Source organism: Ambystoma mexicanum, chromosome 12, assembly GCF_040938575.1.
Source record: "Ambystoma mexicanum isolate Mex_15411 chromosome 12, UKY_AmexF1_1, whole genome shotgun sequence".
NCBI classification, from domain to species: domain Eukaryota; kingdom Metazoa; phylum Chordata; class Amphibia; order Caudata; family Ambystomatidae; genus Ambystoma; species Ambystoma mexicanum.
In genome coordinates this window covers 8,752,859-8,897,037 of record NC_090936.1, presented here as the reverse complement: position 1 = coordinate 8,897,037, position 144,179 = coordinate 8,752,859, and the positions used below count along the sequence as shown (strand labels likewise).

At 45.8% G+C, this 144,179-nt stretch overlaps 1 protein-coding gene across 2 annotated transcripts; it reads left to right on the top strand.

Moving 5' to 3' along the window:
• Positions 1 to 30,702: 30,702 nt before the first annotated feature.
• Positions 30,703 to 126,117, top strand: LOC138512916 (cadherin-related family member 4-like). Of its 2 annotated transcripts, XM_069627684.1 has the most exons (24): positions 30,703 to 30,860; positions 40,883 to 41,050; positions 41,768 to 41,950; positions 47,662 to 47,750; positions 49,010 to 49,132; positions 50,816 to 50,919; positions 51,316 to 51,461; positions 56,932 to 57,111; positions 58,517 to 58,608; positions 64,228 to 64,338; positions 65,280 to 65,389; positions 71,786 to 71,931; positions 75,358 to 75,538; positions 75,934 to 76,090; positions 77,091 to 77,196; positions 79,411 to 79,626; positions 82,900 to 83,045; positions 88,386 to 88,527; positions 88,723 to 88,976; positions 106,418 to 106,548; positions 109,513 to 109,605; positions 110,160 to 110,229; positions 121,124 to 121,160; positions 125,837 to 126,117. In XM_069627684.1, exons 1-24 carry the CDS (start codon positions 30,737 to 30,739, stop codon positions 125,899 to 125,901), a joined length of 3,174 nt encoding a protein of 1,057 aa, XP_069483785.1. In that variant the 5' UTR covers positions 30,703 to 30,736; the 3' UTR covers positions 125,902 to 126,117. The 2 variants fall into 2 exon arrangements, with proteins under 2 accessions (XP_069483785.1, XP_069483786.1); XM_069627685.1 differs by lacking the exon at positions 40,883 to 41,050.
• The last annotated feature ends 18,062 nt before the right edge of the window (positions 126,118 to 144,179 follow it).

Sequence of the window (144,179 nt, the reverse complement as noted above, 5' to 3'; positions counted from 1 at the left end):
CACGCCTGACCCCCCCCACTCCCCCTGCAGCGGGCTGACCACGGCGGGCTTCTCCATCTCCGCTCTGCCCTGGCCCGGACTAAAATCAGAATGCTGAGCGCTTCTGCTCCTTCCTGCTGTGGATGACTGCATCCTGTTGGCTGCGGCTCCTCATGCCTCGTCCTGAATCAGGTTAATCTAGCTAGACTTCATCCGGGTGGCCTGGGTGTGCTGGGCATTGTAGACCATATTGCTCTTCTGTGACCATAACAGACACCACGCAATCTGTCCCTCTGGCCCCCGCCTTGCCCACGGCAACTGTCCCCACCTGACTGGTGCCCTTTTTGGGGGCCCTGCTGAATACGGCTAAGTTGCCATTTGTGTAGACGCCGCCATTCGGCCTCTGAACCGGTCCCCTTTGGGTGTTGGCCCGCTCCACTGGTCCCCATTTGCCATCACATCCAAGGTGATAACACTTTATTGTAGCAGGTGTGCGGGTTGTCCGCGTGGCGTTAATAGAGGAGATTGGCCCCTCAGGTTTTTTGCTGTAGTGGTTGTCCCGGACTTCTCCCGTCCCCTTGCCATTTATCTACTGCACCTGCTTCCCAGCAAACTACCTAAGGGCCCATGATGGACCAGAAAGCTCGAGCTCTGCCCCTTACTTGCTGGACTGCGCTCTAGCCAACGTGGATCTACCCTGAGACCCCATACCCGGCATCACTGCCCAGAGTACCAGGCATTGCTGTCATCACGACCGGCACCTGCTATATCATATCCTGTCTGCTGGCGTAGCCCCGATCCCTGGGGTGCATCCTGGGTGCGATAGAGGGGTCCTACTCTCGGCTGAACATGGTGAACTTGCTCTCAATCACTCCCTAGGGTTCAGTGTCACCTCAAGAGCGCTGTACTCGTCCACGCAGCTGAAACTGCTTCGCCCCATCATCTGGTCGACGACATGAGCACTGAGAGGGCTAGTTCCCCTGCAGGTACACAGGCGGCGACTGGCCGCTCCAACCTATACCACCACCTGCCTTCAGGATGTCGAACAGATCACGTGGAGCCAACAAGACCAGGGCCATGGACAAGTTCACCAAGGTGAAGGCCAGAACTAAGCAAGGAAGCTCCTCCATGAGCCAAGACAACATGGAACTTCCGCCAGACCCCCCTTAGCCTGACGTAACGGTGATGGAGTCCATGGCTAAGAACTTTGTCATCCAGCTTCTCATGCAAGGATGCCAATGCGAACGTGGTCTCACTGAGAATTAAGCTGGACCAGCACAGAAGTAGGATTTCTGAGGCGGAAACCAGAATTGGGGCCAATGAGTATGGAGTGCAAGCCCAGCAAACCACGGTCACAAAATGAGTGCGTGACATGAAGCATGTTAAGGCCAAGTGCTATGACTTTGAGCCCAGATCACGCAGGAACAATATCCGCATCGTGGGTGTTCCTGAGTCCGCACTCAAGGGCCGGATGGAACTGCCTGTCAAAAATCTCCTCAAGGACCTACTTGATAACCCTCAACTTTCCCCGTTTTTCACAGTTGAGCGTGCACACAGAGCGCTGGCCCCCCGCCCCAAACCGGCCAATTTTTCCCAGGCCATTAATCGCTAAGATCCTTAGCTACAGAGGTAGGAATCATATACTTCGTCTGGCACGTGAGAAGGGGGAATTAAGGTTAAACTCGGAAATCAACAGAATTTTCCCAGACTTCTCTGTGGGGGTCCAGTTGGAGCACCGGCAGTTCAATGGAGTGAAGAAGATGCTCAAGGAGAGGAAAATTGAGCATGCAATGCTCTTTCCGGCCCACCTGAAATTCATCCATTGCAACAATGAATTTCGCTGCTTCTTCTGGAACCGTAAAGAAATAGTCCTTGTCCATATGATTGTCCGCTGGATCCCTAAGTGGAATCTGTGACTCTGAGGCTGATGACACTTGCCGTTTGCAGAGAGGCCTCTCGGGCGAATCCTGGCTCATCGACACACGGCCCTCCTTCCCCTACTTTGACTCCATGGTACAATAACCGAGCCCTGAAGATAATAGCGTTTGCCTATCCTCGCCTGATGCTGGGGACACCCCTGATCCTCACTTTCTGTATCATACGCATTGAATGTGTGCCCCCCGCCCTCTGGCTCATCGGCATGCCCCCAATATGCATGTCTCAATTGTTATGATGCGTAGTGAGAGACAAAAGGGTAAAAACATATTGCTCATCTTGCAACCTTGGCTCTACATCGCTGCTAAGTGAATTTAAGGTGTCTGCTGCACCGAGATATTAGCAAAGTTGGTTACACGGCAGCAGCGACCCACAATGCAGCTGCAATGCCTGTTTGGCAGTTTGTTTTCAGTTGTGCCCCTGTTGGGCTTGCAGGCTGGCGCTGCTAAATTGGGAATGGCATGCTGGCGTCCTCTACTTGGGTCGTGATCACTCCGCTGCTGTTTGGGGGAGGGCAGTGAGGGAGGGGGTGGAAAAGTTGGGGAATGTTGTAATAAAAAAGGCAAGGAAGTGGTGGTTGAGGCGGTGACACGGTCGTACTGTGTTGCAGCGATGCGCAGAGTGCTGAATGGTGGCAGATTCCGCTATTGGGATGTTCCATAATGCTACATTATGAACGTTAAACTGATGACGTGGAATGCCCGGGGGTTAAGCAATTTCACAAAAGCTCGCAGAATAACCACATATGCCCAGAGACATGGTATAAAAATACTCCTCTTGCAAGAAACGCACGCCTTGGGGCACCTTGCATCATGCATGGCACCGACCTGGAGCCCTAACAGGTTCTACACAAAATATTCCACTCAGTCCAGGGCTGTACTAACTCTGATCCACAAATCAGTAGAATTCTCACTAGGCACTAGTTACATAGACTCAGGGGCATATGTGTTCACAATCAGACAATCCGTATTGGCTAACCAACAGTGAAGGATTACATATCTACCCCCCTAACATTGGTGCTCCAGAGTTTTTGGACGAAGTGACCAACCTACTCATGAGATACATTGGAGTCCCAATTATATGGGGGGGGGGACATGAATCTGATCCTAGATATGGACTTGGACACAATTGGCACAACCCGCAGAGCCACGTCACGTGTTGCCAGTCCGTTACGCACAAACATGGACTCAATGGGCCTCTGCAATGTATGTAGAACATTATAGCCACACATGAGAGAATATACCTATTACTCGTCTGTACACGACAGTTGATCTAGGATAGATCGGTTGCTCACATCGAGCAAGCTAATCATTGATACTCAGATACTAGCATGCAGTCTCTCAGACCACTCCCCAGTAACGCTACACATCAAGCTGGGACCCGATCTACCTACCCACTCCGCCTAGCGCTTCAAATCAGAGACACTGCAGGATATAGTCTTCAAGGCAGAGATTCTGTCCGACATTAATACCTTTTTTGACTGCAACAAACACGACACTCTAGAGGGGACCCGATGGGAGGCATTCAAGGTCTTTATTAGAGGCATGTGCTTTTCAAGGGAAGTCGGTAAACTGAAGGACATGAAGGCTGTGTTTTATCACTCTGAGGCCAAACTTAAGAAACTCGAGCGGGAATATGCTACCGCACCTTCCCCTGCAAAACTTGCACAGATAAGATCGGAGCTAGAAACCTTTGAATCCCATGCCCTCAGAGAGGTACAGTACTACACCCGTCCCCCGGCAGCAAAAAAGTATGGCGAGGGGGGCAGACCGGGGTGAACCCTGTCTAGACTGGTGCGCATAGAGGGGGGTAGAACCCGCATTGACAGAATTAGAGATGTGGGTGGTGTCCAACACTGGGCTGACCAACACATCCTGTACACCTTCATGGAATTCTATGCTGCTCTGTACGCTCCCCAGAGGGAGAACACTGCCCGTCACCTGAATCATCTTCTTGATCATATCCCCATGACCTACATCTCCTAAGCCACCAGAGATCAGCTCTATGCCCCGATCACTCCGGAAGACCTGAGATGGCCTCAGCAATCACTTTCAAAGGGCAGGGCTCCGGGACCGGACGGGCTCACCTCAGAATTCTACCAGAAACATGTGGCCATCCTGGCTCCCAAACTACATGAAGTCTGGACTGAGTCACTCTGCTTGACCACCCTGCTCCGAGCCCTGTGTGAAGCTCTCATAACGGTTCTCCCCAAACCGGGCCAACCCCTGGATGACTGTGGATCCTGCAGGCCCGTATCATTTATAAAGACAGATACCAAAATATTTGCCAAGGTAATAGCAGGCAGATTCCTCCCCATAACGTCATACTTGGTCCACCCAGACCAAAGCGGCTTTGTCCACGGTTGCTCCACAGCCCTCTATATCCTTCAGCTTGTTGATGTAATGTCCAGAATTGATCCAACGGCCAATGCGGTCGCGGTCACCCTAGATGCCCAAAAGGCGTTTGACATGGTGTCCTGGCAATATATGTGGGCAGTGTTGGAGAAGATGTGGATCAATCCATGCATGCCATCCTACATGAAACTCCTATACACAGATCCTGGTCAACTCCCTAACGTCAGCACCCTTCACACACCTCAGGGGCACTCACCAGGGTTGCCCCTTCTCCCCTATACTATTTGCGTTGGCTATTGAGCCCATGGTGATAGCGTTAGAGATAGACACACCCACAAGGGTATACGACTGCGGGATACACCAGAAAGAATATCATCATACGCTGACGATGTACTCCTCTATATCAGGGACCCATCTGCGCGTCTTGATCCGATTATCCGTGACATAACAAAAATAGGCACATTCTCGGGCTTTACCATAAACTACTCCAAATCGGAAATATTTCTACTCACTGTGGCAACCCAGCAGCCGGCATGCGAATTCTCTCTCCAATGGTCCCTGGGTGGTATCAAGTATCTCAGGGTTCAGGTATCGCTAACTAAATCCTCCCTACTGGCCGACAACTACACTGCTATAGCGCAATTTGTAGAGTCCGAAATGTCAAGGTGGCGTAACCTCCTGCTTTCCCTGTCGGGTAAATTGTCCCTAATCAAAATGATAGTGGTGCCCAAGCTCCTCTACATATTTGCAAATGTCCCGGTCTGGCCGGGGAAACAATACTTCAGAAACGTACACTCCGTATGCACCCAATTCCTGTGGCACTCCGGTGCGGTTCGCAAGAAGTGGCAACATATGACTCTACCTTATGAGAGAAGGGGCTTCACTGCCCGTCCAAGATCTTACTCGATACTGGATAGCCACACATGCTCAACATGCAACACACTGGTACAAATACCCAGATGACCCCCCCCCATGTGATACTTGAGAAGCTAGCAAGTGATGAGGTAAATATTATGTCCCTTATCCTCTGTCGCACATATCATACCGATGCCCCAGCGGATACCGTAGCCACCACAACCATGGCATGGAGTCGATTACTGCAGTCCCACCCTGCGCATCGCCCATACTACAAATGGCTACCCATTTGTCGTGGGTTGTGGGTGAGGCCCGGGAAATGACAAACTCCTCATGCGACACTGACAGCACCTGATATCCCAGTTCAAGCCAGATTTATACCCCGAATGAAAATTTATTACCCCTCACACATGGAGGCCTGGCCAATCGGGCTCAGCGCTGGAGCTGTTGCAATACTTCAGACTAAGAGCGGCCATTCGCGGCATGTGGCCCTCTTATCCAGACGAGCCCCTGATTCACCCAAGATCCACTACATAGCTAATTCAGCCGGCTGCAGGGGTATAACGTTCTCTCTGTACAAGATGCTGTTGGGAAAATCTGAGGATGCTCCCCCGAAACTGCAGGATGAATGGAGCGACGAACTGGGCCTAGCAATTACAGATGCTATGTTGAGCAAACTGTTCTTGCACACACGCAAAGTCTCCCTTAACTCCATATTTAGATGTATGCAATATAAGCTCCTTAATCGGCTATATTACACGCCTCACAGGGTGGGGGAAATTTGCACAAAACCACTCCCACACATGCTCGAGATGCAAATCCGTGGAAGCAGACTACATACATATGTTTTGGTCCTGCAGCGTGCTGGTTGCGTTCTGGAAAGCAGTGACTGAAGCCCTATCAGAGATAATTGGGAGCCAAGTATGCCCCGATCCGCTGGCTATACTGTTTGGGCTGTGGGCTGGGGGTGGGGTGTTGACGAGGAGAGGTAATTACTGACGGGCCCATTGGTCAGTACTCACCCTCGAAAACTAGTAATGCATGATAGCTGCAGCATGCGAGGACAGAGTGCAGGATTCACATACTCCAGCAAGATTCAATAATCAGGACTCAGTAAATTGGCAAAGGGAAGTCTGTTTAATGATACATACATCAGTTTATGGAAATCAGCAGCATCACGATCACCTGCCTCACACCGACTTCCTCGAACATTAGTCCAACAGCCTCTTTTATGGGTAAAATCCGTCATCATTGACGTCTAATTCTACAAAAAATCATCATGCAATACAATTGGTTGGGAAAGGTAACTTAAGTATAGATGCTATATCTGTATATGGAAATAACGCAAGTGGATTGGATAACTCTTATCGGGTGGGCGTCTACGCCCTTCCCTCTACACCACACGTCATTGACGTCACTACAAGTACGACGTCTCATTGGTTACAATGTCTATAGGACCCTAGATTACATGGTCCCTTGTGATTGGGCAAGTTACAACCCTAAACATAAATCTCCACTTTAATTAGCAGCATGCAGAATAGACACCCCGGTGCCTAGTGTCCCAAGATTCACCCTTCCTCCCTTCCATCAATCAGTGTTTTAGGGCTGTGTGTCACTTAGTTGGCTGGGTATGGCCTCGCATCTGCAGTCTCTTATCAGGGAAAGTTATGGCACCTTCTGGTTCTGGATGACATCAGGCGGGGGTACATCTTTGCGCCTGCCTGGTCACATGTTGGTCCACCGTGAATCTGCTTCAGTTTCCAACCTTTTGTGCATTTAATTCTGTGTGCGCTTGGCCACCTGCATGGGCCTCTCTTATCTTGACCTTCACGGGTGGGCTGGCATGCTCTTAAATTGGAGCCTTGTGAGCTCACACTCGCCTCCCCTTCTCTGGTTGACCTCGATTTCCACAGCATGAGCCATCCTTTGGCCAAGTTTCATATCCAGGCCCAAGCTGAGGAAAGGAGCGGGATCGAAACTTAACAGTCAGGCCTTGGCCGCCTGGGAGTACCTCTGTTTATACAAAATGGAGTCGCACGTGTACATTGTGCTGTATTGAGGTAGATGAATACAGTTGGTGCTTGCTGCTCTAACTTCTACTAAGCATTGCAAGCAGAATCGATTACTTAGCATCTTGCGTTTCAAGCTTATTTACACACGTTCAATAAGGCGGTTGCTTCCATCTTGTCTCATGGCACCATTCTCATACGTTTTTCACAGTGTCTCTCCCCTTTGTCCTTTACAATTATCCTCCCAGTTGTCAGTACTGGCATACATGCTTTCAGTACTCCTTCAGTTCATTCTTGGAGCTGCTCTGGACCTTGTTTCATCTCCACTGGCCTCCCATGTTGGCTTTTGGAGTCTCTTCATGGACCGTGTGTAGGCATTCCTCCTCGTTCCGTATCAACGGCTGGTATGGTTGTCTGATTGGGTACCGTGCTGCCCAGGGTTGCCTGGTTATGGGCATTTCAACAGGTATTGATCTTCTAATGTACACAGAGGCCCATTGTAGCCCTTTGTTGGTTCAGCTGTTCCTCGTACGTCACATACCTTGGCGAGTACTTTACTGGCACCTCGAAGTGAGGGGCAGGGCTGCAGGCCACGTCTGGGGTCTCCTCTACAGGGGTAAAGAAAATGTCAACATTTTTTAATGTAGGTGTTATGGTGGCAAATAAATGAGGGGGGAGCGGCGCTTCCATCACTGTAGTATATATTTTGAGTTGTGGTTGAAGGCCCTCACTTGGACACCGAGGTGTGAGGAGGATTATATCAATTCCCTCCCCGCGAATTCTAACCCGAATAATGTGTGGTCAGACTTCTGTAGTTACTTGAACAATAAAGATGACATAGACTTTACGCAGTTCGGGGTCATACTTCAACCTGTGCATCAGGCAGGGGGGAAGAGAGCCGTTCTAACGGGCTGCATGCCCATCCTCTCTTGACACCCCCTTTATTTATTGCTAATTCCTAAGGTACAATACATACTGTTTATGCACTGTGTTGTATGCCTGATACTGCTACTTGCCAATAAAGAAAGTTTTTTTTTTTTTTTAACTTTTCAATGATTGGAGTATCCCTTTGGTCTGCATGGCTCTCCAAGTTGTACTTTGCTGCAGAAGGCTTCTGTGCCCACTCAGGCTATATTTTATTGAGAAAGGCTGTTGAATATTTATACAAAGTGAGTCATCGGGCAAATCAGCAATGCTGGTGTTGGCAGGTGTGGGCAATTGGAGGTACCACTGAGCACACACGGAGGTCTCCTGCATTCCATATTCATCTCTATGGGGTCATTTTCTGGGCTCTGGGGCACAGGGATGTGGGGATAGTTTGCACAGTAGCCTGTGTTTCTGGAGCTTGCACATGAAATGTCCAACCATGACATAGGGGCACTTGGGAGGGGAAAGAGGGTCTTCTTGCAGTGCACACATATCTTCAGAAGGTTTCTGTTACGGAGCAGCTCCCGCCTTCTTAGGTTGACGTGCTAGGTTTATTACAGCTTCTCAGGACACCTTCCCAAGCAGTTCCATAGTCCTTAAGTAAATTACATTAATAGGACAGAAACACTGGCAGACCTTCAGGCTGACTACCTGCCCAACATAGAACCTTCCCTCAGGCATTCTGACACTCAGACACAAACACTCCACATGACATCACAACATTCCTTCTGCATTGCCACTACCAAGCTAAGCCAGACACAACAGTTTCTCCACGCATTTTGAAGTGCTGGGTGCATTCCCGAGACTTGAACACCCATTGTTTGGCTGAAGCCATCAGGTTGGCAGCTGAGGGATCCCGCAGTGTATCTGAGGAAATAAGTGATGGGGGACTTAACAAGGAGAGGGTGGGTAATGCACTCCCGATATCTGCTCCCCTCACCATGTTCTTTCACCTATGCTTGTAAAGTGCTCTGTTGCTTCCCAAAGCTAGGTCTACACTGAATTTTAGGTATATATTAATACAGTGAGGGGGATTACAGGGTCTGCCAGTGCAATGCATACATGGCCTCACATTTCTGGCCCCTCACACTTTCTATGGCAGCAAATGTAAACGGACAACTTAAAATGGCTTCTGGTGAACAACCTATATTAGTACCTTTATCCCCCCTTTATAAATGCTGCGTTTGCCTAATCTAATGCGGGTTTCCATGGCTATGAAGCTAAGGCTAAAGGAAAACACTGGAACATGGACAGATACATTTTTTTCACACTTATCGTGTTGAGCTTGGACAGCCATATGAATAGCTCAATAAGAGAAGCAAATACTCCTGTAAGCAGGGTTGGGTCGCCTTGTACAGATAAAGGTAGACATTTCAAATAAAGGTTCAGATGATTGGAGGGAGCTTGAATTATCAGGTTCTACTTAGAATGGCAACATAACAAGTTTCCTCCTAATAGCCAAATTCTGCTTCCACCACAAAGTACCTTCCCTCTTGGAGGGTGTCACTTGGCGTTGCGACTATCTTTGTTGAACTTTTTGTGGAAACTTGGTTTCACAAACAAAACTCTAAGCATTCTTCAACCAAGTGTTTGTCTTCCAGTGAATATTTCAATAGGACTTCTCCACTCTTCACTCTTTGTCAGACAACTACTACACACTTCTTCTTTAATGAACTGTGGTAAAACCACCCTGATGGAAACATTTCTCTGCATAAATATATTACTGGCCTTGCCAATTTTCTATCCACCACAACTTTTCGCCACAGAGCAATACTTTGATGTATTCTTCCTGGTTCACTAACCTGCCAGAACTACCACTAACAATACCTTTCTGGTGTACTCGCCTGCCCGGATAAACCTCCTGACACTAGTACAAATCTTCTGAGGTGTGATTTACTCCAAACCTCAGCAAAGTATTTGACTTTCAACAACAACAAGATTCATGACTTATTCCATGAGGGTTATAACACCCATTGATGGGGTTTGTCAAGGGCCAGAGGAACACAACCTGCATTGCTTCTGGACATTTAATCAGTGCAACACTTCTTGGGGAATCTTTCCTGCCACCTTTGGGTTTCCACTATCACACCAGTTAATTGTTGGAGAAAAAAAACTTGAATAAAAGACATTACCAAGAAAGCTGTTTTTCCTTTGGCTTCCAAATGCCTTTTTTTCACTTGGGTAAAGGTGGATACAGTTTTGCTATATTTTTGCTCCCTCTTTACTTTGCCAATGGTGGTTACACTTTGGTGAAGTATTGCATCCACTTTCTTTGGGTAATGATAGTTACAGGTGGTCTTAATCATACACTTTCTCTAATTGAATAATAATTGGAGAGAAAATGAGGAAAGAGAATGATTATTGAGCATTGGGCCATAAACACTTTCCCGCATTAGTTCAGTATTCCAAAGATGTGTAAGCATCCAACAATTTACTGCAGAGCGCCCCTGGATCTCCTGTCAAAGGCCAGGTCACTGGTCTCTCTGTGTGCATCCATGTATCCCGCTGCTGCTACTTCTTTGCTCATCAATTAAGAGCTTCTAACAGCTCCGGGTGCAGTTTTGTGAGTCATGCCTTCCCCAACAGGAGCCCATGTTGCTCTTCTTGTCCCTTGGTGCTCGTCAGTCACTGGAGCCAGGCACGCGTTGCAGAGAGCTCTTCTCTCACAAGGTGATCTCCAACAGCAGCGGGAAGCGCTGCACGCCCTCTGTAGGTCAGGCTTTTTCTTACGACTCTCTTAGCACTATCAACCGCTAATGACACAGCGGTCATCCTGGCGCCCTCGTTTCTCTCCCCCTGCTGCATGCATGACTGCTGATAACTTCTCCTACTACTCACCCGAGGGGGATTTAAATAATCACATTTCCCACTCAGGTGTAGATTGTCGGGAACACTAGACTGCATACTGCAGTTCAGTGCCTTTGAGCCTCTCGTCCTCGTCCCAGTACCTGCGGCATTATGGACCTTGAAGTCCCCAACGCTCTCATTCTTCTTTTCATGATCAGTTTCTGTTTTAACTTTGCGAACGCACTCTGTGCATAACACATACCTTTAATGTTTTGATTCCCCTTATCTGGGGGTTGTTTCTTAATTTCACAGTTTAAACAAAAGGGGAATTGCATTTCTAATAAGGGACGGTATTGATGTTTTGATCCTTACATGTTCCATTCCCGTGCTGACCATAAGGATTTTTATTAGTAACATTTTGAGTACCTTTCAAAAGGTGAGTCTTACCCTGAGACCACACCATTAGGAGTTCTGCCATCACGGGTATCTCACCCTCCGAAGATGAATAGTGCGCCTCTCCTAGTGGAGCCGCCCCACTCCCCTAGGAACCCGCCCATGCCAGCTGATCCTAACCCTGGGGGTGGTAGTACCTGGGTGGATCCGGGAGCTGCCTTCCCCTGGCCACCTGGGAGGAGGCTTCAGGCTGGGGTTCAGTGAGGACTCTCCAGGATTCATCACAGAGCACACTAACGCAATGCGATGCAACCCCAATCCTTGAGCAAGATGGCGCCCACTTTGCTGAGAGATTGATCAGGAACACTGCACGCGTCGATGACAGCAGGGAGGTTCCCGTACAATGCGCAGTGAGGATAAAACTGGGAACATGGACTGAGGGCAGCGTGGGTGACAACAGAAGTTTCAGGAAATATATTGTGGACAAGTGGGGGAATATAGAATTATGAATACACATAGCAAGGAGCAAGGGTGATGTTATGAGCAAGGGTTGAGATTCCTTTCTTGGAGAGAAGAGCTGGGGCAGATTTGAACGCAGGGTTGATATATATTTTTTTTAAACCCCCTCTTCTCACATCAAAGAGAAAAAAGAGCGCAAGTGGGCTACAGGGCAGGGGGGGGGGGCAGAGATGGAGTGAGGCGGCGGAGAGCAGAGTCTGAGATTAAAGAATTAGCTGTAGACTGGCCTGCTATTCCTTCCCCTCACCTTTACGAGTGAGTGAGGAGGGGCTTTCCGTTCCCAAACCCATCTAGACTGGCCATGAGTGACTAACTCCTCTCGCCTATTCCCTCCGGCGTCCCTGCGGTCTGGAGGCCCCTCGCTGGTGCCTCACACTCCCCCGTGAGTCACCTCTCTGAGGTCCTCGTGTGTATATTATTGTTCGGTGGGAAGAGCCACAGCCTGGTGACTCAGTTCTGCACTGGACCCGGGTCTCGTGCAGAGCTGACCCCTGAGCTTTAGCATCAAGCCTTTCTGCGGCACGTCACCAGGGCCAGTGTTTAGGCCCCTCCCTCCGGAGGAGTCATGCATGTAACACACAAGCACGCGAATGCGTCCACGTGCACTTCTGGTTCTTGACAAGTATGTATGAACACACACGTCGAACACCACTGCACTAACTAGATATAATGTGTTCAGACATGTTGATGGACATTCCTAAGCCCCCCCCCACCCCAATATGAGTCTGAGGAGTGGGGGGGGGGCGTTTCAATGTCCAGATCCCATATTTATGTCCCCTATTACCTGGCTTCTCCTAACCGGAAACCCTCCATTTACTGCAAGGACCCCGCACCCACCCTGGGACTGCTTGTGTGTCCTGTACTCACTCTGGCCAGGCCTGATGCACGTGACTCCCCGAGCTTCACCCCACCACTCTGAGGTTTGTATTTCCCTCCCTGAAGACAGAACGCTTTATGGCTCAGATGGTAACAGAGGCCCCAAGCAGCAGACTTAATGTTGTGTGGGCAGTTCAGCCAACGCATGGCACACATATGTATTGTGTGCGTGGACGGTGTATTCGGCACTTACGTGAACACACCTGGCACCTGTCATATCCCCTTTGCTGCATGAAGTAGTGAGCCTGCTCTCTTTCTCAGCATCCGGGGTGCCTGTCACACTATGTGCTGGTGCAGTGTGACCTGACTGAACCCAGTATGAGGGGGATGGGGGGTGAGGGGAGGGGAAAGTGTAGCATATCAGCTGCACTCATCTCTATGGATGGCAAGAGCAAGGCCCCCTAGGCACAGACATCCCTAGAAAAGCAGGGCTTGCGTCCAATAAAGGCATTCTAGGAGGGGGCCTGACCCAGCTGCTGTAATTTGGTGGTCCAGAGAGGACATGGGCTCTAATCCGAAGGGAGAGACAAACGGTTTGCTCCCAATGGAGCGACCGAAGTTTCGGGCTCCCATTGAAACTCTCAAGCTGTATGAAAGATGAATTGTACACATATTGTAACGGTTCCAGTGTCAGGATGAGTGCTGTGAAAAATGAAATGCACACCAAGGCCAGTAAGTATTTAGTAATTCAAGGACACCACTCTCATATTTCAGATATGCATGTTTCAAAGTACCCGTAAATTAGTCACGAATCATCCTATGTTATGCAGAGCAATCCGACACCCTCATTGGTGCTATTTGTTCCCTTTCCGTTTTTCGTAGGGGGTAGTTGTAGAGAGTTTGTTATACTCCTATTAGACTGTCCGTCTTCATATAGTTAGCCTCTCAATTCATTTTTTCTTGGATCGGTTCTTTAGGTTTTGTTAGTGCAAGGTGTTATATTGAGCAAAGCACGTTTCATAATGACCACATTAAAGTGATTATTAGAAAAGGAACATCATTGATATATTTATTATTTTAATAGGAATGTTGTATCTCTGAAGAGAAATGTCGCAAGGTGTCTCCCCTTCCCCTTCCTGAAGAAGGGTCCTACCCAGATGGTAAATGTTGGCATGCTGCTCTTTGGAGGCACCGGTTATTCACTCCCAACTATTGAATAGGACCTCATGCACGTGCGCAGACCATCGCCGGGCACTATCGGGGAAACGCTTCCCATTACCCAAACAAGAGGCTACACTTGCTTTTGCTGAAGCCTGGCGCTCCTGTCCTCCACAAGATGAGCCAGCCAGGGTCGGATTGGGTCGTCGGCCCATCGGCCCGTGGCCGATGCAAAATCATGGCTGGAGACCTGGGGGCCGGTTCCTGAAGACCATGTGGGCCGGTTTCGGCCCAGGCATGGGCTTCATTGTGAAGCCTTCACACTTCAGGAACCAGCCCCCAGGGCCTCAGCCTCGCCGGACGGATGGATGCAAGTTGCAAAGGATCTGTAAGTAAACAACTTACAGATCCTTTGCAATTGCAGCCCTGCGCCCGCCGCCGCCAGCCCGCCGCAGATGCAGAGAAAGGTAACACTGAAGTGTTACCTTTCTTTGATAAATGCGGCGGGCCGGCGGCCAACTGCCGCGGCCCGGCCGCGACACCCTGGCGCCAGCAGCAGTCAGTGTTACAAAACACTGGGAGGGTGCGGCAATGCTGGGCGGAGCTGCCTCAGCCCGGCCTGATCCCTCCCAGTGTTTTGTATTACACTGGAGCCTGCCGTTGCTGGAACCCAAGGACAGCCCGGCACCATTGGCGATCCTTCGACTGCAGGCAAGCAGGAGTTCCTTTCGTTAGAGGAAGGGCCCTCTTAACGCTCTTTGCGTGGCGACGCACATGGAACCTTACAGTAAAGAAGAAGTGACAGGCGTAAGAGGCGTACTCGAGAAGAGGCTTCCCTGGAGTTCGGGATACCTTTGGAGATTAAAGAAAAAGAAAATGTTTTTGCGCTGTCCTTGGAGAATTGGTTTCTACTGGCGCCAAGAGGTACTGTGATTGATGCTATGCCGCGGCAGCCCCATGTTAGTAAGGTGTGCAAGGGACCTTGCTTGTTCACAGCGTGTCGCTGGAAGTAAGGACTAAAATCTGATGTGCCATTTGAATGGATTTCTATAAATCAAACTGACAAACCTAGCGGACATGTCACGGTTAATTTAACGGAACGGAAGTTATAGATTTAACTTTTAAGTTGCTAAAGGAGAACATGCATATATAATAGTTTTCTGTTTTACAGTCTGATACAACCGCAGCCTGTTTCAACATATTTGAAGCAACTTGGAAATGTTTGGGTTGCATAAGGTTAATAGTAATCGAACGCGTGGTTTAAAACGTCTAGTGCTGTGAGTTAGTAAGGTTTCATGTATGGTGTCCTTGATGTGCACCCAGTCAGCTGAACATGGAAAACATTTATTGGGGGAACCGACTTCTTAGGAGGGGCGGGGCTTTGGGAAGGAGGGGGCAGGTTGTGCAACACAGTATCTCTAAATAGAACCCAATCCTGACGATTTGCATAAAGGCATTGAGCATTATGTGAACAACATAATGTCCACAATTTTAAATGTTAAACATGTCTTATATTGAGTTATTAAGAAAACCTTTTAAGCGAATAATGGACTCTTCTGTTTTGATTGGTCACAATATTCACCATAATAAAGAGGTAATTGTATTTGTATTTTATTTATAAAGCGCACCTGGCCTCGGGCATCTGAGCGCATCACTTAGGTTACATGGCAGATTGACAGAAAAAATATGATATACAGGGCAATATACAGAAATGAAAACAAACAGATTACAGTCATAAGATTCTATATACTAAAAGAGTGATTAAAAAAATGGCAATGATAGGCATGTATGTACAGTTAAAGTGTAACCACAAAATTTGCAGAATATAAAAAGCATCTTTATACAAGCTAAGCAGAGAACTGTCTGTAAAATGTAAGAAATGTATACCAGTTTGAACAGCTGCAAAACTGTGTGAGGCTTTGTCAGTATCACCAAATAATAATTGCTCATTTTACTATATCCGATATGATAGCTCAGTGGGTTGAGCGCTCGCTACTGCGATGTGTGTTCGATCTGCAGGTGTGAATCCCAGCAAGTCCATCTCAGCCTTTCATCCTTCTTAGGTCGATAAATGAGTACCAACACAGGTTGGGTGATATTGTATGCAAATTTGTTCTATAAAAAAGAGCTTAAGCGTAAGTGCTATACAATAACATATTATCATTTGGCCTTGGACGCCCGCTTGCATTCACAGTAATTTGACAATATGGATCTATACACACAGATATTAATGATACATATCGTGATCCATTCTTGTATGCAAAGTTACGATATTTTATGAGCTGTGATGTAATGTGGGAAACTCATGAACACTCCATAAGTAGCATTTTCTGTAAAGTCGTGAATTGACACGATTCACAGATGATGGCTTGAGGGCCACTTTTTTTGAGGCGAGGGGTGGGCCACTTTTGTGAGGCGAGGGGTGGGCCACTTTTTTTTCAGTGTCCTGGCCTATTTCTTATCCCAGTCCGACCCTGGAGCCAGCCCCCCCCCCCAGCACCCCTCGCAGAGCCTATCCCGCCACCCTCCCCACCCCACAAATGCACAATGCGCCCTGATGTTAATGGCCACATTCAGGTGGAAAAACACACACTGGCGATGCACGTTTCCAAATGCAAGGCTGGTCACCGCATTGAGTGATGCCACTGTCACTGCTAACCTCACACTTTTAAAGGGGATTCGTTTTTATAATTCAGATAGGCGTGTGATCGGAGAAAAGGAAAATGTCAGCAACGGCTGGGGTGTCTCTAGCAAATGAGCCTCGTGCACTCACAGAGTGAGATACAGAGAGCATTGTCTCCGAGTTCCACATTCTAGGCTGTGCACAGCCAGTTAAATTCACATGTTGATCTTGTGTAGTGTTCGTGCATTCACGTTTTACAGTTGGAGCTGTTGGTCTGTGCGGCAGCAGCAAGCTGCACTGAAATGCACAACATTACGCACTGTGTTGGCAGCGCTTGTGAGTATGAATGAATGTGACCGTTAATGTCCCTCCTCACATGCAAGGTTTTCTGTGCAAATAAAGAGCCAGTCGACGGCACTCAGTAAACACTTAACGTGTGTGTCCTCTGTAGTTTGCACCTGTCAACTACGATGTGCGTGTTGTCTTTGCACTTTAATGTGTACAGCCATTTGCGAGCCAAGTGTTCAGAGTGCGTGTAAATATTTGTAATGACTCTCACTGCCCGCAAAGGCAGTTAGGATTCTAAAGATTATTTAGATGGACAACTTTGGCCGGGCAGCAGCTCAAGTTACGCCACCTGAAGGGCTGGCATGCGCCTTGCCCGTGGTAATAACTTCCGCTAGAAGTTGCCATGGTAAAGCGAGAGACACCAGAACAGTACAGATGAGTGTTGCTTGTGAAGCAGCAGTGGCCAAGCTTATAGTTTTGGCTTTTGCGTAGGCACTGGCATCTGCCAAATACTGCAATAATGGCACTACCTGCCCATAAACTGATATCTTGCCTGGGTATATTGTAATATGATGCCCATCTAATACGTATAACAATCAAAAACGGTTGGTCTTTCAAGTGCTTAATAGAAATTCAATGCAAGCGACATATGTGAGGACACACATACTGCTGCTCATGAATCAAGTGGTGGAAAACTCTTTTGGTTAAGTTCTTTTATTAGACAAAGATGTAAACATGCTAGTGGAGTTTTTTTTTGGGGGGGGGTTAGGTGTTTGGCAACTACCCAATCAGACAGGCAGACAGGCAGGCAGGCAGGCAGATAGGCAGGCAGGCAGGCAGGCAGATAGGCAGGCAGGCAGGCAGACAGGCAGGCAGGCAGATAGGCAGACAGGCAGGCAGGCAGGCAGGCAGATAGGCAGGCAGGCAGGCAGGCAGGCAGATAGACAGGCAGGCCGGCAGGCAGATAGGCAGACAGGCAGGCAGGCAGGCAGGCAGATAGGCAGGCAGGCAGGCAGGCAGGCACCAATAAAGCAGTCATGGGACTTTATGCTTAAATGGCAATTTCACAAAATCCTCACCTACTTAGGATCCATTTTCTGATATTTGCCAGAACACGGGCAAAGTGTATTTCAAATGTATCCCTGGATTTTTTCTTCAAATGTCCAGCCTCATAAAAGACCTTATCACAGAAACATGGCATGCATGCAGGCCTGACGGCTCGCAGTCCATGTTGCGTGCCCACACTGCGTCATATGGAGGGGAAGCGCTTTCCAGCTTAATTGGAATACTTCTAGACACATAGACACATTTCCCTGCATCCCAGAGGACTAATTCTGCCCAAAGAAAAGGTCCTTGTTTTCACCCTTTCTGGAATAAAGGTCTACCTCATAAGCCTGGAAGTGTTTTTGTGCGGGGGGTGGGAGGGGGGGTAGCATGCAAGTGACGGGTGACATAATTTACTGTCATTACTGTCATGTCAGGAATGAGGAGGCCAAACAGGATGTCAGGTGGAAACACTTTGGCCACAAGCTTTATTTTAGTACCAGCCATGTTGCAAAAGAAAACCAACCATAACAACATCATATATTCTGATTATTTGTTATATTTTGGGGACAGAGGGATCAGGTGAGCGGGCGGCCGTACTCCCACGTAGGGCCAGCTTGAGTCAGATCCCCACCGCAACCCTGAGGGGGTGCTGCCTTGCGGCCCGCAGGTCCCCCCAATGCAGATTACATATATTCTGGATCCTGGCAGCCAGGGGCTGTTCTGTTATTTCTGGTGAAGACGTCCATGCCTTCAATGCACAGATGGACGCCGTCGCTGCAAAACAGGGCCTGATTGTGCACCGAGGTCCTGTGCTTTATGAATTTGAGGCCTGAAAATAGGCAAAAATTGGCCACTGCTTTATTCAATTAGTGCCTTGATATTTCCATGGCTTTATTGCACTCTGCGCCCTGCCAATGCTGGCGCGGGATGATTTCAGGCAGCATCACGTCTGTGCCTAGTCTCAGCATGTGTCCAATGGATCCGAGGGAGGTGCAGATTTCTGCCTGGAGGAGCTTCCTGCCCAGGTGGGGCAAATCATTGCCCCCGAGGTGGATGATGAGGTAGTCAGGGGGAGGGAAGCCTGCCCCCGGTAGGCCGGCCAGTTTGTAATGCAGGTCCCCCCCAGCGCATGCCTGCTTTGCCCCACCAGTAAGTCATGGTGTGGAGAGAATGCATGCCGTCCTGGGTCTCCTGCAGCCACCTGCTGGGCCTGGTGATGAATGAGTTGCCCACAATCCATGCAGTTTTGGAGGGGAGGTTGCCTGTGAGCAGACGGGGGGAGGGCGGAGATGAGAGGGAGAAGACTTATAAAAGATACATTAGGAAAGACCTGATCTAATCCCCAGATTTGCAGCCCCCTATCCCTTTTATGGCTTTTTCTTGCAACCCCCCCCCCATCCAGGCTGATGTAGCTGCCCCTATCCTAAAAGAGTGGGACACAAATTCAGGGGGTTCCATCCTATTGCAATTATACTCTTTTTGAGCACTGACCTCAATTGGAATCTACTGAGAGAGGACCCATTCTTGTGTGTGAAAAGTTGGCCGCCCTGGCTGGGGGTTTGCCAAGAAAGGCCATGCTGTTGCAGATGGGGCAGAACTCTGTTTCTTCTATACAGTAAAGGTTGATAATCCCCCCTTTTCCTAGTTGGTCAGTTTTGGACTTGTTCAGTTTTACTGCCATTGACTCCTTCCCCAGGTGGATGTCTCCTACGTCCAGCCCTTCCTCTTATCCTCTGTTTTTGGAGACTGTCTCGCCAATCCTGAAAGCCCCAAAGTAGTTGAGCGTGAATGCTGCTTTAAATACCCTTTTAGACACCCCCTCCCCAAAGTGTGCAACAATGCATATGAGACCTCCTTATTTAATTTCTCAAAATGGAGAGGGCGCCTGGTGTCTCTTTTTACCCGCTCCAGTTTTGGCCACCCATTGAGCGCATACCTTGTCAATGCGCCGTGGGTGGGATCAGTGGTCCCGCCAATCTAGTGTAGTAGGATACTGCTGCCAAATGGGAGGAAGCCCATGCCTTCTTTTTGTTCTGCTTCAAGGCCCATTCCAAGAAGTCATTGACAAGGCTCTCCTGGATGCCTCTGATGTTGGTGACTGTTGTAATGTTACCTCAGTCTGTCAGGCACTTGTACATTTTAGCCGTTTTTTGGCCAAGTTGCCTAGGACCCCCCTGGGCTCACCTGTTGATGTGGGGGATGCCGGGATAAGTTCCCCCCCGTTGCTTATGCACTGGGGGCGGGTAGCAGCAGGAGCAGGAATTCTCATGAGGGAGCCATGTCTGGAGGGATGGAGAGGTATGTCATGTTTTGTTCCAGGATGGCCCAAACCTCCTCTGGAACTGCTTTCCTCTTTGCCTCTGTCTGTGGGTTTAGCGCCCTGAAAGTGGAGAACTGAAAACAGGACAGTGCGTCAGCGTCCTTGTTTTCTTTTCCGGCAATGTGCCGTCCAATTATTACAATGTTTTGCTCCAGACTAACTTTGGTTCTGAAAGTGTTAAGAGAAATGACTAGAAAGCAAGGTGCAGCACCCTTGTTCAACACGTGTACCACTGCCACCCTTGTTCAACACGTGTACCACTGCCATGTTGTCTGGCCATGTGACCATCTCTGTATTACGAAGCAGGTCCCCCCAAAAGTAGAGTTCCATCCATATAGGGAATATCTCTCACAGGGTGATGTTTCTGGTCCAACCCCACCTCTGCCAGCAGGGAGGCCAGTGGCCGGCGCATCACTTGTTACCCAAGCATATCCCAAAGCCTTTGCTGCCTGCCGCGTCTGTGAACAGGGCCCTTTTCCCAGCATCATGTATCGGCTTGCGCCAAATAACTTTACCATTGAAGTTGGTAAGGAATGACTGCCACGTGGCTAGGTCTTGTGCTATCTCTTTGCCCAGTGTGATGTGGTGGTGTGGATTGGTTAACCCCTTCATTTTCAGTTCCAGGCTTCTGTGGAAGACCCGGCCCTACGGCATGATCCTGGTTGCAAAATTGAGCTTCCCAGCGAGAGACTGCATTTCCCGCAGGGTCGCCTTGTCCCTGCCTGTAACCCACTTTATTGCTCTTAGTAGGTCCTCTATTTTTTCTTTGGGCAAGTGGCATTCTCACTTGGAAGAGTCACTCAATCCCCAGGAATGAAAGGGTGGAGGTAGGTCCCACCGTCTTCTCTGACGCCAGTGGAACCCCTAAAGCCTACATGGATTTGCTAAAACCTGGATAGAGGATCTGCACAATGAGGACCCTGCTGGGCCAGTGAAGAAGAAAGCACCCAAATAATGCATTATTCTTGCTCTGGGCATGGCTTGTTGTAGTCTCCATTGTAAAGATGAACTGAACTGTTCAAAGAAGGCACACGCATTGGCGCAGGCCATGGGGAGGCATTTGTCAAAATTGAAAACAAATTCTAAGTGGAAGCACAGCCACTGGTAGGAGCTCTCGTATACGGGCATCAGCCTAAATGCTGATTTAATGTCTGCTTTTGCCATGAGAACGTGGCTACCTGACAGTTTTCTACAGCTGTGTCCAAGATGAAACGGCTGCCTCTGTGGCAGGGATGCCCTCGAAAAGGAGCTCGCAGGCAGGCATGATAAGTGGTGGGTCACAAGGCCCAGGGGGGAGCATAGAAACTCAGCGAAAGGGGGGCTGGGGAAGGGTCCCTCTATCCTTCCGAGTTTTATTTTTTTTCCATTTCTTTATTTGATTACAGGGGCAAAAGAGGAGCTTTGTCTTGCTGCTGGCTCAGGGTAGCTTTCTAGCATTTGCAAGAGCATGTCTCCTTTTATTGGTGAGTGGCTGTTTTTGGCCTCGGTGACCTTGGGGCTGGGCCTGGAAGGGGAGGGTTTGGAGCACTTACCGTTGCTTTCCTCCACTGCATGTGCTGCATTGGTGCTTCTACCTGCACTCAGCACCCTTATTGCAAGACCCTCTGTTAAAATACCAACAGGTTGTTGTGGTGTCCCCTTTGGCCCCGTCAGCGTTGCGGGTGTTATGTTGCCCCTGGGTTGGCCCTGATTTCTGCCCCCCTGGGGGTGGCCTCCGAAAGGAGGGCTTGACTTTGTTGGCTGGGGAACTATCTTGCTGGGACCTGTGCTGGTTGTGCTGCCTAAGTTCCCCCTCCTATTATTTTGATACTCGTGCTCTTTAAAGCTCTCTGTATTTTGAGCTGAGTTTTCCTTTGCATATCTTTCATGTTTTAGTTTGGGATCTTCTTCCCAGCCCAGGTCGGGGAATCTCTGCAATTCTTTCCTGAATTCCCTGTCATAATGCAGCCAGGATTCTCCCCAAATGTGTTATGTATTTCCAAGATTCTGTGGTGCTACGCAATTAAAGCTGGGCATTCTTCAGGATATTTGTCTAAAATAATTGTGGACAGGATTTGGAAAGATGCTTCCCAGTTCTGAATATTCTTTTCCAAACTAGGCTTCTTTGCTCTTTCTTTTTCTTCTTCTTTCTTGTCTTTCTTAGGAATCCCAAAGCCTAAGCCCTCATATCCCCGAAGGGACAAAATATGTATGAATTTATTTTTCCAAATCTTTTATTTAATTTTTGGCTCAATGTGCCATGCAAAAGTCTTTTTTTGTGCTTCCATACATCTTTTTGCCAGCAGTGCGTCTTCCAAATATGGTAATAGGAGGGCATGGTGATTCAACATTATTGTTATGCCCAACCCATGCTTTAAGGTGGCCCTGGTCCTCCTCGCTCCCCGACTCAGAGTCTGTGTCCGAGCTGTCACTCTCGCTGCTGGAGCAGCTAGATTCCTCTCTGTGCCTCTTCTTCTTTTTCCCAGCGCCACCATCTTCCTGCCATTGTATGAATCGCTCTAACATTGGCCCCAAATCATTTTTTTCAGTACCTGATTTGGCTTTTCTTTTGCTGCTGGGGTGGGTGCCTGATGAGGCTGGCATGCTGTGGACATCCAGGCGCTGCTTCTTCCTTGCCGGCTGCTCCTGTTCTTCTGGATCATCCCCGTCATCGTCCCTTTCTTCGGGTGCCTCATCATCATCACTGGCTGTGTTGAAGCTGGTTGATGCCAGTTCTGCCATCTTTTCCTGGACCAAATCCATGCCATGGACTGCTTCTGCCGCCATGGCCCACTCCAGGAGCAGTGTCTCCTTAAGAGATAGTGCCTCAGCCATCCTTCTCCTTGTTTGCAGTAGGGGATGGGTGGTTCTGCCTGTGTTCCGCTTGTTGCTTTGCGAAATTTGGTGTGGCTGTGTAATGATACGTTGTACAGGCTCCTGATGCAGCCTGGTACTCCCCAGCTCTAGTGACACCACGATGTAGCTGTGTAAAACGGTGCATGGTTGCGAGTGTACTTCATGATTAACACAAACATACACTTTAGATATCTACAGAAGTGTTGTATGCATGTAAAACATGCTTACTGAGAAAAAGAATAAAAGCCTTTGATAGTACATATATGTATCTGTCCTCTAAGTGCAGAAATGCTGAACGCAAGGAACGAAGAGATGCCGAGCAAGCTTGCAGATGCTCAGGGCAATGAATCCTATGGGACTACAGGAGTACATAAGGAGTCCTATTTGGTCTTTGCAGGCTAACCTATAGGACATGTTTCTGCACACATAATATGATATTGTGCTATAAAAGTCTAGTTGCACAGACTGCTTCTATTCGTGCTGTCAGTGCAGACATGTTAGCATGTTGAGGCCCGAGAACACCTTCCCTGCTTCCAGGAACGGACCTTGGTCTTGGAAGGGGCAAACACGTGTACGTTTCTCTCTCAGTGGAACGTCCAGTTACGGGATTGTCAGCAGGAGTCTGGTTACAACAAGGTATATCCAATGGTGAAAGCCTGCCATAGCCCGCTATCCAAATACACTGTAAAGGGCTTTGTTAATCTTGGATCCTAAAGACACTGGGGCTCATTACGGCTCTGGCGGTAACCATGCCTTTAAAACCGGCAGGTAGCCACCGGACCTGTAAACAGTTACTGGCACCTAGCTTCCCAGTAACACCGGGACATTACAAGTCACAGCGGACTGGGAACTAGTTGCTGATAATGTTGTTCCCCATTCTTATAGGGTCCCTGAAGGACTCTATGGGAATGGCAACCACGGAAACACCGGCAACAGTAATAATCGTGGCAGGGTTCCGTGAAAGTCTGTGGGCGGGTGCTGGTCCACCCAGCAAGTCAGACCTGCCGGGCGGGAGGGCAGCTGCCTGCTCACCAGACTTGTACTTTGTCGGTCTGGAAACAACAGTGCCGGTAAGCTTACCGGCACTGTTGTTTCCAGAGCTGCAACGTTGTATTGAGCCCCACTGGGTATGGTTGGATCGTGATCAGTATAGATCATATCACTGTCCCCTCTAAAAACGCACCTGGTTAAGTTTGGGGGCATAAAGTCTGGATTGATAACTTTAACTTTGTTATCAAATGTTTAGCTTTTGCCAGACGGGACCCAGGACCATTCCTGGGGCTTTTATATCGTATTATTACACTCGCCCACTTGGTATAACAATTCCAGGAAAAGTATCCACCAAGCCCAGGGCCCAGAAACCAAGAAAAAGCAAATCCTACATTAAACGACCATAAAAACGTGGTGAAAAAGAAAACGATGACGTGCGAGTGCAGACTCGCTCTACTGCTGCTGGGAAGGGTGCGTTTCGGAATAATAACGCAGCCACTGGAAGAATTACACTAACTTTCAAGCGGTTGACACACAGGACAAATCCGAGGGTACACAGGAGGTTGTTAGCCTTAAAACCATTCCCCGGGACTCTGAGGACAGAGCACAATGCTAGGAGTGAATTATTGTCTATCAATTAACCAATTAATCGGTACAGCGGCCACATGTGTTACACCTACAGCCGCTACCAAAGGATTGCTACCAACTGCCGATACTAACGGGGCCACCAAAACATTAGTATATGCAAATGACATAGACTCAGTAGCCACTCTGGAAAGGCCAGTGAGGAAGTTACCTCGGGTCTCTGAGGTTACGCCAACCTGCCCCCCGACTCTGCAGCCCAATTCCCAGCGACTGTCAATGTCGCTGATTCTCTTTCGGGAAACCAACAGGGACATGGTTGACGGAGTGGCAGCTCCCAGAAATGAGATGTGCCACAGCATCACACCTGACCACCACAATAACAATGCAAAAGGTGTGCTACACTGAGCAGTTAAGATCCTGCTCAAATTGTGTGGGGTTATCCTGGAGGAAGTGAAAAACAGGGAGAGGCTCTCGGTCACCTGAATAATGGCCATTTAATCAAGTGCAAGTGCACAAATGGTACTGACCAGACTGAACCAGCTATACTATTGAGCTTGGACAGGATAATGTTGAACAAGAACTGATCCTTCAATCTACGGACAATAAAATGCAGGAGGGAGCTGATGAGGCCAACGACCTCTACATGTACAACACCCGTTAGGAAAGGCACCTGGCAAAAAACTAGCCAAAATGAGAAGACAAGTTGCCGTAAATGAAACCTCAACTAAGGGCCAATTTGTAATTGTGCAACCTCTAAACTTCACCTCAATTATGCCAGAGCAAGCACAAAATAAGAGATCTCGATAGACCCTTAACAAAAGAAGGGCAGGTGGTACATTGGCTAATAACCAGTTTATCAATGGCCCACAGGCTATAAGGAACGACACCGAGACGCTTGTGCCCATCGCAGCAACGACAAGAGGTAAACTGACCCGATTGCTTGTGGCTCATGAGCTCTTGGGCCCAGAACCTGCATTTTTAAGACCTCCAAGTGCACAACCTGCACCTACGCCAGCAGCAAAAGTTCCTAATATATTTACTTTGCTCGTAAATGTCAAACAGCCTCTGGACAATCGAACCAATAGAAATGACCTGCTTAAAGTCTGCCAAAGCATAACCTGCATTGAGAGTTTTATCATCGGCAGATTTCAGGTTTGTCGAACCTGTCAAAATCAATGGAGATCATTTTGTAAGATTGCCTGTGTCACTGCAAATGTTCCATCTTTGGTACGCAGTTATTCAAGATCTATCCTGAATGTTGGATATGTGCTAGATTGCCCAACACATGTTCCGATTCTACAGGCAGCATTGGAAAAACCATCGGAGATAGCTGCCCTGAAGCTCGCAGATCCGGCAAAAGAGGTAGTATTGGAAGATGCCCAGAGATGGGCATGGTTTAGGATGTTTTTAATGCGACAACTGACTGAAACCAAGCAAAATTTAAAGGTTGCTAGTTGGAATACTAGGGGGCACACCCACTTTATGGACCAAAGATGTTCCCTCCCCTTACTCAGAGAATTCGACGTCCTCTTTCTGCAAGAAACCTGGCTTACTGGCAGGATCCACATAGAGAGCTACATATTATTCCAACAAACCGCAACGAAGGGCCCAAAAGGTCGACCATCCGGCGGTTTCATTGCAGGCATTAAGCAAGGAGACCCCCTGAACAGCGTAACATTGATCCTGAATTCCAGTAACGTATTGGCCATAGAGGCAGTGCTAAGTGGAGTGGGTGAGCACATGGTGTTAGTGTTTATTAATATCTATGCCCTGCCGCACACTGATCATTTGGATGAGTCACAAGATCATTGTCCAAATATGTTTGGGCTGGGTTACGCGGGAGACTGAGAATTTGTACTACTGGGAGATGATGTAAATGCTGGTTGTAGAGACGAGGAAAGTTGCCAAAAATATGAATCTGTGAACCCTGTCTGGGGATTTTCATAACACTGAGAGAATAAAAAAAGGGTGATTTGGGTTCATATGTGGAAGGAGTGGGACCTGCTAATGTGTGACGGTTGGACCCGGGGTGATGGTCCAGGTCACGGCATGTAGTGCATGCGTAAGAAAACCTCAGTGTTACACTACTTTGTTGGCACTATTGTCTGCTCTGAAAGAGTGCAGTCGCTGGAGTCCAGAAGTACAGGGTAAAGCGATCGCCATATGCTCTTACTTACAAGAGACCTCCAAATGAAACCGGGTGGCGCTCCTATAGGCGAAGCAGCAATTCATTAGAACCCTGCACTGTACCTGATATGGGCGCACTTTAGCGCTGCTTTCCACACTGGGCACAGAGCGCGGCTATGGCATAAGCTGCCTGCATGGGGCTGTCCTGAATGATTACTGCAGGTACTGAATGAACTGCAATACAGGCAGTAGTGTTGGCGTGCGTTTGGATAATCTGGGATCCAACACGTCCCCCATTTTTGGTTAATAAGGGGGTCAGATAAGGGTGTTTACTTGCCACCCTGTTGTTTTCTCTCTCCCTAGCTGACTTGCCGTTAATGTTAATGGCAGGTGACGGTTGCCCAGTTAAGACAGGCTCCCATCACATTACCAGCTTATTGTATGCAGAGGATCTTGGTTGCCTTGTTTAGACCCATTATTGTGCGAACAAGCAAAAGTTGAACGATTTAGTTATAAATATGAGGGAAACCAAAATGATGGCTGTATCTGGCGGTAAGATAGCCGTGCTCTGTCTGCAGATGGACTCACAGAATGTCAAGTATGTTGATAGTTACCGATACCTGGGAGTAGAGTTGAGAGCTGACGGTGACTACAAAGCCACCGTGGACAGGAACATAAAGAAAGGCCAATCAACTGACCTGCTCTTCTCTAGGACTTGAAACGTTTGCAATGAGTTGACCCTGCACCACATTCAGCCATGTCAATTTTGGATGAAGTTGCTAAATTTGCCGCCCACCATGCCAATGGTATATTTATGATTAGAAATGGGTCTGGTCTTCGTTTACAGGCAAGTGCGCCTCCAGAGGGGTACGCTCTATAGTCAATCTAGAGGCTGGCCAACCCGCCAATTGCTGCCGCTTATTGACCTATTTATTATGGCTCCCTGTTAAGAACGTCGAACCAAATTGAATGAGAAACGCTTTTCCAACATTGAGAGGACACCCTTCTTTGAACGTTGCACAAAGTTTAAGGTGTTGAAGACCATATATAAAAATAAGGTGGTGCAGCGGGACGGGGTAAATCCCTTCATACACCTGCAATCCCTACACAATTTCAAAATTGTCTGGGGGACTGGCCACTTATCTCACAACTGAACAGTACCCACTGAAACGCCCTAATCTTGCTGTTTGCTACTTCATGCTAAAGCTTGATACAAAGCAGATGCCACTGCTCGCGCTACGAGGGGCCCACACAAAGCTCACAACTGACCAGAGTATGTCTTTTTTCTTTTATCTTACAAATAAATCAAATCACCCAGATATGTATTAACTTCATCTTCTCAGATGGGATGTACTTATATGACAAATCTGGAGCAGTCTGTAGAAGGCTACGAGTCAATCAAGAGGGTTGAATTCTGGGGTTTCTGCGTGAACCTAACATCAAAACTGTGTATGTGGCTCTTTATTACGTTTGGAAAGAGATCCTTGATTGCCTCAAAAATAAATACGGAAACAAGGCCGGAGATACATGTTCAAAAATCCCAAAAATGGCTTAGGGAACCTAGGAATCTGTCCATTTTTGAAAAATGAAAATGTATATTAGGTATGGACTGTGGGTTCTGAAATGCAGTGTGGATGTAATGAAACTCAATAGGTACTCCTTGAAGTGCTCCATGGGAGAGCTTACAAAAAACCCTCTACAATGTGGGGCTTTGGAATCATGTCTTTTTTATGTATTTTTAAAGAAATGCAGGAATACCAGTGAGAATGACAATGAAATTGATAAAACCATTGCCTGATTCCAATGTGGAAATGCAACTGTGTCTTGTACTTGTATGTATACTGTAATGAAGATATGTGTATGTTTTGTAAAGGTTCCATTGTAAATCAGAAAAAAATGATAGTTTCTTATACATTTTTCATTATTCTGTGATTTTCATGAGACATAAGTCCTCAATCCAGAGGACCAGAGATGAAGGGGAGTAGAACCGGGCTCCACAGAGCAGGAAGGCCAGAGCTCACAGCCAAGGTCAGAGATAAACAAGCACGTTCCAAACTTCAAACAACAAAGGGCCAGCTGCAGATAAATGGAATACATCCTCATAAATGCAGACCCGGAGAGCTCGATATTGGGGTCCACAACCTCGTGATGTGGCCTAGCTAAACAATGGGCACTCTCCTGCGGTGGGAAGACGAATAGTTGTCAGCAACCCAGACGAGAAGTGAAACATGAATACATTGACAATGTTGCTTAGGGGATAGCACTGCCATGGGCAAAAGTGGTGCTGCTACTAGATACATTGGGAACACATAGGGCCTCATTACAACTTTGCTGTTAGCACCATGGCTGCCTCCAAAATCGTTTCCGGGTCCGTGTTCCCTGAATGGGGAAATACCGGGCCGTTCCGACATCGGAGGGCCCGGTTTTTCCTCCTTTAGGGAACCCGGGCACGGTGCTTCCTCATTCCTGTTCGAGCCCCCATAGGGCTCAATGGGAATGGGAATGGGAATGGGGAGGGAGCTAACAACGGGCCCATTAATTACAGGCCCGTTGTTAGCTCCCTGGTCCCCTCACGGGACCCGCTATGGACGTCTGGGAAAAACCAGACGTCCAGAGCAGGTCCCGCGACGGGACCTCGTAATAGTGCGGAGTGTGTTTAACGCCGTCGGCACCATTACCGGCGCCGTTAAACCCATTCCGCACAAGTTGTAATGAGGCCTACAGTCAAGGCACATCACCTTGAAGAGGTGCACAGGCGGTCAAGAACCAAACTAGGGTCCATGCCTGGGGAGAGCAGTTCCAGCCAATCAGGGGCCAAGAGTGAATGTTAAATCTGCGACCCTGCAACTAAGTTTCTTGGGGATGGGGCAGGCCAGCCACCGGTCATGGAAGGACCAGTCGAGTAACATATATACTGACCATCTATAATAAGTCTAGCACTCTGAGCAGCCAATCAAAGTAAGTGATAGGACCCTCCCCAAAAACCTGTCACGGTTTTATTACACAACGCATTCCCGCCAGGGACTGCTTCCCCGACAATGAATGGGGCGCACAATAAAAAAGCCTTTTATCTGTAATACACTACAGATTCTTTCAGAGTCGGCCTCCAATCCGTCTCGCACCCAACCTTCACAAACACCCTGTGTCACAACGGACTAGCAATCAGGCCGGTGTGTATCAATGAGATACTTATTCATTTATTGTTTCATGAAAAATGCTGTATTTTGAGTATTTTTCAGCCACCAATGTGTGGCAACACAAATGCAATGATTCCTACAGAACTATTAGGTCCACATATCCTAGCACAGTTACATGGATTTTGAATGAAAACTGTGTTTTTTCCTGTTTTAGCCGATGTTTGGGAGTGATTGTTGCAGGGGGGAGTGCTAATCCTTGATGCCATTAAAGTGATAGCAAATTATTTCCCTTCGAATGGAAGGCAGTGGCAAGGAGTAAGGATAGAGAGAGAAAATTAGATTTGGAATAAAGCCCACCACCCCAAGATTGAAAGCCATAAAAAAACGTGAAAACCGTTTTTTGGAGCAAAATGGCATAATCCGATTTTGAGTATTACTCGCACAGCTACTCACAACTGCTCCGGGACAGAATAAAAGTTAATTTGTGTTGCTACACTGGAGACAGGGAAGCTTCAGGACCACTAATCGTCACACCAGGTCAAAGTAGAAAGCAAACGGAAAAAAGGAAAAATAAAAATGGCAAATGTAAATTCGTTTTACATGGGATTTACAATGACAGGCAGTTAGGTAAGGGGTCGGGTGAGGGAGGCAGTGTCTAACCAGATGTTTAGATGACCAAGAGCAGTGAGAGTCGGGTGAGGAGAATCACCCCGAGAGTCTGCGGAGGCTCTGTTGGAGCCGGGGGTCTGCAAAGGAGGAGGAGGTTGAGGGAGCCAGAAGGAGAGGAAAACCAGCAGGGATTCACAGTACCCATTGCAGCCCTGTTTCCTGACCTGTAAGGGCGTGAGGTGAGGTTTGTGTGCATTGTACCAGCTCATCCAATAGCAGGTCATGTGCACAGGACATGAGGACATGTTTATTCGTTGTACTTGTACATAATGATTTGCCAGGGGAAGGGCAGCCTTTCTTTAATTGCGCCGTCTTGGCCCGGCTGTGTTTACCCGCTCAGTTGCTAAGTTCCAATCGCAGCCCATAAAGCTGGCAGGGCCTGCATGGCACACCCGCGGCACCGGATTCTTACTGCAAGCCCACTCCTTCTCGACACTGGCAGCACTAACCCAGGCTCCAGGATGGCGCACAGAAACGCAGCCTTCTTGGCGCTATCATTTATGGCAGGTTCGTGCACGTATCCTTCTTTACATATTATGGCAAGGTTCCCTGAAGTCAGTACTTGAGGGCTGTCCTTTAGACTCCCCCATTACTTCTATCACTTACTATATAGATGAACCTCAAAGGTAATTTCTCCCTTTGTAAGTTCAAGTCAGCAAATAACGGATCATGTATGTGCTTGCACTTGGATCATTTCCAAATACATACAATGTGTCTGGACATTCAAATGGCATGCCTCCAATTACAAATAATTGCCTTCATGGTCTAAGCAGCGAATTGTTAGGGGTGTCATGTATCTTGTGCAATGCTGTATAAAGTGTATAGTGCAGGCTGGCGCTCTGCCGACCAATCAAGCAAAGGCATCTTACACCGGCCCACACTGATACTGAAGTCAATGGAGGTGCAGCTCTGGGCAACAATTAAGACCCCCCCCACACACACAAGCAGGGTTCTCAGAGTGTGTGTACTATGGGCCCAGCCTGCACCAACAAATAACTAAAAGGTTTGGACTGGGAATCAGGTGGATGTTAAAGGTATTTGTACCGCGCACCGTCACCAACGGAATTGGTCCCCAGGTGCTCTGGCAGATCTATAAATGATAGGGTGGGGTGGGGTGGGGTGGGTTAGTAAGGTGAAGAGGGAGTAGGATAGTGAGAGGAGTGGTGTTCTGTTAGCATCTGGTGTATACCGAGTTGAAGCTGCCGAGTTTTGGTGCGGGTATTGGATCGGTGACAGGCCAGGTGTGCTGTTGGTCCGGCTTATGTGTTGTTGCAGTGTTGTGAAGTGTGTGCGGCTTGTTGTGCGAGAGATGGTTGTGTGAGTTTTTGGGCTGAGAGAAGTATGCAGAGTTTGAGCTTATATTGGTTAGTGGGTTACCTGACCTTTGGCATGCTAGCATTTGCAGTTCTGTCTCAGAGTTATGGGGGTTAACTGGTGCCACACTATCTGGATGCAGCGCAGGCCAATGTTTAGAATTCTATCTGGGTGTGGGCAAGCCAACATTCTCAGTCCCATCCAGATGCGGCGCCAGCTAGCATCTAGAAATCTGTCCTGGTGTGGGCATGCTATCATTTCCAACCCTATCTGGATGCTACGCAGGCTGGTGTCCACAATTCCAAGTGTGGCACACGCCAACATTCAAGTTTCCTCTAGGCGCGAGCTTGCTATCCTTCAATCAATCCCATCTAGATGCGACACAGGCCAATGTCTACAATTTTAGGTGTGACCTGTGCTAGTCTTCAGGTTTCGCATAGGAGCGGCCATGCCAACATTCATAGTCCTATCTAGATGCGATGCAGACTAATATTCTCAATTCTGTCTAAATGTAGACCTGCTAATATTCTCAATTCTATCTAAATGCGTCTGCTGGTCTGGATATGGTGCGACCGGTACGTGCGAGTGGGTGAGTCACTTGAGGGCTTTCATCTGGGTCTAAGTATGTGATCAGTCCCTGGAGCCTTCCTTTTGTGGCTATTTTCCATGATATCTTATTCTCTGTCGAGTGGTTAGTTTTTTGGTTTGAGTGTTCGTCCAGATTGAGAGTGGCCGGGATTGGAGTTATTTTCATGGTTGTTTTAATGTCTGCGCATTCTGGTGCGTCTCCGTTGTGGTTACCCTTTGAAGAGCCATGATTTGAGGAGTTTCCTGAATCCTAGGTGGTTTGTTGTGTTCTGTATATTCTTAGGTAGGTCATTCCAGGTTTTGGGTGCCTGGTGGGAGAAAGAGGATCCTCCGAGTTTTTTTCTGTTGTAGGGTTTTGGTTCCAGGTGTATGTCGGTGCTTGATCTTAGTGTTCTTGTCAGTTGATGTAGGCGTAGTTTGTCGCTTAGGAATTGTGTGCCTTGTTTGTGTATTGCTCTGTGCGTGATGCACATGGACTTGAACTTTATTCGTTATTTTAGTGGTAGCCAGTGTAGTATTTTTAGCGCGGGTGTAATGTGTTCTCTTTGGGGTAGCTTGAGGAGGAGTCTGGCTGCTGCATTTAGTATGCGTTGCAGTTTTTTTAGAAGTCGTTCGGGCATGCCCAGGTATAGGCAATTGGCATAGTCTACTCTGGACATGATCAGAGCGATGATGGTAAGTGTTTTGTTGGCAAACAACAGGAACGGTAGGATCCTTTTTGCTGCTGGCAGGAGGAAAAAGCATTTTTTGGTTACCGAGTTTACTTGTGGCTCTAGAGTGAGATTGTTATCCATCAGGACCCCTAGGTTTTTTACAGTTGATGATGGTTCTGGTGTGGTCCCGAGCTCTCTTGGCCAGGGGTTGTAGTTGATGTCTCCTCCCTTTTTTGAGACAATCATTATCTCTGTTTTGCCTGGGTTGATTTTGAGATGTTTGAGGTTCATCCAGTTGAATATCTCACATAGGCCATTCTCTAGTGTGGTGTTTTCTTCTCGGGTGTTTTGTATGTTGAAGATTATTTGAGTATCGTCGGCGTAGTTGTAGCATGTGAGGCCGTGGGTTTTAATGAGTTTGATTAGTAGATACATGTAGATGTTGAATAGCAGCGGGGAGAAGGATGAACCTTGTGGTACTCCGCACGTGGAGTCTCTGGGTTTGGATTTAAAAGGTTTCATCCATACTGCTTCTGTTCTGTTTGTTAGGAAGGATTTGATCCATAGTAGGGTAGTGTCTGTTATCCCTAGTCCTTCTAATCTCTTTATGAGGATGACGTGGTTGACAGTGTCGAAGGCTGCAGACAGATCAAAGAGAATCAGGGCGGTACAGTTGGCCAAGTCTGCGTTTGTTTTTAGATCGTCCCATATTGAGAGCAGAGCTGATTCTGTTCCTCTCATAGGTCTGAAACCAACTTGTGCCTGGTCGAGTAGGCAATGCTCTTCTATGAATTCTTGGGTTATTTGGTAGACATACGTTTCTAGCAGTTTGGCTATGTACGGTATGTTGGAGATGGGTCTATAGTTAGATAAGTCCTCTACGTTTCCTGTTGTGTCTTTGAGTAGTGGCTTGATGTAGGCTGATTTGAAGGCCTGTCGTACTGTTGAGATTGAGAGGTTGAGGAGGTTCCTGTGGTGTTCAATGGGGGTTCCTTGTTTGAGAATTGTTTTGTATATGTCTGGGGGGCAGGGGTCATCAGGAGAGCCTGATTTGTTGCTTTGGTTTACCAGTTTGAAGAAAACCTCAACTGATATTTCTGGGAAGTTTCGTAGCTTGTTTGCGTGTTCCTCGTCAGTGTCGGTGGGGTTTGCGCTGTGTTCGCTTGGTCTGTTTTGAATGGTGTGTTGGATTGAGGTTATTATGTTTTTGAAGTGGTCTCCGAGGTCCTCGCAGAGTTTCATCGATGGAATTGGCATGTTGTTGCAGCCCGGTGGGTTTTTTATTTTGTTTATGATTTTGAATAGTTCTTTCTGAGCGTTTGGTGCTCTGAAGCTACAGTTGTCGTAATGTTTCCTCTTTGCTTTTTGTATTTTCTTTTTACATGAGTGGATCTGTTGTAGGAATTTCAATTTGTTTGCAGAGGTGTTGTTGGTCCTCCATTCAGATTCTAGTTTTCGGTTTTTTCTTTTCATGGCGTTGAGCAGTGGGGTGAACCACTTTGCTGTGGTTTTCTTATGTGATGGGGTGAAGGGCTTTTCTTTGGCGATGTCGTCTAGGGTTGTTGTGATCCAGGTATGAAGTAGGGCAACTTTTTTGTATAGATCTGCTTCTTCCATGGTTGATGCTTGTGGTTTGCTGAGTTCTAGAAGCTCGGTTAGGTTGGAGTTTTTTATGCTTCTCCAATTTCTTTTCATCATGATGGGTTGTTTTTCTTGTCGCGTTTTTGTTGGATTGGCCGTTGTGATTATGAATGGAATGATAAGGTGGTCGCTCCAAAGTATTTGAATTGGGGGTGCCGTGGTGATGAGATCCTTGTTGGCGAAGATTGCGTCAAGTGTGTTCCCTGCTGAGTGGGTTGCTCCTTTGACTAGTTGTTGTAGGTTCATGGCTGCTAGTTGGGCGGTTAGGGATTTTTGTGTAGTTGTGGTTTCTTCGTCGAACCAGATGTGGAAATCTCCAAGGATGATCAGATGATTGTACTTGATGGCTAGGGTGGTGATTGCTTCCGTGAAAGCGTCTATGAAAGACGCATCGTAGGTTGGTGATCTGTATATCAGTATGAATTTCAGGATAGTTTTGGGGTTTACTGAAAGTCGTAGTATGAAGGATTTGCATTTCTCGATGTTTAGAGGATCTTCCATTTTGATGGCCAGTTGTTCCCTGTGGATGATCGCTAGTTCCCCCCCCCTTTGGATTTTCTGTTTGTTTGGATGCATTTGAAGTCTTCAGGCAGGCAGTTGTTGAGGATGATCTTGTAGTTGTCGTCTAGCCATGTTTCGGTTATAAATAGGATGTCTATGCCTCCTTCTGAAAGGAGGTTGTATATTTCAGTTGAGTATTTGGACATTGACCTTGCGTTTACTAGGTTACAGTGGATTCTCTGGGTGATATTTTGTTTTGAGGTTATTTGTTGTTCAAGTTTGTAGTTGTCTGTTCGTGGTGTTTCCGCGTTGATGTCGGTAGGATGAAGAACGGTGACGGCTGCTTCTTCATTGAAGTGGTCCAATAAGTTGATAACAGGGCTGATCAGTCTTGGTATTTCTGCTGTGATGCTGTTTGGATGAAGATCAGCGGTGGTTTCTTCATTGAGTCAGATTGTTAAGATGTGTATAGGCGCGTTACAAATGCCATATCATATCATAAGTGTTTCAAGGCGCGACGAGGCGGGGGGAACAAGGGGAGACAGACAATGAGCCTACTAGGCCAGGTGTCATTAAGATCGCGCAAGTGCAAGAGTAGAGGGGAAAGGGAAAAGTGCAAGGGGGAAGGGGAGAGGTGAATGTGCAGTACAGGGTTAATAGCATACAGAAAAATAACAAGGGCCAGCTAGTAGCAAGTGCGAGGTAAGTGCAGACAAGTGCTGGGAAAGGGGGCTGTAGGGATACAGACACAGTCCCGTAGTGCAGGGGTTGCCAGGGAGGCAGTGCAAGGGAGAGTGGCTGGGCCAAGGACCGAGAACGGTGAGTGGCCCAGTTGCAGATTCAGTGCAGTTTCAGTAACTTTAGCAGGGTAGAGGGGCAGAGAAAGCGGAGGCGAAGAGGAAGGTTTTTAGGTGCTTCCGGAACCGGAGATGGTTCTCCTCAAGTTTCAGGAAGGCAGGAAAGCTGTTCCAGAGGGAGGCCCCTGCAGCAGAGAGAGATCTGCCACCAACTCATCGTTTGGAGAAGCGGCTGACCCTGAGGGAGTTGGAGGCGGATGAGCAAAGAGCTCGAGAAGGAAGATATTTAGGAAGAGAGAGTTGAAGGTATTTTGGTCCAAGGCCCCAGAAGGCCTTGTGGACAATGCAGAGGGTTTTGAACTTGATCCTCGCAGTCACTGGGAGCCAGTGCAGTGATTTCAGTCCTGGAGAAATACGGTCCCTGGGCTTGAGGCCAAGGACAAGTCTCACAGTCCTGTTCTGGATGAATTGCAAAGGGCGGAGAGTAGAGGCAGGCAGATTTAGATAGAGGCTGTTACAGTAGTCCAGCTTTGAGAGAACCAGGGCTCTAGAGAAAGTGAGCTTCTGGGGGAAGGAGAGTAAAGGAAGGATATCTCTGAGGAGGTGTAGTGGGAGGTGGCATTGCTGGTTGTCGGTGCTTCGCTGTATTGTGCAGGAAGTAGTGGAAAACGATGTTGTCCCTCTGTTCTTGTGATGTAAGGTGTGATGGGGTCGGAGCCCTCCCACTCTCTTGTTGAGTGCTCCCATCGTTTTTCCGCCAGTTTCAGGAAATTCTTTGCATGTCTCGAGGTTTCCGTGTTGGGGTGTTGGTGTACCGTGGTTGTTGCGAGGTAAGGTGTGAGGTATGAGGATTTTTCTCTTGTAGATTTTGTTCCGGTTATGGCTGTGTTGGGCGTGTTTCCTTCCAGTGGGGCTGCTTCTTGTGGGTTCTGTCAGTGTTGTGTGTTTGCGTCTCTTGTTGCACAGTCTTGTTCTCTTTCTCAGTGTCCTTTTCTGGGTCGGGCCATTTTCCAGTTTATGTGCAGGCGTAGTAAGGTAGTTGGTCCTCTATGCAATGTTGTGCAGTTGCAGGGCCCTCGGTTTTTCCTTCTCTGGATACGCTGGGGTGTTCTCTGGCTCTGTCTTGCTTTTCTGTCAGTGGGTAGGGTGTGTTTCCTAAGGGTGCACTGTCGGGGGTTAGGGTGTTAACGATCTGATGGAATGGGACTTAATTGAGTTAGGTTGTGGTGGGTTTCCGGGATTGATAGAGTACTAAGCTAAGCGCAGTTATATTATTTGAGAGACTTGTATAGTGTGAGGGAGTCCTATTAGTGCAATTTAAATGTCACACAATGCAGTTTGGGGGCAGAACCCCTGCTAGATTTGAGAAACCTGCATAGTGGGAGAGAGGCCTATCAGTGCAGTCATCTTCTTTACTTTTGGTTCGGTAAGTGGCTCGGAGTCTGGGGCACTCCTATCAGGGAGGAGCCTCGGGTAGATGGTGTTAAACTGGGAAACAGGGCAGAAGACCTGCCTTTGAGGGTCCTGGTCACATGGCCCTTTGCCCAGGTCTACAGAGATCTCTGTGAAGCAGCAGCCAGCCCGCCAGTAATGCTGGCCCCAGAGCAGCCTGCGGTGCTTTCAGACTTCTCCGAAAGGTTCTCTTTGCTGGCTGCTTTCATCACAGGCTACAGCGAGTGCCATGAATGTTTCGCTTAGCAAAGAGCACTGCATGAAGTGTGCTCTATCACACGGGTTTTACTGGCAATGCTGCTTTCAGTGAAACGCATTTGCCTCTTCATTGCTATAGTTCCGAGGTCGTGCGCCTTTCTGCAGGTGCATTTACTTGCTAGACATTTTGAGTGATAAAACACATTAAGAACACTACGCCGTGCACGGAAATGTGACCATTGCACAGTAATAAAGGGTGTGGCCCCTTGGCAATCCACTGTATATTGCCGCCCCCCTCTGGCTGCTGATCGTCAACACAGAGAGGACAGAGGAAAAGATACTCCTGACTTGTAATGAGATGAGTCTTCAGCAGAGCTCTCATTTTGTGGTGGTGGTTAGAATAAGGACTGGGGTTCATGGGTAGGAGGGCCAATTGCCAAGGAACACACAGCTCTGCCCGCCCACTGCTAGCCTGTGCTATGATGGGAAGCCAAGATTCGGCAGGTTAGAGCCCTCTTGAGCTCAATTAGAGCCACAGCAGTCTTGGGACGCTCCAAGGTGTCCAACTGAACGATTCCCCCGACTGGTGTCCAGCCGATGCCGAGACCTTCTCGGAGCAGAAATGTTGGTTCCACTTCAGAAGATCAAGGATGAGAGTCTCAGCTGCATTGTACGTTGAATAAATATAGAACATGCCCCCGGCCAGTAGACCCCAGTGTGGCCTGTACCGTAGTTACTGTGGCAGAGGCAATGATGCACACCAAGGACGGGTGCAAGCGAGGGAACGGTGTGTTTAAGCAATTGCATCTGAAAGGAACCTGAGGTCAAGAACAGTGAAGTTGAGGGGGCGTGGAGACCTGGATGGGTAACTAATAATTCACCAGACTACAACCATTGCCGGATTTGAGGGATGGGGTAGGCCATCTTAGAAAATTGCTTAGTATAAGGGGTACATGTGACTGACATGCTGGATTCATCTAGAGGGAGATTACATGTGCATATCAGTTAGTGGGGTGCTTATGGCGATGGGGAAGATTGCAGTGGTGCCCCAACAATACCTGATGACACCCCCTGGTGAGAAAGGGGATGAGCCGGTGGTGGGCAAATGGAGGTTGAATGGTCAGGTAATATTGACTGCTAGGGAGTTCTGCATTTAGTGATTTAGTGTTAGGTAACCGGCTCTGTGGCTCATGTCCGAGTTGTGTGGCTTTCTTGTGGCAAAGCTTTTAAGCAGCTTGGGGGCCGTGGGAAGAATCCCAAGAGGTCTGTGGTTGCCGGCCAGACACTAATGTAGGTAGCACACGCCTATAGATTACAGGGAACACCTCTTCAAAAAGGGTCGCCATGGTTTCACCTTTGTGACAATATATTGTGTGACCTCTGTCAACATACATAGTTCATCCCCCAATTAAACTAGAGCACAATAGATGACGTATTAGATTTGTTAAGGCCCTGTCTATGACTCTTATAGAGCCAGGTGGACCCTGCACACTGTGCCAGCCAGGAGAAGCAGGCAGGGGTGTAGGCAGAATATTTAAAGTATTTCTTCAAATAAAATATATAATCAAATGCATAGAAATGTCCCCTTCTCTGTGGCACTGGACACAACGGCCCTCCCTGTGCGAGATTCACATGTATCTGAAATAAAATAGCCTTTTCAATTGTTGCCTTTTTTTCTCAGTGCCGCATCTCACTTATTTAAGCAGTTTGCATCTTTCTGTTCTGTTTGAATGCCGTTTTTACTAGTATGTTCTTTGCTTTCAGTTTGCCACATTGATAAAAAAAAGGGCTGCAGGAAAGAAGCTAATTGAAAGCAAAGGACTGCTGTTCAATTGTGATCACTCACAAATGCATTTTTATTTCCAGTATATCTGTTTTTGTACTGAAAAGTGGGTCTTAGTCACCTGAAATGCAAGAATCTAGCATAATTTTGTATTTCGCAAGCAGGATCTACTTTGTGCTCTGTCTTGTCATAGTGCACAGCGTTTTGATTTGTGGCAGTTTCAGGTGTTTATCTCTCAGCCAGCAATGTGGCAGCAATGCACCTTTCCAATCTGCATATACTTTCCAGCATACTCTGTGTTTCAACTGCAGAAAGACACACACTTTCCTTAATACACCCTCCCTTGTGTAATCTTCACCAAGATTCACATGTTCACTCACCAGGACCTTTCGCTGGGTTAAGGTTTGTGTCTTTTCCCATTGTTCTAATGTGTTGAGAGACTGGCTGGGATGTGTAGGTCTGCAGAGTATGCTGGTCCAAGTTTTAAGGCAGATCTGCCCTTTACCTATCTGTCGAAACTATGCTCGATGGAATTAAAGCGATGTATATTGATGCTTTGCATGAATTTGCTACACACTTTGGACTATGAAGGAATGTGTTGATTTCGTGTGGGAGGCGGAAGCATGCCGCCTCTGTAAGGACACCCTGGAAGCCAGCAGATACATAATAACCAGAGGTTTCTAATCACCAATTACAATTTTATCACATGCTGGTAGTAAGCGTGTTATCAAACACCGACCCGGGAATCAAACCTGTGGTGTTTTGTTTTCAGGGCGAGCATGTTGCCCCTGAGCTATCCTCCCAAGACAAGAATGAGTTGTCGTTATGAAAAAGGCTATAAAAATAATTGTGTGGATGTAAGGAGGTGTCAATCGGAGCAGTTCTGGAACACGTTATGTAGGGAGCACTAGGTGGTTATAAGGTCAGCAGCCTACAGCATATGGAAGGAATTTCAGAAATTGACTGCGACTATGAAATGTGTGAACTATGAAATATTTTTTATTTTTTAAAAAGTATGAATTGTCAAGAAGTTACCTCAACCTATCGATTGTTTTATCGATTTTACTGTGCTCTATGTATAATTGAAGATGTAATGAGAGATTTCAAATGAGTTTCAAAAATGTTCTTATGTCTTGCATAATAGCCAGATTACACAATAAAGATTTTTTTTTTTTTAAATCAGAGGGTTAACTCAGCCTTTCAGTTATGTCATTCTGGTGGTCATTGAACCCCACACTTTCAAGTCTAGGAAAGAAGTGTTTGGGATGAGCTTCAAATGCTTAACTCTACTTGTAAACGCAGCAACTCAAGGTACATATCCGGCAATTGCCTTTCTAAGTGGACCGTGGACATTCGGAGGAAGTGAAACAAGTTTCAAGGGGTTAAAATAACTGTTAGGCGTGTTTCCACCTGGGTTTTAGCCATATTGGCAAGTAAAATACATGTGTGTACATATGTGTTTAGTGTGTATCACACACACTTGTGCACACAGACCATCACCACTTCTTAACTCTCTGGTTCCTCCTAGCGTTTGTTTTCTTGCAAAGCTTCTACTTTCTATAATCACATGTAAGAATCATGTCGTATATGTTGCTTCCCCAGTATTGGGCAACACGACAGCTCGTCTACTGTTTACTGCCAACCCGGTGAACCTGACCGAGAATAGACCACCCAATGAGGTGATCGCCACCGCCGATGACCGATTGGTCCCCGTGATCGGGACCCTCTACGTCTTATCAGGAATGTCCGATTACTTTCAGATCAACGCATGTGAGTACAGGCGGCCATCTTCCTTTATTGGATCAAGCAGTTCTCTTACACAATGTGGGCATACATCGCCTAGCATTTCTCTGGAATAATTTATAAAAGACCCAGGTGATGCACTTAAATCGATGAATGTTTTCATGCTGCAATTCTGCCTCTGGAACATGTTGTATGCGAACAGGCATGTTCACTGCATGATCAAGCACATTGTGAATCAAAATGCACTAGTGCAGAAAAGCTCCGAAAGGTGCCCTGTGTTGCACACACCTAAGTAGCTCTCAGCAACTCGGCTTTCTGTCCTTATTTGAACAGTGCAAACATTGCTGTGTTGGTGCCATGTGGCGGCACAGATGCCAGTGCGGCCTTGCACTGTTATTGGCAGAAGACGGTGATTGCATGGCCTTCTTTACAGAAGATGTGTGGCCTTGCACCTTTTTTGATGCTGGACACTGTTTTCCGTGAGCACAGAAACTATTTCAGCCCAGAGGAAAACGCGTTCCTCGTGCACAAATGCTGCAAATGTGGTCTCAAAATGAGACTCTCGTACTTTAGGTGAGACATGCAGACTACTTTGTGTCCGAATCGATTTGATCAAATATCAAGTTGTGTTTTTAAAATTCCTCTCAACCATTATCCTTGTTTCTAATTTGTCACAATTATAAGCGTGATGCTGTGCACGAGTTGTGTACTGGGGTACTCACCATGTCCTTGATTTCCCTGCAGTCAATGGCAACATTCAAACCAAGAAAACCTTTGACTACGAAGTGGATCCCAGAAGGTTTGAGTTGGTGGTGGAGTGCAGAGACGCGGCGGATCTGGCGGTCGCCAGGGCGACTCTTGTCATTAATATTTTGGACAAGGAGGAGCCTCCTGAATGTTTGAATGAGGCATTTGTGAAAGGAACGGGTAAGGAGCGCGTCTTTCATGACTACATACATGTACACTTAGTCGTTGATGCTCATTTTTTCACACCATGGACATATCTCCTTATTTCCACATATAAAACCTAAAATCGCATTCCTTGCAGTAAATTGCAACAATGATACCGGAGCATCAACAAAACAATATTGCTAATTGTTCTCCCAAATCAAAAATTACACAGTAATGGGATTCCACCAGGAAAATGGAGCAATGGTAATTCCACTTGGAATGCTTGCTGAAAACCCCAGGGGGGTTTGATGGCATACATACTGGGGAGTAGCAAAGTCCTAATTTGACCGATGGTGGACACTGGAATTTGCCGGGTTAGCTACTATATCAGGAATGTTCACATTACATTTTGTATTGAAGTTTCCAGTTCCGTATCCCACTGGTGCGAGGGTCCTAGGATAGGAGTGGTGCACTAACCTCCAAGCCTTAATTGCACTCAAGCTCACAGTGCTCGGGGAAACGGGGAGTTACCCAAATATCAGACTGTTTGGCTGGAAGAAATGCTAAACGCGTCAGATTAGGGTGTCATAGAAGCATAAGACTGTTGAGATGGGTAGTGAGACAATAGTGAAATGCCTGGTGTAACAACCAAGGGCCGCACCGTCGTCCAATCAGGCGGCACACTTTGCATTAGTAACATTACTATAGTTATATTCAGGAAACCGCTGGCAGGAATGGGCTGGCTTGGGCAACATGCATCCACCTCAGCCATAACAAACCTGTTGACTGGTGTGAAAGTGAAATCTGACTGTGCAACAGTAGTCACATGTATTGATGCACAGTCAGATGTATTCTGCATGGACAAATGTGTTTGTTTTCTTAATTGAAGTAGGTGAATACAATTGCCCTTTAAACAATCTGTATTTTCATATCCCTCCACGAATGAATCCACAGCCAATGTGGTTCTGGTGCATTCAGATGTGTGTATGACAAGTTGACCTGGCTGTGCAACAATTTGAACTGGAAGACCAGCAAGTCCAAGATCATTCTGGTGCATAGTCCATTTTTTCGAATATCCGTTATATGGTGGGCAGGCAGGTGCAGGACTTGGTCAACAGGCAATACCCTTTCTCCTTACTGCTTTCTACCCAGGTAGCCCTGGAATACCTTGCTTTGGAGGCACCCAGTTGCACAAGCATCTAGCACTTGAAGCAATGGGTTGGCCATTTAGGGTAGGGATGGATAGTGCAGGTCCCATCATACTATATTCTCAAGATGTCATAAAAAGGAGAGGGAGAGTCTGTGAACACCTCCCAACCTGGATGTCTATTACTTGAAATGTGGGAGTCTACCAGCATAAATACTCATGGACATAGCGATGAGGACCAATGAACAACATGGATTCTGTCCCATGTAGCGACGAGGACCAATGAACAACATGGATTCTGTCCCATGTAGCGACGAGGACCAATGAACAACATGGATTCTGTCCCATGTAGCGATGAGGACCAATGAACAACATGGATTCTGCCCCATGCCTGCTCATGCCTCTGCTATTAGGATTTCAGATGGGTTCTTAATGCATGTCTGCTCATGCCTCTGCTATTAGGATTTTAGATGGGTTCTTAATGCATGTCTGCTCATGCCTCTGCTATTAGGATTTTAGATGGGTTGTTAATGATTAGGATTTTAGATGGGTTGTTAATGCATGTCTGCTCATGCCTCTGCTATTAGGATTTTAGATGGGTTCTTAATGCATGCCTGCTCATGCCTCTGCTATTAGGATTTTAGATGGGTTCTTAATGCATGTCTGCTCATACCTCTGCTATTAGGATTTTAGATGGGTTGTTAATGCATGTCTGCTCATGCCTCTGCTATTAGGATTTTAGATGGGTTGTTAATGATTAGGATTTTAAATGGGTTGTTAATGCATGCCTGCTCATGCCTCTGCTATTAGGATTTTAGATGGGTTGTTAATGATTAGGATTTTAGATGGGTTGTTAATGCATGCCTGCTCATGCCTCTGCTATTAGGATTTTAGATGGGTTGTTAATGCATGCCTGCTCATGCCTCTGCTATTAGGATTTTAGATGGGTTGTTAATGAACAGGATTTTAGATGGGTTGTTAATGCATGTCTGCTCATACCTCTGCTATTAGGATTTTAGATGGGTTGTTAATGCATGTCTGCTCATGCCTCTGCTATTAGGATTTTAGATGGGTTCTTAATGCATGTCTGCTCATACCTCTGCTATTAGGATTTTAGATGGGATCTTAATGCATGTCTGCTCATGCCTCTGCTATTAGGATTTCAGATGGGTTGTTAATGATTAGGATTTTAGATGGGTTGTTAATGCATGTCTGCTCATGCCTCTGCTATTAGGATTTTAGATGGGTTCTTAATGCATGTCTGCTCATGCCTCTGCTATTAGGATTTTAGATGGGTTGTTAATGCATGCCTGCTCATGCCTCTGCTATTAGGATTTTAGATGGGTTGTTAATGAACAGGATTTTAGATGGGTTGTTAATGCATGCCTGCTCATGCCTCTGCTATTAGGATTTCAGATGGGTTGTTAATGATTAGGATTTTAGATGGGTTCTTAATGCATGTCTGCTCATGCCTCTGCTATTAGGATTTTAGATGGGTTGTTAATGCATGTCTGCTCATGCCTCTGCTATTAGGATTTCAGATGGGTTGTTAATGATTAGGATTTTAGATGGGTTGTTAAGGCATGTCTGCTCATACCTCTGCTATTAGGATTTTAGATGGGATCTTAATGCATGTCTGCTCATACCTCTGCTATTAGGATTTTAGATGGGATCTTAATGCATGTCTGCTCATGCCTCTGCTATTAGGATTTCAGATGGGTTGTTAATGATTAGGATTTTAGATGGGTTCTTAATGCATGTCTGCTCATACCTCTGCTATTAGGATTTTAGATGGGATCTTAATGCATGTCTGCTCATACCTCTGCTATTAGGATTTTAGATGGGTTGTTAATGCATGTCTGCTCATGCCTCTGCTATTAGGATTTTAGATGGGTTGTTAATGCATGCCTGCTCATGCCTCTGCTATTAGGATTTTAGATGGGTTGTTAATGCATGCCTGCTCATGCCTCTGCTATTAGGATTTTAGATGGGTTGTTAATGCATGTCTGCTCATGCCTCTGCTATTAGGATTTTAGATGGGTTGTTAATGCATGCCTGCTCATGCCTCTGCTATTAGGATTTTAGATGGGTTGTTAATGCATGCCTGCTCATGCCTCTGCTATTAGGATTTTAGATGGGTTGTTAATGCATGCCTGCTCATGCCTCTGTTATTAGGATTTTAGATGGGTTCTTAATGCATGTCTGCTCATGCCTCTGCTATTAGGATTTTAGATGGGTTGTTAATGATTAGGATTTTAGATGGGTTGTTAATGCATGCCTGCTCATGCCTCTGTTATTAGGATTTTAGGTGGGTTGTTAATGCATGTCTGCTCATGCCTCTGCTATTAGGATTTTAGATGGGTTGTTAATGCATGTCTGCTCATACCTCTGCTATAAGGATTTTAGATGGGTTCTTAATGCATGCCTGCTCATGCCTCTGTTATTAGGATTTTAGATGGGTTGTTAATGCATGTCTGCTCATGCCTCTGCTATTAGGATTTTAGATGGGTTCTTAATGCATGCCTGCTCATGCCTCTGCTATTAGGATTTTAGATGGGTTGTTAATGCATGTCTGCTCATACCTCTGCTATTAGGATTTTAGATGGGTTGTTAATGCATGTCTGCTCATGCCTCTGCTATTAGGATTTTAGATGGGTTCTTAATGCATGTCTGCTCATGCCTCTGCTATTAGGATTTTAGATGGGTTGTTAATGCATGTCTGCTCATGCCTCTGCTATTAGGATTTTAGATGGGTTCTTAATGCATGTCTGCTCATGCCTCTGCTATAAGGATTTTAGATGGGTTGTTAATGCATGTCTGCTCATGCCTCTGCTATTAGGATTTTAGATGGGTTGTTAATGCATGTCTGCTCATACCTCTGCTATAAGGATTTTAGATGGGTTGTTAATGCATGTCTGCTCATACCTCTGCTATAAGGATTTTAGATGGGTTGTTAATGCATGTCTGCTCATACCTCTGCTATTAGGATTTTAGATGGGTTCTTAATGCATGTCTGCTCATGCCTCTGCTATTAGGATTTTAGATGGGTTGTTAATGATTAGGATTTTAGATGGGTTGTTAATGCATGTCTGCTCATGCCTCTGCTATTAGGATTTTAGATGGGTTGTTAATGCATGCCTGCTCATGCCTCTGCTATTAGGATTTTAGATGGGTTGTTAATGCATGTCTGCTCATGCCTCTGCTATTAGGATTTTAGATGGGTTGTTAATGATTAGGATTTTAAATGGGTTGTTAATGCATGCCTGCTCATGCCTCTGCTATTAGGATTTTAGATGGGTTGTTAATGATTAGGATTTTAAATGGGTTGTTAATGCATGCCTGCTCATGCCTCTGCTATTAGGATTTCAGATGGGTTCTTAATGCATGTCTGCTCATACCTCTGCTATTAGGATTTTAGATGGGTTGTTAATGCATGTCTGCTCATACCTCTGCTATTAGGATTTTAGATGGGTTGTTAATGCATGTCTGCTCATACCTCTGCTATTAGGATTTTAGATGGGTTCTTAATGCATGCCTGCTCATGCCTCTGCTATTAGGATTTTAGATGGGTTCTTAATGCATGTCTGCTCATACCTCTGCTATTAGGATTTTAGATGGGTTCTTAATGCATGCCTGCTCATGCCTCTGCTATTAGGATTTTAGATGGGTTGTTAATGCATGTCTGCTCATACCTCTGCTATTAGGATCTTAGATGGGTTGTTAATGATTAGGATTTTAGATGGGTTCTTAATGCATGTCTGCTCATGCCTCTGCTATTAGGATTTTAGATGGGTTCTTAATGCATGTCTGCTCATGCCTCTGCTATTAGGATTTTAGATGGGTTCTTAATGCATGTCTGCTCATGCCTCTGCTATTAGGATTTTAGATGGGTTGTTAATGCATGCCTGCTCATGCCTCTGCTATTAGGATTTTAGATGGGTTGTTAATGCATGTCTGCTCATGCCTCTGCTATTAGGATTTTAGATGGGTTGTTAATGATTAGGATTTTAAATGGGTTGTTAATGCATGCCTGCTCATGCCTCTGCTATAAGGATTTTAGATGGGTTGTTAATGCATGTCTGCTCATACCTCTGCTATTAGGATTTTAGATGGGTTGTTAATGATTAGGATTTTAGATGGGTTGTTAATGCATGCCTGCTCATGCCTCTGCTATTAGGATTTTAGATGGGTTGTTAGTGTGCAACCATTTCATGATGGGATGTACTATTGAAAGGGCGTTCCTTGATTATCGCCTTACTCCTTACTGTGACCCTCCCTGCCACCACCTACCAGAGTCTGCAGCAAGCCCCTCCTTTGCAGCAAATAAAGTGTATGTCTTATTAATGTGCTTTGTATATTATTCACTGTCTAGCGCCGCAGCACACCTTAAGCTACTGTTTGGGGATTTTAAACTGTAATAGTACACTAACTTCAATAGTAAATTCTGTACCCCATGCAGTTTGGAAATAACTATTTCCAAACCATTGGACCAGGAGCACAGGCAATGTAATATGTTTTAATGCATGCAATGACCTTCGTCTGCACAGTTGTGACTTTGTCCAGAGACCACACCATGTGATATGTTCCTGTCTTTACGCAGCTGTGAAATCGATTGATGAGAATCACCCAATGCTTGTCCCCGTCTACAGTGTGGAGGCCCGAGACCCGGATGAAGGCAACTTGCTCACAGTAGGTCCAATCTCATAAACTATGCTTCCTATAATTGGAAGATACTGCTGGTCCCAACTGGACCTCTACTGGAAGTCCCCCATCCTGAGTCCCTGTCTAGAATATAGTCAGCAATGATGGGCAGGGTAGCAGGCAGTTTAGTCCAGGACACAATTGGGCTCTGGAAGAACTTCCCCGGTAGCTTCACGGTGCGCTGGAATGAGCACTGGTCATTCATTTTCCATCCAGCAAATTTGCTGGCAATGCTCCTTTCATGGTCAGATGATCCGGCAAGTAACCAATCAAGCTTGGCAAGCCCTGCTATTGGCGACTTCATCCCCGAACATGCTTGTTAAGCTGCGGGGGGGGGGGGGCAGGTGAGTGAAAACGCCAGGTGTCAGCAATTCTCTCTCTCCAATCTACTCAGCCCTTGGCCCCAATAGGGATGGGTGACCATGGGCCCGAGGCTTCTGGAGTGCTCGTTGCAGAGTAAAAAGTGGGTAGATGAGGAATGGTTGACTTCGTAATCAACCATCCCAAGTCTCTTTCACCTTCTTAGACCATTGCCCTATCAGATCCGGCCAGCACTGGCTCATTGCTTTGTTGCTGGTAATGTTTGATTCAGATGAGTAAGCAGCCGTCACTCCATTTTACCTCAAGGTTGACTTGCTGGCACTACTCTTTTGGGGTTCTTGCTTATATGAGCAGTTGGTGATAGTGAAAGGTGCGTCTGCTGCCCCTGGGGCATGTTTACGGAGTTGCCAGTCAATGATGGGAGTGGATTGAACTTTGTGTGCTTTGGGATTCTGGTTCAGGGGTGCTCGGGGAAGACCCCTTTGGTGTCAGACGGAATAGGGTAATACCTTCTAATTCACCTGGTACTCGCATGAATGAGGATGTGCCCACTGCCTGCCACCAATGCCAGGAAAGCTGGGGCGCTCTTTACAGGAAGTCCATTAAATTCAGACCTGGGTGGGGCAATTCCAGACATTCCCAGAAAAGGACGCAAAGTAAAGTGTCCCTTCTTGCTGGTCCTCCTTTAAGTAGGATGGAAAGTTCATGGAATCATTCCTGGGTTCTCCTGGTCCGGATGGAAACGTACTTAACCTGGTGAGGTTTTGATTCCTCGAAACTTGGAAATACATAGAGTAATTTATCAATAATGTTGCTGTCATGTTCTTTACTAATCATTTGCAGCGAATGATGGGTGCATAGTATTAAAGTGTGAGTCCACACATATGGCCAGTATACTCATGTAATACATTTTCTCTCCGCTGCAGTATTCTCTGGTTTCTGAATCCTCGGCTCCGACCCCGGATGGGAATTTCTTTTCCGTTGACCCCACCAACGGTGTGGTCTCCAGGACATCTGCAAACCCTTTAGACTTTGATGAAGGCTACCATGTGAGTGGTTAACTCTTTCCTCACTCTTTCGATGCACCTGGTGTTGAAGCTTTGCGATGATGTCATGAGGATTACTGGTCTGGCGGCAGCTGCGGATCGCCCACTAACCCGCGTGATGATGTTTATGCCCCAAAGCGTCGGTGCTGGGTCTGGAACAAATCCGGCCCTACGCTAATGTCGGGAATGTCGGGACTCGGGCTACCTAGCTTTTTGCTTGTAGCCCCTGAGCTTCTATCTGTGGCTACAACCAAATGACCCACGGCTATAGCCCCTTCAGCCCCACCCCTAGCAACGCCTCTGAGACTGTGCAGGGATTCCATTTGTATTGTTTTCAGTGGACAAGAAAACCAATAGTAAAAAAAAAAAAAAAAAAAAAGGGAGAGGTGCCGGGCCACAGTACTAAAAACCTAGAAAGATGGGCAACATCTTATCTTTCGATAACAGGGGATATCGCCGCCGCTGCACTGACGCGTTGCCGTCTTGTGGCATCAGTGTGAATGTCTGGGCTCTGCTGTAATGACTGGTCACATATATATGTGGATTATTGGTCGTGTTGCACCTGCTGCTGGACCAAGGAACCAGGTCGGATCTTTTGCTCCACGTTCAACGACGCAGTGATTGCATTCAGCAGCAAGATTGCAATGCACGCGCGTGTGTGTGTGTGTGTGTGTGTGTGTGTCTTCTATGTATTTGCGATCCCAATACTGGGGTCTTTCTCAGGGTCGACCAATGCAGAGTCTAAGACGTCAGTGTCTTCTACTGTGGAAAGCCGAGATGCGGCGAGTGTGAGAATGGTCACATTGTACTTGCATGACTGATGCTGAAAAGTGGGTAGCTCATTCTGTGTGATTGGGGCAATAGGGATTGGGGGTGTACAAGCTGAGTATGAGGGATTGGGAGACAGAGAAACACCAGAGTCATATCTGGCCATCAGGAGTGAAGTCTAGTCTGTGTTTTGGCCTCAGCGATATCCCCTTGGATGAATAACAAGGGGCTGAAGTCAAGTCCAGGAAGTGGGCAGTGGTGGATCCCAAGTCTGCATCCATGGATAAGGCGGTGGACATTGCATGCATCCGTGTAACATAAGTTGAAACATGATTGCATGTGCAGGCCCTGCTGAAAAGGTCTGCAGCGAGAGAAAGAAGAACTCTAGTGAAAGGAAAAAGGGGCAGAACATTGGAGATACCCCGAAAAAAGGATTTGATTGCCTCTCTCAAATCAGCTCAATGCTGCGGATGGCAGTACCCTTGATCTCCAGACCCCGAGTAATCCAAAAGCTGTGATGCCACCTTCACCACCATGTCCTCTGCCATCGTCCCAGTCAATTGTCATGAAGAGTAGGATGGAGAAAAGGAAGAGCCTCTGGTTCTTTTAACATTGAGATTCTAGTTGGAAGTTATACATGCTAATTTTTCGGTGAGAAAATATGTGCCCATGGGCACAACCAATCTCCCGCCACTGCAGGCTGCAGCTCAATGAATACCCACATTCCGCTGCAGCTGGTGAAGGAGGCGGGGGAGGGGCGGCGTAAGCCCAACATTCTTAGCCCCTTCCTCCTTGCAGTTGAGTCTTGAGAGGACCTTTATGGAAGGACTTTACTTTTTTCTCCTTTTGATCAATATATTTTCTGATATTATTTCACTGTCCTATCAATGGCCTGATTCTGCCCTTTCCTGTTTCTAGACATGCCAGCTGAAGATCCAGGTGAAAGACCGCTCCGATCTGTCCTGCGAGGGCATGGTCACCATCGAGATTCAAGATCTAAACGATGAGCCGCCGGAATTTGTGTAAGCGCCATCTCAGTGTAGCGGCCATGCCTTGGGTCTTGAGGCGATGAAGGTGGCGTGCATGCGTGTCCATGTACATGTGTTTGCTGTTCCCTAGGGCACACCACGATGCATGTTATCAATAGGCCACATGCTTGATTGGCAACATGTGCAGAAGTGATGTGTGCCAGTGTTGCACACTATCCCTTGCCACCGTCAATATGAGGGTGGTACTGCATAACCTTAAGTGGCAGAAATGAGTGCATTCTGGGTAATTACCACTGCCTTTAACAGCCCACCCGCCTGTAACTGGCTTTGTAATGAGAGCCTCAGATTTTGTAAAGTTAAACATGTACTATTGACTAAGATTTTTGACTTATGCCATCGTTACGTTAAGCCATCTTTCTCTCGTGCCAGGAAGTACCCCGGGGACACCATCGAGGTGTCTGAAAGTGCCATCGTCGGCACCATGATCACTACAGTGCAAGCCACGGATAAGGATGCCGGATCGAAGGTCACCTACTCCTTTGCCGTGCCGCAGGAGATGTTCACCTTGGACCCTGGTGAGCTTGACAGACTTCTAGCTGCAAAGACGTTGTAACAGACACGTCTTGTTGTTATGCTGTGTTTATTGTGTACATGAACCCGACCCAGTTATCTAGTCAAAGGTATTGGGATTAGCGGCCGCTCGGTCAGATTTTGGAAGGATGTGGACATAGGTTCGACAGCAGTGGGTTTTTGGGGGACTAGGGTTATGGTTGGCACAGCGGTAGACATCTCCTTTGGCTCTAGTTTATATAATCCCACTAAGTTTATTGTATTGCACAGCACACTATTAGATACATACCTGTCGTACTACAAATGCATGTTCCTTCACATATGTGAATACAATAGCTCTCTGATTTGGGAGAGGCAGTACTGGGGGCGGGCAGTCTCATCATGACGGATTAGTGACATTCGTGAGGGATTGGAACAGGTGAGAGAAGGCAGGTCGTTTTTTGCATCATGTTATGGAAAGGACCTAGAGGTCTCCCCTGTCAACCTTTGCCTTATGGTGCAGGGGCCCAGCTCGGGGAGGAAGGAGGAGGGCCCAGAGGGACACTCGCATATGTTGTGTTCAGTGGTGACTATCTATGAGGAATTGTCACCATGATGTCACTCAGAAACCTATGTGCAGCAGGCACACGGTCTAACATAAGTTACACACAGTGGTCGAAGTGGGTGGGAGCGATCAGGAGTGGTGCTCCTCTACTTCTTTTAATTAAAAGTGTAGGAACAGTAACACTTAATTAAAACTTGCACTTTCCCTTAAACTGCAGTGTAGTACACTGAATGTTCAGACGCATACGTTTGGGGGTTTGTATTGTGCGTGGGAGGGGACATGGAGATGGGGTTTGCGGGGAGCGGTGCAGACCAGCAGGGAACATAGCTCCACTACTTCTTTTCGTACACTTCCACCACTGGTTACACATGTGTTGTGGAACACATCCATGTTGCGGATGCCTGCTTGTGTCAATTCTACACCAGGTGTCCTATCCAGCAGGTTTGAAACAAAATATACATTGAGATACCCAAAAACTGGACTACTTACTTTTGCTTGCTAGCTGAAGTCTTCCTCACGAGATCAGTGGGCGGGGTCAGTGGGCGACATCACTAATTTGATGTGGAGGTCACATTTTTCCAGTGGTCTTTTTAAAAGGTGCTTGAAGAATCACAGTGACTTCCGTCTGTATGCTCATCAGCTGAGCAGAAGGCCATATTATGTATAATTCTATGACGTCATAGAATGTATCATTAGAATTTCGATCTTAAAAGATGAAGAACTACCACCACCAAACTGGCCTCTTGCTGCTACAATGTCTACACCAAGATCTCATCAACAGCTCAAGACAGTTGTCCTAAAGTGTGCAGTAGAGTCTCGAGGTGCTTCCCCTTCATTAAGCATCGCCATGTGCACGCTCCACGGGAAGGCTCTCGGCTATATCACCACGGCTCTGCTCAGTGGGCCTCGCCGTCACCGCTCCCCTGGTCTCCTCCATCAACACATTCCAGCTGCATTTAAGACTCTGCTCAACCCTCCCTCTTCTAATCCTGTCCCTCCCTCGCTTCAAGGACACTTTATTCATCTGCATGTCTTCCTGTCTTCCGTTACCCCAATTCCACTTCCTGGGACTCCGGCACCTCCTTATTCTAATCCCCTCCGTGAGCCATTCTTCTAGGAAGAGCCGTACACCCTCTCCTCCTCCTCAGTCTGGGTAGCTCTTCCCTCAGAAGACAGATTGTGCATAGGGGCGATTGTAAATACCTAGATAAATGAATGCAATGTCTTCACTTGGCTTTAGATATCACCTCTTCACCGACGATACTAAGATCCTCTACTTGAGTTTCAGCCCTGCAGGCTGCAAATCTCAACCCCAATGCCTCCTTGCAACACCCCCCCTTGGTGGTTGTACAGTAAGTAGCGCTGTGAACCTAAAAGCGAGAAGTTCTCTTTCCCCCCTCACATGACCTTCACAATCTGCACCACTCTCTCATCTCTTGCCCCCGGCCTCTTCACCACCTCAGCAATGGCTCATAACTGTGTGCTTCTTTACAACGGTAACCATTAACTCTTCCAGTTCACGGCGGGCACTGCCATAGCGGCCAAAATGAATCTCGTAAAGACTTCCAAAACTGGACACATCTCATGAACCCATCAACTATACTTCTTACCCAGTAGTTCTGTTTTCAAGGCACAAGAGGGGTAAGTCTACTTTCTGGTATGCCCTTTTTATCCTTATGCGCCCCACTCAAAAAAGTCCTCCACTAAGTGGTATACAGCATTTGCAGTTTTCCACGATCCTCCTCAACCGCCACCTACCAGCCTCCTGCTGGATGGCCTTGCACTCACTGGGGAAGTGGGCAGCATTTTACAACACACCCTGCTCCTGTGCCCTCCACAAACTATCAGTTCCACCCCTGATGCGGGGGATCCTCCTGCTTTTATTTTATGTCCTTGTCCTGCAATTTAGGAATGCTCTCTCCCCCTCTATCATTGCTTCCTTCTCAGCAGAATATTTAAAACCTTTCTCAACTGCCCCTGTTAGCCAATGAAAGGAGCTCCCCAACACTTTCCATCCTCTGTCAGAGTATTTAGGAGCTGCAGAATGTGTGCAGTATTTTCAGTGTGTAGTTCACTCCCCTTTATTAAGCATTTGTGTTAAATGTCAAATAAAGTGGGTCAGGTTTGCTTAGGCCACAAAAGTGCTGGCATAGCTCAAAGTGCACGAACATGGCCATGTCTACAAGAATAACGCAAAATTAAGGCGCTGCACAGCAGTGCTTCAGGAAGGAAAGATTCACAGCGGACAGAGCCATGGGCCTTGAAAATATAACCCTCATTGTTTGTGCAAAGCAGGAAAGAGAGCAGGAGGGTAAAGTGCAAAGCAGGAAAGGGAGAAGGAGGGTAAAGTGCAAAGCAGGAAAGGGAGGAGGAGGGTAAAGTGCAAAGCAGGAAAGGGAGAAGGAGGGTAAAGTGCAAAGCAGGAAAGGGAGAAGGAGGGTAAAGTGCAAAGCAGGAAAGAGAGAAGGAGGGTAAAGTGCAAAGCAGGAAAGGGAGAAGGAGGGTAAAGTGCAAAGCAGGAAAGGGAGAAGGAGGGTAAAGTGCAAAGCAGGAAAGGGAGAAGGAGGGTAAAGTGCAACGCAGGAAAGGGAGAAGGAGGGTAAAGTGCAAAGCAGGAAAGGGAGAAGGAGGGTAAAGTGCAAAGCAGGAAAGGGAGAAGGAGGGTAAAGTGCAAAGCAGCAAAGGGAGAAGGAGGGTAAAGTGCAAAGCAGGAAAGGGAGAAGGAGGGTAAAGTGCAAAGCAGGAAAGGGAGAAGGAGGGTAAAGTGCAAAGCAGGAAAGGGAGGAGGAGGGTAAAGTGCAAAGCAGGAAAGGGAGAAGGAGGGTAAAGTGCAAAGCAGGAAAGGGAGGAGGAGGGTAAAGTGCAAAGCAGGAAAGGGAGAAGGAGGGTAAAGTGCAAAGCAGGAAAGGGAGAAGGAGGGTAAAGTGCAAAGCAGGAAAGGGAGAAGAAGGGTAAAGTGCAAAGCAGGAAAGGGAGAAGGAGGGTAAAGTGCAAAGCAGGAAAGGGAGAAGGAGGGTAAAGTGCAAAGCAGGAAAGGGAGGAGGAGGGTAAAGTGCAAAGCAGGAAAGGGAGAAGGAGGGTAAAGTGCAAAGCAGGAAAGGGAGAAGGAGGGTAAAGTGCAAAGCAGGAATGGGAGGAGGAGGGTAAAGTGCAAAGCAGGAAAGGGAGAAGGAGGGTAAAGTGCAAAGCAGGAAAGGGAGAAGAAGGGTAAAGTGCAAAGCAGGAAAGGGAGGAGGAGGGTAAAGTGCAAAGCAGGAAAGGGAGAAGGAGGGTAAAGTGCAAAGCAGGAAAGGGAGAAGGAGGGTAAAGTGAAGTGCAACATTATTGGGAGATTGGGACATTTGTCGGAAGCGGAACACTGCTCAAAGACGACGAGATGGGTGCTGGAAAGTTCTGGCACGTGACGTGGCCGGAGGTGACATTATGCAAAAGACTGGAAAACAGTAAGGAAAGGTACATAACCATATCGAGGAGCCCGTGTTGAATGTGGGGTTTGGAATGGAGGTGCATCAGAGAGGGCTTGGGCTTTTTTGCATGCTGGACCTTTGCCGAGGATCGTCTGCTGGGCTGCTGGCTGTAGCTGGGAGCCGGAGCTGCAGGAAATTTGTTGAAGGCTGTGATTCAAGTACTACCATCTCTCCTTCCATTCCAGGTTTTAGAGTCAGCCCGATAACCTTTCCATCAATCTCCTTCCTTCTCTCTAACACTCGATGTCTCTTCCACTCATGGGGACTGGCCCTTTTATAGAGCTTGGACTGGCCAGCTGCCCTCTGGTTGATCTAGAGGTCCCATGCCCTATTTGTGCATGTTGCATGGCAGAGATGCTTTGTAGTCCTGAGTCCATGGGGGAGGTTTTTGAAGTGGATTGCGGGGTGGTGATTTCAGCACCTAGTCTGTGTTTGTCGGTGTTGGCTTGTTTTCGTACCTTTTGCTGGAGAGTTCATGTTCTCTGAATGTAGCTTTGTTGACCTTCTGTGGCAAGTAGCTCAGTGCACGTAGTCCACATTGCATGTGCGGCTTTGGAGTTTTATGAATGTGTGTCTTCTTTGCATGATGCAGTGCTGGAATCCTTCCCTTGCTTGCAATGGAGGGTTCGACTGCAGATGATGCTGTCTCCCTTGGACTCTCAACTGTGAAAAGCATGTGTTCTCTACTCCCCAATGTACCTGGTAGTGGGGGAAGGAAGTGGGGCCTTGCCTGTGTGTTCATTGGCTGTTCAGGTGTGGGTGGCAAGTCTTTGTGCTGGCTTTCTAGATATTGAATGTGGCCAGGGGTGCTCTAGAAAAGTACCTCGTTTGGGGGCTGGCAAACACTCCTGTGGGTTGGCCAGGTCCTCCCCATTATCTTCCTGATTCTAAATCTCTAAAACATTTTGCTAGCCCAGTCTGGCTTTTCTTCTGTTTAGAAAAGGGTATTATGGGATATGTAGTCCGTTTCTTGTTGGTTTGTTAACATGGTCTGTGATACCAGGACCATGTTATTTTGCAGCCTTTTGTGAGCTCTAGCTCACTTGACTGACTCCCGTGACAATGATTTGACTTGTATAATCCAGTCCAGGTTTTGCTTTTTGCTTTTGTTCAATAATGGAGTTGTGGGACATGTAGTCTGTGCAATCCAGGTTGGATGATGTAATTTGTTTCATTCCTTTGGAAAGATAGTTCAGGATGGGTTGTGATTTATTCTCAGCCTCAGCTCATCTTCAATAAGTGGACACTTGTGACAACCACAGTGTTGTGAAATGTAGATTGTATTGCAATTCAATTGAACCAACAGGGATGTTAATGATTTGAAAAGTATATTTGACATATGAAATGTGCTCGATGAATAGTTATTGTTTTTAATTTACTGTACACATAACTACAAACACTGCTTTGCTCACTATATGTGCTAATTCAAGTGACACTAACCCATTTCTGTCATTTACGAATCAGATCTTGGCGCCCTAACTCTACGCAAGAAGCTGGACTTTGACAATCCTGCTAATCCTAAAACCTACCCTTTGCTGATGAAGGCCACAGATAACGATGCGATGCACACCTCTTTCTATACATTGTCCATTGTGGTTCTCAACGAAAATGAGCCCCCCGCCTGTGACCCTGGTTTCTCTGCAGGTAAGGTCGCATGTGCTACCTGTGAAGGTTCAGGGTGATTTGTGACCCAATGATGCAAAATGAACAGGCATGAGTCTTGGTCATGCCTTCTGTATGTTTTTCACTCTGTATAACGGGTCTCGGTTAATAGAAGGGGAGTGTGGAACCAGAGGGTGCCACCAATATGTGATTTTAACAAATAACATTTTTTCATTATTATTGTTCGAGTTATTCATTGATAATTAAAAAACTGAAAATATTTGTTTAAAATGTATATGTGGTGGGGTAAGGGTTGTGGTGGGTTTAAAAGCATAGGGAAATGGGGGGGGGGAGCGGACCGCTGCATAATAAAAGACATTTAAAAATCGATATGTTTCTTTATTAAGGTTTTATTGAAGCATTCTCTGTAATTATAAGTACTTAAATCACATTTAATCTTAATGCGTAGGTTTTGTGTTGCACTATTGACCCAGAGACATCAAGTAAAATGAACTCCTGGAAAAGAAGGGGCTTTTGAGATCCCCACCTCTTTAGAGTCCATAAGTCAAATCTCCCGCGAAAGTGATTTCCACTTGCTGGGCAAGCCTTGACTCCGGTGCCCACACAGATATACATTGCAATGTTTCATACCATAAAGTAAGGGTGTGGCTCACTTGTTGTGTAGTAACACAATGTATTGCGAGAGATTTCTTCCGAGTCCTTGCATTCCTGTTTAAAGGTCCTCGTGCAAGAAGACACACGTCACCCAGTATTCCAATATTAGTGTTATTTCCAAAGATGATTCCCATTGGCAAACAATATGGGAGGGTCCGGGAAATAATCAGATATAGGGGATGTTGCAACATAAGGACTGTTACTATAATACTGAACTAAGTAGACAATGCTGAGATCATAAAACTAACATCTGGTGTTGGATCCCAAAGTCAACATGTCCGTAGCTGACTCTCATGGGGTGGAGCGATAGTCATGGGTGAGTGCAGTTAGAACTTCAGTTGTGGATATACTGTGACCACAGTAATGCTTATGAGACTGCAATCAGTTATATGTTCTTTTAATGTTTGGGAAAGGTTAACAGATTTTTATTTTTGTACTTTGTTCTTTTCACCAGAGCAATTACAGAGCAACAAATGTTTCCTTCCTCGTGATATTGACTTTGGCCATATTGCCATTAAAGCTGCTTTGCACGATTCTGCATTCATCTTACTAATCAATGTGTCTGAAGTGTGGCGGATATCAATATGCTCAGTATTGGAAATGCTTACTAGCCATATTTTTGATCAGCCTCCACTTTGTCGCAAACTTTAATTGTATTATCTCATGTAATCCCTCATGGAATAAACCCAGAAGTATGTTTTTAAAACTAATCAGATTGAAAAGAACATGCCATATATTTAGCAGGTCAATTAACATATTTTTGGCATCCTAGGTGTCTCTCTAATTGTGATGGAAACCCTTCCTGCCAATGCAGTTGTCTACAGAATCCTTGCAAGCGACCCCGATGAAGGAGAGGATATCAAAGTAAGGAATGCAAATTCAATGTAGAGACCATCAGCTTAGCAGCATCTGGGCATGTTTCTGATTTAAAACCGATCCTCGTGCCAGGCGTCAGATTGAACCAAATGAGATCATATGTAATGTGAAGAAGTTTCTTTATTACACAGTATACACCACCTGAAAAATGACGAGCATTTTTTGGCAAGCAATTAGTGAATATTGGATGGCCTGGCAATCTCGCACTTACTGTAATTAGAGTGATTTGGATAGAGCATCATCTGTTAATGAAAAAAGACAACATTTTGTGTTTAAAGGGGCCTGATTCACAAAGTGTTTTCTCACGAGATTGCACCATTATAAACAGCTTCTGTGAATCAGGCCCTCAGTGATATCTCAGCAATGCATAAGGGTGTAGAAGCAAGCCTCAGACACAATGGTGGCTTCTTTATGGGTATAGAAAAAAAGGGTAGGAAAAATGACTCTCTGTCCCTAAAGGTTCCCCACCTTAAAGAAAATGAGTGCAATTGTCAGGAAGTCAATTGCACTAGTGTCACTAAAAATAATAAGTTTCTCATTGTCATGTCTCAAAAGCCTGCCTCCGTCCCTAAGACTACTAACTTAAACCAACTGTCCAAAGATGACCTCTTCCCAAAGCTAAGTGTTTGGGAACTTTTCTTTGTTTATTTCACCAGTTCTGATTACCCGAGAGACTTTTAGTTGCAACCACCAATGTTCACACACATAGGATTGCAAGGGTAGGGGTGTGCTCCTTTCCACAAGAATTAGTCTTGTTCTACTTCCCTTCCTGTTGGGCTTCTGGCCCCCATATCCTTCCTAGGTAAATTCCCTTCCAAATTCACAAGGATAGACTTCTCAGATCCATGGTTCTTTATCCCACAAACTTGCCACTCTTCCCTCCCAAGCGTAGGATTGTATCCTTCTGGGTAGTTGTCTTCACTTCCAGGGTTCTTGACCCATTTGTTCCGAAACTCTCATGTGGGAGCAGGTCCCAATATACTGAAAAGCGTGGTTTACTCTACTGCCAAGCAGTTGTCATCTTGTCAATTGGCACTTATAAAAGACACACTTATTCCTTGTGACTTTAGGATTCTGCCTTTCAGAAAGGGTTCCCAAACCTGGAATGTAGCAAACCTGGAATGTAGCAAACCTGGAATGTAGCATTGTTCCCTCTTTGTTTACTCTCATGCCAATCTTAAACTTCTTCCTTCCTTCTTTTACAATCAGAGTCCCAGACCCTCTTATTCCAGCTTCTATTTTCACCCTCTTGCTTCCCCGCCTCTCAGGTGACCTGCATACCTGTTTGCTTCTTTCTTGCAGGTACCACCGTTTCTGAGGAGCTGCGTTGATTCACAAGGCTCTGTTAGCATTCAGCTCGTCGGCAGGGACTGCAGAGGCTCTGCAGACATCGTACTCTGCCTGGGTGCATGCCCTCTTGCTCAGATGCTTTTCCAGGGCCTGGGGTGCCTAGATGTTCATCTCAGCAGTGGCCCGAGTAGTACTTCAATTTTGGACCGCATTCGAGTTGTCCTTCGCCTCGATTCACAGCTTCCCCTTAGGTTCTATCTGCTCGCCCTGTGCACGGCTCCTGTCGTACCTCCTCAGAGGACATTTCTCCACCTCCGTTGCAGTTCAGTTCTTTTAGAACTCCCGCACTGGATTGTTGTATTCGTTTGGGCAACCAGCTCCCATTGCATCCTAAAGTCAATATGTCTGTAGCTCAGTTCTCATGGGGTGCAACAATAGTCATAGGTGAGTGTAGGTAGGGCTTTGGTTTTGGGTACTATGTGAACACAGTAATACTTTTGGAATATTGTTCTTATAACTGATTTACAAATATTAAGAGAGAAGCGAAACCGCTCACTCTGGTTCACCACGGATCATGGTCACCCTCTTCACAGTACTTATTTTACAACTAGCTGCTACATACTTTGTATTGTTTGGTATTTTAGTTTTGTCAAATATATTAATGTTGAATGACTTCACAACAGGATGTATTGGTTCTATCTAGAGAAGAACCATTTGGGTTCGGACATGTGGTCCACAATCTCAAGATGAAGGTTCTCAAATGGAAACCAACAGCCATACAATAAAGTTTGGGGTCCCCCAGACATTTTGTCCACAGTATCTTCAAAGGTGACATCAGGCTGTTCACGGGGAGAGGAAATTACTGACGGGCCCATTGGTCAGTACTCAACCCCTGAGAACTTGTAATACTAGATAGCTGCACCGTGTGAGGACAGGGTGCAGGATTCACATACTCCAGCACATCTAAAAAATCAGGACTCAATAAGTTGGCAAAGGGAAGTCCGTTTAATGATACATACATCAGCATATGGAAATCAGCAGCATCGCAAACACCTGTCTCGCTCCGACTTCCCCGCACTTTAGGCCAGCAGCCATTTTTATAGGCTAAACTCGTCATCATTGACGTCTAATTCTACAAAAAATCCTCACGCAATCTAATTGTTTGGGAAAGGTAACTTAAGTATAGGTGTTATATCTGTATATGACAATAGAGCATGCGGATTGGTTAACTCTTATCTGGTGGGCGTCTACGCCCATCCCTCTACATCACACGTGATGGACGTCACTATAAGTATGATGTCCTATTGGTTACAGTGTCTATAGGACCCTAGATTACATGGTCCATTGTGATTGGGCAAGTTACACCCTTAACCATAAATCTCCACTTTAATTAGCAGCAAGCAGGCTGGACACCCAGGTGCCTAGTGTCCCAAGATTCACCCTGCCCCCCTTCCATCAATCAGTGGTTTTAGGGCCATGTGTCAATTAGTTGGCTAAGGAAGGCCTCTAAACTTTTGTCTCTTATCAGGAAAAGTTATGGCATCCCTTGGATCTGGGTGACATCAGACGGTGGTACTTCTTCACGCCTGGCTGGTCACGTGTTGATTCACCGTGAATCTGCTTCAGTTTCCAGCTTTTCGTGTATTTAATTCTCCATGTAGCTCCACCACCTGCCCGGGCCTCCTTATCTTGACCTTCACAGGGCAGGCTAGTATGCTCTGAAGTTTCGATTCTCCTTAGCTGAAGCTCGCCTCCCTCTCTTGGGTTGAGCTCGATTTCCCAGGCCTGAGCCGTCCTTTGTTGAGTTTCGATTCCGCTCTTTCCCCTGGCTTGGGCTTGGATATGAAATCTGACCAGTTAGGCCTTGACCGCCTGGGCGTACTTCTGCTTTTACAAAATGGAGTCGCACGTGTACATTGTGCTTTATTGAGGTAGATATATATTGGCGCTTGCCGCTCTATTCTTCTACTAAGCATGCTCGCAGTGTCGATTTGTTAGCTTCTTGTGTTTGAAGCCTATTTACACACATTAGCTGGTTTCGATTCTTTCATGTTGGTTCTTTCGCTATGACATTTCTTACATTTTAACATTGTGTTGTCCTTCGTGTCTCTTGCACCTGTTTTCGTGGATTCATGCGTTCGCGTGTTGCCTTTTCTCATGTGTTAGTCTTTCCAGGCCCTCTTCTCATCATCGTTTGCCTTCCATCAGGGCTCTTTGTGTCTCCTCATGGACAGTCTGTAAATACTCATCGTTTTGTATCAGCGGCTGGTATGGTTGTCTGATTGGGTACTGTGCTGCCCAGGGCTGTCTGCCCTATGTACATTAGAAGATCAGTACCTGTTGAAATGCCAATAAGCAGAGGCCCAATGCGGGTCTCTGTTGGTTCAGTTGCTCCTCATACGTCACATACCTTGGCGAGTACTTTACTTGCAACTCGCAATGGGAGACAGGGGTGCAGGCCATATCTGGGACCTCCTCTAAAAGGGGAAGTTGAGTCAGGGCAAGTGCTTTTAGAGAATCTTTCAAAAACTCATTATTCAGCACCCATGGCTTGCACTGAAATGTATCGTCACAATACAAAATATTTGCCAAGTAGATTTGAAGGCATGTCACGTTTGTACTTACTGTTATGCAACGAGCAACCCCTTTTAATAAACTATAATCTTGGAATTGGTTTTTGGGGGAAGCTTTTTATAAAGCTCGGTTGTCAGACAGGACCATTGTTTCTTTTCCTCTGAGGGTCTGCACAACTCCGAGGCATTTGTTAAGCTGATCTGACACTTCAATCAAGTGAGAGTAGGTTAGATGGATTGGTCAAGTCAGGCTTTGAAGTTATTCTTGAAAGCTGTGAGGGACTTCTCATTTCCTCTGGGCCCTTTTTCTGCATTGGCTAGACTGCAGCACTGGAGTTTAGACCCAATTCATAATCTTGATCTGGCCAAAATTCTCAATAAAGATACTGATGTAGGTTACACGTTTCATATTGCAAGGGTGCTGTCATACAATTAACTTTGTTTTCACAAGGTTAAAACTTTATTAAAATATCGAGGCTGAGTACCCCAAAAGGAAATACAATGAACAAGGGTTACAAAGGAACATACAAAGATCTTTATGAACAGTTACAAAGAAAAAGTAACGATAGCTATCGGCCCTCAGTACAACATAACAAACCCCAGCGTGGTTCAGTGTGCTTAGTGAGAGACGCTGTACATTAGAATTCGTTGATCTTTTATACCATTTGCAAACATGATGTCCAACCCTACTGCAGGTTAATATTCCTCTAATACATTACTGATCTAGGGTTCATGCCGAGTTCACACATCTATATGCTTAGGGTTTGCCTTTAATATATTCGCCAACAAGTCTAAACGGTAACAGTGTATTTCATGATTCCTCAGAGGGTCTTCTCAAACATTAATACAATGTAGTTAAACAAGTGTTCTCAGTTCAGTATTTGGATACATTGTTCTTAACATTTGCTCGCGGATTAGCTTCATTGGCACGAGTAATCCTTTACACATAGGTCAGCGAAGGTCTCAGTTCACGACCCCAACAAGTGGCCTGCAGGCAAGTTACATATTAATTACACGCAGAGGTCAAGACGGCCATGTTGTATTTCGGAATGACATCGTCCACCATTTTAACTCACAGGGTGACTTTACAGAGAGAACCTAATATGGCGGCTTACATTGATTCTAAGGTCAGGACCTTGCGGCACGGATTTCTTCACATGTGGCTTATAAACCGCTTGGCGTGGGCCAATATACATATATTTGTTGCAATAGGAGGCACGATATAATTTCTTGTTTGACAACCTTCATAAGTGTTAATGGTGTGTGATATACTTTAAATGTTGTAGAGAGTCTACACTCAGAGATAGAGTGAGGTTATGATTAATTTGAAAAGGATGTGCCCGATACTGATGGTAAAGTCAGAATAAGTCCCACTCACCCTGGAAATGAGTTAAAATGGCAGGCATTCACCTCCAGATGTCTTTTAATGTCTCTGCTATTTGGGGGTTATTGAAGTTAGAAGTTGTGACGGAAGAATACTCTAAATGAGGGGATGTTTAGGAGTCAAAGTAAAGTATTGCTAGCCCTCTCATTACCGTTTGGTAAGCCTCCTACAATGATTTAACCTGATGGCATTGTCGTTATTTCACAATATTGCAGATCTAAGCCCATCAATGCACTTTCATTCTAAGTCCTAGACGGATTGGAGGAAATCGAGCACACCATTCTTAATTTGAACTTACTTTACTACTAAATGTAACCATCAATTAACCCTTGTTCTTTGTCTGTCGTTTCCTGCTTCTAGTTTGAGGTGCTCGACTGGATGGAGGGCACTGATATTTATTTTTATTTGAATGAAGATTCTGGTGTGATTTCGACAACAGCCGTTCCTTTGGACTATGAAAAAGATCCTAAAGTAAGACAACATTTTAAAATCACGCCGATTCTAAAACCAGAAGTATGGTTTTGGCAAACATAAAAATCTTCAAATCGTTCAGGATATTGGTAGGTGCAGTCATCATAAATTCTGAACTCGTAGGTCAGTTTTCATCAATGTGTATTATGCGTTGCCCCTCTGTATCAAGACAGTCAATTTAGTCACATATGTACGATGCATAGTTTTAAATATTCCTGCGTGTTAAATTGCATTCATACAAACCCCAAGGGCCCAACATATGCAGTTTGAGCCTATATCCTGGATCCAGTCCGGGTCTATGACATATAGCATCTAAATCCCAACGTTTAATACTTTGTACACATCTGCCATACCAAATTGACATGTTGTTTAGATTGCTGGAAAACAGTATGTGCTAGAGGTCTCATTGTGACGGATTCACCCTAAAGCTTGGAATTCTGAAAATTGTAAATAACATTTTAACTAATTCATATTACACCGAGGAAGTAACTGGTATGAAGATCCCAAGGGCTTTAATTTACTCTGTGCGCACATCAAAATGTGCTCAAACCTCATAAAAGAATCATAGATCGGAACTTCTCCAATGTGAGGGGTCCAAATCTATAGCATTGCACTCTGATGAGCCTTACAACGTCTCCACACAGTGACTTCACCATTGAAACATGGAGTGGACTAACCTGAAACACGTCCATCTGAATTCTTGTCTGTCTCATGTCCCATTATGCATTAATTTCATCTTTTGATTTGCAAATGATGAAACAAGTAATTGCTGGAGAAAACCTTCTTTCCTATCCGATTTAGAATATAGTTAAAATATCATAGGGATAGCATTTCTAATATGAAAATACAGGCTACGATAATCTACTGTAATTGACTTTCAAATTGCATTACAAAATATTGTTGATTGGTAAATTTGCGCCATGTGTACTTTGTCACCATAGATTTTCGCAATGGTTGTTTCTGCAACCGACAAAACCGCGGACCCGAAGTCTTGCACTGGGACCCTCACTTTCAACATTATGAATGACAACGATGAAGCGCCCATCTTCATGTACGTGTTTGATAGTAACCTTCTTTGTTATGTCAGATTACCATAATGATACTTGCCAGTTAATCTAATAATGTTGAGAGGTCTTATACTATTCTCACCAGCACCACAGAAGATTTAAATCCATGATGCTTTTAAGAAATCAGGCGGTCTATTTGGGGTGATTCCAATTATCAGTAAAGATAGCATTTCTATTCCAAAGCGCTATCAACGTGCACAATCAATAAATATATACTATATCCCATTAGGCACGGGTTCCATGTATTGGTAATCTCATGTTAATGGTTGGTGCCTAATCACCGAAACATGGAGCATGAACAAAGCAGGCCCTATGGAAGTGATGCAACAGTAAGCCATGTTTAGGATATGGATTAAGCTCAAGGCTTGCATCCTAAACTGCAGGGGTTGCCTGGTCATAGCGTTTACGCTTCAAGAAGGTGTGAGCTACTGCGTTCTTTATGCAGCAAAGTTCGCCAGTTATCACTCACTAGTTAACTATAGAATGATAGCTGATAGGCCGTTGTAGGGGTAGTAAACTGTTAGTGTGTCTTTGAATCGTTTTACATTGATTTGTGAAGTCTTGAAGACATTCCACAACCAGGCGGACTGATGGCTGAAATCCGTGAGAGAATTTGGAGTTCTGGAATGGGCGCGTCCCCTGAAGTCCAATCAACTTTTGTGACCAAAGAAAGGCACCTTGATCAACTCCAAAGTTCTGATCACACTGCAAACGCTCATGAAAACGTGGCAAGACTGCAGCGTTTTTCTCGTTTACTTTTAAAGAGTGGGGGTGCAGACCGATTTCTTTGAGAAAACCTTGGACTGAAGCTTCCTGTCAACTTTAATAAGACATAGAACAGGATTTAGTTGAAAGCCAATTTGTGGTGCAGGAAAAGCCTGAAGGACTGCTTTGTGGATTATGGACTTCCTGTCCCTCCTATTTTTGGAAGTGCACGTGGCACTATTGTGTGACAGATTTCCTCGACAGAGCCACCAGTATTGTCACATGACCTAAGAACTCTGGCACCTGCAATGGTGGCCATGTACAGAATGTTCTCCATTTCCTGGTGGCACTGCTCCAAGTTGTCCAAAAACTTTTTTAAGTGCTGGAGCCACAAGGGAAAACTTTACCCTTACCCTTCAGCCCTGCTGGAGAGTGGCCCCCTACACACAATGACTACTGGTAGGCGATATTGTAGCCGGTATTTGAAAGTGTGGCGACTGGCTCGGTTCCTAATGGTAATCATCTCAGTAAATTCGAGTAGTTCTTGACTCTCTTTAATCATCTGATGTCTAGTACTTCCCGGATGTCGGCGCCTCATATGCGCACCGTAGATTCAAAGGCAATAAAGCAGGTCTTGAAATAGACCAAAGTTGACAAGAGTCTGTCATGTAAACCTACACCAATGTAACCATTGGTCCAATCAGTCTTACAAATATGCAACTGTTTCTGTGTTGATAAGTTTGCAAATTGTGTGTTTCCAGTTTATTGGATCACAGAAATTGGGGCGGTACCAGCCACATAAGTGAACAAGGAATATAGTCCAAGGGGCGACCCGTGCCACTCCCTGTTTGCCATTTGCAAACAGCAGCCGTCTGCATCTGGTTTTCAGAACTGATGGAGCCTTAACTGTCCCTATCACCTGAAGTCTGTGGTCCTGAGATAGACTGACTAAGGGGAGTTAGTGCCCGTCGACTGGCTTTTGCTCGAGTGCAGCTATTCCGTAGCCAATCGTATATGTAAGCACAGTGTCAAAGTTCTCCTCTCTCTCTAAGACCGCGTCCCACCACTACACCACACTTTGTGGTTGCCACCCCCCCATACCCCTGCTATCCTCCATGCCCCCCACACTCTTAGGACATATTAACGACGTAGTAAGTATCAACCAGCACTTTTCAATGCTGCCTTAATCGCTGTGAGGAAGACATCTGTTCCTTTGTCGGTTAAATACACCCCATCAGCCGCAAAAAGAGACGGATTCATTGGAGATGGCTACCTAAATTTGTTCCCAAGTCCTTCTGTTCTCGTAAATTTCTCTAAACTTCTGTTCAAGTGCCTCCTAGATTTTTCCATCCCCTCAAGAGAGCTGCCTCGGTGCAATCTCGGACCAGAAGATCTCTGTGCCAGGCAACTCTTGCACTATGATCCTTAATGCCTCCTGTAGATGGGCCAGTAAGCTACCCCTCCCCAATATGGCAAGGTCATTCCCTCCCAGGTTTGAGATCAAAAATCTTGGGGCCGGCCTCCATGGCAGCTCCCAATGCACTGCAGGCAACAAAGAGTGCCACCTCATCCCTGATGTGCGCAGCCAGACCACCTTTGTTTCCCGAAATTCCTAAATTGGATCCTACTCTCAATTGCCGCTCCTTGTCAGCCTGCACTACAAATGAATGTATTCAACAGATGACACAGTATGGATAATTGCTCAAAGAAATGGGTCAAAAACATAATCGCAGCCCTGGTTTGCTTGATACATTGTCGATAGGCCAACCGTCAATGTTGCTGCATGCAAATATTCAATCAGTACTGAAACAGCCCATCCGCACAAGAAGGGAACCGAGTTCCCCTGGGGCCTCACATAAAGTCGATAGCAGCCGGACTCCCATCTGCCAATCTACATAAGTGGTGCAGACATTCGCTCCATGACGGCCGTGTTGGCTGCCCCAATTCTTAAAACGTGTGGGGGCCAACCCTTGCCCTGAATTGCGGCTGCTCCCAAGGAGGCTGACAGCACTTTCCTAAACTTGAAAGGGTGGGGTGGCGAGGGGTGGGGCATCCGCGTGCATCAGTAGTGGCCCCCCAACCTGAACAGCTATAAAAGGAGGGCGGGGCAGCTGCCTCTGTGCGGAGATCTGTACATTTGGACCCATTTACCTCTGCCTTGTTGGTCAGTTTTACACTTCCTCGTGATCCTTAATCCCTCCTGCAACCCTTTGGTGGAAAAAGGAAACTCCCCCCACTGCGAGGGCCCTGCTGACCTGTTGTTCTTGCCGGTGGAAACCAGTTGGCTAATTCTGAAGGTCCCAAAGAATGCCAATGCCAGTGCCACCCACATATAATGACGCAGCATAAGAATTGAAGGCCACCCGCCTTAAGGCTACAAGCAATTTGTGTAGCAAGTTGATATCAATGGGTTTGTGGATGTCCTGCTTGGGGCCCTCCCAACGACCCCAACCTCTCAAAGCCGTGCACATTAAAGAACTCTTTCTTGGGAAAGGGAGACCCTACTATTTGCGGTAAAATGCTTCCGCTGCAAGATGGCATGTCACCCCCACACCAGAACTTACTCTTCTCAAAATACTGACTCGCAGTGTTAAACCAGAGTGAGCATACAAGGCTTTGTTCTTGCACAAGGAATGAAGCACTTTAAATATGACTGATGGAATTGTTCGACGGAGGCTTTACAAGCTTTTTGCTTTTGCTTTTGGCAGCTTTTGAATGCGACCAAATCTCTCGTGATATGATCACCTAGAGTGCGCCCACTCCTGACTCGCCAGCCCATCCGTCCATCACTGCAATGTCTGCCCCTCTCACCTGGTCTAGCATCAGCTGGAAATGGCGGTGCTCCCTTGAGAGTTTAACACAAGAGATGTCTGCATACCTTTCTGCAAGGACTTTGAGTCAAATGATGAAATGCACTCCACCAAACATACCAATTAAAAATGTTGCCAACGAGCGTCCACCCTACACACGTGTTTCAAAAAGTTCATTAATGTGGCAAGAAGAATTTCACTTTGTGAGATAGCAAATGTTTTGCACAAGACAAAAGTAAAACTGCCAAAATATGTGCTAAGCTTTTGTGATCAGTTGGGTATTTCATTACTATGAATTATAAAGCCTTTTTGAGGTGTACAGGAGGAGCAAAATGCCTCTATCAGAAGTCCCAGCCCTGTTCTGCCTACATGTTGGAAGCTGGACATTTCGACATCCTCTTAGGGGAGATCCCTGAAAAAGTGTGAAGCAGTGAACGCACGAGGTTGGTGACGTCAGAAGAAATGAGAGTGACGCACTATGAACGATGATCATAGTAGAGAATGCATAGACCTTATGCAAACTGATGCTAAAATAAAGAATTGAGTAAACATTTCATGCGTGAAATGAAGATTGCACGTGCAAAGAACACTGAAGAAAATATAAAGCAACTTATAAATGCAGATGCTGAAATGGAAGTAGACTATGAAGGCTAGCTATATGAAGTGAATAATTACCACCAATATATATTATACAAGTATAGAGTGTGGATGTTCGATGTTGCAACTTTAGTAGGCAAGGACCCATGAAAAAGAAGGGCTGAAAGTGTGGCAAACTAGAGAAAAGCAGCCGAAAATCATGGAAGGATTGAGAAGGCTGTCTGGCCCAATGTCAAGGGTTGGGGCAGCCAAGAATCAGTTATCTATTCAATGACATACAAAGAACGTGAGAAATAAGGCGAGCTTCTGTTAAGATGAGACGGAAACATTGAGTGCCATGTTTTATTCCTTTAATATCATTAAATGTGAAGAAAGGAGCTCAAACACGGTCTCCTGTCACGTGGGATAGATGCCCATTTTCTATTTCCAAGCTGCATAGAGACTTGAAGATAAGATTCTCAAGTGCAGTGATACTTTGCAAGGCTGAGTTCAAAGACAATTCCAATGGCAGATGGCATGACTGATGATGGATGTGGACTAATTGGGTGGGGAGGCATGGTCAAGTCCACCCGCAAGCACCTGGGGTATCAGCTTACATGCTGCTAGCGAGACGTATATTCCAGAAGGGTACAAGGGTGCCAACCAATCATTGAGAGCAATGTATTGAAGACCCCTATAGTTAGAGACCCAACGGTCTACTGTGTATCTAACAAATATTGAGCATGACTTGCACAAGGGGTGGGCATAAGTTGTTTACCTGACTATAGAATCCAAACACAATCCAATCCCCTATAGAAAGTATACCTAGATGTTCCCCATAGACCTATCACATTCCCAAGTAGGTTTTCTTAGTTCCCCACATAGTCTGATGTCACTTATATAGCAAAGATTCATCACAAGGATGTCTTTTCATGTGGTGCGTCGAAATTGTGCTGTGAGACGCCCATTGATGTCCATTGTATTCCCTGTTTTAGACAATTGACCAAAGCTCTTTTATTGTTTGCCAATTTCCTGAGTCGTTTTGGTGATTGCTGCGAGACCTTTTCTGCACCCCCATCCATGTAGTGACGCGCTTCTTCATTTAAAAAGGACCTAAGGGTTCAGCGGTGTGTCGAGTCCTGCGCCTCATCACACTGCCCGCATTCAGGTCCCATGAGGCATAGTTTGCTGCTGTGTATCTTTTTAGTTTCAGCTACAAAATCAAGGTATTATTTTGCATTGGGGCGCTGGTTCTTTGCACGATTTTGTATTCATTTAGAAGTCTTAAGTGCAGTGTTTTTGGAATTATTTAACCTTGAACTACAAACTGGGGGCTTTGCAGGGATCTCAAACTTACCAAGATTTTGAAAATGACGTCCCTAATGAGGTTCATATTTCCTGTCTCTTTACTGTGTGATGTGTGTCCAGCCGAATCCCAGCAAACTCGGATCTTGGTGTAGATCTCATGCACAGAACTGGGTGCTAATTTCAAAGTGAAATCTTAGCCAAAGTGGCCTCTGGCTCAGCTGAAGGTACTACTGGACACAGGTGCCAGGCTCTTGCAAACAGCACCTTTGTTATCCATGCGGTTCCTCCATTGCACAAGAATAAAATACGAAGCTTAGGCTGTACTGGCCTCCCCTCTCCTAGGCAGTGTGTGCCCATCACTTCCTGAGCCTGAGCTAGGCTGGCAGTTAACCTTCCACTGTGGTTGGGTCTCTGCTCTCTTGTTTAACCCCCTTCTTTACACGTGTTTTTGCTGATGAGACTTCTGTCCGGGCCCATTCCCTCCCAGGCCTCTCCGCCAGACTCAGGTCCACTTGTAGATGTCACTTCTGACTTTTATCTCTCCCTCTCATTCTCTCGTTCTCTTGAATCATCTTCAGACGCAGCCATTGCAGTCCTGTCTGCTACCAGGGAGTGGCTTCTATCATCTGTGGCTACAATTGTCTAGCAGCTGCGGGCAAAAGGCCTCTAAGCACTAAAGAAATATGTGTACACCACAACAATGATCAATTATAAGAATTGATGGCCATTGTTCCACACTCTTTTCACTGTTAAAGTGCTATTTTGCTTGTCATTGGCGCTGTGGCGAAAATTGCACTATTCAAATAAATACATTGCAACAGAAAGTACTTGCACTAGGGTGTGTTTTGTATAGTGCAAACGCTGTGCACAATTGCACTTGCATCAGTGAGGGTTTCTGCAATGCAGCCCCGTAGTTTTTCAAATAACATATATTTCAAACTGAGATTTTACTAATGGATGTTGTTTTTCTGATTTCCAAAGTAATGTCCCTGCCAATCGTATCACTTTCCCGGAGAACCGCCCTGCCGGCACCGTGCTGTATGATTTACGCGCCACAGATCGAGACGTAGACGATGGAGTACATTATGAATTCATTAAACCCTACAGAGGACTTTCTATCAATGAAGGTAAGAAGGCCTGTCCCTTTAAATGAGCTCTGCAGGGACAGCGAGGCCACCAAGGGAGCAAAGGAAACCCCAGCCTATTCGTTGCAGATCAGTCAAAAGTCATGTCCTGAGTAAATCTCCACAGAAATGACATTGCACAACATCTCTTCAAAGCAGGCCATGTCCTCAGAGGTGGCTGAAAGTGCAACGCTTTTTGAGCCCAAGTGCATTCTTCTAGTGGAGGAAAGAAAATCAGGTGTGCCCTGGTGTCAGTACTATGCAGCATGCCACTTGCACTAGTGCAGGGCTACTCACTGGAGCACATTGTCTCTCGGTACCAATCGGGGACTATAGAAAATAAACACTATTTCTCCTCGACAAAGTGTTAGGAAACCATTGAAACGATGTCAGAATAATGGTTATAAAGCATTAACGAGTGGAATTAGGGAAAGGTTACATTGGGAGAAACACTGAGCACAGAAGGGCCAGAGTGTCAGATGTCAGGCTAGCTTCCTCCCTTAGGTCAGTCAGTGCTGAGGGAGCCTTTGATTCTCGATTAATTCCATTGTAAAACGGTTCTGTTCAGGATGTCTGGACAGTTACAACATATCAATTCTTCAGTGCATTATGCCAAAGTGCATATAGATCTTTACCCTTACCGACATTCACAAAAGCATGCAATGTCACCTAGAAAAGTCCATAGGATCATGACCTGTAACATTGTTTAGGTTGAAGGCTATGAACCTTTCGTAACTTAAAGATGTGTGAATATCTTTAGGCATGCTGAGGTAAATTACATGCTAATCATGTTGGTTCGTAGCTGTTGCAAACTTGTTTACCGTAGACTTCCTCATACCCAATGTTTCATGACATACTATCGAAGCCAGCAGAAGCGAGCACACGTGCCCTCCTGCCTGGGAATGCTGGTGTCCCAATATCTGGGAGATAACCCCTAGCATTTTGTAAATGTAAGACCGGGATCTTGTGCTGTACATTTCTTAAGATGAAATATGGCCTTACGTGCCCCTGCCCCCCATTGGTAAGAACGCCCTTTCTCTGTCATCTGGTTAGTGATTGTGTAATCTCTGAACACGTTGGTGTTAATTCACTACTGTGGTTGGGTAGGATGAAACAGGCCTCTCAATTCCTTAATCTCCTACAAATCTTAATGGTTCAATCTTTTGAGAAATTAGATTCACTGCAAAATGTTTAATTTTATTGCACCGAAAACCTGCAGGCATTTTGGCGCACAGAAACACAAGAATAAAAACACTAAAGACAGGACAATAGGGACACAAAAACTGCAATGATCCTATTCAAGCCACTTTACCCATAAATCTCTAAAAACACACCTTTGCAGCTAAAAGGTTGGTACTTTCCTATCTTGGCAGTTCACACCTGGAACTCTTTACCTGTGGAACTATGACAGGAAATAAACCTGCCCAACTCGTTTACCCACTTAAATATGGGGCAGAAGATGAAGGCCGATTTACGTGAGCGTAGGGTTCTTTTGGGTTCTGGATCACCAATCTGGTCTTCAAGTAGGTCGGGGCTTTACCAATGAGGCATATGTGGACCAGCGTAGCAGCCTTGACTTGTATACGGGCTGTAACTGGGAGCCAGTGCATATGTTGCTTACTGTTGGAGATGTGCTCTCTCTGAGACATCCCTTTTATGATACGTGTGGCATCATTTTGATGAACTTGGTGTTTATTAAGGCATCCTTTTCTTCGTATCAATTAGGAGGGCAAAGCAATAGTCTAATCTTGATCATCCAATTGCATGTCTACAGTTGTGTAAAATACTGGTACCGGTAAATCCTTACCGCCATCCGTGTAATGAGGCCCACAGTCACAAGCATTACGAGAGAAAACATATTTTTTTTCATTCAAATACCAGCCCAACCTTTTTTTCTTCATCATTGGACCATGAATCTGCTAATTGTACTTTGGCCTCTGCCAATTTCCTAAACTTTGTTTTGATGTTTATTTATTTATTGTACATGTTCTTCAACTGTTTCAGAGGTATCTTTTTGTATGACACGTATTGTTCTCTTTCCATTACACTCCTCTGATAGTTACTCGCTATCTTGTCCTTTTGTGCATTACCAATTGTATCATGCATAAGAATTATCTCATTCAAACCTGTACTTTCACATATGGCATATGTTCAATATTGACTGAAGAAATGGTTTCCACAGATTATGATGACAAAAATGGAAATGCCTTTCGAAGATGTTTACTTGGATGACCCAATCAGGATCTTAGTAGACAATTTAGGGTATCAGTGTCCCACCAATGCTGCATAATCACAAATACAATCATGAAAGGTTTTACTTAAAGGTCAAATGTGTGAGTATTAATAAAGTCACCGACCAATTTTCTTTTTTAAACAAATGCAACAGATGCTGCAGACCCAAGAGTCTTAATTTGTGAAATATTGTGCCGTTTTACATAGTGTTTGTGCTCAGGTAATTTCAGTATTACTCACAATCCAAAGGAGATCTGTTGTGCCCCATTTTGTTTAATCATTATTAAAACCCAGATTTCTAGTTTATCCTGAAAATTGATCATTTAAATTCTTTAGATATTCTATGACAATCTTCTGATCAATTAACGGCTTGAACCATGCATAATTATTATGTAAGAATTGAAAACCTGAATAAATAATGCATTTTAAAGGCATGCACAGGGATTCTCAAAACCCAGGACCTGTAAGCCGATTCTGACATTGGCCTCCCAATCCAAAATGGAGAATTGAAGCTGATTATGACAAAGTATTAGCCTTTGTTTTAAAGTGGCACAGTTGATATTTAGAATTGTGTCAAAAACGTTAACTCTGCATATTGGTAGACACGCAAACTAGCTGAGCACTCAGCACGGTACTCCTTGAACATGCAGCACACTCTGTTTCTTTGTGAATCAAATAAAAGAAAGTTATTAGGAAACATCCTTTTCAATCCATGTTATCTGCATCTTAATGTTCTCTCAGATCATGGTTTTATGATGTCAATGTTTTGTAAGACAATACAGGAAAGCAGTCTCTGGAATTTGAACCTTGGGCTCATCTCTGGTGTTTTGTGCCAAGACGAGCCCTTTGTCCCTGTATCCTCCCATCCCACTTGACAACAGACTGTCATGGCAGTATAGTTATCAATGGGTGCACAATATCATTGCAGGACCATCGTGTAAATGCTTCATTTGACAGCAAAAAGGAAAAGGAAGGCAGATTATTTTGGCCATGGATTAATTTATACAAGTTTACAGTGCTATTTGCTTGGATGTAGTAATTTTTCAGATACCTTTATGCTAATCGGTTTAAGGAGAGGATAAGTTACCTTGCAACAAACCTGTCTGTCCATCCTTTTCATTAGTGCTCAGGAATTGAGGTGTGTTTATTGTATAATGCAGTATTTCATGAGGGATTAAATTCGTGTTTTCTTTTAAGACACAGGAGACATCACTTTAGCCTTCCCACTGGATTATGAAGACCAAAGTATTCCTCCAATGCGAACAGTGACGGTCCGAGCGTACGACAATGACCGGGTACATTCTTCAACGGCGCAGATAACCTTCTCACTTCTGGATTTAAACGATAACCCTCCCCGGTGTGAGGATGATGTGATGGTGTGAGTACAGAACAGTGAATATATTTTGACTGCAATACGGTTAACAAAGTGTGAAATTACTAATGCAAATTGTATTCAAAAGATTACACAGCAGAAGTGGCAACACATTCCATTTTTATGAATGTGTGCACTTTGGTCGGAAAACCTTTCATGAAAGTTCATTATCTTCAAGAATGGATATTCATTAGAATTGTGATAACTTGAGGATTTCTACAAAACCACTTTTAAAGAAGTGCCATTATGAACATGTTTGAGGTGACTTGTCAAAGTTTTGAAGATGATCTCAATGCAAGTGACATTCTAATGAAACAAACTACACATCAGAACTAATTGTTGATCAATTTTAGCATCTTTTAGTAACTGCTATACATTCTACCCTGTTGTTCTTACTGCAGTGTCACCTTTGCTGAAACCACGCCAATTGGTACCTCCCTACTACGGCTGAAATGTACGGATGACGACATCTTGGCTCCGAACAATGTCCTCCAATATTCAATGGAACTTGACGATCATTCCACAAACAAGTTCACACTGGAAGGCGATGAAGTAACTGTGAGTATTTATTGTCTAGCCGCATAAGAATTAGTTCTTATAGGTAAAAGTATTCCCATGCACTGAATTTTGAGAAGGTGTTGTGATAGCAAATCTTCAGTATTGAAATAATTGTATTGAAATGTACCTCTGTGGAGAATTTAATAACATTTCTTAGTGAAAGCCCCTCGGATTCAACCTTCAAATGTATAACACATATGGATAGGCTGTGGCATACAACTAATTCTAAAAGCAACACAACAGAAATTTCATATTCAATAATAATACATAGTGAAAGCAGAAATGTAATGTTAGGTATCTGTTACAAGTTTTACCTTTCCAGTTAATCTTTGAAGCTATGGGAACCTTGTGTCTGGGTTTAAGCAGAGTCAGTACTTTATCCAGGACTTCAAGGGGCCCCATGCAGGTTTCTTAGACTTTGACAGTCTCCAAAAAACTGATGATTGAATCATATATTGCACCAGCCCTACTGACATGTTTATTCCTTTTTTACACTAGAACGTGAAAATGTATATACTGGAAACCTGTATTCCCCCCATTCCGTGGCCCAACTTGGCCTCTGAAATGAAAGAAAATCCCTGAGATCATAATCATGTTGCATTTGCAAATTATTGTGAAATGCATTTTTCTCAAAAATTGTCAAAGACATTTCAGTTGAGCTGTCTAAAATAGGCCACTCTTACTAAACAAAGAGGCAGGTGTGGGTAGGTTTCCCCTCATCTAAAAAATACTTTACTTTGACCTGCCAATCTAATGAAAGCCATAGCATCAGGGTAGGTCATGTCTTTTCATTGAAGTGAAAACAGAACTCAAAATGTCCCAAAGAAGAGTGAGGCCAGGTTTTGAAAGTCTTGGTTGATATTTATAACATTTGTGCAGACTCAAAGTCCATTGGTACAGAGATCTTAAACCGCACTGTATTGTCAGATTGGCAGTGGGGCTGAGGATACATTGGCTCTCTCTCATTCATTGAACCCATATCATCTGTGTCCCCTTCCAGCTTGGGCCAAATGGTTTGGATTACGACAGTTTGACCTTTTCTGGGATGCAGTTTACGCACATATTGATAATAAGAGTTTCGGATCGAGGTGAACCACCGCTGACAAGTAAGTACCAACTTTATTAAATTGTGAGCACATGTAGAAAAATGAGATGTTTCAGCAGCAATATATTCTATTCAGTAACGATGATAGAAAGCACTGAGAGACGCAGGGATTAAACTCCAGCAGACCACAGGACAGTGTCAATGCCACATCTACAAAACCAAGAAACCAGCCAGGACACACGTGTATGTATCGCACTCCATGTCAATGGAAGACAGTCGCCGGCATGGCCACCCACCCGTACGCATCTTCTATCATATACTATTGAAGACACTTTGCTTTCTAATTGCAGAGGTGTTGTGCAGGTACGTTCCAAGGCCAAAATTTGGTCTAGCTGGACACATAATCAATAACTTGCACTCTAATACTCTCCCGACAACCTCACAGTGCCCATGAACGTGCCAGCTCGACATGGGTCGATAGCAGGGGCTTGGCCAACCGTATGTACTTTGGTCAGAAGTGTGTGTGCTTTCTAGCCAATACTAAACTCATTCTAATTTCCCATACCTTGGACTTCTGCCCCCTGAGGCTTTTCACCCACAGTGCTTTATGGGTATACCACTGGGAATAGGCACTACACAAATGACAAATTACATCATATTTCCTAATATATGTAATCCAATACAGGATAGAGCGTATTTTAAAGCTGGTGAAATGAATCAATGTTAGTTCACCTTGACTACCTTGTTGTGCATCTGTCGTCGCTGAAGAGGGGGCTTCAGATCCTATATTGTTACATTGTATTATCCTCTTGCCTAAATGTAGCGATTATGTTTGCCTAATTAATCATCAGCTTGCAGGAACACCCTTGTTATCGCTAAGCGTATATAATAATTTTGCTTTGTTGTCAGCTTTGGGCCATCACCACACCCTTAGATCACTCCCTTTGTTATGACAAGCAACCTAACCCTGGTGCAGGGCGTATCTGTTTGGTAACCGGAGGAACCCTGTTTCCATTTCAATGGACTGATAAACCCAACCATGCTGGGTTCTGGCACCAGAGACCCTTGGACTGCCACCAGATTATCCTTCATCTCAAAGGTCCTTTGGCCATGACACAACCTCAGATACATCTTGAGTGAAAAGCTAATTGTCCTTGAGAATCTGCCCTTGTGAGCTCTTCAGGGTGGGAAAAATGAGTTTCTCACTCTCCGGATAAATACTTAATGTTGTCTAAGACCAGAAGACAGCACCTTCTCTGCCTGGAAAGGGATAGCACAGTGTGAGTCTGACTTTCAGATTAGGCCTTAACATTATGATTTTCACAAAGGAATTTCCCACAGTGGTCACTAGCAGGGAGGCCTCCTCTCACATTGTCTGTTGCAAGTTCTTTATTAAATATCGGCAAAGATTCAGGAAAATGTATAATCATACTTCATGGGAGGAATGGCCGGTCTTCCTCACACACCAGTAGAATCCTTCATCTTCCGTGTTACGATGTGTACTGTCATTTTTTCCCAGTTTCTTGCCCCTTTTGCCACTTTCGTTCAGAGCACCCTTGATCAATTTTCTTCCATTTAATTTACAAAAATTAGAAAAGGGGAAAAAGACTCATCATTATTTTGTATGAGTGTAGTTTTTAGGTGAAGCATAGCAACAGTGGTTGGAGGGTGATAGGAAGGGGTGGGGTCAGGTATGGGCGCTTGTCCTCCATCAAAGTACTATGATGAATAAGCAGTAAGCTGTCCAAAGCGGACCTATGGTGGTACATCTACCTTTTGAGGGCCAACTGCCAGATGACCGATCTTCTGAGCCCTTTGGAAGTAGGGCAAAGGTGGCTTTCTAGGCAATTCGTCATGTTCCTTAAACCCGCCATCCCCTGAGGAACCCTCAGTGAGGTGACTGGGAGTCCTCGTCTGTCACAGCCTAGCAATCATTTGATGATAGGATGTTACAGTTGGAGTAAGTTAAGGTCCACCAGCTATCCATCTTTAGAGGTCCAACATTTCACATTAGTAGATTCTCAAAGAAGTTGTCAACAACAATTCCAGGACACCTGCATCTGCTTTTCGTGATTTATCCAGGGTATATCCTTACTGTCCATTCATTATGGCCCGTAATTGTGGGATGTCCATTCTAGTTATCCAAGTAGGAATGATGCCAGCGACACATAGGTCTTACGTCCGTTTTTAGTCTTGATGACTTGTCTGAGATAGACATTTGTGGGAGACCACGTGTTTGTAGACTTTATGCTTTCTGTTTGTATTTTTTACACAGGCATCGTAACCGTGTTCGTGCGAGTGACCCGCGTCAATGAGTTTGAACCAGAGCCCAGAGAGAATGTGTTCACTGTGGCAGAAAATAGTGTCTTGGGCACGCTGGTGGGCACCGTCAGATTCACAGACAGAGACTGGCCCTTTAACAATCTCAAGTACACAGTCGTTGGCGATGATTTTGGAAGCCCTCCCAGGTTTTACATCGAACCAGACACAGGTTTGTGCCTAGAGTGTTGCTTGTATCATGTGATGGCGCTGGCAAATGGGGCATATTTCTGGGGGACATGGAAAAGTGACGTGGAATAATTTGTGGTGGGGAATGTGAATTTATATAAAGCAATGTGAACATACAGCCGGATTTTTTTGGGTTAATGTGAATGTGGAACAGGGAGTCCTGTGAAGAACTCATTGTCATGCCCGTTTCTGTGAGCCAGCCAGGGTGAAGCTTGCTGGCTCTGTAGAAAGGGCCATGAACATCTCAGGGATAATCTAAAACACTGCACTTCTGGAAAAGTTACTATGCCTGTAAAAAATACACCTGCCCCTTTGTACTTTTGAAGAACTATGTGAGAGTCCTGTGTGTTATGTGAATACACAGAGTCTGTTAAAATAAGGATTCACACAAAAAAGTAGCGACACCAGGGCAGTCACACGTATGTATGTCGGCACGTATGTGCTATGCACGTCCACAGTTGTGTTGGGTTCTTGCTGCCTCTCTGGAACAGCTTCCAGAGAGGCTCTTCAGGCATAAATGGAAAAGGACGCTTGAGAAGCCCGATTTTTCAGCCTGAAATGTGAGTTTGGCCAGAGCGCTTTTCCTGTTTTGCTGCATGTGTTGTGCATCACCCTATGCTTGTGCACATTTAGTTGTGTGCAGTGTTTGCATATATAGGTAAAGAGCTCTCGTTGAGTTCACTAGCTGCTCAGCTCAGTGGGCGTGTACTTGAGATGATTTGTCCATACGTTAGTTGTATCTTACAGCACTCGCTCTTGCATGGCCCACTTGAACAGACACTTGTGCACACTTCACACTATACTGTCCCTCACATGGATATCAACGTGTATCCTTTACAGAAACATGAACTACAACCTTAGTGCAATGCTTGACATCCATACTGTGACGGATCTAGAGAATTGGCCCCTTATCGCCAGGGGGGTGGGGTCGTGGGGTCGTGGGGGAGGGCATCCCTTTTACAAGCTCATAAGGAGAACCCTTAAAGCAAGACTCTCCCTAGGGGTCAGGCCAAGTGGGACCTCACCAGGAGTGGCTCGTTATATTGTCAGTTTATGTTGTGGTAGTGATTAGGTTTGGACTGAGGGCTACTTTTGATTCTGGGGATGGACGAGCACCCTCAGCTTAGTTGCGCAGGTCAGGATTTTCTCGATCCCCGCAGGGACAGACAAGCTACAAACATAAGGCAGAGTCAAACTCCTTGAAATTGATCCCTTCATCTGGTTGGCCACAATGCACACAGACCCGAGTATGACGAACAACAACACTTCACAACTTCTCCATCCTGTGCACAGGGTCTCTGCCCCAGCCTAAGAAGACATACACTCTCTGGTTTCGACCATCGCACACTGCACAGATAATACATCAAACTATTGTAGTTTATGCGAAAAGAGACACTAGCTATGAGAATGAGACAGACACCACATACTAGCCATCTAGCATGCTCGAGCAAGAAACCCCACCTGTGACACTCCATCTTTCACAATATGAGGGTTAATGCTCCGCTCCATGCATGTCCCTCCTAACATGCTTCCCTCCTCCCCCCGTGAACCATCACTCCCCCGGCCAGGACGATTTAGAGCCATGTTCTAGCACCCCACAGTCAAGCAGGGTGCTGCTATGGTTCATTGCGATGCAGTCCACACAGGGATTCCCACACACATTGATGCGCGCCGAGAAGCTACATTCAAAAGCACTACAAGGTTAATCATACACACATGTGTGCCACATTGCTACTGCACGGGCACGTAGTGTCCCGTAGGTAAGCATTAACCTCCCCAGTAACTACCACCCACCCACCGGTAGACTGCGCTGCCTGGCATGGTGCCAACTGGGCACTCTCATGGCTCCTTGCTCCTTCCTGTAATGATAGTATGTTTCAGGACTGGAATGGTCACACTGGAGGACAGGTCCTTTCTGCCTCCTCTGTTGCACGTAGGTCACAACGGCAAAGTCCTGGTGCCAGTTTACATTCCCAAAATCCACAGGTGCGCAGAATCGCAACAGTGCAGTGCTGTTTCACAGAGTGGTCGGCTGATTTCATTTGCCAGCCTGTTGGAGCTTCACGTGAGTAGTTCATGGTGATCCGGAGAATGTCAGGGGGCAAGGCTTGTAACTCATTAGGGGGCGTAGACGCCTCTATTGGTGCTCAGATCATTTGATCTGTACTTTCAAGGTCGTTCTTTCATTCAGCACAATGGCGCTCTCATTTGCCCATATCAGCCAGTTAATTTAGAGACTCAAACATACAATGGAGCTGATTCTTGCGAATGGCTGCATAAATCCAGCAAGCGCCGCACGCCGAGAAGGGCACTGCGTGAGCCTGCATGCAGAAAGAAAAATGTGTGCCACACGTATTCACGGAATTGACAGCGCAAAGTAACCATTTTGCAAGTCTGGCCCGGAATGGGCCCGAAACGCCCACATGCATACCTTGAACAGCTAGGTTTGTGCGCGCCCCGCTTCCGTGCACTCTGCGCAGCCCACGGCCACCTTCTGCTTGCAGTTTTGCGTGGAGTTTGCGCTGGCTCGGCATGTCTGTGCCAGCCATCAAGAGCCTTGCGCAAGTCTAGGAAAAGTACTGTGCATTTGATTCCATGGATGGACGACGGGGGATTTGCGTGCAGTTGCGCGCACAAGTAGCCTATTTTCTGCCCAGATAATTCCATGATTCCATGATTCAGCCCCAATATGTTCTGTGAACTGAGCGGGTCTTGCCTGCAGCGCTGCATGTGTTTCATTGACACTTGTGTCCCGCAGGCCCTCGGAACACTGTATTATACCAAAGTGTGAAGAAACAATGCAAATACCAGTATAAAGTCCCGTCATTTATAAAAGGGGAGCATTTCAGAAGCCTTTGCTATGTTGCCTTCTTCAGGCCCCTGATAAGAATATTATAATCTGCACAAAACACGTTTCTTCAGTTAGGATTGTCCTGGATGAAGGAATTGACCTTTTCTGGGCCCTTGGGATCTGCAAACTTTGTCTGTCTGCATGTTTTGAACTACATCTCCCATGAGCCTGCGGCTGCACAGTGAATGGTCTGGCCTCATGGGACTAGTAGTGCATGACATCAGGATAGGCACAGGTAGCAAATGCCAACATCAACGTATGACTGGCAGCTTTGACCGTAGGGGAGGTGGCGCACATGCAGTCATATGTTGGGGCGGACGTTATTTATGAGCCGTGTTATGGTGTGGTAGTGTGTGCACTCATGCAAGCATTGCCCTACAGAAGCTGACATGTTGTTCTTCTCAGGCATCATCAAGGTGTTGAATGCTTTGGACAGAGAGGAGAAAGCACAGTACACCGCAAGGATACAAGCAACCGACCTCAACAACGACAAAGAACCCGACCCACTCAGGCAGTTGAGCCGCATTGCTGTGGTTACCATTAATATTCAGGTACAAGCACAGTATCAATCCTCCGTTGCTATTAGAAGGTTTGGAAAGCCTCCACGAGGAGAAGCTAGCAGGGGTCATTGTACAGTGGCACGGAGTGTGTGTTTACTACTGCAATACTTATAATACCGCTATAGCCATATCCATGACCATCATAGTGTCAGTCAATATTCTACTCTAACCTCTTGATCAGGATTGGAACTTGGAAATTGCCAGGTGCAACACCCCCCCCCCCTGTCTGGTTGTTCGTGGCTTTATGAAGGGGAACCTCAGCGTATCGTATGCAGGCAGGCACAGGCAGGCGCACACACCCAGCCACACTGTGGCAAGCAACACAGGAACCGTTATGGGGTTTATTCCCCACCGCAGCGAACCGCCTGCCACGTGGGCTCCCTGATGCGCATGTGCGCACCTCTCGCAAACTCATTGCTTGTTGAATTCCTGACGGAGTTTCCTGGCACCATTAACCATGTCCTCTCCAGGACCCTGCACCCCCTATCTCTGTTTGTGGAGATTAATTAGATACATATGGAAGACGATGAAAGTCTAAGCTGCTAAATAGGACACCTTTCCCTGCCATCTTGGTTTCTGAAGATTTCTGCCGAAAAGAGTTGCTTTCAAAATATCCCATAACTTCCACATGCTCGGATCAGGGTCAGGTGAGATGGACGGGCAGGAAGAGACCAGTCACACCTGTAGAAGCGGCAGAAGACAAAAGCAGGAGAGGACACATTAATTATGAGGACTCAGTAACCGAGAGGGGACTGGCGACACGTGACACAGAAGGAGAAATGACATGCAAGGGGCGTGTCCTGGAGAGAGAGAGAGAGAGAGAGAGAGAGAGAGAGAGAGAGAGGGGGAGAGAGAGAGAGGGAGAGAGAGAGAGAGAGAGGGAGAGAGAGAGAGAGAGAGGGAGAGAGAGTGAGAGAGAGTGAGAGAGGGAGAGAGAGAGAGAGATTGTTTTTTCCCCCTTGAGAGGTTTCCCAGTCTCTACGTGTAAAGGGAGCACACTGCTACCTTGTCATGTTAGCTGGTGTCTCATTAATTACAAGGGAAAGAACTGAATGGGAAGGCATGATAGGATGGGCATGATAGGATGGGCATGATAGGATGGGGGATGCATGATAATAAAAAAGTGGCACATTTTCGGAAAGGAACCTAACGTTCGGTGAATATGTAGTGGACATGTTTGCCAATCAGACCAGAGTGTAGCTGAGTGGAAATCCAGCTGGTGTGTGATACTGGGGTGACACCCGTCGGGGAGCCTGATTTACTCGTGTTTTATGCTTCTATGCATGGGTGAAGAAAATGCTAAAAAGGTTTGATTTTATGAAAAGTGTCTGTTTGTATCTGGTTTTATTTGGTGCCATCTAATAACGGCGCTGCTTGTGATTTTATGGCCTCTTTTCTCTGGTGGTCCATCCACCTTTGATGCTTTTGTCATAAGAATAGACAGACAGCACCAAAAAAATAGACACAGAGTCTTTTCATATTTGTTTTATGAGATGGTATTTACAATACAAATAAAGTGCCCTAAACCTGAGAGCATAAACGGGCCCTATACACAATGCATAAGTAAATGGCTCTCCATGACCTCCAAGCACAGAACCGCCGCTACTACTGCGGAGGTTCCGTCGTTCCCATACACATTCACGTGACCCTCCTGTTCTGTGCACCACCTCATGTGTCTTATGATCACTCTGAGGAAGTGGAGGAAAGAGCAAGTGTGATCCTAAAAAAAGAAAATGTGTCAGATATTTGAGTGAGCATTTATGATTACCCTATGGGAGGGATTAGCAACTTTTGGGTCTCTTTCCACAAAGCTGGCCTTATACATTAAGAAAAGTGGAGTTCTGTTGCAGCTTGAGGTAGTGTGTTGGGGAAGGTGAGACATGGCCTTTCTCTCTGTCTCATCCTCCCCCACGTGGCACTCACTCCTCCGGGACATGCTTAAGGGTATGCCTTCCGGCCCCTGACATTTGTGGTTAAGCAGCTTTTCCATGTCTGATGCAGGACACGCACTGTTCCCTCGTGCTGGTAGGGGGATCAGTCGGGCCTTTCCTGCACAGGAGTGCCCCCCCCCCCCGAATCACGTCTCTGATTGTGGGGCTTATCCTGCACGTGTATGAAGGGGGCACTGCTCCCTAAAGCTGTCGCGATATCTCGACAGGGATTACCGCATTGGCCCCGAGGTTTTAAGGAAGAAAACCAAACAGTCCCTCAGAGCAGCCGCTAAATGCAGCTGCTTAATTAGCAGCACAGTAGAAGTCCTCCAGGGCACAGAGATGTGCGTTCCATACCCATCCTAATTTGCAATGCTGTCAAGTTGCAGGGATGCAGCTTAAGAGGGAATGAACATTGAAGAGGAGTGGGAGCTAAATAGCTCGTGGTTGTAACCTAGAGCTTGACACCAACATGATCACTTTATTGGAGCCCACCTAATGGGCAGTCCTAGCCTTACTCAGGCCACAAGGGTACGTGGCCTACACACACACACTTCCCCAGGTGGCCCGCCCTTCGCCATTCCCAGGGTTCCACACAACGGTGGTTTGCCCGCCTCTGGCTGTTATACTGCCCGGCCAGTGGACTCCCGTATCCTTGTATGGAGCCAATAACCCCGGCTGTCTGCACATATTGAGGAGTTCCACCGGTCCGTGAGGGAGTCATTAGCCCTGCTGGGTATTCTCTGTGACCAGAAAATGTCAATGTTTACTAGTGTTTGGCCCAGGAGCCTGAAACGCCCCACATCTGGCCCAATGCTCTCGGACCCTGCGCTTGCCATGCTATCTTTACCTGCCAACCATTAAAACTAGTAAACTCCAACCTCAGGGACAGCCATGCATGTTACATGCTCAGTGGTGATACTTAAGGTAGAACGATATCGACTGGTCTCTGGTGTTCAGTGTGATTTACTGTAAGTGTACTCTGCTATGTAAGTATTTTCAAGCCATCCTGTGGACTTGAACCTCCAGCTTTTCCCCTGGTAACCCCATGCTCTTATCATTCAGCTGGGGGTCTGCGACACGGGCACCTGCAGCACGTGACTTTACCTTAAGGAAGGGATGAGCACGTTCTCACACACAGCAGAACAGTAAATAAAGATTTTGCGTGGGCATTTCTGGGTTTTTCTTTCCACTGTCCAGTCCTCTGCATCCCCTGTTCCTCTTGTGCAGTCACACCTGGAGCGTTCCAAGTGCCAGATGGAATTACCAATAAACGATCACAGACCCAAATAACTGGGCAGACTCGGCAAAATGCCAATTTATTTGAGCTGATGAAGAAAATAATACAGTAGGGAAGCCTGGCGACAGCTCACTCACTCTCACCTAAATTTCGATTACTGTATGTCACGGAGGATGACGTCATAGCTGACGTACCTTGAGGTATAACGCCTTTCTTTAAACATCTTTTACAGTGCAATTTGGTTTGGTTAAAAACCAAACACATATAGGTGTTAGTTTTGTCACCAACATTTGACGATAATAGCACCAGAGTTTGTCATACATGTAACACGTTTCTGGCTTTCAGCTGAAATAACAATCCCTGTGTTGTGTTGTATTTCTATTGCCCACAACACCTGCTGTACATCTTCTAAACTTCTAACAACGTATTCCACATCGACTTTCAGAGAAAAGGGTTTCTGAAAGCGACTGTCAATACATAGGTTGACAGTGATTGACCTGTTCTATGGGTGCAATGATTCCTGGTGACATGAAAAGCACTAGGTGGGTTGACTGCATAGTCTAACCCGGGCTAGCCATGATCATTCTCGAGGTCAAGACTGGCTTCCTAAGAGCGATGGCTCATTAGTGTACAGGTGGGTCTATGCTTTGGACCAGTCTCTAAGCACGGGACTGGGATTTGAAGCTATGCTAGCTTGCCCCTGAGTTATCCTCCAGGAATAACGAGTAACGAATTGGGATGTGAGGTAGGCGGGCATTATCTCCAGCGTTCCATTCCCCAAAGCTTTGCGTTGTGTGATTGGCAGTCTTTTCTTAAAGGTCCTTTTTTCTACTTTGCATCTGTCCTCCACCTGGCTCTTGTCTCAGCGGAGTCTCCAGACTCACCTGGTCTTCTGAGCTTGCTGCTCTCTCCTGACATGACCTCTCTCTACCATATAGCCATTGAGACATGGTGCACTTCCGGTGTCGCCATTGCTCTGGCCTTTGCTGCATCAGCTCTGAGGTGTAAAGGACATGGAGAGTTTGCAGGAGCGCCTCGCGGCCACCTTCCTTTTCATGGCCCTGCCCCCACATTACCACCATTACAGCCTTCATGTGTACAGTGTGTTCCTGAGTTACTAGACCAAAACCACACAGCCGGCGCACAAGGGTGTGAATGACATTGTGGTGTGTCGTGGCATGCTTGTCTCTGCTGAACCCTATGTATGCGTCTGCAGTCCTCCTAGTCACAGCATTGTTTGCCTAGTGGTTTAAATGTTCCTACCTAGCCCCCTGCATTACTCCCCTTTTAGAGGTAAATAGCCTAATTTAGTCAAACCCTGGAGAGGGTTGTGGGCTTGCAGTCTGTTGTGCCACCTGGGCCCCACACCCACAGACTGTCACTGTGGAGGAGTCATCTACATCGCAGGAGCTTCTCCACCCCACAGAGCTCCCATGAGTCTTCAATATATCCTCACATATGCTGTAAAAGGGCAGAGATGTAGGCAGAGAATGGGCATGCTGCCACCCGGCACCTTTGCTCTACTGCCACGCAGCTCTCCATCACCATTACCATGTAGACAGGCATTGGAAGGGAGCTGGCCTTGGGTGGCCTAGCGGGAGCTTGGGAAAAGTGAGTGAAACCTCAGATCTGGTTTGTCTTCAATTTAAGTTATCTAATGAAATAAGTTGGTATTTCCCTGGTTGGCTATAAGTGTGTCTCCTTGCATTTTGGATTTCACCCTGATAGATGGAAGGAAAACCGCTCTGGTGGAAGGCAGTCACTTTAGTTTATTTATCTTGAAACCCCCCAAGGTTATGCTTTGGTGGTTTCTCATGAGTCTGTCTAAGACAGCAATGTGTGTTTCTTCTCTTCACTAAAATTACTAAATGGGCTTCATGACACAAGAGGCGTCACACATCCCTGTGGTGGGAGATGCCATTCAATGCTGGTGCCATGGAATTATCACTGCTAAAAGTGAACCTCTTTTCTGCCAGTAAAAAGCACTGTGCCAGCTGTAGCCAGCAGAAGTCTGTTAGCTGTCCATATTGACTCTAATAATCCCTGTCATTTATGAAGGCACATATTGACTGCCTAAAGCATGACCGGTCTTTATGCAAAAAGACTGTGTTTCAGGCTCCTTGGCCTCGCCTTTCATCGCGATATCTCCTTATTTTGCAGAACGTGAACGATGAGCCCCCTGTTTGTGACCCGGAGCATTACAAGGCGCTGATCTACTCGACGGACAAGGCGCCCTTCCTGCGGCTGCGGTGCTCCGACAAGGACTCGCCTAATGACCAGCTTGGCTACGCCATTACAGGAGGTGACCCCCAGTTAGCTTGCACACTACCCCAGCACCTCATCTTTCACAGCAGCGAGATGTATCACCCTTTCAAACAGTCCGAAAGGCTCTTCGTGTAATGTGTTATTCTTGCAACTGGATCCTATGAGGGTCTGTAAATGATACCTAGAATTGTCCCAAAAAAAGACCATTCTATGACTGTTCTTCATTTCCCAGGCAATGGTGTCAATCGCTTTACACTTCAGAGAGCAGGCGATGACCCCCCTTTCTTGGCAACGAGCCAGAATTTCCAGTACCACGTCTTCGAAGGGATTCAAGACCCCACCGTCTTTCAGCTCCTCATTCAAGTGACCGATGAAGTTGGGGGGAATCCAGCTGCGCGATTGACTTCCACCGCAACCGTAATAGTGGAAGTTATTCCCTGGACTACGACCGTGGCGACAAAGCCCACCACAACCACCACGACCTCGGTGAGTGTTAATCTAAGGTGTTGCTTGATAAACACGTTATAAATAACCTATCATATCATAATACCCCATCATATCATGAGGTTTCTAAGCACGGACCCGGGGGTCGAACCTGTGTTGCTTTGTGTCGCCTTGCTTCCAAGGTGAGCACGTTGCCGCTGAGCTATCCTCCCGAGACAACCTGTTCATTGCATGTGGGGGACTGCAATCACTTCCACGTACCTGTCCACGACCCGTCTTCCTTAATATTGTGTGTTTTCAGTGTGGGGTGTAAGTCAGGCATGGCTGTGCATGCTGTTCCGGGTTGCCATGTGTGTTAAAACCTCTTGCACCCGCCACCCGCCACCCGCCACGTAAGTGCACGACACGCTAGCATTGCTATGAATCTTTATGGATTTGAATGTTTGTTGTGGCTGCCAATAAAAGACATATTGCACAGGCACTGCAGCATATATGCACACATGTAAGTTCAATGCCGACAGAGCAACTCTATGTGGACTTGCAGCACAGCTGCAAATCTGGCGATGATTGACAGGTCTGTGGAATGTCTTATTGTAGGCCTACATTTCTACCAAAAATTAAAGCTGTTTCTTATCTGTCCATCCTTACGAGAAACAGGACAGTGAGAAACACATAGTGCTGTACATCCGAAGCGTCGAGTTCCTATGACCCGGAAGTGATGAATCAAAACATATTGTATGGTTTCCCTTGCACAAATTACAGGCCATGTAGTGTCTCAATATGTCCTTCTGTCTTGGCAAATTGGATGGTCTGATTAAATGCACAAACCATTTGTCGTTCGAGCACCATGGCTGTGTTTAGTGTTGCACAAGTACTAATTCTGTATGTTGTGCTAATTTGTATTAAAAATACCAGCAGAGTCTGTAGGACCGTGTAGTCTGGCCCTCTGGCCATGGCGAGAGGAGTAGAGCACATATCGCGGGCTATGAAGGCGGTGCAGAACAGTGGAGGAGTAGATGGCTGGAACAGAATCTAGAAACCAGGACCCTGAGGAGAGGAGATCAGGCCCACTGCAGTCCCTTCCCAAACCTGTGACAGCGAAACCAGCTGGCTCTGTTATATTGCAGCCCGACTCCCCTCATGCCCTGCCTGTCATGGCAGAGGTTGTGTGACCAGCAGAACATACAATGACACCAGAGCTGGTCATATGTCACCACCTGCCGGGGCATGTCGGAGAACTGACGAGGAAGAAACTCGTGGCAGACTACCTGACGGGGCGGTGGCCTGGGCATGTGGCAGCAATGAAAAGGAGTCTTCAAACTAAAGGGCGTGACCTTAAATTTATGTATGTGTGTCTCTCTCTGCCCCTATCTGTAGAGTTGCTAAGAAGTTCTCTGAAGTTGAATGTATTACTTGTTTTCTGATTTAAATTCCTATCACACAGGGAAGTATAAACTATTGTGACTATATCCGAACAAACATTGTAAAGAAGTGCCTTTTTTTTAAAGCAGAAAGAACCAGCTTAAAACACTTTATTATAGATGAATGTTACATTTTAGGACAGGGGATCACTTACACATTTATGCCGAGTCTTGATTGGTGCACAGAAAGAGAAAGCTCCTTAGACCTTTATATCAGGCTTTGGCTGGCCTGTTTAGCAACCATTGAAACCAATGTCCATGATCTAAACTTTCAGTCACAGCCATTCCCTGATGGAGAGGTTATAACACTTGATATGAGGCAAGCCAGGCTCTGCCTTGATGAATAGTCACCCTGGTGGCAGTGCCGCACACAGATGAGTTCCGCGACCCTCTAGTAATCCTTCCTCGTGGGCTGTCCTGACACTTACAATGATTTGCTGAAGTTTGTCCAGAGCTCAATACAAATGAACAAAATCAATTGTATGTAGGCGCAGGTATAATCCCTTTTATACATTTTGCATAGTGAATTGCTCAATTCCAAAGCACTTTAACACTCTCCACACTTCCAGTCAAATCATGTTTAGGTGACTTTTGAACATGTAGGTTTTTAGAGCTTTGGTAAATTGTGCAGTACACCAACATACGGGTACTTTAATCCCTTCTTCAATTAGCAAGATCACCTTTGTGGTACTACTACATTTTTAAGTCACACTTGTACCTCTTATGTGTTATAGATAAATTAAGAACATTATGTACACACCACTACATTTGGATATTGGGAGTTCAATAACTGGGACAAAGAGGGTTGCAAAGTTCAAATGTCACCTCCTTGCACCTTCACAGCTTTCACATGTTTCCACACAATCTTTCGACTTGCAAACCTAGGCTCGCACTTCCTACTCTTCCTTGGATTTCTTATTGCATCCTCTTGATGTAACTTTGGATCAAATAAAGGGGTGAAGCATCCAAATAAAGATGTGATTCAATCTTCAATATGTTCTACAGCCGTCACCCTCATTCTTGAAAACTTTAACAACCCTGATGTGCCAACAATCTGTTGGGCTTGTGACCTCTCATCACTTCAAAAGGTGGCTCCACAGCAGGGTAACTCCGAATAGTATGACTGGGTGGAGTGTTCTGATAGAAAGACCTTTGACAATCCTCATTCATCCTCACAGATATTCCAATACCATCCATCACTGTACGATTAAACCTCGCAATCCATCCGTCACTCTGAGGATACTACAAAGCAGTACTCTTATGCACAATTCCTACATCCCCCAACCTTGACTGTTTACAGAGTTTCAAACCGAGGACCACTGTTGCTCAATATTTTTGGGAGAGAGGGATTTTCTTCAAACACATTATTAACCATTCTATGTTTTTGGAGAAGGTTTCTTGACGTCACATCTCTTAACTACCACATGCAAGTGGCTGGAGGTATGTGATAGTGGTGATGGATTTGTTATGCATGGTCCTTTGAACTTTGCAGGTTCATATCAATCACAATGTTTTCCCATGGGACTCTGGGCATCTGTGTAAGAACCATTGCCATCGCTCTCATCTCCAAAACATTATCGCTCTCTCTCTACATTGTCTGCACTCTCTGGTTTGCATCTCAATGAACTCATCCATTTCCAGCCATCGGAAATCTGTTTGTATTGCAACTTTCATCTTAGAAATGTCCATGTGACCTCCATGTCCTGCTTTGACAGTCGCATCTCTCATGTTTACTGGCACTAACACTGTTTGTACACAAATTCCTGTTCCAGAGAGGCCAATCTGTTCACTTTGCATTATTTCTTCTTGATCTCACTGTTCACTTTAATCCTGTTATCACCATCCCTACTACATTTGCGTCTTATCCTATGTTTTGTCTCCAAATCTTGCATTGCAGCACTCCTTTTCTTTCACACATTCTGGTATTGGCATAATTGACCTAAAAACATTTGGCGTAAAACATTTGATAGATTTGACCATAAAAAATGCCAAAATAATTAGATTTGTATTATCCATATCCAATAACAGAAAATATATCATCCTTTCAAATATACAAAATAGAAATAGAAATACATGATAACTCATTTGTTTTAAATTGTTAAAATATACAACAACTTATGATCACGGATAAATTGGATGCATATATCAATCATTACGTGAAAAGAAAAGCGGACAATAATTAATCACTAGCATAATTAAATCTTCCATTTTGATCTAGTTTCTGTTTATAAACAACTGATGCTTAATATTTTCCTTGGAGAACTCAATAACAAAAATGTGATGTAAACAAAGATATATGGAAGAGTAAATACAAAGTGTAGGGCTAGTTTAGAAACTACAGATACAGTTTATGGGGGCTCATCTTCAGAAACAAGTCTGGGGAAAATTGCCATAGTTCACTAACCTCAATCCCAAATCGGGATTATTGGTTATATTGGACCATATATTATCCATTGACATACGATTATATCTGGTCAATTGACATTTTTTTTAAGTGGGTTATCCTTTGATTGTATCTTGCATTGTCCATGCTAGTCAATGTTCTAAGGTTTCTCTTTGAGTCCTAATTTGGCAAAAGCGGCAATAGTTCTGATATTTTTAAATCAGGTTTTGTCTCGCAAGGACCTCAGAAGTAGGCCAAAGATTTAAAGAAATTGCTGTCTGATGTACGGACAAGGACATCTTAATAAGTAAGGCGCTGTTATATGCAAAACTTTATTGCCAAAAACTCGATTGTCAAAATTCTTGTATTTAAGGCATTGCCTACTATTTTCTATCCAATCGAAGAGAAAATGTTTTTGCTTCGCTCACACAGGGTTGGATAGAGTTAGGTCCAGCGATATGGATGCATCAGACAACGTGTCCATAACTATCTTGCAACATGCCTTGGAGAAAGAGTGGTCTTGGGCCAGAAGATGACGGGCCAGGATACTCAACAAACCTCCGGCAGAGATGCCCAAGATAGATTTTCAAAATAGAGCACACATCTTCCATTTGATCTGAGATTGTAAAGATGGAATTCCCAATTTATATCGTATTAATGGCAGAGGCGTGCTTTTAGGCAGATATAATAATTGTTTCCAGAATTTGACTTCCAAGATGGACCACCAGTTAGATTTTTTTGGGAACCATAGTTTCAAAGCCATAGCTTATGATTGGGATCACCTTTTGGTGATTAAAGCATGTTTTATTATTTTAAGTGAATTTGCCGTATTTCTTTTTGTAGAACTTTGCTCATTAATTTCACAAGCTAAAGTTTGGACTGAATATCATCGTCCAGTGCCTGCAATGAGGAGGAGGCCTGGATAATGATGCCCAAATATTTATAGTGTTGGACTTCCCATTACAAGAGCAACTGTACATTTTTGCTCTAATTTTTCCATGCGGTTTACATATCATGGTTTGAGTTTTTTTGAGTGTTGACTATGAGATTATTGACAGATATAAGAATCCAAACTATTCAGTAGATTATGCAGATGATTTAATCCTCATTTCTAAGACACCTACTACTTGCAAAAAGAAGATGACTTATGGAGTGTGAACCAAGTTTCGGCAAATAACTCTCCGTGGCCCGCAGAATGATCCCCAAATCAAACAGAAAGAAGTTGAAAATAGAAGATGACAAAATGCAGCCTTGTTTAATGCCTCGAGCTGTCTTGATGTAAGATGGAAGTTTACTATTGAAATTAGAACCACTTCTGCAGGTAGTGTGACTGTGTATCAACATAATTAGAGACTGAAGTGAGGAGAGACAATTGTGTTTGATTAATTTGCAATGTAGAATGGACTGGTCGATTCCATCGACCGCGGATTTGAAATCGATGTAAGCCAATTATATTATTTGATTCTTCACCACATATTTGGATTTCAAGGCATTGAAGGTCATAAGATTGGGACAAGTCCCAAGACCCACAACAAATCCAGTCTGAAACGGGTCTCTTAGGTTATTTGTGGTGGTCCATAAATTAAAGTCTCGTAGGATGATCCTAGCAAATATTTTAGCTGGTGCGCCCAATAAATCTATGCCCTCCACCTGGACTCACTCTAGCAAACACTGCATGAGATTAATGATCGTGAAGATTATGTGTAATACGACAGCCCAGAGATCAGGATGTTTTTTAAACATTCGATTGGAAAGACCATCCGGGCCACATGCACCAGAAAGACTAATTTTATTAATATAATATTTGATATCATCCATGTCAAAAGAAAGGTGAAAAGAGTTATGTGTGTGATGATTAAAAATATAAGAGTGTTTATGGCAGGTATAAAGATTCTGAAAGTGTTCAAGCCACTTTAGCTCAGTAAAGCAATTAGCTTGGGAGATGAATTGAGGATAACGCGTGGCCCTGTTTAATAGAGCCCACAAACCTGGGGTGTTTTTAGATTGAAGAGACCGCAGCAATGTTTCACTGTCTAGCTGAAACATTTTGTACTCGAATAGGCTTAAGGGAATTTTTGTGTTTTGTTTTGATTGGCTTCAAAATAGAGGCTCTAAGAGCCACCGGAGCGTACAGACCTTGTCTCTTTAGCGCCAGTATATGAGCTTTCAATTTTTGAGTTTCTAAGTTGAATGCGTGGAGTCTTGAGCTGGGAGTGTATGAGACAGCACTAGATCTTGATGTTTTGGGGAATTGAAAATACTGCATTAAATGAGGATAATGCATAATTTGATCCGAATGTACATTTTCCAAGGCTCCATTCAGCTCACACAGGGTTTGAGGGGATCATCATAGGTGAGTTCATGAAAATGTAATATTGAATAATGGAGGCAAAGATTTTGCAATATTAGCGATACCAGGACTGTGACTCGTCCATGCAGCAATTAATTGATTATGCTCACTGATGTGATTCACATCATTGCAAAGTCATCCATAGTCGAGAACAATTGCGCATTTACAAAAACATAATCAATGGTGGGCGAACTGGAACCTCTCTTCCATGTAGCCTTCGGAGGTGTATCTGATGGAAATGCTCCATTGAGTATCACTAGATCATGATTGGCGGCAAAGGCCAGCCATTTGGTTAACTTAGGTTTAGTGATGGATTGAGGAATGAAGCAATTACAATTTAGATCACCTGCAATGATAAGATTAGAGACAGATTTGTCATGGGCGACCAGATTGAGTGCATCTGTTAATGCCTTAAAGGGATAGTCCAGTAAAAAAAAATATTTTAAAAATAGATAGGAAGTTTAAAAAAAAAGTGCTAGGCAACATTAAAAAAATAATACTATGTAAAATTTTGAGCTATTCAAGCTAAAAATTTGCAAAAGCAAGCACATGGGCGCATCAATTTTGTGAAATGGATGCCCGCCTGTGCTGGCTTTTGCGGCACTAACGCTTTTGAAGCGACTGCAAACATAAGTACAACGTTTTTAAAGCTGCGGTTTTATATCTAAGTTTTCAGGGCTCCTCCAGCCCGGAAAACTTATTATTCTAAGCACTAGCTGCGTTTTTGTTTTCTAAATAGCACTTACCGAGATTCAGCTGCAGCTTTCCTGCTCTGGTCTCCGGTCCCCGTCCTCCGCCTACAGCACCAATGAAGGGAAAGCCGCCCAGCGGTAGCTTTTGTTCACTACAGCTGGCTGGCTTTTCCTTCATTAGTGCCGCAAAAGCCAGCACAGGCGGGCATCCATTTCACAAAATGGATGCGCCCATGTGCTTGCTTTTGCAAATGTTGAGCTTGAATAGCTCAAAATTTTACATAGGAAGTTTTGAAAAAATAAGTGCCAGTATTATTTTTTTAATGTTGCCTATCTATTTTTAAAATAAAATGTTTTACTGGACTATCCATTTAAGAAACCCACCATCAGATATATCAGCCGAATTCCAATACACATTTACCAAGGTGTCACCAACGTCATACATGTGTAATTTGACCATTTGAACATAGTTGTTTGGACAGCTTCATTCTTGAGCAACCGTTCCAGCTCCCATCTTAATAGCTATCAGTAAGCCAGAGGTTGGTCTACTAGAACTGCCTCGCTGGGCTGGATTGAGAAAGACCTCATAATTGTCCCATATGTGGACTGTAGTCATCCAAGTTTCCTGAAGCATAAGTATATTATAAGATAGAAGCAAGTTATGGTCGTTGTTAATCAAATGTGAAAATCCCCTGGTATTCCAGCTAATCAGGGAGATGGAAAGAGCATCTGTTTTGCTAACTAGCTAGTTCGATTGTATGGATGGGTGAAAATGGCAACCGGATGGTAAAAGAGTTTGAGGAGACTGATAACTCCTAGGTGCTTCACCACTATTGATTGGCAAGTTCACATTTTGGTTAAAAGCTGCTATGTTTAGGGTGTCAATTGCAAGTACAAAACCTAAAGTCGAAAGTTCCATTCTGGCTGTCCATATGAGATTTTGTACAACTCTGGAGTTCATCCAAATTCTGATGGAGGTGGCATTTTGCTTGCTTGGAAATTCTATGAGAGTGATATCGGTTGTGCCAATATCCATAAGAGATCGAATTTCAGAAAATAAGGCCAACAGGGAACCTCTGTTCAATTTAAATTGAATGAAGGGTTTAGGTTTGCATGATAATAGTAACGAAAAATTGGCTGGGGTTTGGAATTTGGTTTCCTGGATACAGAGTTTGACTGCACAAAAGGTTCATTGGAGGGTCTCAGTGGTGGATTGGTGGTTTGAATTTTGGAGGCAACAACTGATTAGAGCAATTCCACCATTTCTGAGGTGATTTGACCGAGTATCGCAAATGGGTCATTTGCGAGAGTCAGAGGAATATTATCCGGGGCAACATTTTGTGGTCTTAAATAGTGTGAGTCACTGGGCCTAGATTTAGGCAATTCATTGGGCCTTGTAGTTGGCACATTGAGGGAGGATACACACTTCAGATCATTGGCGCTGGGAACTTTTTGAGGAAGACGATTCATGTAGCATCCACCACCCACCTGATCTCTTGTTGGTGTAAATCATTAGCGTTAATTGTGGAAATAGTTGCAATTTGTGAATTGGCGCCCTGCGCTGGAAGAGTCCCAGGGCACGGCGCCTCCCTGATCTCGTGGCTAGAGTGTCCTACGACAGCCTCCAAGAATTGATCCAGAGATGCACATGGTGCGCGAGGATTGGGGGTGGGCAGTAGTTGGACTGCTTTAGATGGAGAGATTTCTTGGACACTGATCGGGAAGTATCGATTACTCTTGTTTTTGTTGCAGTCAAATTCTTGATGAATAATTTCGATTCAGCAGTATTGATTTTTTTTATTGCCAGTGATGTTTTTAGCTAATTTGGGTTGGCACGAGGGGCCAGGGATCTTCTTATTTTGAGAAAAAATGGTATAAATCTCTTTATTAGTCGGGCCACGTTAAGGTTGAAGTAGGACACATTTGAGTTGAAGGAGAGGTCACACATGGGACACACTGGGACAGAGTCCCCGCAGGTTTAACCATAAGAGCACCTGAAGAAGCTGTCCGCTTCTTCCGACGTTTCACGGGCAACTTGTCAGGGGCCTTGCTAGGTTGAGTATGTACTGCTGGTGGACCACTGAGCTCACTCGGAGGTACACGAGAGTCAATATTAAGGCCCGTGGTAGGACACAAACATTCCACCTTGTCATCTACAGGACGTATGGTTTTATCAAATAATGGTAAACCATAACTTCTATTTTCTCAGGCAGTAGTTTGAGTGGCTGACGCAAGGAGGACTGGAGCAATGGCCCCCACCTGTACCTTCAAGCGGGTGGGGGCAAGGATCAGGTTGGGACTGGGGTCATTTATGATTTGCTTGTTTACAAGCTCTGCCTGTCATGTTAAAATGTTTTCCAATAATGCTGTCTGCGAGCTTAATCTTGCATCTAGAGTGTCATATAATTTGATTAATGCCTTACAATTGTCTCTAACTACCTTAAAGGCAATTTGCGTTAACGCCGAGTTTTTCTTAGTTCAGTGGCTAATCAGGCTTCATCAAATGAGTGTCTGTTTGAGTGCCATATACATAGAGACTGGAACTTGAGTAGACTGTTAACCGTGGAGGCCATGGAAATGGCCTCCACGCTTACTCGGGGTCCCACGAATTTATTTATTTATTTATTTATTTATTAAATTTATATAGCGCGCAGGCAGCCCAGGGGCATTGTGGCACTGTTACTTGCAAGGAAGACTTAGTTACAATGTGAGCAGGTTGTGCCTTGGGTTACAGTAGGCAGTGACCTGTGATCAGATATACCACATAATACATCATACAATACAATTATGAGGGCTAGGCCATGTAATTGTTAGATGAACAGGGTAGTTTTCAGGGTTTTCCGAAAGGCGGTCAGTGAGGGTTCAGAGCGCAGGGAGCTAGGGAGGGTGTTCCAGTGTACGGCAGCGAGGTACGGGAAGCTGGAGCCCCCTGCTCTGGTCCTTTTTACCCTGGGTACTGAGAGCATGCTGGCATAGGGTGATCTAGTGGGTCTTGTGGAGGAGACCAGGTGGATCCTCTGGGAAAGGTACATTGGGGCGGCAAGATGGACACATTTGTGGGTGATGCTTAGAGCCTTGAATAGGATCCTCTCCTTTATGGGGAGCCAGTGGGAAGCTTTTCTGGCAGCGGTGATGTGCTCTCTCTTGGCAATGCCTTGTGCAGCGCGTAGGGCACTGTTCTGTATTACTTGGAGCTTCTCAAGATTTTTGTTGGAGGTCCCAAGGAAAAGAATATTGCAGTAATCAAGTTGCGAGCCGGTTATGGCCCTGGCTATGTTAGTGCAAGTGTCTTTTGACAGATAAGGTCTGATTGCGTTAAGGAGTTTTGCATGGTAAGCGGCCGAGGAGGCAATGGCGTTTACTTGTCTGGTCATGGATAGATTGGAGTCTAAGTAGACGCCTAGTGTTTTTACCGTGTCAAGTACTGGGATCGTGATTGAGTCAATGGTGAAATGGCTGAACTGAGCGTCAAGTTTCTTGATGGTGTCAGGGGAGCCTACGAGTAGGAGCTCAGTTTTGTCGGAGTTAAGGCAGAGGCCGTTGATAGCCATCCACATTTGAATTGTGTTGTAGATGTTGTTGAGGGTAGCAGAGTCCGTGTCATAGTCGCCTGTCAGAGTGAGAAGGATCTGTGTGTCGTCGGCGTAGTTGGTGTAAGAGATGCCCATGGCGTCAAGGATGAGGAAGAGGGGGCGGGTGAAGATGTTGTAGAGGGTGGGGGAGAGGCAGGAGCCTTGGGGCACCCCACATAGCATGATAGAGGGTGATGCAGTGGCTAGGTCAGAGAAGACCTGCATGGTCCTGCCTTGGAGGAAGGAGGTGATCCATGTAATGGCTTCTTGAGAGAAGTTGGCTGTGGAGGAGAGGTGGTGGCAGAGGATGTCGTGGTCTACAAGATCAAAAGCTGCCGACAGATCCAGGAGAAGGAGCAAGACAGGTTTGCCTTGGTCCCTTGCGTCGTCCATTTGGTTTTTTAGGTCGAGTAGGGCGGTCTCTGTCCCATGCCTAGGGCGAAAGCCGGATTGTCTCAGTCCAAGGAGGTTCTGTTCTTCGAGGAAGTGCTGGACCTGCAGGTAGGCTGCTTTGTCTAGAATCTTGAGGAGGAAAGGGACAGTGGTGATGGGGCGGTGGTTATTAGGGGAGGTGGGGTCAAGTGTGGGTTTCTTTATGAGGGGTCGGACCCATGCTTCCTTTAGGCAGGCGGTGACTCTCCCTGTGGTGAAGGAGGCGTTCACGAAGGCTGTTAGAAAAGGGGCCAAGGTGTCTGTGCAGTCTTTGATGATGGAGGCAGGACAGGGGTCGCCTTTGCAATTGGAGGGTTTTATGTTTTTCATAATGTTGATCATGTCGTTTTCTTGGACGGTTTTAAACGAGAACGTGGGTGGGGCCTCAGTGGGTGATGGGGGCAGTGGTGGTGGGGAGGGTGTAGTGTGGGTGGAGAGTGTTAGTTTGGTGTTCAAGATTTTGGCTTGGAGAGAGCTGATCTTATTGCGCATGGCTGTTTGGATGTTGTCACACCATTCTTTGTCCTTAGTGAAGTTTTGGGGGGTGGGTGTGGGGTTCTCAAGTTCCCTGAAAATGGCGAACATTTCCTTGGTGTTCGACTTGGCCTCAGTAATTCTCTCTTCGAAGGATTTAGCTTTGGCTTTAATGATGGCTTTCTTGTAATTAATTGCAAGGGATTTGAAGTTGAGTTTGTCTTTCTCATCCCGTGATGTTTGCCAAAGAGCTAATGCTGCCCGTTTGTCGGAGCGTAGTTTAAGAAGGTCTTGGGTGAACCACGCATTAGCGTGTCTAGTGGGTTTGGTTTTCCGAAGTTTAAGTGGGGCGATGGTATTGATTGCTGCTGTGATGGCCGTATCATAATTTTTTGCCAGAGTTTCCGGGTCGTTGGAGAATGGGGCTGTGAAGGCAGGTCCCTGTAAGAAGGGTAGGAGTCTTTCTTTGGTCAGTTGACGGGCACTCCTTGTAAGGGCAGGAGGCAAGGGAGGAGGGGGGTGGGATGTGGTTGTAGTGGTGGGGATGTTAAAGGTGATGGCGTGGTGGTCGGACCATGGGGTGGGGGTGTTGCCCGTGACTGTGATGGGGCAATTGTGGTGGGCGATCCAGTCTAGTGATCTGCCTAGGGCGTGTGTGGGGTTGTTGATGGTGTTGACGAATCCTAGGGTGGCTAGAGCTGTGTCAAGTGCTTTGGCTGTAGGGTCTTTGGCGTCATTCAGGCCAAGGTTGATGTCTCCAAGGAGAATGGCTTTGGATGACTTTTTGAGGTTGTCCGCCAGGAGGTGGGTGATGGAGGCCTGGAAGTCTCCTAGGGGGCCTGGTGGTCGATAGATGAGGTGTAGGGTGATGGTGCATTGGTGCGAGATGGTGAGTTTTAATTGAAGGTAGTCGCTGTTATTGTTGATAGTTTTGTCAGCCTTTCTGATGGTGATTGAGTCTTTGGCTATGAGTGCGACACCGCCTCCAGTGGTCATGCGATCTTGTCTCGTGATGGCATAGCCAGGTGGGAGAGCGAGGGATAGGGCGGGGCCTGAGGCTTCATGTAGCCAAGTTTCGGTGACCATTAGAAGATCTAGATCTAGGGTGGTGATAAGGTCGTGGATGTCTAGTGCATGCGCATTGATGGAGCGGGCGTTGATGAGGGTACATTTGAGGTGCGGTTCAGGGGTGACATTGATGGTCGGGGGTGGCCTATCCGAACCGGTGGGAGGCATGTTTTCTGGGGTCATAGACACAGATAAAGTGGCATTTGCATCATTAGGTAGCAAGGCAGTGGTAGAAGAATTGCAAAGAGCGGTAATTTCATTCATACGTGTGAGTGACACATTAACAAGAGTCTTAGACATTGTATCCAATGCAAATGGCTCACGGTGGTGCTTGATAAGTGGGGTCAGCTTCGTTGTGTGGATTAGTTTGTGGTATAGATGCAGTACTGGGGAGGTGGCCTTTCGGTTAGTTGTAGGTAAGGTTCTCGACTGTAGTCGTGCATTGCGTGCACTTGTGGGGATGGGCAGAGTGACCAATACGCTAGGTAGAGTACGTGTGCGTAGACGGTCTCGCCTTTTTGCGAGTGTGTGGGGTAGTTCTGGAGTGCGGGACTCCTTACCTTGTGATTCCAGCAAGAGTCCGTGGTAAACGGCAGAATTCGAATTACGTGGCATGGGAGCACAAAAAGATATGTTAGTAATGGAAGAGCGATTGCTCGAAAACATGATAGGAGATTTGGATACATTATCCCACATCAGTTGTGGGGTAAAACAAGAATTAGACAGGTTAAGGTCAATTATTGCGACATCAAATGCCTGCGAAACAGGTCGAGCATGATTAACTACAAGCTCTGCAGTGGGGGGGACATTTTCAAAAATGCTGGCATCAGTGATCGCATTCAGTTCAGCAGGACATCTTGAGTCCGAAGCGCCCGCTGAAATGTGTGCATCGGCACACGCAGATAGAAATTGTTGATCATAGGGAGTCTGGGGCGAATTCACAGCATAGCTGGATGTTTGACTCGGATGAATGTTCATTTTCTGGAGAAGTTCTTCACGAGGAGGTACATGATCAAGCTGAACGTGCTACATCAGTTATAGGGCTTCAAGAGAATGAACTGTATGTAGCTCTGCAAAGAATAGATTTCTCTATACCCTTACCCACCCCATATATATATTTAGTTTAGGTTGAGGGGAAGTAGGGAGGGGTTGCAGGGGTTCTCCCCTCCGCATTTTAGACCACAAAAAGGGCAGATAAACATGTGACCTAATCACATGGGATCTAATTTTAGGTCAAATAGACCCAAACCAACATCCGTGAACAGAAAATATCTCTAGAATCATCCTTTGTCAACATCTCCTTGTCATCTGGAAAGCCCTAGAGAGACAGATTCAATGCACCTTTTTTTTCCCGCTACCCTAATGCACTACATGGAGGAAAAGTGAGGGGAGAGGTTTTCCTCTTTGTCAATCAGGATTCCCTTCTTTCCAGTTTGGCCCACCACCCAGTAGGCACCACAAATATGGTAGCTCTACGCACCAGGACATGGATAAGGAGTGCACTGCGGTGTATGTTGAGTGCAGACTGTGTGCAAGAAGAGGGCATTTGGGCAAATGTTGCAGGTTGTCGGGAACTCACTCTGGTAACGTGAGCCAGAATGTTCCTGAAGAAGGGTCAGAATCGAGCTGGCATGATGGGCTACAGATCCTACAAGTTGCCATCAATGTGATGGGTAGAGTGAAAAACTACAAAGCAAGATTGGTAATTAAGGTGAATGGGATGGGGATAGGAATAGGGGTGTCGCTTGACAGTCGGTCTGATTATACATTAATTAGTAAGGAGAGCTGGGAATCCTAATTGTGACACTGTACGTAAAGAGAAACCAGGGCTAAAGGGGACTCCTATGGAGAACGTCCCGACTTTGCCAATATAATGAAGTACATTAATGTTCATAACTACATACTATCAATAACACTTTGGGTGCGAGCTTCCCCCAGTCGCTTTAGGTCCTGACTGTCTCACATAAGGTTGTACTTGGGATTCGTCTTCGATGTGTGCTCCGTTGCACATGGTGTAATCTGTGCAACGGGTAACCAGGAGAACGATATCACACTACGGGTTCCTGGGCCTGCATCCCTGGAAAATGCTGGCTCAGCATCCACATGTATTCAACTTCAATGGCACAGATTTATAAACCCATGGACTACTGCTGGCTTCCTTGAAATTGTATTTGTTCTTTCAGGAGTAGGTGATAAAGCCCCGGCCCCCTACCACAACAAGATGCAAACAGACATCCGGCTTCTCAGCCCAGTCTCCCCACCACCACTGCCGCTTTCCACCTGTTCCCAGTAACACGGTTGCAGGTAAAAAACACGGGAGCCACTTTTGGACAAAAATTGTGTTTACATTTGATGACTTTATGGAACTGGAGAGTAAATCCGACCATAGCTGAGAATCTAAAAAACCTGCACACGAGTAATGGCCAACATTTCACTGAACTTTCTTCATCTTTGCAGTAGACATGGCTCCTAGGAAGGCCTGCATCTATTCTGGTGCCTTCAACAAGAATAAAGGTTCACCTGCACCTCAAATGTGGCTTAACATGCTTGGATCACATCCTCTTTGCTCTGAACCCCATTTACCATCTAGCAATTAAAGGGTGCTAAGAAGTGACTTAACTATTTGTCACAGAGCATATTCGTGTGGTTCTGCGCCCACCTACTTTACCACGCAATTAGAGGGCTCTGGTGGAGTGGTAAATATACCCTGTCTACTTATTTCAAGGTACACTTCCTTCATGTTGGAGAGACCGGCATATACAGGATGGTCCCTATGGACACTGCTCCTTGACCCCAGAGACTCCGTGCAGTGTTAGCGGTTGCTATGCAGTGTCTGCCTCCTGTCCCTCCTCCTTTCCCATTCATGGCATATGATGATCCGAAAAAAACATGAAAATGTCCTATTCTTCTTATTTCTAACCAAACAGACAATGATTCCCAGTGCTGCCTAGTCATGATTTAATGGATCTGCAACATGTGACTTTCCCATAGGCTGTAAGTAATGGAAGATGTGTGCAGCCGATTGCCCGGCACAGGGTCACGTGAGACCGGTGTACCTGAGATCCTTGATGTTGTAAGAACAGGTCTCATTGGGTGCTGGTCTAAGGAATGTTCTGGTAACGTTCTTCCTCTGGAATACTCCAGGCTGTGCCGTAAGGCCTATGCCAGAGGCCCAGTCAAGTACCCTCCCATAGAATGAAACAAGGGTGAAAAGCTGAACCAAACCCCAACACCACGGACTCGCCTCCCAGTATCTTGGTGGTGATAACTGGGAGGTGTCGCAGGAAGCAGAAGGACTCACCAGAAAGGCAGTGTAGAGGTGACCCAGGGTCCAGCGAGTCATCCTGGGCACAAAGAATAGGAAAGGGACCTGAAGATCAAGGCAAAGGGAAAGAGAGGAGGAACTGGACAAGAAGGGAGGGGCCATGCAGAAGGCCAGAGCAGGATGAAGAGTACAGGCCACAACCAGGAGGCTAACAGAAAGGAGGCTGGAAAACCAGCAAGCAGCGGGTCCAGAAACGCCAGCAACCTGGAGAGCCTTGAGACACCAAATGCTACAAAGCGTTTCATTTTATGTCCACAGGCAAATCGAAGCGAGGCTGGGGAAGACTAATGGTTGCCGTGGAAATGGGCGTTAATGCCGTAGCCATGTGCACACATTGACAGGGACTGCGTCATGTGCATCCCGCGGTCTACGCGAGATGCTGGGCCTGCAGATTGATGGAGCTTCCAGGCCGGATGCACCCTCCAGCGGGCCTCCGTGCTAAGTGGTGGTGCGTGCACATAGGATTGGAACAACAAACTATGCCACATGCTAAGCACTTTCATCTTTCCAATGCAGACGATATGACCAAAGTCCACGTCACTCTTCTTGTGAACGTCCTGTTTTCAAAATAAATGTAAACGCGTTCATTATATAGCGAACCTGTTTGGCAATTGACCGTCCAAGCTGCAAACTGCCAAACTGGAGTAACTTCTGCCTCTCTGTAGCCAAGAGCGATCTGCATTCTGGGGCCTTTTCTCCCAGTGCCCTTAAAATAAGCAGCAGGTGGGCACAGCGGAGGGGTGCAGCTCCTGCACGCCCCATTTCATGGAATCCAGAGAAGGCATGAGATGCATATCGTGAATTTGATGATAATAATGGCTAGCCAATTGGGCATCACTGTGATTTCATTTAATCTGCTGTAGAAAACAATGCATGTTAGCAGCCCCCTCTTAGGCTGCATTGGGACACTATGGAGCTCTTGCAATATGTGTGCACTTGTCTTTGTTAGTGCCATTTGTGTTATTCAGTAATGCAATGTCCCCGCTTTTAATGTATATGCTTTGATAGAGGAAGAAGTGTAAAGCTTGCGCCGAGTGTCACTAAGCAAAGCGCCAACACATGACCATCGCCCACGGCGCTCGAGGTGTCGCCTGATCCGATACTAGCACCAAAGCCCAGCACTCGGTGTATACCGAGCTGAAGCTGCCAACAGCACACCACCTCTCCCACTCTCCTCCACCCAAATAACCCTACCCGCTTCCTTCCTGTTTACAGATCCGCCAGAGCGCCTGGGGACCAATTCCGTTGGTAACGGTGCGCTGTATAAGTACCTTTAACATAACATACCATAACATAACTTCAGGAGAGTGTCTGCTACAGCTCACGCTCATGGGATCCGTGCTGCCGGTCAAAAACAAAACCAGACCTTTTTCTTTAAAATTTAAATTTGCAAATGAGGGGTTTATTAAAAAAGGTGCATAATATACACTTTGCCTAAATCTACGCCTGACTGTGTTTATGTGTACGTCGATGCATGAAGTATTTCTCGTCTGGATACCAGTGTCAGCACAGAAAATAAGTGCTCTCACATAGGACTTGCATTAAGTCCCAGACTGCAAAACTTGCAAAAGTGCCTCCTAGTTTTACACTCAAACATCTGCAATAGTGCGAGTCACTTTTCCTGTCCACAGGTTTTTTGGGTTTCAGTGCATGTTGGCGCCAAACCTATGCATGGATTTGCAATCCAGCACTAATGTTTGCATCCAGTGACGCGCCAGTCGCCCTCGCAATGCATATTAATTAACACCTGTTTGTTGTGTCGACAGGTGACTACATCCGTGCTAGTGAAGCTGGCCTATGTTTGGAATCCAGACACATGGTTCCCTGCAATTCTAGCATTAACAGGAGTCCTGTTGCTGCTTTGCCTCTACGCTGTGTCCTGGGGCCTCCTAAAGGAGTAAGACTTTTTACAATCTGGTGTGCGTCTAGATTATCTAATCTGTGAGTCCATGGATGTGTGGGGCGAGGACATGTGGTGTAGAGCTGCCCTGCATAGACGTGTAGCCTTACACTTTTGTAAAATGTTGCCCACTTGCAAATGTGTGCTAATGTTCCTCGAAAATTACAACTGTCAATTCTTAAGAAAATGTGTCTGTGTAGCCAGGGTTGGCATCGTGTAAGGTTAGTGCCCAGTGTATAGATAGGTGCAAAATACAACTGTGCTTAAGAAAGATTGTGGTGTACACATTGCGATGCCTATTGCGTAAGTAGCCAGACGTGTGCTTCTATTGATAAAAATTGTGCACACATGCTAATCGACATACACATGTGTGTGTGTAATGACATGCACACTATTTTTCCTGGCATCAGATAATAACCGATTTGGCCACATCAACACTACAGAGACAGTTTTGGGGCTGTCACCTTGCAATGTGCTGCCCACAAGGTTCATGCACAGTTGTTAATACCTCCATAGAATATAGTGCACTGACTTCTTGTCTTGGCACAGTGCAGACGGACACCTTTCTCATGTGTCCTGAATATGTGATTGTTGTATATGGCAGTTGCTATCGACTGGAAACATGTCAACATGACACTCATATTTATCCTAATCGTACAGACACTTCCGGAATCAGTTACAAAAGCTTAAGCATCAGAACTCTCCTGTGGTGGTTGACCAAACTTCTGTAGTAATAATGTCCTTAGCCATGACTTGCAGGTATAATTCATCAGCTGGTTTTCTAGTAGTCCTAAGGGTTGGTTTAATCAAAGCTGCGGGGAAGGAAAAGTAACTTGTTGCAAGTTTTGAAAATCCTTGACTTCCTAAACCTCGATTGCCTTATAAGAAAGCCACTACTCTATGCAAGAAGGAATTAGAGAACTTGGCTTGGTAACAACCTTGGCAAGCTTTTACACAGGGGGATTCTAGAGGTTTTAGGGGGAAGATCTCGTTAGGCCCTATTTTCTATTACGGGTCATCAGCTTCTATCTTGCAACACATGCGAGTAGCGCACTCTTCTACTTGATATAGTCCCCGGCATGTTTGGACCTTGTTCCGGACATGCTGGCTATGGACATTTACTGGTTAGCACACATCAACGAGGAGGTTTCGGATGCTTTCAAGATCCAAGCATCAGGCCCTGTCCAGCCCTGATTCCTGCCTAGACTACTGCAATGCACCCCTACTAGGCACTTCAGCAAAAAACATCCAAAAACTTCAAACGGTGCGGAACAATGCCCTCAGAGCTACCACTGGAGTCTCTAAAAGAGACCACATCTCGGCCACCAGGAAATTCGCCCACTGGCTACCCGTCAAGGAACGGATCCTCTTCAAATCACTGGCACTCACCCACAAATGTCGCCACGACACAGCACCTCACTACCTTGCGTAAAGATTCTCTGGGTCCTCCTCAAACAAACCAACCAGATCCAGCCACACCAACCGACTATCAATTCCAAAAAGCATTAGGACCAGAGCAGACAGAAAGAAAGATCACATGTTTACTAACTCATGGGTAAAAGTTGTACTTTCCTCAAATTTTAAAAGGGCAGGAGAGACGATCCCGTGGCATATTGGCTCATCTCACGTCTGGGTTCCCATTTCCAAATTGCAACTTGTCAAGACTAGAACAATGGGTATGGCACACTAATATTCTGACACATATACCTGGGCTGGCTTCAGATTTGATAAAGGTAGAGGGGAGCCTGGACAGCCGCCTATAGTGTGCTCGATATTCCCCATTAATGTATCTCAGTGCTGCCTTTCACACAGTCCACGGGACACAACGTTGGCAAGTGCACTGTGGCTGGAATTCGAGGAGCACGTGGTGCCATCAGAAGCGGCCCTTTAGAGCATTGCACTACAGAATTCCCAACCTGCTTGGGGGCTCCACCAGGGCTGTGTTGGCCCCACTTCTCGTGTCACTAGATATACATGGCTTTTGGCCTGCATCACTTTGGCAATACTGCCATGTCCATCTCGATATCCCCGCATTAGTCTATGCAGGCAACACTTTCCTGGGTTCCTTAGATTTAAAAGTTAACAGAGAAAAATCTGCTCTAATGATTTGCATCGCCACAAAAAGCAGGATCCCCAAATCAATGTCCATCGATGCAAACCTCAAACACAATCCTGCGGCTTAATGAAACCAATGAAGTGGGTGACTGTTTCAAATCTGGGTGTCATGGCCAGGCACACATTATCACACAGGCTGCAAGGACGCAGTATTCCATAGTGGCTACCTATTGCTCCAGCGGGACCTGTAGGGCCCCACTGGTGAGGACCTTTATATCTAGAGTCCTTGTCTATATTTCACAATCCTTCCTAAACAGGAGGTGTTTTTCTCATCCGCTCCTTTACAGGACAGGCTGCCCTTGAATGCTGCATGTCCTGGCAACAAGTGTTTGACTTTTCTGCTCTGAGGAAATGGCAAGTGCAAGGTCTCTCTAAGAGGGGTTGTGGGGGGGGGGGGGCTTGATTACTGCCACCCGAGCATGGAATTAAAGAAACCGATTACACTATGTCTGGATACAAAATGGATGCCTCCAGGTTCTTGAAAAGCAGGACTTTGCTCTAGTCATTATTTGAAATCATTCCAAATGTGCTGCTCACATTATAATGTTTGAGAGCACTTCTCTTTTAAGTAGGTGCATTTCTATTTTCTGTACTGTCACGTTCAGAACTCGCAATGTCTGTAACCGCTTTAGACCTGAAATGACCATTGCATTGCATAGTTAAGGGGGTGCAACAGGGGGGGTCAGTCTTGCTGAAGATGACACATTGAGAGATGTTTGTATTGTGGTTTCTGTGGAATGTGGTTTAATGGGTTCCCCGTATCTTTCCTTGGGGGACAGTAATGTTCAAAGTGTTGCATATGAAATGTGTATATGCTGACTGTACACACGTGTCTTTCTCTTACAGGAGTCCAAAATATGGGCGATTCTTTCCTCAGTGTCATGGCTGCAAAAAGAAACCACCAAACGACCCTTTTCAGAATAAAAACACTGGATTGAGGTACTTATATATTCAAGCAAAAATAGACTATTTTCAACTATTAACAAAAAGCAATATTCATACATTTAATAGTCTTTGAATATGCACCTCATTTGATCATCATACAATGTCCTGAGAATACCAAGGGAATGCTTTCAGTAGGGTTTCTTGGCACCTGTGAGAGCGGCCAGTGAAGCGGGTGACTAGCCCTGCAGGCTTTCCTGGGCGGGGAATGCTGTATTCCTTACTGTCCATTTGACCTGCTGGCTGCCACTTTTCCTATAATGGCCTTCTCCACCCACCGAGCATCCCACCATGGCCCATCCCATGGCGCCAGCTCTCTGGTCGTCTGGTCCCTCGCCAACCTGTCTAGTATGTTACTATCCCACGTGGGATTTAGGGTGACATGTGAATGCATGTATGGCGATAATAAAAAATAATAATAACTCATGTCACGAAAAGAGTCATTTAAGTGTCATTGACATCTCTTCTTCATATATCTAGTGGTTTCCTAATGCCTCACACTACTGTTTTACAAGAGATATATTAATTTCCTCTTCGTGTTTCCTCTGCAGGGAGGCAGAGCCCATTGAAAGACCACTTAAGCCAAGTGAGAAATCCACCGTCTTGCCTGGAAACCCCTTTGTAAGTATTTCAGGTGCAATGTGTCACAGTCCGGCCCGGCCCGGAGGACTCCTGAGTGATCCTATCAGGTTATTGTATCATCAGAAATGTGTGCATAGTGTGAAACCTTACCACTGCAGTGTCTTCAAGTGAGGGAATCACACTGGCAGCCACTTCCTTCCGCTCAGTGGTGCCACTTTGGGCTGCATTGGTGCGTTCCACGCTAGTGGCAGGCCACGAGAACCTACCGCTCAGCCGACAGATCTGGAAGCCCTGTTGAAAGCCAGGCACTGCTGTTTAGTGAACCTCTCACACACCCAGAATGTTCTAGCAACACTTTGCTTTGCTTTCACAGCCTGATATCACAGGACAAAGCATGTATGCCGGTCGGCCTTCTCAGGAGATACACGGCGTAGAGCCGAAAAACACAATTTATCTCCACCTGAAATCAACCTCCATGTAAAGTCTGTCCAATTTACAATCTTTAATTACCCCTGCCGGTCCACATGTGGGCACCAAACTCACTGCACTGACATTTGCTTTGTTGGTTGAGTAATCCATGACCTAGCAGCGCCTGTCGCAGGTAAGCGTGTGCAATGTAAACCGCAAAGTCCTGGACGGTTCTTCTCAGGTAAGGATCCAGGCTGATAGATCTTTGGCTAAGAGTCAGATAAACCTTAACCAATCATCTACCCAGTCAACCTTCATCACCAGTAAGAACAGGTTAAAGGGCAATGTCTTAAGTCCAGGCTTCACTGAAAAATATCCGAGCATCTGACTCTATAGATGTGGTGTCAGGACTATCATCAGGTTTAAGAGGCCGACACTAATGTATCAATTGGCTGAAACTAAACTGAAATGCTGAACTAATCATCCCTCGGCCCTCTGACTATATCCTCGCTTTCAGGAGGACTGAGGGATGTTTGGCTGGTCACCACGCAGCTGTGAAACATCTCTTCGAAAGGAACCTTAGTCCCCTGCTAGCACGGTGGTGGGGTGTATGGCACCCGCCTACATATATAATCTCCAGAGGGGGCAAAGTCAAAACAAGAGTCCTGTGAAGATTTATTGAAGCCTCCACCAAGAGGGCTGGCAAGAGGAAGCTGCACCTTAGCGCGTGTTCTTGATGGCACAATCAAGAAAGGCAGCTACTCTGTGTGTGGAGGAGGGCACAGGGAAGACACGAGTGAGGAGAATGCCCACCCGCGCATGCTTGCCCACCCGCGCATGCTTGCCCACCCGCGCATGCTTGCCCACCTGCGCATGCTTTTCCCCCTGAATTCTGGGATTGCAGTCTAAATAGGGGACCACCCTTAGTGTTAACTACACCCAGCACTTCTTTGGGTCCTGGGGCCTAGTCTGACTTAATGGATTATAAAGATCGTAGTCCCCATTAAGTGCGTGACAGCCCCTGACTTTCCTTCAGAGTGGCGATGCTCATTGGGCCCCCCCCACCCTGACGGCAGGAAACGGCCCCAGGCCATGAATGCTTCTTCAGTAGGCCCCCCACTCTGTAGGAAGTCCTATCCCAGGCTGTTCAGTAATCTCCTAGCACCAAACCCAGTTACGGAGGGATGCACGCTCCTCCGCCACAGAGAAGAGGGCCCTGGAAATCTCCAGCTTTGTGTGCAGGCCTGTCCAGCCGTGGCTGCAGCGTCATCCTTCAGAGAAGTTACTTGCACATCAGGATGGCATCAGTGGCTGCCTTCATTATTTGGTTGCCAGAAATGGAGATTCCCTTTAAGAAGGAAGACCTGGCAAAGCTTAAAATTACTATTACACTTGCCGGATGTGGACCTATGTAGAGCGCCACCTAGCGTACTTGATTACTAGTGAAAAATGCTACTCCAAAGAGCTGGCGAGTACGTTCCCTGATGAGTTACGCAAATGGAATGCGCCAGATGGCGCTCTGAACCTACATATCATGAGCAATTGTGAATGCATCCGACCGAATAAAGAAAATGTTTATGGATTGGTTAAAAGAAATGACATGAAACCGTAGTGACTCTGTGGGTGTGCAGTATTGCCTCCCCTCCCTGAAATGAATAATCTGTTTAAACAGCAGTCATTAACTGCCATTAAATGTGAGATTTCTAGACCGTGTAACTGTTTGGAGTAAGGAACATAAATAGTGATGTGCAAATAAAATAAATAGGCAGATGCTGTTCATTTGTATAGCGCACAGCTGCCCGGGGGCATCGTGGCGCTGAAAAGGAAGGCTTACTTAGCAATTTTACATGACATGTACTTGGTATACAACAGGTAAGTATTTGCGGGTATGGTTTACATTCGGAGTGTACAAAAATGACAGGAGGTCCGAGCATATAGACGATACATTACAATCAGTAAAGTTATGTACCTGCATGTAACTATCATGCGTCAATGCGTTCAGACGATACATCACAGAGGCCTGTGGGGGGTGCCCCTAACAATCAAGGGGAGGGTGTGCATCTGGAGAGTGTGGGTGTAGTTTTAGTTGAATAGTGTGGTTTTTAGCAGTTTAAGGAATGAAAAGTCATACCCTGCCTTCCGCAGTGCAGTAGGAAGGGAGTTCCAGTTTTTGGGTGCCAGGTGTTGGAAGCTAGAGCCTCCAGCTTTGCATCTTTTGAATGTGGGTACAACTGTCTAGTCGGTCTGTTGGAAGCATTGAGGGTTATCCATTCGGTAGATAGGGCAGGGCGTCTGCAGAGAGGCATCTGTGGGTGATGGCCATGGATTTGAAGAGTATGTGTTCTTTTATTGGCAGCCAGTGGGCGTTTTTGCTGGCCTGGGAGAGATGTTCCCTTTTTGGAATGCTCAGAGCTGCTCTGAGGGCATTGTTCTGGGTGACTTACATTTTTCTTAGGTTTATGGTAGAGATGCCGAGGAAGAGGGCATTACAATAATCCAATTTGGTGACTACTGTGGCTCTGGCTATTGACAAGCAGTTTTTCGTGGAGAGAAATGGTTTCACAGCATTGATTATTTTGGTGGTGTGTGCAGCGGAGGATGCTATGGCATTGACCTGCTGTGACATAGTCATCGTGGCGTCATGGTAAACTCCTAGAGTTTTTACTGCAGCTGAGACTGGAATGGTGGAGTTGTCTATGATAAAGGTTTTGTTTTGGGATGGGAGTTTGTTTTATCTGCGTTTTAGGCATAGTTGGCACCAAAGAAACGCTGAACCGAGATCCTCAGAGGCCGTTGGCTGCCATCCAGGTTTGGATGGCCCTGTAGATCTATGTTAGTGCCGCAGGATCCTGTTCATAGATGTCTGTGAGGGGGAGTAGGACTTGGGTATCACCGGCATAGTTGGTGTAAGCTATGTCTCGACGATCCAGGTCATTCAAGAGCAGGAGGGTGAAGATATTATATAGTGTAGGGGTTGTGCGTGAGCCTTGTGGGACTCCACAGTGGATGGTGGCGGGGGTGGCGCATGCTGAGTCAGAGAAGACTTTCATGAGTCAACCTTTGAGGAAGTGTGAAAACATAATCAAACTATCGAGGCTGAGTACTCCAAAAGGGAATACACCGAACACGGGTTACAAAGGAACATACAAAGTACTTTTTGTAACGGGATTCAGTATAAAATAAACAGCTATCTGATTTTGCTCTATGGGCCCTCAGTGCAACACAACGAACTCCAGCGTGGTTCAATGTGTTCAGTGAGAGACGCTGTACATTAGAATGCATTGGTCTTTTATACTCTTCGTGAGCACGATGCCCAGCCCTACTTCGGGTTAATATTCCACTAATACATCACCGATCTAGGGTTCATGCTGAGTTTCACACATCCACATATATGTATTAAAAGCAAACCAGTTATGTCAACAAGCCTATACGGCAACTGTGTATTCTGGGATTTCCCATGCAGCTCTTCTCAAACATTGATATAATGTAGTTAAACAAGTGTTCTATGTTCAGTATTTGGATACATTGTTCTTAACATATGCTTGTGGATTAGTTTAATTGCACAAGTAATCCTTTACACACAAGTCAACGAAGAACAAGGTCTCAGTTCACGACCTCAACAAGTGGCCTGGAGGCACGTTCCATATTAGCTACATACAGAGGTCAAGACAGCCATGTTGTATTTCGGAATGACATCGTCCACCATTTTAACTCACAGGGTGACTTTACAAAGCGATCCTAAAATGGCAGATTGACCTAAAATGGCAGCTTACATTGATTGCAAGGTCCTGACCTTGCAAAACAGATTCCTTCGCAAGTGACTTGTAAGCAGCTTGGCGTAGGAAAATATACATTTATTTATTGCAATAGGAGGCATGATATAATTTCTCATTTGACAGAAGGGTGTGACCCAGGAGATGGCTTGCAGCGAGAAGTGGGCTTCGTTTTTTAGTTGCGTACCTAGGATGTCATGGTTGATCAGATGGAAGGCAGCGGATAGGTCCAACAGGAGTAGGAGAGCTGGTTTGCTTTTGCCCATGATGTCGTTAAATTGTATTTTGAGGTTGAGTAATGCAGACTCGGTCCCGTGTCCAGGGCGGAAACCCGATTGTCTTTTACGTAGAATGTGATTTTCTTCAAGGTATTGCTGGATTTTAATGTAAGCCACCTTGTCCAGAATCTTAAGCAGGAAGGGGACGGTGGTGATAGGTCTATAGTTATTGCCATTTTCAGGGTCTAGAGTTGTTTTTTTGAGCAGCGGGCACACCCAGGCTTATTTTAGGCTGTCAGGGACTGAGTTGGAGTTGAAGGAGGCGTTGATGGAAGATTTGAGGAATGGTGCAAGAGTTTACACGCACTCTTTAATTACTTTGGCAGGGCAGGCGTCACTTTTGCAGTTGGAGGCCTTGATTTTGTTCACGATTTCTATTACCTCTAATTCAGTGACTTCTCTGAATTTGAAAGGTGTGATAGGTTTGATTGTGGCCTCAGACATTGTTTCAGCATGAGAGGCTGACTGGATGAGCTGAGTGAGGTTTTGTTTTGGTGAGTTTGGATTTTTTTCTGAAGGATTTTAATTTAGCTCAGGAGGGCGGACTGCATGGTGTGGCACCAAGCTTCATCTTTGACGATCTCTTTAGATTTAGTGGCTGGTTTGGATAGTCCCCTGTATATGGCAAAGAGTTCTTTTGATTCTGAGCTGGCATTGGAGATTCTGTTGTTGTACGATGTAGACTTGGCTGCAATGATGGCCTTTTTGTATTCTTTGACAAGTGATTTATAAGAGGATAGTGAGGAGGCACTAGGGGAGCTCAGCCAAATGTTCAATGCTTTACGTTTTGTAGTGCGTAGTTCTTTTAGATCTGAGGAGAACCAGGAGTTGGAGTGTTTGATATTTTTGGATTTTTTCTTTTGGAGAGGGGTGATGGTGTCTATTGCCGTGCTGATGGTGGATCTGTAGATATCCGCCAGAATTGCTGGGTCAGGGGTGGTAAGGAGGTTGCTGATAAGTTTGTCTAGGTGTGGCAGGATCCTTTCTTTGGTTAGGTCCTTGGGGTGAGGGGTTGTTATTAGCTGTGCTGGTAGGGGTGGGGATGAGGAAGTGAATGAGTGAGTGGTCAGACCATGTGGTGGGTGTGATAGAGCTCATGTCTATGTCACAGTTTTGACTGAGTAGCGGACCATGAGTGCGTACTTTGCAGTGTGTGGGTGAGTGTATTATTTGGTCAAAGCCTAGTTCTTGAGGAGCTTGAGCTAGTGCTGAGGGAGGTTGGTCCTTTTGGTCATTGAATCCCAGGTTGAGATCGCCTAGAAGGATGGTTTTGGGAGTGTTTTTTAGATTATCTGCTAGGAGGTGTGCAAGGTTTTCATGGATGTCCGCCAGGAGACGTGGCGTGCAGTAGACTAGGTTGATGGTAATGGTGGTGTTGGATGATAGTGAGATCTTAGCGGTGAGGGAGTCAGTGTTGTTTCCTAGTTCAGCCGGGGACTGCCTTATATCTAGGTGATCCTTGACTATGAGGGCTACTCCCCCACCTGTGGCTAGCAGTCTGTCCTGTCTGAGGATGATGTATCCTGGTGGCATGGCTAGGGAGATAGCAGGCCCTGAGGCAGAGTGAAGCCAGGTTTCAGTGATGTTAAGGTGTCAAGGTCGAAGTTGGTAAGGAGAACGCAGATTTCTATGGCATGAGCTGGTTGGGATCTAGCATTGATCGGGGCACATTGTACGTTAGGTGGGGGTGCTAGGGTCGGTTTATCATTTTTGATTTTGGGTGCTTTCCTTGAGGTGGAAGGGGGTATGAACTTGGGTGGGCTGTGTGCATTCTGGTTAGTGTGCTGTGCGTTACCATGGTTGGCCTGTGAGGATTTGTGCCAATGCCTAGAGTGGAGGCCAAGTATTTGGTTTCTGGAACTGGTGTTTCTAGGTAGTGTGGTGTGAGTAGTGAGTTTTGTGTGGGTGACTTGGGGGTTAGGTTGAGTGAAGAAGGTTGGGAGGAACGGGCGTGGGAGGGATGAGTGTGGATGGTGGGCATGTTGCCGCATTAGTCATGCTGACAGCCTGCACCACAGGCTGGCAGCAGTGGCTTCTTTTGGACATGAACGTAGTAGCAATAGTGTTTGTGGGGGCCATCATTAGCTTGGACTATAGGCCCGGCAGTAATCACGTATGAGAGTGTAGGTGGCTGCAGTTGATTCTAGGCATAGGGTGGCAGCAGCCAATTGGGGCAAAGAATCATAAACAATGAAATGTAGCAGGGTGGCAGCAGCCAATTGGCGACAGTAATCAATTGGCGGCAGTAATCAAGTCAGTTGTAGGAATGAAGGCAGCATTATATTAGTTCTGGGTAATGGGTAGTGGTTCACGATGTAGACTGCAGAGTGCAGGTTAGAAAGGGTAAATGCGGCTTACCCTATGAGAGGGTATGATGGTTGCTCGTGGGTGTGGCGCGGGGAGCCACTTTGGCCCGTAATGGCACAGACAGGCGAAGACAGGCCTGGCCCTTGCTCCGCGGCCCTTCCTATGCCGGCTCACATCTTCCGGTGAGGCCGTGGCAAGGAAGTGGATCATTGGGGCAATGGGCATTGGGTGGTGTAACTAGTTGCCTAGCAACCGGTCAACATCGGAGCAGCGGCCATTTTGGTGGCATTGTATCTTTCTATGCTCTGCACGGGATTATAATGGAGGCGAAGGGCAAAAATGGATGTAGTGGGCACACGTCTATGTATTGGACATTTGTATGGTGTCTATACACAGGTGTTTCCAGACGCCACGAGACAAAGAGAGGTTGGGGGTGGGGGGCATGGGAGATATCTTAAGAACAACAGCAACAAGAAGAAAGAGATGGTTATATTGGTCTTGGGACAATCCTAACATGCAAGTGCTCGACAAGGTGATAAGTGCAAAGGGTGTAAGAGGCAAAAATGTATACGTCGGGTTCCCCCACCAGGGGGGGAGGGCAAGTGCTGGTGGCAAGTGCAGGGGAAAGTGGCGAAGAAGGCAGGAGTGCAGTGGACAGGAGGACTATGTTGGACAGCCCAGGAATGGTAGCCCAAGGAGAAGAGCTGGCAAAGGAAGCCGGGGGGATTAGGGGGGCTGGTGGTGGGTGGCCTGGCCCTTGTATGACTTTGAAGGGAAGAGGCCCTAGTCCAGTGGCAGATGTAGAGTTTAGCAAAGGAGGGGGAGAGGGAAGGAAGAGGAAAAAATGAAGGTCTTGACAAGTGTCTGGAACTTGAGCTGGATCTTCTTAAGTCTGAACGAGGGCTGCTCCAGAGGGACGGGCCAGTGGGATTTACCTCCCATTTTCTTGGAGAAACATTTACATCCAGCTTTCCATCCCTAAATACCTCCCAGCCAGAGTCTTGCCTTCAACTCTCTGGAGGTCAAAGAGGTACCAGGCTCCAGAAAACCTTGTGGATGATGCAGAGGGTCTTGAATGTATTTGATCCTTGCAGCCACAGGGAGCCAGTGAAGAGATTTTAGGGCTGAGGGATGTGGTCCCTGGGCTTACAGCCAAGGACAATTCTTCCAATCCTATTGTGGATTAGTTGGAGGTGGAGAAGGAAGGAAAGAGGCAGATTAGGATGGACTTCTGCAACTGCCTCTGAGGAAAGAGACGGTGCCTCCTGGGTTCAGCTGAAAAGTGGACTTCTTGACAAGGTCCATGATATGTGGAGAGAAGGGGAGAGGGGATTTAAAGATTATCCCAAGGGGTTTTGCCTCACTGGTAGGTGAGAGGAGGGGACCCAAGGAGGCAGGCCATAGAATGAGGGGGAACTAGGATCAGAGACCCCAATGAGGAGGATCTCTGTCTTTCTGCCATTATGGTAGATATCATTGTCAGAGCACCAGGCCTGAGTGCAGTCAAGTTTGAGGGGGGAATAGAAGGAGGAGGAGGTTGAGGAAGGCAGCCTGAAAGAGAGCTGTTTGTCATCAGCATAACACTAGAAATTAGGGCAGAAAGTAGAGGTCAGGTGGGCCAGAGGGGCCCGATAGACGTTGAAAAGCCAATGAGATAGGATAGAGACCAGAGGGATGAAACAGGTAAAGAATGAGGTGGAGGAGAGACAAGGACCCATTGGCAGTTTTGAGAGTCGGTTAGAGGGAGGAGGTCAGCCACACCAGTGCCCTGTCTGTGATGTCTCGGGTATCATGGATACGGTTTATGAGGATCGAGTGTTTGACTGTGTCAAAAACAGAGGAAAGATTGAGGATGATCAGGACAGAAGGAGTGTTAGACTCCAGATTAGAGTAGGTCATTACACGTGGTCAGGGGAGCACTTTCCATGGCTCTAAATGCCCTGAAATAGAACTGGTGGTCATGGAGGCAGGTGGCCATTTCAGTGAGGTGGGTCAGTTGGGGCGGATCAGCTTCTCTGAGTTTGCTCAACAAAGAGGCGATAGAGATAGTGCGATAGTTAGCTGGGCAAGAGGGGTTCAGCAGACAACTTTTTGAGGAGAGTGTGCACAAGCGAGTGCTTGAGGGGTTGAGGGAAAGAGCCTGTGGCAAATAAGTGGTCGCAGAGGTCAGCCAAGGCTGGGCTGAGAGTGCCAATGTTTTCCTTGATGGGTCTGGAGGAGCAGGGGGACACCTGTTTAGAGGAGACTTTCATAGAGTGGACGACTACAGATCTCGTCTGGTGTAATGGGAGAGAGGGAAGCGATAAGGGGGGGTGGGCAGAGTGGGTCCAAAAGAGGTGAGAGGAGGTGGGGAGACCAGAGGACAGAGAGGACAGGATGCCAAGATCTTTGGAGGACAATTGGGAAGCCAGTGCCGTACATAAGGCTTGGGGGGGAGGAGGAGAAGAGGAGACTGCAGTAGGATTGATGAGTTCCTTGCAGATGTTGAAGAGTTCAGCCGTGTTATTGGGGGCTCCAGAGATGCAAGTTTAAACATGAGCTCTTTTTCTTGGAGCAGAGGGAAAGATGATGTTGCATTTGGAGTAGACAACAGGCCAGTGTGTCGGGGGATGAGCTAGACGTCTGTCACTTCCGCTCTGCTGCTTTGCACTTTTGCTTTCACTCCCACTTTGCTGCTTTAAAAGCAAGAGTTGCACTTAGTGGCAGGTTTCCTGTATATCCTCGTGACAGGGGCAAGGATGTCCAGGGTGTTAGTGATAGGACCGAGTCAGATGGAGCGTCCAAAGTAAGGTGCAAGGGACGGATGAAGGAGGAGGCAGAAGCAGCGACTGACACACGCTTCATGCATCGAATGATGACGGAGAAGGAGACTGGCAGTGCAGAGGGTGCAGACTGGGGACAGGGTGGGTCAAGGTGGGAAGAGAGCAGAGAGTGGTTACACTATGAACTCGCTCAACCTTCATACATTGATGGTGAGGATTCGAGGAAAATCAATGATATCTATGGATTTGGTCAACATGTCCATCAAAGATATTGTCGCTGAAAGGCACCTGAGCACGATGAGCACATGGCAAACAGACGCACGATTGCCTGTTTGTACTGTGTCTGCCTAAAATGCTCAATGCTGTGAATCCCCTCAACACGTGACACCTCAACCTTGAAAACCAATTCTCTACACTTGAGCCCCTCACCCTCACTGCTCCTCCCCTGCCCCCTCCAGCCACTTTTGAGTGATATTCATTAAATGGTAAATGCATATCTGGGATCCCTCATTTTTCTTCTTTCAATTGGAAACTGGTGGTCCCAGAATTGCAAAGGAATAAATTGGAATAATGCTCCTTTAATTTGTTTTAATATTGCGCACTTCACCACCGTGGAGGTCCCAGCACTTTAAAACCTTCTTCATAGGGGTGAACTGTGACCTCACCCAGAATGTAAACCAGACCATGATCTATGGAATGGAAAGTCAACAGGGGAAAAAGTCTGCAAAGAAAACAGACAGACATGTTCCCCTTACTTTGTGACCATACAGGTCATCGTGTGATGGTGATTATTGGTGCTGCATGTAACGTTGCGTGAGTTTTGACCAAACGTATCATGAAATGAATCAGGAGCTGGCCACATCTGGCACATCTGTCATTTTGCGCCATACTCGGATGGCATCCCTGTGTAGGATGAGAGAGGGATTGAATCTAGGCTGCACCCCCTCCTGCACTTAAGTGCTGGATTCAGGATCAGTGAAACACCAGATCAGAAATCCAGATGAGTCCTGAAAGTCAGCAATACACCAGGAAAAAGTGGAGATGCAGGGTTTTCTTTGCAAAGAATTGCTCACACAGTAGAAATGTAGCATCTGCTCTGCAAAGCTTCGCTCTAGTTATGGACCGTGAGGGCATTAATATGCAAAAGCTAATTTCTGCTCTCTTGGATGTTCTCTGTCATAACCAGGGCCCTTCTAAAGACTTCTACTGCCTATTATTCATACAAGGGAGGTGGCAGATTGTTTGATAAAGTGGAAGGGTCAGGTCTGCGTCTTCTGCGTGCATTCATGTTATTCTGAATCTGGGGGTCTGGGGTTTTGGGGCGGGGGGGGACTTTGCTCACACTCACAAAATCCTGCATGTCATCATTCAGTAAACTGCTCTTTCTTTTCTCTTCTTTCCAAAGCCTTCCACCATTTATGATGGCCGTGCTGTTGACATAGGTATGTATGACAAGCTTGAAGGCACAGCACATCTATGCAAGTGCCAGGGGCACAGTCTGCTTGTGTTGGGAGAGATGTGCACGCGATGGAGGCAGCAATAGGATATTACCTGCACACAATGTCCAATGGCTTCTGAATGGAAACTGTGAAATGGGCAGTAGGATAGCTCAGAGGGTTAAGTGCTTCCATAGATGTTTGCACGGAAACTACATGACAGGTTCGAGTCCCAACATGGTCCATATCCTCCTTCCTCTTTGCAAGGTTAATTCAATGAGCAGCGTGAAATCTAGTCACAAACTAACACGTCAACAGATTTGATGAAAAAGTGTGAGGGGTTGGTAATGTGAGGCAGAGAACTATTTGAGGAATCATTGAAGTGTGCCACGTTATTCTTAAAATGAATATGTAAATAAATGCCTCACAATTCCTACTCTGTTGAAAAATTCCCTGCTTAACCAAAGCTAAGGGTACACACTCTAACACTGGATAACTGACCCTCACATTTAACTACAAATACACAAATAAAAGCTATGGTAATTCAGCATGACAGGAACAACATACAGTGTCTGAATCCTACGGAAGAGATATCACCCTGGACATTGAATAACTTTCTAAAGTCACCTCAGTTCTTGGTGTTTCTTGTCAATGGAATTTTAATGAGCTTCTGTTCAAGACATTTCTAAGCAGAGTCATTTACCGGGGTGACATATCCACTTTCCACTTCAAGCTAAATAGCAGCAATGGTAATCCTGGCCATGATGGTTTGTTGCCTCCTTAAGGAGACTTAGCGCAGTTCAAAAGAAAATGCAATACCCACACTGGCAATAATATTAGTTAACTAAAGAAATCATAACTGTATAACTGTTTCAGCTCTAGCATTCACGGTGGTATATTTGTCAGGACGACTTCTGAGTGCTGCTGCTTCTACTTTGAAACCAGTCACATTTGCAGTAGTATAAACAAGGTGGAGTACTGTGGGACAATGTTGCATTTGCTGGCAGCCAGACATACCTCCAAAGCTTCAGTGATTTGGGACTTTTAAAGTATATCTCATCGAGGCCTGTCTAAAGCACTTCTACCTTTTCAGGAAGGCAAGTCACTCTTTCTCAGAATAGCTTTCTTCAAAAGGGGAAGCCTCTTATTGTAGCAGATTGCAGCAGATTGCCTCTCTTATATAACAACCTGGGTGTACATTTAGGACTCACTTCTCTCTGGCATACACAGTCATTAGCACTACAGGTTGGGTCAACTTCAAAATAATCTTTACAAGAAGCCAATTTCCCGTCCCCAGCTTTGCTTTCATCTAAAGGAGTGGCTGCGTAACAGTCTCTTTAAAGATTGGACAATGGATTTGAGTAACGTTGGCTTCCTATGTGAGTAAAAGGAACTTCCAGGTCACACGCAAGCACTGCATTTCCATTCTCAATGTGAGTGAAACCTCTGTGAGTTAACATGGAGCTGGATACTGGTGACAGCAATGCACATTGAAGGTGCTAAAGAAGCCGGTCAGTGAAGTACGGCGTTCAGACACTTGCTCTGCAGATCACAGTTTTTCTGAATTCTGCCAGAGTTTCTACTGCTTCTGGCTTTGTAGGTACACACAAACTTCCTCTGTGAAGGTGTCTTCGGTCCAGCCACACGTTTCTAGAAGCCTTCTTGCCCCTCAGACCCACAGCTTGAAAACTGCTCCTCTCCCTCAGTCTCTAGCACAGTCTTTGCATGGCATCCACAGCAATTCGACTCACATGGGGAAAAGCAGTTCTCCTGCACGCCTTCAACTGCGCAGCTTCAGATTTTGGGGTAACAGGACTCCATCAGAACACACAGGTGACATCTGCTGTCTCCACATTCCAGTATCCCTCTCATTCTCCCACTTCTGCCTGGTTTGCCAGCCTCGTGCCTTCTTCATTCTGCTCCTAATGCTATAGCTCACACTCCAGTCACAGTTCAATCTTGTTCTAATCGCCTGCACCTGAGGGGCACATTTTGACCCCCAGGTTCCATCAAGTGTGGGCTTTTGGGCTCAAATGCCTGACGATTGCAATCGCATCTTCTCAATTGTTCAAGGGTAGATTTATTTCCCCTGAACTCATTAGAAGATGGACTTTTAGAGAAAACCTAATGCCCTGCAGAGGAAGACGTTTGTTTACCAACTACTTCTATGTTGGGGAGTAAGGAGAGTGTTTGGTTTGGAATACCCAATAATATATTCACATTGGTAATGTTTCTTCCGACTTTTGTCTACAAACCCAGATTAAAAGTATCATAATATGAGGGTCAGGACTTTTAAATGGCAAGAAGCCTTTGCCTCTTTTGGTACCTTAGCAAGGTTCTTTGTTTCAGAGGAGAAATGATGTATGTCATCCCATGTGATCTCCTCACCCCCTTGGGACCTGTCTCCTCCCAGGTGATTCTCCCGCAGTACGTCACCCTCAAGGTCAGTATCAGGAAGCGTCTGCCTTGCCCTGGCCACCTGCGAGGAGACTTTATGGAGGGTTCCAGTCTGGGATCTGCAGGATTCTTCACAAGAGGTGCAGCTGCACTCCATATTGCAGTATTTTGTACCCCTGGTTGTGGAAAGATAATCAGACTTCTGGCTTTGGTGACTTCCACTGGATTGGTGAATAAATGTAATAGTAAATGCAGTATCAAACAACAACCCAACAACCCATGAGACCAGATGCAACAACCCCTGTGTCCTCCACGCAGTGCATTTTATATGAGAGCGCGCGCACACGCATGCCTTACAATGGTGGATGGAGGTCTTGGACATGGCTGGGTATTGTTAGTCAACAATGTTTCAGGTGAATGACCAGCGCCTGATCATACAAGTCTTAGGCAGAGCCTGTGTTCGCTCGCCCAGGAAAGCATAATCATGATGTCAGACACACAGTCTGTACAGCAGCACTTGAAGTAATTTAATATACATTCTTCATCACTGACGGCCATGCAGGCTTGCTTAGTATGCCAACTTCCTGCTGCTAAAGCCACCTTGCCTAGGAGAGTGGTACTCTGACCTGTTTCCCTTTTGGCATACAGAAGTGTGTTTTAGAGGCAAGAACTTTGGAAACAACCATCTCTAGGTATTATGTGATCTAAGTTTTTGAGTTAGGGCTTTATATTGCGATTGCTGTGTGAGCCCTATTTACAGTATTTCAAGGCAACAAATTACATAACCTAGTTTTCCCCTATCACCATTCAGTTCAGGTGTGATCGCTATAGAAATGCATAACCTATACAATATGTACATTTCTATAGTGATGATGTAATTAATAGCGAAAAGTACCTGTTCTCCGAACAGATTCTGTGGAGAGACATAGCAGCACTCTCATCAATTGTTGAAAATGAATGATCCTGTAGGTCGCTGTTCGATTCGCTTATCGTTTGATGTGCTTTGTGCTTTGAGGTAAACTGCACTGAGAATGGCCATGTGTGGATGGTTGACATACCCTGCACCAGAATTTGGGGGGAGGGGGAAGGGAGGGGCAGAGTGGGTGTGCTGCTGCATACCGGACCTACTGTGCTCTCTACCCACCTGTTTCATCAACCTGGTGTGGTGCAATTCATTGCAGTGCGTTGCAGTGCAAATGTTCTAGAAACCATGCTTTCTAGGCTTGAAGACGTGTCCTTCTACGACCACATTGATGTTTCCCCAATTTCAGGCCACCGTCTCATGTGTGAAGAGGCTGGAATCTGAGGAACGGGGTGGGGTGTCCACATCTCATGTGGCCAGTAACGTCTGGAGGGTCCTAAAAGGCAACTATGCAAAATGTGGTGCAGATTGTGGAAACAGAGTTGAATTGTAGAAGTAAAAATGCCTCACCAGGCCATAAACCAACCCACAAATGTTCCCTTGTACAAATGTATCTTTATTTATAAAACATTTTTATGTTGAGTTTAAGCTCATAGATGGTGTCTACTTTTGGAATATTTGACATTGTGTTATTGCCCTGAATGGGAGTTTGTGTGCTCTGGCACCAATCTGCACATGACGAAAGTGGGCATTGACTGGCGATAGACGCCTCTGTTCCTTGCATGCATTCACCGCTGCGCCAACCTCTGCAATCTTCCTCTGTCCTCCGTATCCTCGCCCTCATCTTTTTAACTCTCTCACCCGCTATCTGGCATTTCACACCTGGGTCTCAATACTCGCCCCTCGCTCCCACTAGCACCCCCAGCCTTTCTTGGCATGGGGCAGGTGTCAATGTTAACAGTGGCCTCCTCTGACATTGCCATCGACTGCCACTTGCATAAGTTTAATATTATTTAATTTTCAGTAGATATGACTCCCATAGAAAACCCTCAGGCCACAATTTGTTCAAGAGTCATATTTCATGGCATAGTCGTGATGGTACATAATTTGCCTGTTTTGTACGTTGGCAATGCCCATTGCAGCAATGCGTGACGGTTCATGTGCCCAGTCAGATGCTGTAGAGTCTTGCCATGTGCTCAGCGGAGGGTCTTTCTATAAAAGTTAGTTTGCCCGATAGAATCACTTTCTCGTTTTCCTGACACTAGGCATTCTGTGCAGTGCGTTGCAGAGCAGTTCTCACTCCAGTGCTGTTTCTATTCTGTGCAGTGCGTTGCAGAGCAGTTCTCACTCCAGTGCTGTTTCTATTCTGTGCAGTGCGTTGCAGAGCAGTTCTCACTTCAGTGCTGTTGTCCTCTCTTTGCAGCCACCGGGAAGCATTACTTGTTCAACAGTAAGACGGGGGAGTCCCAGTGGCTGAACCACACATGAAGCGGTCGTCTTCCGGGAGCAGCGCCACCCCCCCCCCCTCACCCCTGAAAAGAAATGTGCAAATGGAAACCGATATTCTGTCATTTGCTGTGAATATGTTGCATCATGTTGGCTGTTTCAAGTGTCTCTTTTAGTACAACCCCCCCCCCCCCTCATTTCCTGATCCATACACATGTAAATGATTTGTGTTGAATGCCTTCTCTATGGATGAGCAGTACTTGGAGAATAAAAGCAATGTGTACACAACTTTCCACCTGCTTGTGTTCTTGAAGAACTCTCAATACTTGTGAGACTTGTGAAAATACCCACAAGCCTCGCTGATGTTGGCATTATTCTGTGAGAGGGAACCTGGTCTTTCATTATCCTAAAAATGAAATACCTACATAACCTGGTCCTGTTTTAGAGCAGCACCCCATACTCCCAGTCCGGCCCCCAATGGGAGTAATAGCTTTCACTTTGCAGTGTTTAGGCACATATTATTCTGGTGCAACAACACGCATTACCTAAAATATGCTTTCATTGCGCATAGATGTGAGTACTCGCACCAGGGCCCCCACCCCTCCCTCTATTGCACCCTCTGGTGCCCGACGTGACTCTGCTCACGAGGGCAAGTTAATGGGCCTGTCTATTGTACCATTAGCATCTCCGGAAGAGGTGGAAATGGGAAGAACACACGCACATGGCAGAACATGAGCGTGACAAGTCCCACTGGTTCATAATGAGCATGCCCCCCCCCCCCCAGTTCATTACTTCCCTTTGGTGGGCTATTATCAGTCGTTACAGACCGACGGGCATGTGTAACCTATCACAACACTGTAATGTCGGTGGAAGGCCATCGTAAAAAGTGGGTTAGTAGAAGACATGAAGCACTGGTCTCTGCAATGAAATGGCCGTGATGGGTGAAAGACTATTGAGAGGCTGTCAGCACAAGCAGTGGGCAGTGAGATTATGGTGAGAGACTGAGATGTCCTGATCCTGTAATGAAAGGATTAATATCCACTGCCATTCGTCCAATGTGATGTGGCTCTTTTATGGGACTGTGCTTGTGTGTAGACAGGGTCTTGGCTAATGCTGTACTCTTCAACCGGCGGAGGGACGAAGAAGACACTGCCAACCCTGCCATCCTTGCACATGAAAGGCCTGATGAGTTTACCAAGGGCCCTGGTTTCATGCCTGAAAGCTCGATGCAAGAGAAAGGGACATGCATTCTGACATCGCAAGCCTTCTGCATTTCATGCAAAGGCTTTTGCTTCTGCACTTTGTGGTAATGACTCGTGTACGTGCAGTTTTGTGCATCACGAGGAGGTCCCTTTTCTTGAGTCACGTTTCATGTTGTCATTGTGGACTCTGGCAGATCTCTTCTGGAGATCTTCCAGAGGCATCCTGACGGTCTCCCAAAATGTCACCTATTATCAGTAATCTTCAATAAGAGGGAACACAGGGAAGGAGCCTGACATGTTGGCGGTGTGTCTGTGTAACGACCAAAAAGTACAATGAAACGACTTCACCATCAAAATAGCCCCCACCTGTCATTTCGAAGTGCGAGAATTGCCTGCAGTGCAGAGCTACCACCACCACTCGAATATGTGCCCCAAAGAATTGCGGAGTTTCTGGGTATTATGACCATACAAAGTTCTTTATAATACCCCAATGGAGACTAACCCTACTCCTCTGCTGCGTGCCATCCAGCTGCCTCCTCCACCCGATTGCAAGCGGTGGTAGAGGTGATTGGTAGCAACTCTGGAAGAATTTTCAACAAGCTCACGAGGAGACCACAGCGCTTCACACTGGATCTCTCTCGCCTCTAAACACTATAATTGTGATACATAATAATGACAGCTACACGTGTTGCCCTCTCCTGCCACCGTGTGATCCTCATCCTTCAGTAATCACGTGCTTCTCTCGCTCACTCCCCTAGTCAGTCTGCTGCTGCTAACACACGAGTCACAAACCTACTGCCTGGGGGGGGGGGGGTATCCTCGGCTCGGAGTGTACGCGTGGGTAACGATCGCCATCTGGTGGGCAACACTGGCATAGCCGCTTAGTGTTCTGTATGTTGAAGGCTGCTGCCAGAGTGATCTTCTCAATGCTGCTCCGCCAGTCAGCAGCCACCCCCGGCCACACGGCTCCCACGAGGGCCCTGCGATAGTGTCTAGCGCAGTGGTCTTCAAACTTTTTTGGCCAGGGCCCCCCTGAGCAAAATTTGGGCAGGTCGGGACCCCCCAGAAATGCCAAATGGACAGTATATATTGCGCGCCGTCACCTGCTCCCATCAAAGTCGCTGGGCTCCCTCATCCCACTCCTACCCAGTCGCTGGTCTCTCCCCACCCCATCACACACCCAGGGCTCTCCCCACTCTGCTCCCATCACTATCCCATGGTTCCCGCCCATTGTGCTCCCACCATAGTCCCTCGGTTCCCCCATCCCGTTCCCAACACAGTCTGAGGGCCAGTGGCGGCTGGTGAATCTTTTTTAAGCGGAGGGGCATTAAGGGGAGGTTCGGGGGGGTTTCCCCCTGTGAATTTATTTTAAATAATAGGTTAAAATGTTGCATTGTAGAGCATACATTTAACAAAAAATGGGTAAATAGCCAAACAGTTTGCAATTGTTGCTGGGAGTCCAGGGGGCAGGCATTGATATTTTATTTCTATCGCGCTCGTACACAAGTGTTTCAGAGCGTGACAAGGCAAGGGAGGGGAACAGAGGAGAATAAAACAGCGATCTTACTAGGCCCAGTGACATTGAGAACGCGCAAGTGTGAGGGGAAAAGTGCATGGAAGGGGGGAGAAGTGGAAAGTGCGAAGCAGAGGAGAAACAGATAAATAACAATAAATAAATAATAAAGGCAACAAACAGTGGTAGTGCAGCCAGCAATTTGCAAGTGCTACGTTTAAGGCAGCAGACAGGGTAGGTCTGATAAGTGCAGGAAGAAAGATGGTTCTCCTCAAGTTTTAGAGTGGCAGGGCGCTGTTCCAGAGGGAGGCCCCAGCCGAAGACGGAGATCTACCCCCAGCTCGTTTATTTGATAAACGACTGACCCTGAGGGAGTTGGAGGTAGAGGAGTGAAGAGCTCGAGAGGGGAGGTATTTGCGGAGGAATAGCTGAAGGTATTTTGGACCGAGGCCCCAGAAAGCCTTGTGGACAAGGCAGAGGGTTTTGAATGATAGATGTCCGGTAAAAAGATACCATCCCTGTCCCCTGGGCCCCACTGGTCCTAACACAATGAACATGATTATGTGTATATGCAAGGCGCTGCACATTCATACAGCAATCACTCTATCATTCACATGAGCATCCATCACCATACACTCACTCATAACGCATCCATACACATGTTTAAATAAAAACAATGAACATAAACGTACCTTCTGCATTGGCCTGTGTGTGGGTGCTGCTCCAGCTGCTCTGTCCGTATGTGCGAGGAGGCGCAGGAGCTCCCCCTCGGACATACAGACATGCAGTGCCCCAGCCAGCATTTCCAATGAGCTATGCAATGCTGGCGAAGCAAAACGCCCCAGCACTTGCATGGCTCAGTGAGCATGTGCGGCTGGGGAACTAAACTGAACTGTCAAAGGGAAACAGTGTTTCCCTTTGACAGTTCAGCCAGCCCAGGAGCACTCCATTAGCTGGATAAAGCAGCGGAGGGAGTGCTCACTGTTTCACTGGGCTGGCTCCTTAGCTCCTCCATAATGGGTGAGGGGCCACTATGCAGTTAGTAATGTTGACCATTGTTGCTGAATATATCACAATTTACTTACATTTTAACACAAAGCACCCCTTTGGGTACTATTGAAACAGTGGGCTTCATAACTACTCTGGCGGTAGCTGTGCCGGTAAAACCGGCACGGCTGCCACTGGAGTTGCATCCGGGTCTGGCACCCGCGAATGGGCAATTACTAGGTCATGCCGAGTTAGGCGGACATGATAATTGCCCTTTCGAAGGTGCCGGTAGATCCCCATTCCCATTTGAGCCCCATATGGCTCAAATGGGAAGGGGGAGCTCGGATGCACCGGCACCGTTAATAACGGTGCCGGTGCATCCGACGAGCTGAAGTCAGACCTGGCGGGGGCTGTCAAGCACCCACGAGCACAACTCTTACTATGGCGGAACGGTAGCAACGGTGCCGGTAGCTTACCAGCACCGTTGTTACTGGTCCACCATAGTAGTAATGAGGCCCAGTCTGTGACTAAAGTAATAAATATCCATTTACAACTGTGGGCCACTTTTTCATTGTTGCCTGAGACAGTTTCATGCTTCAGCCCGCCCATGTGGGCCACCCCTGCCCATTTCTTCCAATCTAAAAAAAAAAAAAAAAAAAAAAAAAAATCTTTTTTCATGCTGAGCTCTCAGGGCCCCCTGGGATGCACCCGCGGACCCCTAGGGGGTCGCGACCCACAGTTTGAATACCACTGGTCTAGCGTGTGCTTGGCCATTTGAACCTGCAAAGCCTTTGCACGCGAGCCCGAGGTTGCTGTTCTACTTCATGCCGAAATTGCAATGTTAGGGAAAGTGTTGTGTATATACTCAGTGACCTTCACTTTATGGACAATGGAAAGTGCATCTGTCCCTGGATGAGATTACACCAGACTAATTCTGAACCCAAATTAAATGATATCATAACGCGCTTAATACCCAGAGGTTTTAATCCCGCGGTTTGAACACATGTTGCTCCCTGTCATAGTGTTTCCAAGGCAAGCATGTTGGCCCTGAGCTATCCTCCCAAATATGAATAACTGGACACACTCAGGAAGATGGTAAATTACTGTTTTATTAATAATGATCTGAAACAGGGAGTTCAGAACAAAAATCAACAGACGTACGCTCAAGCTCTCAATGATTTCCAGAAAAAATGGTATGTATATACTTCCTCATAGATGTCACTCTGACGCATAATAAAGGCCTGCTATCAAAGCAAGACAGACACAAGTGACCACAGTTCAAGGGTGTTTCTTGAACTGTGATCAGGCGTGTGAAAAACGCCTGATCTAAATCTAACTCGAAGATGGGAGCAAGCTGCGACCATCAAAAATAGTAAAGGCTCTTTTTATTTGATTAGACACCACTAAGACTGCATTAAGAAAAACCCATTGCCAATCTTTATCCCACATTCTTTTGTAACTTAGCACTTCTTACTTTTCTGGTGAACATTACAGCTAAGTCGTGACGTTATGGCCGGGATCTCCCTTCCCCACGTTTGAAGCATGGGACAAGGAGGGACTCTTGAGCACAGGTCACTTCTATGCTTCTCGTGCACAAGTTTACAGTTCCTTTGCCCAATATCAGGGTCTTCTTTGCTCAAGTGACTTTTATGCAAAGACTCTTGTTTGTGATACATCAGTCCATCTGAAGCAAAAGTTCCTTCTACTAATCTTCACATCAGGCAATTACTCTTCACCCGAGGATCCCCCTCAGTTGGGCTCAGATCAGCAGCTCACTGTGGGCGTTCCTCTGTTGAGTTCACATTTGTCACCGCAATGCAGGTCACTCAGCTTTTCAATTCATTCTCACTTTCTCAAAGGCTTTCAACTGTACAAGGGGTTTTGACTCAACCCTTGTATGACCACTTTGACCTCTCTCGCTGACCTCCCCTAGAGCCACCATAGACATCTGCCACACCAATTGGCAGCTGCAATTCCAGGTCTTACTGTTCATGTATCAAAGGCTTTGCAGGTCTGGGGTGAAAAGGGCAAGGGAGGTTCCCTCCTTTTTGTCTTTTCAGTTTCCACCGCCTTTCTCCTATGTTTGAACTGCGGTCCCAGAATAGCTGTTTCTTTGTGCGTTTGAACTTCCTCAAAGTGTGCTCTTGTGCGCCGCCTTTTATCCCTGTGGGGAAGGGAAAGGGCTGTTAGGCAATTGCCCATAACTACACACACACCTGACTCTTGTGTTGGGACATATCAGGTATACAGCTCTAGTGTTAGTCCGTTGTCTTTCACGGTGTGAGAAAGTGCTTGTGTAGCAAAGGGGGTAGAGTTTTTCAATATCGTACGGGGTAGGATGGGTAAAAGGTATAACAAGGAAGGGGGTACTGCTTCTCAGCCACCAACGTGCCACTTCCACTCCCCAAAACTCCCTCATCCAGGTGATCCTCCCACACTGATTCACCTGCTAGTCCTCAAGGATCTCTCATCCAGGTGGCCTTGTCCTGGCCACCACTATTGTATTCAGTTACTGGGAGTGAGACGCCTTCTGGTTTCTCACATGTAATACTACATGGTAATATAGAAATAAAAATCTTGTGTTGGGATTGGTTACGGGAAACATCTAGATATACAATCCTATAGGACCCAGGATTGTAATTGGCTGTCCGATATCAGGTGTACAACTTTTTTTTTGTAAATGTCATTCTGACCTCTTCAAATATAACAGTTACACCATGTTTCATTGGTCTACTAAGCTTTTCTGTCCTTTGTTACATTAGTCCATATAATTGCTTGGCATGCTTGTGCCATGTCTGGAATATTTGGTTCATTTCGCAGCATATAAACTCTGAACCAGATACAAGGAGATGAGGCAGTTTCATGCCCTACCACCCGATTAGCCCACCATCTCTCATCGCTTATGCCTTCTGCCATGAAATTGTCTTTGTACTTGGCCTTGCAGAGTATTCTCGTCCTGGGAATGCATATGAGTGAAGGCACTCGCTCTTTATGCTTAAACCTGGAGTTCCAGACCCATATTCAGCCTCGACTCATGTGACAGAAGATCATGATTCTGTTAATTTATTTAAAGCATTCAAAAGCTTGCTGAATGCTTTAAATAAATAAAGATTTGCCATCCTTTGCGTAGGATGAATCCTCTCATGTTAAGGTGCAAGAAAGAACACAAACATGTTCTTATTCAGTGAACATAGCTAAACTAGACTTCATAGCTCTTGACTTTAGGCCACAAAGCCTCTTTACGCAGCTCCAGTAGCCTGCTATTCTCCTACAACACAGCTTTTCATTCATTCTCAATGATTGTTTGACTTGACATTGTTATCATGAAATATTATGTTTCTATACAATGGTGGCCTGCATTCTATGCACTACGTATAGGATAGCTACAAGATGACTTGCTTAAACGCAAGGTAGATCGTTTTAAAATCATTAAACGTTTGTTTTCTGCAGGACTTTGCTAACATGTAATCTTCTTGTTTGCCAACCTGAGAGTTTACTCAATTATTTATTTTGTCATTTCCCCTCTAGGAGCTATACATTGTCATTAATCAGTATCTCAGGACGTTGTGCACACTTTCTTATGACTTCATCAGTTCATCCTCTTAGCTCTTTGTCATATTCCGACCAGGAGTTCCTCCTGCAGGCTGTGTCAACACAAGGGTGCATTTGATATGGTTGTCGTTATACAGCGTGCATATAGAAGACGGTATCCATTATTGGTACAGTAGCTGAGGTTAGACAGGACATGGTGGCATGGCTCCAATACAGGGGAGGTAGGAGGGTAGCATCTTCTGTGGATGTATACATCTGCTCCTCTACAGCCCGTAAGAGGACCTGATGGGTTGCCATCCTACAACAGGTGTTCCAGCATGGTTGCACAATTGAAGAAAATGATAGCAGAGTGGAGGTGTGGGGAGAGGGGGAATCTGGAGAGCAATCAGTGCTCTGATCATGGAGATATTGAGGAAATGACAAAAAGTAATTTGCTGAGCTAGAACTGCACTAGTACCAGAAATAAACCAGAAAAGTGAACTACGGTTATTCATGATAACATGCTACTGTTAGTAGCATGGAAAGCCGATTAGACTCTGAAAGCTCAATAAATAGTTGCTTCTCGGCACACCAGGGGCCAGATTGCAGAAATGTTGCTGTAGTGGTATTATGGTGTCAGTTTGAACTTGCAGCCTTGATTACAGACACTTTGCACCGGTGCAAGTATAAAACTAGCATAGCAGGCCAGTAGAAGTATGAGGCCAGGTCTCTCCTCTTTTCTGAGCCGTGACTGGTTTAAGATCCAACCCACATTTTGGCTGCTTTCTCTCCTGTCCACGCTTTGCTGTTTTAAAGAGTTGAGCTAGCCCCTGTTCCAAGTGTCAGTTTGAATTCAAGCAAGAAGGCCAACATGCAGAAACAACAATGACAAAAATGGGGAGGAGTGGTCTTCTTTAACAGCAAGAGAATGTGAGCTCAAATACACAGATCGTCGAGTACGGCATGATTGCTGTTGGCACACGTCCATTTCTGGTCAAAAAGACTCCAATTAAAACCTTATTTAACACATGTTTTTAAAAAAATGTTTGTTCGAGTTTAACCTTTACACGATTCATACAGCTAATTTTAAACATTTTTTGCCAACACACATTATGCTACATTCCTTTTTCATAAACCGAGGCCCAATTCATGCATTAAGTCAATTGACCCCTCCAACATTGCATAAACATCAGGGTGGTTATACGGAAAAGGCAGAACAGTTGCTAAATCTTAGGTTATAGGTGGCTTTAGAACAGTCTAGAATTAGAATGGTCCTTTCTGGAAGGTGGCTCTGCCTCCTGCTGTCACCACCTGAATCCTCACACTTGTGTCACTGTTAGACTTCACACCAACCAAGTCAACGGGTTACAATCAATCACCACGGATGCTGTCGGCTATCTTGTATTTTTTGAACCACAGACATTCAAAGAGCTGCCACCACTTGTCACCTGTCTGTAGCCTTTCACTTCCCTCTGGTATCTTCGGAAGAAAGCTGGATTAGTTCATGTAGTCTTAGTTACTATCGACCTACCCCTCGCCTTCATTGCTGTTCTAAATTTCCCCAACTTGCAGGCTTCAGTATTCATCTCCCTCTCCATCACACAGTGAGAGAGTAACGTGTCTGTGTGTACATATGGTTCCTGCAGCTGGTACTTCACAGGGACATGAGGTAACAGTTTGCAGACGTGAGCCTAATTCTGCTTTTCCCTCATCTCTAAGCCACAATTCACACCATCAACTCCCTCCAACAGACTCTCACTTGAATTTGGACTTTCAGCCACCATTCCCCTGCCAGGAAATAATTTAAAGTCACTCTGTTGTACATGTAAAGGTAGTGGTCACTCAAGGGTCTGTCTCTGCCTCCATCTACACTACTCTGGGAAACCCTTCCCTTAGGAAACTATCCTCATTATATTTCCTAAGGGAATTGATATGATCCATTCCCTCACCCCCAGCCCCTTAGGATTGGATAGTGCTGTGTTGCTAGAATGTGAACTCCTCTACAATGTTACTGTGTGCCCTCCTTGCCTATGAGGTCAGGTGCCATGTAGTCCTTAATGCTGCCCTGTGCCCTCCATCGTGGCACCCGCTTCAGCACCAGGCTTCCAATTACTGGACCTCCCTATATCAGAAGTCAAGCTTTGATCAGAAAGAAGATGTTCCTTATGGGTGGGTTCTCAAACCAGTAAATGTTGGGAGGGTGGGGGGTAGGGTGGCGATATAAGAATAAGATCGCCCCACCCCCAATCCTCTTCAGGACTGCATAGATGTATATTCAATAAAGAATGTCTTAGCATCGTAAGATATTGATGACATTTTTTGTCTCCATCTACATTACCTGCTCCTTCCCCTGAATACATTAAAAACTTAGTGTTTTAGAGTTTGGACACGTTTGTGAACTGTCATATATGTAACACACCAAGCAATGACACCGATCCAGCCAGCAGAAGGCCATGTCTGCAGCTCTTTTTGATGGAACTTCTCAATGAAGTAATACACATTACTTTCTTTGCTTAAACAATTATTCCATCATTCCTACAAATGCAAAAATATGTCGGGTGGAATTTCCTTTAAAATTGTAAATGTACATATGGTATTTGTCTACCCGTCTGCTAGCTTTTTATATTCAACAAATTGTTAAGTTTATTCAATGCATAGGGTTTCATTGTGACATGGTGTAATGTTGACCCCACACGTTTGTCAACAAGGTGGCAAGGCCTAGTGGCCTGATGTCTACTTCAAGGGCATGGTAACAGTTCTTGCCAGTCTAGGTTCCTCAAGTTTCCCAAGAACACTCACAACTTCCAGCAAAAAAACGAATGTCCACATTTTGTTTTTTGGTGGAGGGATATTTCCCTGATCTCTCTCCACCTTTTGGGTTGGCGCTCTTCACACGTGGTTCAGGTGTTGGGGGCCTCGCTGCTCCCCTTGTACCTTCTCTTTGCTTTGCTTATTGGAACCATCTGTCCCAATGTCTCACTTATCTCCATGGGGTAATGATGACCCCTCTTTTATTGTGGGTGCCTTAGCTCTTGTGGGATCCTGTGACCCGTCTGGAGGTAGTGTAACTCCACTTTCTCTGGCTCCTGTAAGCCTTTTCATTCTCTCATTCATTTACTTTTGAGAAGTCATGTCAGGGTTGTTTCGAGTCAATCATTAACATATAGATTAACATCTGCCTACATGGGAACAAGTCACTGAAGGCACACTCACCCCAGAAAGAATACAACCCGCTAGAGATTGTTGGAAGGATAACATTTTTGTGTGATCTTCTAAGCAGCAGAGTCCTTTAGAACTCAGATATGCCAGCAATGTTCTGCCGAAAAATGGTAAGCTGAATATTATAAGGAAACAAATGATCATCAGTGACGAAAACATATACAGTAAAAACTTGCGTGGCTGGTAGGTGTGACCCTATACATGGTCAACCCCCTCCATGGGTGATGCCAGGCTATTGGTCCCAGCCCTGTCCATCTACCTGCCATCACATGGGGTCAGCAGGACTCATCGTCTCCATGGAACCAAGGTTGAGTTTGCAAAGAGTGGCATCGTTTCTCATAGTTACTAACATTATGGCGTGCACCTGGGAGGCTCGCAGACTGGCACAGTGGGGGCTAAAGATTAGGCTGACCCACACAACCTTCACTCATTCAGTATTGCACTCTCTGCACTCAAGGCTTCCACCCTCGCTTTGGACTATAGTTTATTCAATCCTGTACCTTGCATTACAACTCTTGTCATTATGCAATAAGGTGGAATGGTTGTGTTCTTTAAGATGTTTTATGGCCATTGGGTTTATGGTTGTTGGTCTGGCACCACCTATTGTGAATTTCAGGGGTCTTGGACTGGGACAGTTGTGGGGCTTATAACTCATGGTTGGCTTAGTGGGGGTTGGAGGCCTGCTTTGGTCTGGGTGTGAATGTGCACTGATAGGTGCCTGGTACTGTTCGCGGGCTTGCAGGGCACATTCCTTCTTGTGATTACACATTGTCTCAAGAGTTGAGGAAGAATTGAAAGTGTCTATGGAAGCTACCAGTGTGGGTCTCTTGATCATCAGTGCTTGGGCCTATTCAGGTTTCTTTGTTAGGTTTGTCGTCTGTGCCCACTATACAGCCATGTAGGCCTGAATGTTTTTACCATAACTACAAAACGGCTCCTGTTTCTATGCGTGTACTAAGTGTAATCATCTACATGTTGTGTCCGTGCAGAGTCCCTTAATACGCCTGCACCTCACACTTGTATGTATTGAATTTGCCTCACCCTAAAGCGCCTACATTGTGGATGTGGCGCTATTACTGTATTTTCATCTGTGGGCTATTTGAGGCCCCAGATACCAATGAACTGCCTACAGCCAAGTTAACCCCAAAAGCTCATTGTTGAATGGCAGACACAAGGCACGCATTGAAATTTCAATTGCCAAATATCCTAATGTGTTTTACAGAAAAATGTACATTCAGATACAGGCCACATTTAATATTTGTAAGACTCAGAATCAGGCCTCAGGCTTTTTTGCCCAACTACATGGGCCTGATACCTGACAATGGAGCTTTGCTATAATCGAGCTGCTATGGAGAAATGTGTGCAATGGGACTCCACTTCAGAAGTTAATTCAAAGGCAGACATTAAGGATACAGAAACACTATATTAAAATAAGGTGTGAGAATGAAGAGGGAAGTGTGGTACAAGACATGCAGCCATCATATAATAGAAAGAAATAAGTACTTTTAAAATGCAAATTTTGGGTCACTGAAAACTTGTGTGAATGACAACAGTGAATAGGCAATGATTCTGCTAATGGGTGGTGAACTCTTACATTTTCAATATGTATTTTAATCAGTTTTGCAGTGAAGCCCAGGCTGTGTTGACAATTGACATGTTCCAGGAGAATGCTCAAGGAAGATAACTTCACCCTGACTCACGTGACAGAGAAGCATAAGAACACAAATGATAATCAACCATGGGATCCAAAAATATGTTGGTGTTGACTCAGCCAGCAATAAAACATTCGAGTGAAAACGTAGGCCTACATCAAGTGCTTGGAAAAATAAAACATTTATTTAATTATTTACAGAATAATTTGAAAGTTACTATAATTCGATGACAATCCTATTATCACATACTACCAGCACGTTGTTGGAATGCCAGTGCTTGCGGTTTCTATAGATGTGCTCTGATGCCCTGGGAGGGCGTAGAGCCACATGGGTGCAATCAATGGCACCTAGCACTTTGGGGAAGTGTGCCACCCCGTAAAAATCCTGGACAACAGCCTGCCTTTCTGCAGGTGTTCTGGGCAGGTATATGTGCCTGCGGACTGATGGGTGTGCAGTCATGATGGCCAACACCTGGTGCAGGCAGCATGACTGCGTGGCCTGTGACACCCCCCCCCCTATGGCACTTGGCTACTGGTTCATTTCAGCGGACAAGAAGTGCAGTGCATTGAGCACCTTTTCCAAGGGGCTCTGTGCTTGGGAGCACAGGGTGGGTGATGTGAGGTCATCCTCCCACTCACTCACCAGGTTGAGTATAATGTGAGGTGGAACCGTCATCAGGCATCCCAAAAAGGCTGGTTCTAGGTGTAAAAATTCTAGCCCTGACTATCCTCCTCCTCCTCCTGCGGTATCCCACGACCACTGCTGCTAGGAACGGTATATTCATCGTAGCGTCTGAGCTTGTTTGTTGTTTGTGCGCACTTTTATGCTGCGCGAGTCCACGTACGCCTGCTTCCTGCTGGCATACATGTTTCCAGATTAGCACGTCTTTTTTGGCGCACGCGTTAGCCCCGTTCGATTCCATGAATATGTGTTGTAGGCGCACGTGTGGGCGATCCGCGTATTTGCCTCCTGTACTTCCCCGTAACGGCCACATTTTCATGCGTTGTTCCCCATTCCGCGTGTTACGCCCCATGTTCCGCCTACTTTTGTTGTGTGCACTGCGCTATGTGCGCTTTCACTGTGCCCATAGCGCACGCTGTTTGATAATGTGTGCGCCCGCGTGCACCATGCAGGGTTTTAGCGCACATCCATGGATTTACATGCGCACTGACTTCCATGAATTGCTGTGCGCAGGTTTCACTGCGATTTTTGCACTTGCGCTGCGATTCGCACACTTTCACACGCTTGCGCAGAACTTTTCAGCACACATTAATTCCATGAATTGGCCTGTAAATCTTTTTTAACAGATGGAAGGGGAGATAACATATTCTCTAAGTCCATGTGCGCATATGCAATGAATACCTTCACTGACCTTGTAATTATGGGTTAACTTAAACCCCTCCAAATGGAATCTGTATGGGACCTTGAGTTGATGTCCACATATTCTGGTGAAAATAGTGCAGAAAATGATAATAAGATTCTTGTCCAAATATGAGGATAAGGGTTAGAAAATAAAAGAAGGTGCTACCTACTTTGTTGGTGACCATCGAGTAGTAAGTTGTGAACATTCAACTATTACAGGCTGTAGGCTGCTCTATTTCAAACACGGTGGATCTAGAAAAGAAACCACCTATGACTATAAGATCAATTGTCAACAACATAATAAAATTGTAAAACCTAAAGTTTTTTTAGTTTTACTAATTCAACTATTATAAACAAAAAGTAAAAAATAAACAATAACATGCCCTTTTAGAACTCACCATTCTAGGTATTATATGCCAAACCGAAGGCCGTGAACAGGGAGAACAGCTGCTTGAGCAGCCTGCCGTCCCGGGCTTCGGTAATAACTACTTCCTAACACTATCACGTGATTGTTATTCCAATCACATGATATGTCATTTAAACATCACTGCAATTAACTCAGTCGTCTTTACACATACTTACTGAGTCCTTTAGTTATTTAAATAGAAATGGTACGCGTGTCAGACAGGCCTTCGCCCATGGACCTAAATCCTCAATTCCAAAACTCTTCGATTTACGGATATATATATTTTTTTTATGTATCCGTCACGTGATCGGAATGCCGACTGCGAGGCCCAGCAAATTCTGGTCAAGCGATTGCAATCCCAATCACGAGACACAAACAGTTATAGTCACGTGACATGTGACGAAAAACTTTATTCAAGTTTATCAACCAGATGTGTTTGAATAATCAAGTCCTTCCCAAGTTCGTTTTAATACCTGGTGCCTCGGCCCACCACTCCATAACTCCCTAGATCTTCCGTATTAAATACCAATTCTCGTGTGAATAAAGTCACGTGATTGCGATCCCAATCACGTGACTCAAGTGTATCAAAGAATGAAGTCTATGTAAATGTCAACAGATAAAATTCTCATTAGGGAAATTTGCACCCGTGCATGTAGGTAATAAAAGTTAGGACAAGAAATAAAAATATTTTCTACTGTTTATTATTAGAACTGAAAAATATAGTAGTAAGGCAGTTGTAATCAATCAAATGACCAAGGATTCAATATAAAACTCCATATAGTTGTCTTTCTGAAATGGTCCATACTAACACCTACACAAATAAATATGTATGAACGAACCTAGATGGTAATATTGATTCAGGGTATGTTCACTCAAGGCTTTTGTAAGTGTAAGGCAACCAACAAAACATTTATCTATGGAAATTTTGAACACTCAAAAATGCGCTAGCGGTACTTGGTAGTGGGAGAATAGCTTGAACTCCAATTCACATTGTTTACTTTCTAGAAAATGTAGCGCTTCAATTTCAGAGTTGCACATCACTCAACATTTTGTTCCAATTACCACTAGAAAAAGGGAGAGAGAGAGGGTGTCCTCAAAATTAAATAGAGAAGTATTCCATTTTTATACATTTTTCTTGATTTTCTCTGCCAAGAACAATCAAAAAGATATATTTAGTTGTTTAACATGTCAAGTCAAACTCATTGTTCATGCCTCTAGGTTCCAGTGAGTCAAACCTATCAATCCACTCAATTTCTTTCTGTCTCAAGAGTAACTCGATATCTCCTCCTCGTGTTGGGGTCTTAACATGTCCCAGTCGGTTTGTTGTAAATGGTAGCATGTAGTTGATTGTTCTTACTGTGAATTTCCACATCTAGGAACTGAATACGGCTGTTACTGGTGGAAGTTGTAAACTTGATTCTCAGAGCTAATTGATTCATGTAACCAAAAAATTCCAAAAGATTCTCATGGGGTCCTCTCCAGATTCCAAAGATATCGTCAATGAAACGAAAGTAACATCTCAACTGGTCCTTAAATTGTGGTTTGTTCAATACGGCTGTTTGTTCAAGATATGCCATATATGTGTTGGCATGTTCCGGGGCCATTGCAGCATCCATGGACGTGCCTGATATCTGTACAAAGAATCTATCTTCAAATCGGAAAAAGTTATATTTTTAGTAGACTTAGAATGCATGATTGTCATCTCAAAATTGTAGTGCCAACAAATTACCATTCCATGGCTTCCAGGCCTGCTTCATGGGTGATGTTGGTGTACAGACTACAGACATCCATGGTAAACACAGTGTCTGTAGATTCATCGAAATCTAGATTTTTTCTTTTTTTGAAAATCAGTCAGTGGTATCTTTGAGATAAGATGTTGTTGATTGTACTAGCGGTTGAATAGCCTGATTTAGAACCACTAGCACAATATATAAAAGACTCTCAGTTGCCACTATGATGGGTCTTCCCGGGGGTTCAGTCAAACTCTTGTGGACTTTTGGTTGTATATAAAGTACCGGCATGATTGGGAGTTTTTTAGTCAAAAATAATTTTGTTTTTTCCGAAATCCAACCTTCTGATTCTGCTTCATCAAGAAAGGAATTAATAAATGGCCGGACCCGTTCTGTGGGGTCAATTGATATTTCCAGGTAAGTGTCTCGATCCTGCAGTTGTTTTTCCACTTCTTGTTTAAAGAGTGATCAGTTCATGATGACCAATGCACCACACGTTGGTTTCAGAATTATATTTTCATTACTCCTTAGTTTTGTTAATACTTTTTGTTCATCTTTGTTAAAGTTTCCTTAAATGGTCTCTTTGGGAAAACTTTTAAAGAAAAAACATTAAAGAGTTTGTCTCTGAAACACTTCCAAAACATGATTTTGTACATGTGGAAGAAATGAGCTCTTAGGAAAAATCTCCAGATATTCTGAAGTGTTTAGTGATGGTGCCATTTTAATTTTAGCTTCATTTTCCTAGTCAGTCGGAAAAAATAGATTTTTTTATTTTAAGAAACTGCTTGTCTACCTCGGAACAAAAGACAAACCTTTCTGTAATGTTTTCAATTTAAATGGGGTCAAATCATAGTGATTAATCTTTCTTCATAAGCTTTCCTTAGTGGTAAATTGACTTGTCTTTGAGGATTTTTTCTTTTGGATCCTCTGGTTTTCTTTTTCCTAAAAATAAATCCTTGAGCTAGGACCTGGTACACTTCCTGAAGATGCTTGTACTTTTTCTCTCGAGTCTTGGTTTCTCTGTACTCCTTCTTCTATTTCTACTCCTGATGCTTCTGAAGATGTTTGTGAAGCTGATCCTCTTCTGGGTCTAGTTGGAATTGGTTGTGGATTTCGTTTATTGCAGTATTCTTTCCAAGAGTAAACGACATCCAATTTATAATGTATTGTCTCATCTGAATTTTGGAATCTTTTTGGTTTCAATTTCTAACTTAAGCTTGATCAGTTTAAGAGTCTATTCTTCCTATGTGTTCACCAATTGTTCTTGTGTCATTAAAGGTGTCAATGCTGCTTTAATAGTTTCAACCTCCTTGTTGATTTGTATTAACGACTTGGACAACTCCACTATGGTTAATAAGTGCTTGTTGGATTTAATACTCTTAATAAATCCTGGGTTTTATCTGCACAGTCGGTTCTAGGTCTACGCAGAGACCCCTGGGAATCCTCTGGGATTTAATATACTGAGCCAATGTGTTTGCATGTAATTTCTGTTTAATTTCCCTTTTGATGATTCTCTCAAGTTGCCTAATTAAATCATCCAGATTGTTGGTTGTAGTTTCCCTCTCTGTAGTGGTGATCAAATTAAGTATCCATGTTGCTTCATCCTCCGAGAAACCTAAGGTTTCTGCTCTATTGTTTGTTAGAGATTCAATTTTAGAAAATGATATATTTAAACTCCAGAAAATAATATGTGTCACGTTAGGACGGTGTGTAAGTAAATGATTACACAGAATCTGGTGTGCACCCGAGTCGTTTTAGTAGGCTGCTATCTTGCCTCGTGTGTGATCTGGAATTGTCTAATCTGGAGGCAGAGCCGGTGCCTCCGCCTGCTCTCGCTGCTATTCCTCTTGAAGGACCCAACTAGTGAAGCTGGGCTGGTGCCAGTGGTTCCAAGCTGGTGGAAGTGCCTCTGACGCAACACTTGAGGTGCAAGGACAGTCCCACGTGGAAGTGCTCAGCAATAATGCTTACCAGGCCTGTTTCTTGACCTGGGAGAAGCAGGTGGGTGCCTGGAACGCAGTTGCCCTGATCCCTGGAGGTTGAAATTTCCTTGGTTGTGGGGCCCAGTTGCGGTGGGGAGAGTACCTGCAGCACAGTAGCAGCAGCAGGTGCTGCCGCTGCCTCTTCTGACTAGCAGTGACGTAGTACTTGCAAAAGTACTCAGAGTCTCTGACTTCTGTAATGTCACATAGTACTTACGTTGCGCCACTTGGGGTGGCAGTCCGCCATTGCAATCATATAGGAACAAAACACCACAGTGGAAGCGAAAGAAGACTTCATTGCCCCCCAACTTGATTCTGAGATGTTCTGCGCACAAAGAAGATATTTTCTAAAAACTGTTTCTTTAATGTCAACAAAAGGTTCAGCCCAATGCTGTGTACATAGCGTTTGGCTAGTACTCATTCCTAGGTATGTGTTCAGGTATGACCTATCACAGCTAATGCTCAGAGTCCAGTCCTGTGCTGGGGTGGGATTGCTCACATTAGCCAAGTAATTAGGGCCACAGAAGCATTCACATCTCACACCCCTTTACCCAGGTGCACGCTGAGATATGAGCACTCAGTGTGCTCATGGTCCAGATGTGTGCTGTGATAGAACTCACACTCCCCATAGCATTAAAATGTGCTGGAATAGGAACACGTGATGTATGCTGTGATATCAATCCTCGAAGCTCATGTGCATGCAGTCCAGTTGTGTGCTAGGATAAGCCAGTCCAAG

Bases quoted from the DNA above. Each gene is read 5' to 3' on its own strand.
- LOC138512916 (XM_069627684.1), top strand. From the start codon at position 30,737: ATGGCACACCCGCGGCACCGGATTCTTACTGCAAGCCCACTCCTTCTC. The intron at 49,133-50,815 runs GTGAGTGGTTAA...TCCTGTTTCTAG, and splicing joins ACTTTGATGAAGGCTACCAT to ACATGCCAGCTGAAGATCCA. The intron at 71,932-75,357 runs GTAAGAAGGCCT...TTTTCTTTTAAG, and splicing joins AGGACTTTCTATCAATGAAG to ACACAGGAGACATCACTTTA.